Source organism: Pagrus pagrus (assembly GCF_965226575.1).
Source record: "Pagrus pagrus genome assembly, chromosome: 7".
NCBI lineage: Eukaryota > Metazoa > Chordata > Actinopteri > Spariformes > Sparidae > Pagrus > Pagrus pagrus.
The window spans coordinates 1,820,422-1,964,017 of record NC_140191.1 but is presented as its reverse complement, the minus strand read 5'-3'; the positions used below and the strand labels follow the sequence as shown (position 1 = coordinate 1,964,017).

At 40.5% G+C, this 143,596-nt stretch overlaps 9 protein-coding genes across 12 annotated transcripts; 6 read left to right on the top strand and 3 right to left on the bottom strand.

The window, feature by feature from the left end:
* Window positions 1-5,145: 5,145 nt before the first annotated feature.
* Window positions 5,146-11,688, bottom strand: sri (sorcin). 2 transcript variants are annotated; one of them, XM_084356797.1, is made up of 8 exons: window positions 11,337-11,688; window positions 8,028-8,069; window positions 7,804-7,873; window positions 7,242-7,285; window positions 6,720-6,867; window positions 6,164-6,277; window positions 5,947-6,005; window positions 5,146-5,474 (listed from the first exon to the last, which is right to left on the bottom strand). In XM_084356797.1, exons 1-8 carry the CDS (start codon window positions 11,382-11,384, stop codon window positions 5,448-5,450), a joined length of 552 nt encoding a protein of 183 aa, XP_084212923.1. In that variant the 5' UTR covers window positions 11,385-11,688; the 3' UTR covers window positions 5,146-5,447. The 2 variants fall into 2 exon arrangements, with proteins under 2 accessions (XP_084212923.1, XP_084212922.1); XM_084356796.1 differs by having other exon boundaries at window positions 8,028-8,072; window positions 11,337-11,687.
* A 1,540-nt stretch (window positions 11,689-13,228) lies between these two features.
* On the top strand, window positions 13,229-16,319 carry LOC311259559 (uncharacterized protein). Its single transcript, XM_084356792.1, has 4 exons — window positions 13,229-13,512; window positions 14,643-14,933; window positions 15,822-15,891; window positions 16,035-16,319. Exons 1-4 carry the CDS (start codon window positions 13,350-13,352, stop codon window positions 16,105-16,107), a joined length of 597 nt encoding a protein of 198 aa, XP_084212918.1. The 5' UTR covers window positions 13,229-13,349; the 3' UTR covers window positions 16,108-16,319.
* A 178-nt stretch (window positions 16,320-16,497) lies between these two features.
* snrnp48 (small nuclear ribonucleoprotein 48 (U11/U12)) lies at window positions 16,498-21,010 on the top strand. The gene is made up of 9 exons (XM_084356780.1): window positions 16,498-16,745; window positions 17,634-17,747; window positions 17,986-18,046; window positions 18,327-18,407; window positions 19,570-19,752; window positions 19,846-19,967; window positions 20,196-20,299; window positions 20,413-20,532; window positions 20,760-21,010. Exons 1-9 carry the CDS (start codon window positions 16,608-16,610, stop codon window positions 20,848-20,850), a joined length of 1,014 nt encoding a protein of 337 aa, XP_084212906.1. The 5' UTR covers window positions 16,498-16,607; the 3' UTR covers window positions 20,851-21,010.
* Window positions 21,011-21,106: 96 nt separating this feature from the next.
* Window positions 21,107-43,185, top strand: LOC311259539 (uncharacterized protein). The gene is made up of 26 exons (XM_084356761.1): window positions 21,107-22,319; window positions 24,362-24,446; window positions 25,473-25,538; window positions 26,111-26,283; window positions 26,690-26,821; window positions 27,705-27,758; window positions 27,913-27,966; window positions 28,221-28,274; window positions 28,534-28,587; window positions 28,767-28,820; window positions 29,843-29,896; window positions 30,314-30,367; window positions 30,681-30,734; window positions 31,305-31,349; window positions 34,694-34,747; window positions 34,833-34,886; window positions 35,571-35,624; window positions 38,562-38,633; window positions 38,817-38,852; window positions 39,828-39,872; window positions 39,977-40,009; window positions 41,004-41,150; window positions 41,364-41,540; window positions 41,763-41,853; window positions 42,181-42,258; window positions 42,498-43,185. The coding sequence occupies exons 1-26, from the start codon at window positions 22,299-22,301 to the stop codon at window positions 42,701-42,703; spliced, it is 2,001 nt and encodes a 666-aa protein (XP_084212887.1). The 5' UTR covers window positions 21,107-22,298; the 3' UTR covers window positions 42,704-43,185.
* A 4,328-nt stretch (window positions 43,186-47,513) lies between these two features.
* On the bottom strand, window positions 47,514-50,641 carry LOC311260065 (uncharacterized protein; the record flags this gene model as incomplete). The annotated part of the gene is made up of 5 exons (XM_084357578.1): window positions 50,583-50,641; window positions 48,956-49,080; window positions 48,750-48,860; window positions 48,323-48,422; window positions 47,514-47,578 (listed from the first exon to the last, which is right to left on the bottom strand). The coding sequence occupies exons 1-5, from the start codon at window positions 50,620-50,622 to the stop codon at window positions 47,514-47,516; spliced, it is 441 nt and encodes a 146-aa protein (XP_084213704.1). The 5' UTR covers window positions 50,623-50,641.
* Window positions 50,642-50,770: 129 nt separating this feature from the next.
* On the top strand, window positions 50,771-55,555 carry cd83 (CD83 molecule). Its single transcript, XM_084356791.1, has 5 exons — window positions 50,771-50,875; window positions 51,032-51,168; window positions 52,138-52,366; window positions 52,974-53,077; window positions 53,225-55,555. Exons 1-5 carry the CDS (start codon window positions 50,833-50,835, stop codon window positions 53,393-53,395), a joined length of 684 nt encoding a protein of 227 aa, XP_084212917.1. The 5' UTR covers window positions 50,771-50,832; the 3' UTR covers window positions 53,396-55,555.
* Window positions 55,556-63,920: 8,365 nt separating this feature from the next.
* On the top strand, window positions 63,921-82,435 carry cfap418 (cilia and flagella associated protein 418). 3 transcript variants are annotated; one of them, XM_084356766.1, is made up of 12 exons: window positions 63,931-64,224; window positions 65,005-65,107; window positions 65,590-65,654; window positions 66,575-66,640; window positions 66,790-66,882; window positions 76,088-76,155; window positions 76,824-76,909; window positions 77,022-77,110; window positions 77,921-77,988; window positions 78,284-78,448; window positions 78,563-78,937; window positions 80,464-82,435. In XM_084356766.1, exons 1-12 carry the CDS (start codon window positions 64,079-64,081, stop codon window positions 80,691-80,693), a joined length of 1,554 nt encoding a protein of 517 aa, XP_084212892.1. In that variant the 5' UTR covers window positions 63,931-64,078; the 3' UTR covers window positions 80,694-82,435. The 3 variants fall into 3 exon arrangements, with proteins under 3 accessions (XP_084212893.1, XP_084212892.1, XP_084212894.1); XM_084356767.1 differs by lacking the exon at window positions 66,575-66,640 and having other exon boundaries at window positions 63,921-64,224; XM_084356768.1 differs by lacking the exons at window positions 63,931-64,224; window positions 65,005-65,107 and adding an exon at window positions 65,387-65,457.
* An 11,147-nt stretch (window positions 82,436-93,582) lies between these two features.
* plekhf2 (pleckstrin homology domain containing, family F (with FYVE domain) member 2) lies at window positions 93,583-121,305 on the bottom strand. Its single transcript, XM_084356801.1, has 2 exons — window positions 121,157-121,305; window positions 93,583-99,776 (listed from the first exon to the last, which is right to left on the bottom strand). Exon 2 carries the CDS (start codon window positions 99,763-99,765, stop codon window positions 99,025-99,027), a length of 741 nt encoding a protein of 246 aa, XP_084212927.1. The 5' UTR covers window positions 99,766-99,776; window positions 121,157-121,305; the 3' UTR covers window positions 93,583-99,024.
* Window positions 121,306-137,425: 16,120 nt separating this feature from the next.
* Window positions 137,426-140,804, top strand: LOC311259549 (adenosine receptor A2b). The gene is made up of 2 exons (XM_084356779.1): window positions 137,426-137,633; window positions 139,444-140,804. The coding sequence occupies exon 2, from the start codon at window positions 139,479-139,481 to the stop codon at window positions 140,508-140,510; it is 1,032 nt and encodes a 343-aa protein (XP_084212905.1). The 5' UTR covers window positions 137,426-137,633; window positions 139,444-139,478; the 3' UTR covers window positions 140,511-140,804.
* The last annotated feature ends 2,792 nt before the right edge of the window (window positions 140,805-143,596 follow it).

The following is a 143,596-nucleotide window of genomic DNA, read 5'->3' as shown; positions in this document are numbered from 1 at the left end:
AAGACAAAATAAACAAGCAAAACCGTATGATTGAGCCTCCACCTGAATGTGTATCTGAATGAGGTGTGGTGTATTCAAGAATTAACTAATTGAAGTCCAATAACCACCAAGTATACGCTAATATGAAAACTAAAAAAACGTGCATCTGAAAACATAATGAATAATTATAGTGATTCAGTGCACAGATGTCATCTTAGACAATAAAGTTTAGTGTTAAAGTTTAAAATATCCTGCCTCTATTACTCATCTTTGTCACCAATGACTGATTACCACATTTTAGGAATAACTGTAGAGAAACATGTGTCATGTGTCATACTAATGTTTATTCAGGACCCTTTAACAGGCCGCTAACATAAATAGATGTGAATGTAGAATTGTATTTGAATTGAAACTGTGTAAAACAACGTAAAACATACGTACTGTGTATTCAAATGTAGTCAATTTGATAACTGATATCCTTTTGCTCTAAGATGGAGCATTCAAATGAGTCTGAGAAGAGTCCCTGCAGGGCAGGACGGAGATATTATCACATGTATTGTTCCAGTGTATATAAGGAGAAACCTTCACCAACACTAACAGGCTTCCACCGTCTCACTGAAGAAGGTAAGACCTGTTCCATTAATAACAACTGAATGACAGGTATAGCATGAGGGATATAAAGGTATATCTTTGATCTCCAACATTGGGGTGTTGCTCTAAACGGCTTTATAATAACAGACAATTGGAAAAACAGCTAAAAATTGTTGGAAGACAATGTTGCTTTTGCCCAGTACCTACACACTGTGTGTGTGTGTGTGTGTGTGTGTGTGTGTGTGTGTGTGTGTGTGTGTGTGTGTGTGTGTGTGTGTGGGTTGTGTTTGTTTGTTTGCAGTTCAGGGTGCTAAGAAGCTAATTTCTATCATACAATCATCATCTTCTCAACACATCAGTGGTAAGTCACGACTGTATCTGCCCAGTGACGGCTTCCACATATTTTATCTTCCATGCGAGTGTGTCAAACCCTCATTTAACCCTCGTAATTTCCTCCCGATTGCCATACACCTTTTGTCCTCTGGGGTCAAAAGTCAGTTTTTGACCCCGTCTGGTTTGACTGTTATTTAAAGCATATAGTATAAATTGTCAATCAATTCTGTGTTACACCTTTAGTCTTACTTCAGTCCAAAATGTTTCCCTTCGTTTTATAATTTGAAACATTATTTTCAGACCATTTGATGAATAAAAAACATTTTGACTGCAAAAGATTTAATTTGACAAGCTGCAGCTAACAGGGACACATTTTAAAAGCAGATACGTTGATAACGGTTGTTTTTATGACATTTTTAAACCTTCTAGAATAATTAAATGCTCCATGTTCTCCTGCTCTCACCATGTCAGTTCTCCACCGCTGCAAACATGAGAAGCTTGATCTTGGTTGCTCTGATCCTCCAGCTGGTGATCATAGTGATAGAGACGGTAAGCTACGTTTACATCATTATTGTTAAAGTTTTGTTATCAATGCTGAAGAATGCAAACATGAGTCAAATTTGAAACTGTCACATTGTGTTTATATTGAACAGAACTTTATGGTTATCTACCAGGGCCGTAGCTACCACTGAGGATAATGAGGTTGTGTCCTCTGTATTTTTTTCTGGGTCTTTGCTGGTAACACTTTATAATATCTGTCATATCATTAAAATAATCATATATTATATTATATTATATTATATTATATTATATTATATTGTATTATATTATCATATATAATAAAAATGCAAATGTATAGTTAAGTAAACTTTAGTTAATATTAATTTCACTGCTAAGAAGTAATGAAATGCTTCATAAATGATTTATTAGTAATTGTTTATTGGAAAGTTGCAGTTGATGTTCATACTACTTTGTAATTGGTTAATAAATACTGTGTAGTTCATTAGAGAGTTGCAACTGATGTTTTTAACCTTTACAGTTGCTTATTAAATGTTTAATGAACCATTTAATTTTTTCTTAACAGTGAAATGATTAACTACATCTAATTAACTATAAATGTACTATTTATCAATGATGGTTATATTATTATTATTATTATTATTATTATTATTATTATTATTAAAGTGTTACCCATGACAGTAAGTAAGCAAAAACTCCTTCTTCTTCTTCTTCTTCTTCTTCTTCTATTATTCCCTAAGTAATTAAAGAAATGTTTGTCTCAGGCTGAAAGAGGTCAGAATGAACATTGCTGGTCATTAAGCCCAGAGATATTCAGTTCACTGTAGAAACAGCAAAACATCTCACTTGAGAAGTTCATTTAATACATACTAATATATACTAACCCTGTATTAGTGGATATTATGAAGATTTTCATTATTTAATATTAGCTACCTATCCACGTTCGTTATTTTGTCAGTCTGATTATTGTGTTGTGCTTTGTACTGAATGTTAAAGTTGATTTTAAAAAAGGCATCTCTGGTTTCTTCTGTTCACAGTATGACTTTGGAGATATAATTGAGTTTCCGAGGAAATGTGGCCCCACGACTACGTACAGTCACTTTGCTATTTATGTGGGCAAAAAAGGTGATAAAGGATATATTGACGTTGGCCAAGGTGATAATGACATATTTCACTTCGCAGGTACGTGTAAGAAACCTCAAAATAAAAGTATGCAAATTTAAAGATAGTATTACTCAAGGTTAATGAAAAAAAACTTTTCCAACCATTAACCATTTTAATGAAACGTATCTATAAAGAATCTGTGTGACATCATAGGAAGTCTTGTTTGTCTTGTTTGTTTGATGGCTTTGACTGTTTTATTACTCAACAAAGCACAAGTGCTACATAAAGTTTGTATAACAGAGGAGAACAGTGAAACATAGATGGGTGATCTCGCCCCATTCTTGAATAGCTGATATAATTTCTATGAATTACCAGATGTGAGTGAGTTTGCTGTGTGTACCTGACCTGTGCCAGCTGATCTGTTCTGCATGTGCAGGTGCTAACACCTGACCGATATGTAACAGACCGGTGTATAGATTATGTATTTTGTGTAGCCAACCCTGAAGTTAGCATGGCCCTGCTTCCCTCTGTGGGATTTGGATTACTGCAGAGCATTTTCTGATCCGTCCAGGTTCTGTTCAGCAGATAATCTCCACAGATGAACTCCACTCTGTGATGGTTGAAGGTAAATTAAATGTGTAGCAGTAAAAAGCTAATGCTAGGCTACAAACAGACGACATCACGGTCACATGACTCAAACGTCTCCACCACTGAGCGTCTTACTGCACAATTACTATGCAGGTTTCTATAAACTGATCAATGTACAAGTTGTAAAGTCAGAGTGAGAACAGTGTGTAACTAAAGTGGGCCTGTAAAGACGGACTAGTGAGGAGACGAGTCTCTGTGTTCGCTGTGAGGACGTTTAATGTCCCCGACAACCTCGCACCATAACTCTAACCAAGCCCCAACAACATGCACAGTAGATCAGACATGCACAGTGGCTTCTACTCTTTCTTCAGCATGGACAGGAAGAAGGCCCCAAAGGTTCAAAGGGCTTTTTTCTGCCCACCAATGAACACTGCAAATATATCTGACGTCTGATATGTCTGAATATTGACTTTATAATCCAATTCTGAGTACTGACTGGCTCACTGCTGACAAGAGGAGAGGAGCTCCTCACTATTGTACAGTTACAACACCCTGTTTGTGCAAAAGAAAAAAGGAAACAAAGAGAATACAGGAGCAACATGAGTTTGTATTAAGTTTGTGTTCAACATTTCTAAAAGTTTATTCTCACAAACAGGTAAGCCGAAGTCGACAGCGAGCTGTAGATTTGGTACAATTACCGGGACGAAAGAAGGATCGGACGACAGGGTGTACAACTACCTTGATGATGATTTTCAGGCCGATCAAAGAGCTGTTGAAAGAGATGGTGAAAGAGCTGGCCGTATCACAGAAAAGTTACAAAGCTGTGAAAACTATAACGTCGTTTCCAACAACTGTGAACACCTCGCTACCTATTTGCGCTATGGTGTAGCGAAGTCAAAGCAGGTAAGTGGCAGATTTAACAGTTGTAACCATTTTAACCCAAATCTTAAAACAACCAGTTGAGTTTTTGATGACTAGTAGCACTATAGAGCAATATTTTTAATATCCATAATCTTCATATGAGCAATGCCAATCATATACAAAGTTAGTCTTTGCAATGTCAAAGGTCACCACGAAAAGTCAAATTTAACTTATATTTTGTGTTTTATTTTATTTTTTCACAGACAGGAACAGCTGCTGGATGTGTTTTGAGCGGAATACAAGCAATAAAAACAACAATACAAATAGTACAAGAAAAAATACAAAAAGTCAAAGATAGGGATGTCAACAACAATGAACTTAACTGTTCAGGGTAACAGGTATCTTGGCAGTCAGTCCTGTCAGTCTTGCTCTCTTCTGTTGTTTCCTCACGACATGAGGTCTTATATGAAATAAAAATGAATGAGCAAGAACTGTGTGTCTTTTATTGCCTCGATTTTGTTTAATTTTTGAATGACTATACTTCTTTTATACTCTTCTTTGACACCGATGGCAGATTAAACATTTAAAACAACTCAACAACTCCACATGTGGCAAGTTGTGGTGAACACAATTAAAATGGTAGATGGTATTTAATTTAGTCTACATGTTACTGTGTGTTTTAGTCGGTGTGCAAAGCGAGCTGATCAAACACATTTGCCCCTGATGAGATTCATTAAGTTTTCTGAATCTGAATCTTATTAGATCACAAGTGACAGAAATGATCATTCAATTGTTCATGTTCATTGTTTTTTGTTGTTGTTTTTTGACGTTTTAAAACAAGTCCCCAGCTGCTTTAGGTGTCCTATTGAAAACTACTTTGGGGTGAAGGGGAAGCATCAACTGAACAGATCCATCTCATTCTGCCCAATCTGAGTCATTTAACCTGAACTGTTGTCCTTAAAACCTTAAAACTGAGGTCAGAAATCATTCAACCACAGATTATACGAGGCAGCTTCATCAGTAAACCCACTAGATGGAGCTCATTAGCCTCAAACACCTGCTCGATACTAAAGGCTCTTCTGAACCGGACATTCACAAAGCTGTGTGCTGAGTTAAGTCTGATCATAATGTGAAGATGATCAGCTGAACATCAGTTTGTGACATCACATGTTTGTGTTGGATATGTTTATTCATTTCACACACGTTCACACTCTTATGTCTGCCATGATACTGGGCTAACATAGGCACATAGTGGTCTGTCATTGGTGCAGCCTGAGGTTACAATAGTCTTATAAGTGTGTTACAATATGCATTAGTCTTTTTAAAAAAACATGGAATGTGAGAGTGACATTTTAATACTGTTTGAACTACAATGATTAACATTTAAAATACACATTGAAAGTACAGGTCATGCTGTTAATATGAGAAGATGTTAAAAGTTGGTGTTTCCCTTCTGTTCGGTGTTTTCCTCTTCATAAGCCCATGGTGACCTGGATAAACTGAAGAGAGAGAGACAAAGATACAGACCGTCACTGTACAACTCATCATTTAGTGCAGTGTCCTCCTGGCTTTATCCAGTCATCTGCTACATTTCTATACTTCTAGCATGAACTTCTACATAGTCTAGCAGCAGTGTACATAAAACCCCAATTTCACCAGATCCCAAGATCTAGATTGTGAACCAGGGACGACCAGGACTGTCAGGGCCCGGTCGCTCTGCAGAGGATCAGGCAACACACATCTGTGTGTTTTTACTTGATTAATTCCTCGCTCTGTATGCCTTAAATCAATCCTAATGTCTTATTATAATAATATAATAATAAACTTTGCGATGAGCAAAAGCAGGAAACTCAGAAAGACAATGTTACAGAATAAACACTCAATAGTCAAATAAAACAAGGAAGACTAGTCTGAGGAGACGTTAAACATTCATGTATACATTTCTCTTTTTCAGAAGGTATGGACACTTACATCGTCATACCCAAACATGGCCTGGCCTGTTCGGGAGGTGTCTCTTCTTTGGAACTGACCTGAAAAACAAACACACACCTTAAAATAGCCGACTTGAATTCAACACAGATTATTATCCTTGTGATGAGGGCGAGGAGCTCCAAAGGTTCAGTTTTTGTTCTGCTCCAACAAGCAGCTGATTTATCTATTAAATTAAGCTCTTGTTGATCTCACTCACTGGTCAGGGCTCGCAGTTTCACGCAACAGCTTATAAAATCATCGAAGGCGATTCTGCCGTTTGTGCTGTGGCGCCTCATGATGACGTTCATGGCCTGAGGACTCAGGTTAAAACCTGCAAAGGCACAAATATCTCATTAACTATCATTAAGAAAGAAAGAAGTTCATGTAGAACATTTGCAGAATTTACAAGAAGTCCCAAATAATGAAGAATTAGTCAGAGATGGAGTTTCACAAAGTGTCTCCAACTCAACAACTCACTAAATTGAGACATTTGTTAAGGGAGTCTGGTGATATTGTGGTTGAAACAGATGGTGTGTTCACAAACATCTGCTGCTAACGTTGAGAGGTTAAGAGAGCCCAAACATGTCATTTACATTGCAGCGAGCAGTTTTTCTATGTATACCTGCCATAGCTAAATTTTTTTCCAAACGTCCGGCTTTAATACACCCCATAACGAAGGAGTTTCTTCAAATGAGATGTGTTTTAAAAGTACAAACTTAAATAAATAATTAAAACTAGATGTCTGACAGGTTGTTCTGATAGTTCGTCTGTACCCATGGCGCCGATGGCTTGCTGCAGCTCGTGGCCCTCCACCGTTCCACTGTGGTCCCGGTCGTAGGATGAGAAGGTGGACTTCCACCCGTTGAGAACCTGCGACAGCTCCTTGAACTCATTGAAGCCCATGGTGCCGGACATGTCCCTCTGAGAGCCAGTCAAGGACCAATCACATTACTATGTTTCACGCTACATGCTCACGGTGCCCTTAGATACTGAAAATATATAATAATACCAGACGGGAGTACACAGATAATGATGACAAAAGTTCTACTAGAACATGTGGATTATAAGAAAGTTTAAACTTTAAAGTTGTGCACTGTAGCTGGTGAGAAAACGTTTCTGGTATCTTGACAGGACTGTGACCGACGGGAGCATCAACATCAGCACAGAGGAGTAAGTTCAGAAGCAGGAACTTATCTTTGTCCTTGATAAAGTATGTTTATTTTAGTTCTGAAGCTTCTGTCCACCTGTGAGACCGTCAGCTAAACCTCTCTGATTGGCTGATGGGTGAAGGATACATCCAGCATGCTGATCATCAGCCTGCAGGTCTCCAGGCAGAAGGCTGGGAAAGGAAGAAGTGAGAGTTTCAGTTAAATTTCCTCTTTTAAAGACACAGTGTGATGTTCTGCTTAATATCTAAACGTTTCCTTCTCAGGATCACTGCCACCTGGAGACGTCTGAACTTTCTTATTGCGAATATATATTTGGGGTTGCTGATTGCTTGGTCCGCATGCTGTGTTTTTATGTGTATTGCAAAAATTGTAATGTTCTGTGTGGGCTACAGTCTTTTCTTTAAGATATGATGTAATTCAGTAAACCACCGCGGAAAATGACCGTCACTTCCTTCCCAAACAGAAAAACAAATTGGAAATATAGTCGGATTATTAGAGTTAAAAATACAAGACTCTGTGTTTTTTTAAAACAATGTTTCAGAAAACTAAACACAAAAAAGTGGCATCATTTTATCCTTTCAGTGCACGACGCGCGACTGTACAACAGCATGAGGTGAAAGTGCCTCTCTCACAGTGCTTTATGTTTTCAGTGGGTATCTAATTTTAAAATAAAGTCTGGTTTTCTTACGTTTGTATGAGCCTGAGATGCCGGACTGTGTGAGGCAGCGCTGCAGCTCGTCTGCAGAGATCTGTCCATCCTGCCAGAGATCGAGAGAAGTAAACACTTACAGCAAACTGCAAAAAGATCTGAAAAAACACCAACACCCCAACACTGACGGGCACTGCATCTCACAAATTCAAGGAAAGTTGTGTAGTTATGCTTAATAATACTGAGGTGCGGGGGTGTTTTACCTGTCCAGCCACAGATGAGAAATATCCGTAGAGAGGATCCTGCTGCTGAGGGACGGACAGAGAAACAAGAACGTCAGCATGATTGAGTTGGTTTCTCTTAAGCTCTGAAGATGACACAAATCTCCAAGAACACTCGTTATTATTAAGTGAGCCTACACAGGTTTTTAGTGTCAACACAACTGTTTTATCATCTCTGATTTGGAGCACAGTGTAGAAATAAGGTAGACAAAACACACGTGTGGATGATATGAGAGAATATTTGTTCAGCATCCATTTTCATTTAGAGTTTCTTAGTCAAAGATCAAATCTAAACCTGCCTGAGCTGGTTCCTGATTCCCATCGCTCATCAGAATGTCACATCGAATCAGTTGCTATCTAATATTTACTTTATATGTATCAGTGTAGCTGAATGACTTAAATTGTACAAGTTTCATTTACAGAAACATAAAACACAGGACAACGAGAAGAAAGTCAATCATGACTTCAGGCTCTGTGCAAAACAGGTTTCAGAAGGAATTATAATGATGCTGCACAATTTACAGGCAGCTGGTTCTTCAACATCCTGACAGTCACACAACCAGTAAAGCAGACATGTTCAACTGGCGGCCCGCGGGCCAAGTGCTGCTGTTTGACAACCTCATTCTGGCCCTTTGTCTACTTCGAAGCACAAAAATACTCTTATTTTATAAAAAGGTTTCAGGCCGTTTAAGTAGAAGGATTTCTTTGTCTTGCTTTAATGTAAAACGATCCTGTTTCAATTGTGAAAAGTAGTAAAACAAAGAAAAAGTTAAACGTGTTGTTTTAAAATGTTTTTCAGAGTTTTACATCTCAGACCAGGTAAAAGTCCGGCCCCTTGGGACTTCTATAAAAAGCCTGATGTAAGGTCTGAAATATACAGCGGTATCCAAAAAAATAGACCTTGAACACTCACATTGCCTTTCAGTTAAAGGGGAAAAAACATGCAGAAACCTTCCTGCATCCTGTGTCATCGTGCCACTACCTGACGACGGAAATGTTCAAATAAAGCTCTGTTAACATTTTGTAATCTTGTTTTAAAGTCTTTCCTGTTAACTAACTGGAAGCCGGTGGAGGGTGACAACATGTGCGCCTGAGTTCAGACTATTCTTTGTGCAGCATTCAAGTCTTTTTAACTTTATCTCAAACAAACCTCATAAATGTCCTGTTAGCGGCACAAAACTCCCATTCACTCATATATAATCAATGACAGCTGCCTGCAGACTTTACATAGTCCACCAGCGCTGACTCAGTGTGTGTGTTCATGCTGGCCACTGAAAAGACTTGAAATGATTGATTGCATTATCTGCTGCATGTGTGCGTTATCCTCAGGGCTTGTAAAGAAGAAACCCCACCTTTCCTCAGGGTAAAAAAGAAACATTTCTTCACTGCTAAAAAACAAACAAACCTGGTTTCAATAACTCAGGAGTTACAAAGGATTCCTCCAAACAAAGAGTTTAAAATCGACAAACAAAAGAAATCTGCGAACTTGAATGTTTCCTAGAAAACAAAATGGACTCCCTGTTGTAAATCCACAGTGACACCAACATTTACAACATTAAGGTACTTGTACTTTGCTTCTTGAGTGTGCTGCTTATACTTCTTTATACTCCACCACATGACAGCATTATTTACTTTAAAGATTAAGATTTCACAAAAGGACAATAAATCCTTGATCAACTTTATGAATGACACATTTGTCACAGGTAAACTACCCAAATGTATATAATCTATTTTAAATCAGCTCCAACTCAACAAACTACGACATGAAAATGCTACTCACACACATTACTAGTTTAATAGTACAGTACTTTAAGTGCATTCTGTTAACAGTACTTTTAGTTAAGCACAAGGTTAAATGCATTTTACATTTTATGTTTTCTAACTTTGCTTTGCTGTTTTAATGCAAACTGCATACATTCTATCAAAGGTGTTTGACATTTTTTGGTCTTTTAAATTTCAACCTCTGCTCATATAGTATGTCTATAATACACTGTATATTACAGACAGATAGCTGAAACAGTTGTACATGTTATGAACCATTAAATCTATTCTTTTTCATCCCACTGTCATTACAGAATACAAACATGCATTCTGTGGTCCTGGATGAGTATTTTTCTATTTTTACTACTTTTCCAGGACTGTATTCAACCTCATAGCGGAAATACATGCTGTTTCCCTTGAGTCTATAGGGGGCGTTACCTCAATAAAACTGTCAGAAGACCACATTCAGTACATGTCAAAAGCTGCCATAACAATACTATATATGAAGTAACTTCAGTGAAGTTAGTTTTAAGTTGGATATTTTACACCTCTTGTTTTTACATTTTACATCTGTTCAATATTTTTTAATATTTTTTATATGTAAATATGAGTATTTTAGCTCAATAGCTTCCAGGTCATGTGATCAATTGACTCAAAGTCAGTGTGGGATCATGTAACTACACTGGCTGCATGAGATACACCTCTGGTTTTTATATTTTTACATCTCTAAATATTTTTAATTACTTTTTAATGCAAATATTAGCATTTTAGCTCAATAGCTTCTCAATAGCTTTAAACACAGTACCTCTGCTTCAAATATCCCATATTTTTATTTTGAAAACAGGAAGCCGTCTTCTCCATGTGTTTAAAATACAAATACAACAAAATTTTTGTTGTTGTTGTTCAAAAGGTTAAAATCCTGAAAAAAGTTAGCCAGCACAAGTTGAGAATAATTTCAATATACTGTATTTTATGTCAGTTTTTTAAATGGATCATGTTTGTACTAAATGTGGTCTGATTAAAAGAAAGTTTTTATTTGTTTATCAGTTGTATGAGGGTTGTGTGCTCAAGTAATGTTACGTACAAGTACATTAAAACTGTACCTAAGTACAATAGTTGAGTAAATGTACTTAGTTACTTCCCACTACTGTTTGTAATCGAGTATTTTTTACATGCTCGTGCCTGTTGTTCAGTTTCCGGTTTGACACACTGAACAGATTAACATTAAAATGTGACTGGAAACAATTAAAGAACAACACAGTTACTTGTGCTAACTGTTAGCTGTTAGCTCACTGTGACTCTCTGTAGTCCGTCATGGTTCCGACACATTAAAGAGACCGAACAGATGATGACGTGATGATAATGTGACATGTGTTCATGTGCTTTTATCAATCTCGTTCATTTGGGTCGACTCGGCTCACTTCCGCACTCCTCGGACCACCGGATGCCTCTCCTACCCTGTCCTCTCCCGGGACGGTGGACGGAACCAGCTTCACTCCGATGTTTCAGAACATTTAAACGTGTTCTCACCTGTCCGGGGAATCCACCTGGTCCAGCTCCGTATCCTGGATAAGCCATTTTTTAATCTGTTGACTGAAGAACAAAACGTCGAGTTTCAGCTGAAATCGGCACCGCGGTTTAACTTCAGAGGGTGTGTCCGTCCGCAGATGTATACACACGCCCAAAGACGACCCGAGCTAAACTAACCCGAGCTAAACTAACCCGAGCTGAGTGTTTTAAACCAGCCTGAAGCACCGAAACGAGTCGAAATGTAGATTTAACCCGGGATAACCCGTCCGGACCCAGTGAGGCAGCAGGTAGGGGAGGTGTAACCTTTGGGATGGTTGTTAAAGGTCCTGTTTCCTCAGCGCGAGCCACAACGCTGCATTCTGATTGGCAGCGAGTGACCACATGACCTCTAACCGGCCAATCAGACAGCAGCAGCGCTCACAACAAAGCTGGAGGCTTTTTACAACTATAAACTATGCAATAAAACCTGCACACACACACACACACACACACACAGCTGTCAGATTATTAGGAACACATAAAAAATATAATGCATGTAATATAATCTAATATCAAATTAATACAGCTTAACCATCATGCAACTGATTTAAACACATTTGAAAAAACTCTTAAAATACTTTTTTTACTCAGACCACATTTAGTACAGAAAATGCTCCATGTCAAAAACTGCCATATAAATACTATATATTCATATTATTTTAAACTTTCACTGAGTTTTATTTATCAACCAACATCACTCCTGATAGTAACGACCAAATATTCATCGATTTTCAGGATTTTATCCCTTTAAATTTGTTTACATGATGCTACTGTTTTTCTAAATGAAAAAAAGAAATGTTTTTTTCCCATTTACTTAATATTATAGTATTTGTCCCTGCTACATAAACAATAAAATAGAATAAATAAATAGCACCCAGGAATTTGTTTCAGTTTGTGTCTGGGAGAATTTAGACAACAGCAATAAAATTGTGCTGACAAAGTGGTTTTCGTCCTCACATTAAAAGTTCGACATCAGCTAAACACTGTCCATCAACTCTGACACCTGTCAGCTCAACAGCACCACAAACATCTCTCTAAAATGAACATGAAGTTGAATCACATCTCTAACACAGTTTCAACAAAAAAAATTGATTTATTGCAGGACTGTTGCATTAAACTGTATCATCTTTATCTAATCATACCTAATAACCTGGCAACTGAGCGTATAATTGTGCTCCATAGCCAGTGTTGATAACTGACACACTGCAGCAAAGTGAAGAAACATGTTAAGGAATATTACAACAACATCAGTAATACAGTTGTGTTTACTCATACAGATCAAACTGCAACTTACCTGATCAAAGTGCCTTTATCTATCGCAGAGGCCAACCTCTTTTACTGTCTTATTACACAATATATGATACAAATAACATATTGCAAAATTAATGACTCTAATCTAATGGAATTGGGGGAAAAAATCAGCTGTCACTCGATTCCATCAGGCTTACATTTACGTTACACTTACGTATTTCCCATTTTCTCTTATTTTGCTGTCCAACAAATACCACATTAGGCCTACAGATATTTAGTTTGCCTCATAGACTTCCAGCTGCAATAAAACCAGTGAACTTGTTGTGAAAGTAAAGAACTGGGAGCTCTTAAATCATCAGGGTTTTAATTTTTTACTTGGTTGCAAGTCATAATAATAGTCCACCACGTCCACAAATCTAAAACACTCCAGCTCGCTCTGAAACTTAAACGGGTGCAGTGAAATATTTTTGCTGATATGTAGTAAATGTTTCAACACATGCAAAACACAGGCATGATCCTTTAATAGGAGGCATGACATCAGTCGGTGAGACAAGTTGCCCAATCAGCTTGTTCTCTCCCGTGACTCATACAGTCCTGCTGCGTCCGACTCCGGTCCAGAGAAAACCCATCTGATGCTCCACCTTTGGTGTCAGAGGCAGAGCTGGACCAGAGAGGAGAGGAGGAAGACCACACACGCTGGAGGACACTGAAGATCGAGCTGAGATGTACAAACTGAATCCCGATTGTTGGGTTTGGTCGCCCAGACCTCCTCTGTGTCTCCATCCTCAACACTCAGGGAGGATAACTTCAGCTGTGCTGAGCCACCACGAAGAAGAGGAGGAGGAGGAGGAAGGAGAGCATCCTGCTGGTTGCTGCTACACGACAGGTAGGTTTAATCAAATTTATTGATTTACACGTGGAAAAAGTTGTTGCAGCAGTAAAATCAACCGGACAGGAAAATGTAAAATTGGAATTATTGTAAAAATAGAGAAGAAAGTAGGCAACAAAAATGCTAAAAATAAGAGTGAGTGATATAATCGGATTTGTCCACTAACTATTTAAACTTTTTAAGGGATATTTTTGCCCAAGATGTAAGATATACACAATAAAAATAATAAAGCTGTGTATTTATCGAATATAAAGGGCAACCCAAACTGCAAGTAGAAAATTAAATGAGTAACTGTAATAATAAGCACTGAAACAGTGGATTGAGTCAAAGATATATCATCATAGAGCGTGAATTTAAATGTTATGTTTTAATGTTTGAGTGTCCTGCAGTGAGAGAGGAGCTGCACAGAGATACCCTGATCTCAGTGCAACATACATGATCCTGCTGGTGTCAGCTGATTTCAGCCTGCCGCCCCAACGGATCACTCCCTGCTATGTGTGAAAGCGTGTGTGTGTGTGTGTGTGTGTGTGTGTGTGTGTGTGTGTGTGTGTGTGTGTGCACAGGACTACATTTCTGGTCCAAACCCAGCAGGTCTCACCAGCAGGTGCAGGAAAACAGACGGATCAGACATAAGACTCTGTCATGACGTGCAGCTCTAAGTCCGCATTAACCAGCAGCATGTTTGAACTGTTGATGAAGGGGAAATAAAAATGCATTTTTATTGAGAATGAAAATGATAATGCTTTTTTTTATTTCAAAGAAACTACAGGCGTTTTGATGAGTCCAGGTTGACCAAACACCCATAAAACACTGTCCGACAGTCAGAACTGTCCTTGTCTTATTTCCCAGCTGCTAGTTCATGGATGTTTCATTTTTTGTAGTTTACAGAAAAAAATCAACAAGTATGAGACACAAAAACTACGATTTATCAATAGTTTTTAAGTCCTAAACCAATTAAGTGAATGTACTTAACCTCCTTGGTGAAACTAAGTCATTTGGTTAATTTGAGATTAAACACATACAGTTGACAACAAATACCAAAGTTATTCAGCATTCTCAGGGGAACTGAAACACAATCTTCAAAGTGTTCTTGATTTTGTTGGATAACTTCTCACCTGATTCTGCAGGTTGTGATGATGTCATCAGTCAGGCTGCCGATGCCCATTGGTCCACCTCCGAGCCTGTCATCCTCTCAGGGATCCCCAGCAGCTCTGGCCTGGCCGGACACGGTCCTGGTGCTCGTCCCTCACAGCAGCCAAAAACAGTGACTAATGCTGACGCATCCCGGCACGTCCTTGGAGGTCATTGCTGGGAGGGTCCAGGGATGAACCCCCATGGATGTGTTTGTGCTTATGGACAGAGGGAACCGGATAGTGTGGGTCCCTGCTGGCCTGGATCTCCATACGTCTACTACGGAGGTGAGTGTTCTTTGTGGAGGTTTTCTGGGATTTCCTCTGGTTGTAATAAAACTTACTTTCTTTTAACTAAAATTGGATTATTCAGGGGAAATTAACATGTTCTCTCAGGACAATTAATGCTCAACGAGTTGCTCTCCATACATACAACACATACACGAACAATCCACTCAGAGAACACAAAGGAAAACAATGTTTGTCATTTTTATTCTGCACAGAAGATGTCAGTGATTCATAACTTTCATAAACATTAAAATGCTGCTATTTCATGAGAATAAGTGACACAGTAAAAGAAAAGTTAGATTTTTCAGAGAAACATCTTAGTGATTGAATATTTATCCCCGTTTTGACGGCAGGAACTTAATGAAATGTAACATCAAGGGTTTTTAATCCCACAGCTCGTCGACTTCTTTGCGGTTGACTTCCTGGGATTATATTTGGCCACTGCTCAGGAAGTTATTAAAAAAAAAAATACAGTTTGTTTTAGGTCTTTTAGTTGTGTGAGATACAACACACAGCTAAAATAATGCAGGGAAAAATCCAAAAGTTGGACAAGACTAAAAGTAAAGGATCATAATGTTGCTATTGAGAGACTAGAAAAACAATGAAGTGGTTCGACGTACCATATGAACGTTTACCTCATGTTCATGGAGAAGTGAAATAAAATCCAAGTTTCAACTTGAGTCTGTTTGATTGAAGGATGTGGGATGTTTCTGTTTCTCTGTCCCGTCTCCCTGGTCTGTTATAAACAGGTTCCTCTGGTTTCTTCCTGCACTGATATAATCTAAACTGTAATAACTTTGGTCTAGTTTGCCATTATTACAGAGAACCAGTGTCCTGGAGGTTTAGTGGAAATGCCTTGAACAACATTCCTGTCTTTGCTTCATGCAGTGAGGAGGAACCTGGTGGTTGGAGTGGAGGTGGTGGAGGAGGTTGCTGTTGAAGACACTCTTGAAGTAATGTAAGTAATGTAAGAAGTATTGTGACAGTCGCTATTACTTCTACATGTTATAACCTTTAGTCTGACAGTATCATAGTTATTCATGGCAGCACAGTCATACATGTATTTTTGGTTGAGCCTGTTGCTTTCTTCTCTCTTCTCAGAACAGAGGACATATATACAGATGACCTCCTGGATGCCGAGCTGCTGCCAGACGAACAGCTGTACCCCACATGAGCCCTGAGTCACTTTCAGCAATTCCAGTTTTGACTGTATGCACTGTAAACAAAGATGTTATTCACATAATTGTATCATAATTTGTTTGTGTTTTATGTCATCATTATTGTGTTGGTGTATTTCTGTGTATTTTATTCTTAAATTAAACCACTGTCAACTGTGATTAAGATTTACATCAGAAAACAAAGCAATAAAAAAAACAGGACTTGTTACTGAGATTTATTTTATTTTAAAAAATATAATATAATATAATATAATATAATATAATATGATATAATATGATATAATATAATATAATATAATATAATATAATATAATATAATATAATATCAGATCAGATCAGATCAGATCAGATCAGATCACCGACTTCAACTACCATCATGCATCTCTTCTCTGTCCCGCCTCGACTACGTCATAAGTCCCAGACAACATGGCTGCCGAAGATGCAGTGAAAACAAAACACGGATGATTTCGGGGCAAATTCGCGATAAATATGAAAAATGTCGGACTCATTAGAAATAAAAACTCTTCAGGATCGACTGGACCGAGTACAGGAGCTGGAAGAACTCACAGAAAACTGCAAAACACAGCTTGACAAGATTTATAAAACGTTAGGATGGTCGCGAGACTACAACCGGGTAAGTTGGCTAACCGTTAACGTTAACATGCTAACGTTAAGTTAGCTAGCGTTAGCGTTTAGCTAGTCCTCAGTCAAAATGAGAATCTTTTTTAAAGTATATTTGGTTTTTATGGTAGCTAATACACCGGGACATCGAGTTAGCAATAACGTTAGCTATTTTAGGGTTAACGTTAGCTAACACTTAGCCATACGCTGGCTAAAAGTTTATGTTAACAGCGTAACTCTGGTTTGCTGATGGTGCTAACGAGTCACCTACAACGAAATGTTTAAACCATTTAACGTAGGAATTTCTGATCGTGTATTTTGTTTATCATAAAGATGTATTAAATCTGTCACTGCAGATTTATGTACATGTTGTGTTTCTTGCCACGAAATAAAGTGTTCATGATGGATTTATCATTTTAAAGACGCTTTAATGTGGCGTTAAAAACTCCTTCTATCAGTCCTTTTGTTTTATGTGTATAGTTATAGAGGATATGCTTTTTCTATTAATGTATCTTATCTATCTACTGATCTTTACCCAGATATTGAACATGCTGTATTGCAACACCATGCTAAACTGTTTTTCTCCTTGCATTATAATCATGTTTCCACATAAAATGTCTTTGAATAGTTTATCCACATAGGTTTACTCTTACCTAAAGGAGGTTTGCAAATTTCTAGCTGATTAAGTTCGAAGTCAACAGCTGTGTGTTAATAAAACACCTGCATGTCTAAGTGAAGATGTCCCTGCACATACACCAAATATATTCTCAACACACAGGCAATGCTGGTCTGGCTTTGTTATTTTAACATTGAAATATAACATCAAAAGCAGATTTGTGTGCAGATTGAAACAATGATGAACCCATCATATGTTCTTCTGATGTTTGTGGTGTTTTCTCAGGAACCAATGGAGCAGTGTCCCTACGACCCCAACCACAGAGTCCCAGTGAGGAGCATGGAGAAGCATAAAGCCTCCTGCAGCCTCCGAAAGATGGGTTATTCAGCTGAGGAGCAGGTAACAGACACCTGACTCTCATTGAAACTATATCAGCAATGTGTCAGAATAACACACATACTGTAAAATACACTGCTGGTCGGTTTTATAACCGCCATCTGATTGATAACAAAACAAAAGCAAGACAACAGACTGCAGAAGCTTCTCTTCATCATGCGACAGACTTCTGTGAACACTGCAAACTCTTCCTGACTTTATCCTTGAAATATAAATAAGAAGTGTAATCTGTCTTCTGCAGGCGGAGATGGTCGACCCTTCTGTGTGTTATGAGAACAGCAGCGTCAGAAGCTTCACAATGGGTGAGTCATTATTGACGACTGTCAGCATGAATCCAAGCTCAGCTGAAGGTAAACGAGTCAATAAATTTAATTTTGTCCTTTTGACATTAGAAGGTTTTTATTTAAAAATACTTCAGCTTTGCCCTCTTTGATGAAACTTTTCCTGAGAAGTAGAAAGTGAATTTAAAGACAGAAGCTCAAATGTGTGCGTTTCTGGCATAACCACCTCCAGAAAACACACGTTGTACATGTTTTTTTAAACATATTTTTCAGTTGACAATATGTTGTTTCCTTCATGCAGACAAATCCACCCAGCACCAGGTGATCCTGAAGGCGAGATCTGCTGCACCGCTGATGAGGATGGAAGGAGTCTTCTGGCAAGGTGAGTTTAATTTATTCACAGCAGCAGTTTCCTCTGATGTGATGAAGTTTACCATCCTGACATGAGATGATGCAGCTTATCATTAGAAACAAAGACACACAGTTAGACCACTAGATGTCACTAGAGGATTATCTTGTGCTAACTTCACTAACTCGACATTAACCTCCTTTCACCACAAATATTACTCACATTAAAAAGGTGTCAGTCATTGAGTATTTTCTTAAGTGGGGATTGTCACCTTTACTAAATGTTCCTTCTGACCTGTAATCCGTGTGTTGTGTGTTCTGTTTGCAGCGACAGGGGTGAGTATTAGAGAGGAGCTGGGTTCTAGCAAAGTTCTGCTGCTCTGGTTCAGGCTTGCCTGATTACGTGTTGTATCCTTTAACATCATATCCTTTCAAACCACAGCTGGGCTGGGACACACACGGACACGGACACACTCTTTCCCCTTTACGTGTTGGGGAAAGTCTCATTCATTCAGACTTGTCAGTTAAAATGAATGTTGATAAAAGTAAACTTTATCAATGTGGAACATTTTAAATCAGTTTTAAAGATTCACAGTAAGTGTGCAGAATATGAACTGACTGCTAAATAATTCCAGTGAGAATTTGATTTGATCACAAAGGAGGTGATATCCAACAGGTAAAAGCTGCCGCTGAGTCGGAGAGGAACTTAGAAACTTAATATTTAGTACATTATTCAACAGCTGAAAGAAACTGAGTAGGAGCGTGTTACTGTAAATTACATGACGGCAAAGTTACAAAATTATCGGGATGGGGAACTTGTTAATCATCTTTATCAAAACCTACTGTGATCTGTGAAATGGATCAAGAATCTGGCATAGAAATAAAAATAATATGTAAGCACATCAGTTTACCTCATTAGTTGCCCATAAGCTACAAAATTCTGCCAATTAGATTCTGTAAATCAAAATGTAATATCAAGGGAACCTCGGTCTTCTGTCTTTTTATTTCAAAATAAGACACGAGAATCAAAATTTGTGTGAATGTGAGAGCTGCTTTGTGCAGTGTAAGTACCAAAAATACATAATTTCTGGGTTCGTGACGAGGAACCTGTTGACCCATCATGATGTGTTATTAGTGTTTCAGAGTGAACACTGTCGGGGTGACTTGTGTGTAAAATCTCTCTGGTCCTCCATCAGGTCAGTATTCGGGCCAGCCAGTCGACGTGCCTCAGAACCACAAGCGAGTCATGTGTGACCTCACCGTGGCCGACCGATTGGCTCTGTACGATCATGTGGCCGGCGTCTTCAACCAAGAGAAGCAAGCTGCCGCCTCCAGCAATGATGATCTTTATGTAGATTTGGTGTCCAAACTCCAGAAGGGTAAGACTCTAATTTTAGTGAATAAGAAAAAGCAGTTTGGTTTCTCCATCAGCGTGGACCTCTGGTGAAATGAGTGTGTGTGTTTGTGTGTAGATGACCAGCAGAATGAACCAAAGACTCACCTGGAGCTGATGGCAGAGATGAGGGACTACAAGAGGCGGCGTCAGTCCTATCGAGCCAAGAACGTTCACATCACCAAGAAGTCTTACACCGAGGTATGAGCGAGGGACGGGTGATTTTTCTTATGGTCTTTACAAATAAATAAAAAATAAATACAGAGAACAAACAGGAACAAGCACAAACTTCTTGGGTGGTCCAAAGGGATTCTGTCTGAGAAATGCTGGTGTATCTGTGTGTCTGAGAATAAGCAGCAAACCCCAGAGCAGTAAAATTCATAGCTTTTTAAATAAAAGTTGATAAAGTCATTTGTAATCAACCTGCAGGTGATCAGAGAGGTGATCAACGTCCACGCAGGGGAGCTCAGCAGACAGTGGAAAGAGGAAGAGGATGAGGAGGAGTCAACAAGATCTGAACTCTCCTCCCATAGGTACGACGAAGACTCTGACCTCCTGCTCTGTTTTCTTTAATGTTGTTGATTCTGTAGATGAAAAGTATTTTAAAGTGAAGAAAATTGAAGGGCTGATTTAATTTGTCTGTCAGGCATCGGCAGGATGAAAGGCGGTCGGCGTCGTCAGAGTCTCGTCACTCCCACAGCCGGCGCCATCGCAGCCGGGAACGAAGTCGAGACAGAGAAAGCAGGAAGAGGAAGAAGAAGGAGAGGTGAGAAAGAACGAGTTATGGTCTTTGTGTTGAGTTTCTTTTTGCTTTATTACACAGTACTTGACATCAGTGATTTTGTTTGTGAAGTTTTACTATCAAACATCTTTTCCATCTAATATTTTGGTCTCCTGACAAACTCAGATGGTGTTTAACATTTATTAAAACATTGCTTTGTTTGTGAAAGTGCCCACATGCACGCTCACAGTTTGCGTTTTGGATCTTTGCAGGGATTCTCGCTCCCCTGATGACCACCACCACAACAGAAAGAAGAAGAAAAAGAAGAAGAAAGAGGAGCGGGAGAGGGAGATGGAGAAGTGATGTCGCTGGATCAGCAACAGCAGGAGTCAGATCAGGAGGTCAAAGGTCACTGCGGCCTCTACAGGTCGAAACATGTCGACTGTAAAAACATTTTAAGTTCATAAATGTGAAGATTTTGGAAAGAAATCAGTGGGAATAAAGTTTTGGGAAAAAACATCAACATTTTGAACGTTTTGTGCTTCACAAACATGTTTTAAATGCTTTTGCAGCGTAATTACATGTCTGCCAATCCTGAACAGGCTCCACCTGCCTCTTCCTGATTGGCTGAGAATACTTTTCAACCACAGCCGACGTGGAATGTGGGGCAGGAGTGTCACAGCTGTCACACCTTTATCAAGAGGTCAAAGGTCACTCTTGTTTCGGGCGTCATTTTCTTGTGTTCCTCCAAGTGTTTACACAAGGTTTCTGTAGTATTTGGGAACTCTGGAGGGAAACTTGGTTTCAAAGAAGTTTTTTATTTATTTATTTTGAATCTTTTTAGAAAAATGACAAAACGTTTGATTCTTGTGGAGGAGGATGAGGGTCACGTGAAAAATGTCTGAAATCCACTTCACAAATAAAAGCTATTATTTAAAATACACAGTTCATCAATTTAAAACTATTCTGTCATTAGAAAATGATGAACAGCAGTTTCAGCGCTCATCATTGAACACTTTGAAAACTCAAAGATATTCTGTTTACGGTGGTGTTAAGTCAAAACCTGCGAGTTCTCACATTTGAGGAATAAACCTTTGTTATTTTTAAGATCGATGCACATTAACTTAAAGCCGGTGGACTGATCGCTTTTCAATCATCATAAAGTTCTCAAGCTTTAAGTCTTTACAGTTGATGTGTTCAGTTAATTCAGATGTTTTTAATACTTTTAGGAAACTTTAGGAAATCTATAAACTGACTTAAATTTGGTGCAGGTTCGGCTTCAAGCAAAGTACTTGTTTTAGTACAGATTTTATAAGTAAGAAGAAGAAGAAAAAGTAGAAGTAAAATAATCTTGCACATGCATGTATTTCAATTTTGATGCAGGTGCTAAACTGATAAAACATATCATTTAAAATACACTATAATGTTTTACAGTCAGCAGTAAACATCAGGTGAAAATAATCATGTAGGTTCAAAGTTTAGACTTTGCTGCCATGACTTTCTGTCCATCTCTCTTTCTCTCTGTCTTGGCGTTTCTCTGCTGGTGCTGGTCCTGGTTCAGGTATTTCTCACCCTGTTGAGATGCAGAGATTGAGAAAAAAGACGGCGGACCCCGTCAGTGCCCGGGAACCTGAGGGATCCTGCAGAGACAGAGTGAGGAGACAGAGAGAGGACAGGGGGACCCAGCGGGGTGATCATGCTGTGAGGAGACGTGCTCAGGGAAAGCTAAATCAGGTCGTTTTTGTCCTCATCTGTATCCTGAAAGTGTCCCGTGCAGGATTTGTTCTGGTGTTGGTGGACTCTGCAGCACCATGGCAGCCTCCAGTGATAAGGTAAGAGGGTGACGGTCTGGGTCTGGTCAGGGGCCCTGCAGGTGTGGAGTCTGATTCGGCCCCCTGATGGGACTGGAGACAGAATTTTAATTGATTTGGATCAACTGGGACTAAATTTAAATTATTCCATGTGCAGGTAGTTCAGAGAAAATGGTGTAAAAATGTCATTTGTGGAGACTTTTGGAGAAACTGGACTGGCATGGGTTAGTTACTGTTACTGGACAAAGTACCAGACCTTACAGGCATTTTTACCTGAAATTTAAATATACGATGTCCTCACTGAAATGTTTGCAGATGTTATTTCTCTCTAAATGTAGTCGGATGTCTTCAGTAGGGCTGCGATTAACAGTTATTTTCACAATTGATCACAAAAGCCCGTCACAATTTCCCAGAGCCCAAAGTTACGTCTTCAAATTGCTTCTTTTGTTCAACCAACAGTCCAAAACCCAAAGACTCTTCATTTACTGTCAGAAATGACAAAGAAAAGCAGCAAATCCTCACTTTCAAGAAGCTGGAACTAGCAAATGTGATGTTTTTGCCTGACGAATTATTAAATGTGTCATTGATTATCAAATCTTCTGATCAACTATTCATTGTAGCTCCAGTCGTCAGCATGAGAATCAGAGGTTTTAGAGTCTTGAAAACTCATCAACCTCATTTCCTTGAAATATACCTGACACTTCCCTGACACTCAAACATATTTTGAATAACCGGGACTCATTTTACACTCAACTATTATTAAGACCTGAACAGAGGAACCAGCTGAAACACAGCAATGTAATTTTTCATTAAATGTCTTTTATATTTGGTCTCAGTTTAGATGCAGCTTTCTGCTTCATGTTTACACCCGGAGACCTTTTCTTCAATACAACAGAGGAACTCAAAACGTGCTCATCTTCATTCAGCAGTATGTGTTTGTTTGGAGGCTTTGTGTGGATCATTTCTATTGTGTTTAATGAACGAAGAAGTTTTTCTCAGTGTTGGTCTTCAGTGCAGAGGAACTTGCAGACGATTTGTATTGATTAGTTTAACAAAAAAGATTTATTCTCCTGGAAATGTGAAAAGAGAAGAAGATCCTTTATTGTCACACACAATCACACTCGGTGAAAATAACAAAAGAAGCAGCGTTGACAGATGACAGATTATTTTTGTATAATAACCACAAATATCCATCAAAACATGTTAAACATGCAGGAAGTGTCACACCTCACTGCCCCAGAGGTCCTGCAGCTCCTCGTACAGTCGATTTTTAGATTTATGCTCAGGCTAACTAAAAAGTTAGTTTGGGTATAAGAAAATTCAGCCCATCTTACTGTTTAACGAGCAAACCCGGGAATGATTGAATGAGTCTCTTCAGGATAAAACTTCTTACATAGAAATGTGGCAGAAATGTTTAATTACAAGTCAATGAGAAATGTTTTTTAGTGTCTGTTCAGTGCCGTCCAGACTTTTCATCTTCATCTTCATTTGGCCTTCTTGTTTCTCCTGAAAGAAGTTAAAAAGGAAAAGGAAGAAAAGTTCCTGCTTCAGTCTTTTTCATTGTATTTGTTGACAACAAGTCATTCCTGTCACCTGTCCATGGTGTCACCTGTCCATGGTCTGCCTCTCTAACTTGAAAGATCATTTAAGTTACTAGAGGAGGAGTAAATATATTTCAGCTGCCATAACCCATTTTCTCACAAGCTCAATCTGTGATTTCAGAAATCACACAAGGAAATTATGTTTCTGGTGAGTTTTAGGTTTATTGACCTCGTGTCAGAGTTCACCATGTGTGGTTAAATGTTCAGGGTTTACTCGGTTGGTGTTCAGGCTCACACTGAAGCTTCAGGAATGTCAGAAGAGTCTGAGAAGAAGTCAGCGGTTTTCGTCCTGACAAAGAAACCTCTGAGTCGGTTTCATTCTCACCAACACACCAGCAGAGCGTCATCGAGGCCTCAGCAGCCGTAAAATCATTCTCCTTTTTGAATGTAGTTCACGTGAACACGCGCAGAGACAGACTCACTGAGATGTTAAATAAATGCTGCTGTTTTTATTCCCTGCAGGCGTCTCTCCTCTCAGGGCTGCTGGTGTTCACGCTGTGTGTCGCCTCTTCTCTCGGCCAGGAGGAATATTCTGGATACCACTCAGGTCAGAGCTGCCACCAGCTGCTGTGATGGACATTATTATTCTTAACTAGAGCAGACAAGTGTTGTCATAAATATCAATATATCGATTCATATCGATTCTGAATATTGAAAACGGTGCCAACCCTCTTTCCCACCAGTACCAGCTGCTTTTTCTCACCCTCTCTGTCTCTCTGACAGCAAGTTGACATACTCACCCACCTCCTCCCACTCTCAAGAGTAAACCAACTTAAAAACACACAGTACACAAGCTCGGTTGTATTTATCTTTAACAAATATTTTGGTCTCAATCATGGATATTGTTCAGGGTATTGTATCAAAGTTTCAAACTCCAGTATCGTGACATTAACAAACACAAAACACATTCCAGTTTTATCGATCATTAACAGCTTTGATTGCCAATATAAAAAATGGCAAACAAAATTTACCAGAACTCAGATTTATCTAAAGATTCCTGACTTGACTGATTGGCTGCATGAAAACCAAAATATTTATTTATATATTTATTTATTCATCAGGGAAAATGCAAATTAATCAGCATATCTGTCGACACATCAATGTAAATGTGGCTGAGTTAGTTAATGAGCTAATGTTCATCTGTAATCACTGTGACAACCAAAAGATTTATTTTTGCAATAATCTAAAATTTGAACATAAAACAAAACACATTAACTGCTGAAAGTCGGTTTGCTGCTGTAACCAGGAAGTGTTACTTCAGTATTTGCAGTGATAGACAGTACAATTCTGAGTTACTTGAGTATTTTAGTTACTTTTCAGATCAAAATTTTACACAGAAAATCTTCAATGAGTTTAATGTTTTGTTTCTGAAGGACTGTATCATAATCAGAATCATGTTATATTCATTGAGATGTATTTATCTCTTAATGAGAACCCGCTCAGGATTTGAACCCGGGTTTTCTCGCACCCAAAACAAGAATCATACCTCCCGACTAACAAGTCACCTGTGTGCTGTACGAGTCAACCCACTGATTCAGGTCTGACATGCGGTGTAATGTGTGTGTCTGTCCAGGTGAGGAACACACCTATGAAGGCTCCTTGGTCGACCACTATGACAACGTCGTCTCTCCTCAACCAGGTGAGCACAGTGACTCATTCTGTTTCTTCTTACCTGTTTATATTTGACCTTTTTTACTATGTATGGAACATACATCATCATTTAGTAAATAAACATCTCTGCATTATTTTATTTAACTTTACATATGAGTTTAATGAAGTAGAGATAAGAAACAAAGACCAATACTTTCTATGTATAAAAATAGAGATACTCAGCTGTAGTTTAGCTGTGGCCTTGATGAAGTTAGGTTCTTGAAGGAACAGTTGACCCAAAATGAAATGCAGTCATCATCTCCTCCCTCCATGCTGATATAAAGTCAGGTGAAGTCTCGTAGTCCACCAAACATTTCTGGAGCTTCACAGTAAAACAGAGTTGCAGCTAAACAACTGAAGCAGCTCAAGGTTTGAATTTGTGTCCAAGATTAGTTCTGTTTCCCTCCAGTTCCCCTGCAGATTTAGCCCGACCCCCCCAAATAAGTCTTAACTGTAGTAAACTGCACACAGTGACGGTGAGCTGACCGACCTCTGAACTGTGCACATGAACCACTCACTGAGTCCCAGAGGAGTTTAACGTTCTCCCGTCGTCTCCACCAGAGTATCCACCTGAGCCGACTCACAGCTACGACGAGGACCAGAGGCCCGAGGAGGGGGACTACGACCCCTACGGCCCCGCCCCCACCCAGGTCACCATGATCACCGAGGACTCCTTCCCCTACGCCACCACGGCCGAGTCCCACTACGCCAAGGAGGACACAGAGACCATGCAGGTACGAGCGCAGGTATCAGCTCCTTTCAGCAGCTGCTCTCGAGCTTCCAGTCGCACCACATGAATTTAACTGAATGTTGAATTAAAGTCATTGAACTTCCCTCAGACAGAGAAGCTTCAGCAACGTTAAGCTTCACTTTGGTTGGATGAATCAGATTCAATTGTTTTCCCCTTTTTGTACTTTTTATCTTAATCATGAAATCATCTTTAAAGGTGTTAAGTTGATGTATAAGTGACCCTAATTATGTCACAAAATGATTAAAGTTTAACAAGATCAGGCCGCTTTCATTATCTCCCTTTTCTAATGTTTATGTGCAGCAAAAGATAAACATGTCATCTTCACCCAGGACCTCAGCAGGCGGTCTACAGTGTGTATGTTCATGCTGGTTAATGTTGTTGTGCTTCAGGTCCCATTTGAGTTTCCAGACACCGACTCGTCGGAGGAATCTGGGGGCGACGCGGCGCTCGGGGAAGAGGGCCCGACAGAGTGCGACTGTGAGCCCGGAGAGCCCGGATTCGCTGGCTTCGCAGGACCGAAGGTACCGACTCACTTCATCATATCAGAGTCACTTATTCTCCTTCCTGCTTCCTGGGAGTGATGAAGAAACACAGGAACATCTTCACAGTCCCCCGGTTTACTGAAAACATTACACTGCCTGGCCTGAGGAGGCGCTGCTACTCTCTACTGCCGTACTGTTTTCATCCAGGTCTTCTGACGTTACTATAAATTTGTATATACAGACTGAATTTCTGGAAATACATGTGAGAAGAGAAAAAGTCTATATCCGTCTGATAGAGAGCTTCCTGGTGTTTGATATCTCAGTTGTAAGAACAGCAGAGATAGAGATTGTGTCTTGTTTTAAGTGTAAAGGGACAATAAATAAGACAAATGGAGATGTTGCAGTGTATAATGACGTTAACGTTTTAACACTCATCTTTGTAAAAGAGTTAAATGCGCTTCGTGGGAGACGGGAACACTGAGGGAAGAGATAAATCACAGCATCAGATTAAAACAGTCTCCTCATCGCTCCACACAGATCTGATGTTACCTTCCTCACATTAATTCACGAAACTAACAGAAATATCTTGTTTTTATCCTGTTTTCTTCATTGTTTTTTTCTGTTTGAGGTTCAACCAGACATCCTGTCGCACCTTCTTCTTCTGCAAAGGTTTAACTGTTTTCAGAATAGAGAATTGGTGCTGAACTCAATGAACCAACTCCTCTAATAATCACATAACAGTCAGGGATGGAAACAAGGATTCATTTGCATTTAGAGATTTGTGTGTTTCTGTCTGAGAAGTTCAGGTTAAAGTCGCGTCACTTTGCAGACACGCAGTCGTATTTAATGTGCAGTAATGGATCAATAAACGGTGATGTTTGTCTTGATCTGTTACTGATGTCTTTTCTCTGTTTCCTGTCAGGGATCCAGAGGTCTGCAGGGTAAAACTGGTGAACCAGGAGCTCAAGGCAGAGAGGTGAAGAGGCATTATTAACATTATAACAGCACGCATGATGAGAAAAGCTGAATTACATGAGAATCAAGTTGCAGCTGCGTGTTCAGGTGCTTCTGCTGCTGCAGAGCTCACCGGGAGTTTGATTTCTGAATTTATCTGTTTTGTTGTATTTTAGGGTTATAAAGGAACCAAAGGGGTTCGAGGCAGAGGGGGAGACACCGGACCAGTGGTGAGTAAATCATGCAACCGCAGCACTGAAACTTACAACCAACATGTATGACGACTTATAGTGATACCTGACACCAACGCTGCAGTGACAACACTGACACTGGGAGCGACACAAACTGAAAGTGAAAAGTGAAAATGAGATTAAAGACTTCAAGGAAACAAAGTAAAAGTAAAAACAGGCAGAAAAGTGGCTTTCGAAGATTTAGACAATATAATAAAACTTTTGGTTTTGACCTTTGACCTCTCGTCTTACAGGGTGACGTCGGGCTTGAAGGAGATGACGGAGCTTCTGGTTTCTCTGGAGCCATGGTGAGTTCACTGCCCGTCCCACACTGCTTATTATTAATATAAGAAAATGAAACTTGTCCCGTTAAAACAACACGAAAACATTATTTTTTGTAAAGCAGTGTTCGTTTAATTTAACAAGGAAGCGAGACGTTGCGTTGAATATGTTTGCTGTAATGTTGAGCGAGATTCTTCTCGTTAAATGAACCTGTCAGGAGTTATAATACGAGATAATCAATTAATAAATGATTCTGTAACTAACTGAATCTTTTATCATCAACAGGGAGAACCTGGCCTTCCAGGAGACCCAGGCGAGCTTGGAGAGCTGGGTCTGAAGGTAAACACACCTTAATATGAACACAGGTGTCTGACATAAATAAACTCTCCCTTTAGTAACATTATTATGGTTCTAAATGTTTGTTTTTTTAATATTTCAGTCTGATTTGATCAAATAATGAGCAGTGAAATGAAAGTTTACGTCGTGTGTTAAAATGTGTCATCTCTTCTTGTCGACAGGGAGACATCGGGATGGAGGGACCTCGCGGAGGAGTCGGAGGTCCTGGTGAGACTGTAAGGAAACAACGCAGCCTCTCACATGTCCAAGTCAAATCTGAACTGAAGTTTGATGTAAACTGATGCATCAGCACCAGTTCTGTCTGTTTGTTTGCTAAAATCTCACATATCTAATTGGTATACATCCCCTCCACCACTGATAGCTACACACTGCCTCTCTCTCTCTCTGTACCTGGATGATACCTGCCGGAGTCAAAGGACTCTCATAGCAGCATCTTAAAAAATGGAAACTATAAGGTGGGACACAAATCAATCGTGAGATAGAAAACCTGACTGATATTTCACATTAAACACAGTGTTGATCATCAGCTCTCTGCATCATCTGACTCCTGGAAACTAACAAACTACATTTAAAAAATCAAATTGAGGCCGAAGTTGTATTTTTATTTTAACCATTTTCTCGCGATCACACGCTTCTTATCTCGTGACGACAGAGTTGTAATTTGGTATTCCTGATACGAAACGTCTCGTCCTGTTAATACTTGGAGGCAGAAGACGAGTTGTTGGGGGAAACCACTGGCCGATTCGTGTAGCGATCCAGGTGACCTTCATCCGTTGATCCAGTTTTTGTATATTCTCACGGTTGGAAATCACCCAGACTTTTGTGTTTTCCTCACCTGCCATCGACCTGCCGCCATGGAGCCTCTTTCACCACATCAGAGGGCAGCAGTGATGCAATAAATGAGGCTGGTGGTTAATTTGGGGGATTTACCAGCGGACACCTGCTGCTGCAGCTGCCGACGCTGTTAAACAACGTGAAATTAATTACATTTTGTTTTAAAACTCACGATTAATTATGTGAATTTATTTCTTAGTTTATTAGTATCCAACACCAAAACATTTCTACTGTATATGTTGTTTTTATGCTTTAATATCCTTTTTATTTAATCAGCCAGATTTAATATTTTAGTGTATATTCATTATAGTTCTTATAAGTCTAATTATAACCTGTGAAGTCAGTGTTACACACACACACACAAACAGTTTGTTGTTTAATCTTTATTTATGTTTGTTTACAGGGCCCTCGAGGTGACGCTGGACCTGCAGGACCAAAGGGAGGTGAAGGTATCAAGGTAAGAAAAGGTCACACACTTACACTTATTATATAAAACTACTTAGAATAATGTGACTAACATGTGCGATTAATTCTGATTTTATTGTTCTTGATAAGTGTGAACAACATGTTTCTGTTTGGTTCAGCCTGAACATTGTGTTGAATATTTTAAGTTTGAAACACTGAAGGCTAAACGCATCGTCGTCACCTGATCTCCATACAAGATCTTAGTTTGCAGATGTTTTACTGTTTCTTCTCTGAACATTGATGCCAAAGAGTTTAATAATTCCCAAGTAAAGCAAATGCAAATCAACAAAAAATGCCTAATGACAGCTGTGACCAGAGGCAGAAGAGTTTTTACGCTTTTTTTTTTTTTTCATTTGTTTTGAACCTGTCCTTTATTTCTGACTCGGCTGTCTCTGTGTTTTCTGTTCAGGGGTCTCTTGGTGACAGAGGCAAAGAGGGTCGTCAGGGATCAGACGGACAGAAGGTATTGAAATAAAACTCAGAAAGGAAGATATTCATGTCCCTGATGTACATGTGAACGTTGTTTTCCTGCAACAGAGTCACAACATGTTACTTAACTTCATGACCAAAAATGCCAAATGAATCCATTCGCCCACCTCGGTGACATTTCTGCTTTTCACCAAATGTTTTCTGCTTAAATCAGTGACTGAATTCCTGAATATTAAGGCAAAATGTGACATTTCTGTTCAGCGTTGCACTTCCATCCTCTCTCCAGCAGAGGTAGAAAGAGGTCATAGCCAAACTGATGTCTCTTTAACTTCTGTCTCCTCCCGCAGGGTCAGACGGGAGCTCCCGGGTTTCCAGGTGACGTCGGCGACAGAGGATACACTGTAAGAAATGATCCTCAGTCGTCATCTGAATCTCTGATTATTCACTCTGAGCAGGATCGTTCACATTCAGTTTGGATTTCTGCTCAGGATCAGATACTTGTGTCTCCTACTAAGAGCTTTAAAAAGTGGATTATTATCACGGCAGAACTCTCCATAAATGTACTGCTGAAATTAAATGAGTCTTTGTGTGGTCATAATTTCACTAAGTACAATATTTGCCTTCAGAATAAAGTGAATTGGAAGCATAAGTTATCATTAAATGGAAGTACTCAAGTAAATGTAGTTAGTTACATTCCAACGCTGTTTATCAATGTGTATGATACATACGAGGCCTCTACATTCAGTTTAACACACAGACACAACTTTTTCTGTTCCTCCTTTTGTTGTGTTTCCTTTACGACAGATGAAGAAGTAAATAGTAAACACGTGATTACTGACGTTGTTTGTGGTTCAGTCGTCTTCCTTCAGCGAGTTTGTTCCGTCTACGTAGCAACAGATTACATCACGCTGCTGAGTTGCTGAGATGTATTTACGATAATCTGAGTAAAATATTCTGTTTGTCCTCTTCAGGGTTATCCTGGACAGCCGGGAGCATTCGGACCCAGCGGACCAAAGGTACAAGCCATTCATTCGTATAGTAGTAGTAGTTTATTTTTAGTCATCACTGATTGGTTGTTATGACTGAGTTTGTTCTCGGTTTACATTCCTCACTGAGTGTGCGTGACTGTACAGTGGGTGTGTGTGTGGGTGTGTGTGGGTGTGTGTGGGTGTGTGAGTGAGTGTGATAAAGAGCTCATCAGTCTCCACTTCAGTGGTGTTTCAGTTTCCCGATGACGACCCTCATTCTGAGTCACAGTGACTCAGAATTAAACGTGCAACATACCTGAAACACTGTCAGCCACGTACAACATCAGCGTTAAATGTTCAGCGTCTCCAGAGGATGAACCTCAGTGATGTAGGTGACCCGCAGTCATCATCTCCTCCCTCCCCCAATCCTGATGGAAAGTTGTAGTGTAGTCCACAAAACATTTCTGGAGCGTAACATAAAAAACAAAACAAAAAAACGATAAAATGTGCAAAAATTGATTGATTTGGAAAGATGCTTCAAACTGGATGCTAGCACTTTTAGCTTTGCTGCTACAGTGAAGCTCTAGAAAAGTTTTGTGGACTCAAAAACTTCACCTGACTTTCCATCAACGTGGAGGGAGGAGATGATGACTGGGTTTTCAGTTTTTGTAGCTGTGGTTTCCAACCAGGCTACACAACAAATCAAGGGGTTGTCAGAAGATCAAAAAGGACAACAAATCAGAAAAACAACAAGAGGTTTTCTTTCCTGTAAATTATTAGATATTTCCCTCTTCGGGCCTCCAAACGTTACTCAAATAAAACCGGTCGAAAAATGTATTTTCTTTAGTTTACCTGGTCATAACCTACAGGTATGCAACCTCTCATGACTGACAAAATGACTAAGATGAAAAAGTTACATTACACTGCTTTAAGTATAGTACTTGAGTAAATGTACTTACATTCCACCGCTGTTTGGAAAACAACAAGAAACGGGAACAGTGTTGTGTAATGTTGTGTAAGTAATAATCATAAGACAAAATGTGCAAGAAGATGTGATGGGTCATGTTTTATGAACACATGAATACACAGTGTGTTGAGCATGATACAGCCTCCAGTCAGGAGGTTAAAGGTCGCAGGGTTGTGGCCTTTTAAACAAAACACTGAACCACAAACTGTGACTGACGGTGGGAACAGCAGCTCTGACACAACTGGAGACTAACTTTTGAAATAAGTCAACAGGCTGATTTACTGAAATTAGATTTGTTTATTTTTATATATGAGACTTATTCGGAGAGCTGGACCTGATTAGCTTAGCTTAGCTTAAAGACTCAAAGCAATAAGAACCAGCTAGCCTGGCTCAACAACAAGCTCACTAACTACCACCTCGTATCTCATGTGTTTCATCCAGACTGAAGAGAAGTGGAAAATAGAGAATTTATGATTAAAGGGGAGGTGTACGTCAAACTGTTTATCTCACTGAAGCAGATAAATCATCAACTATCCCCTTGAAACAATGAAATCAGCTCAATTTCATCCATTTTTCTCAATGCATCACGTACAGAAGCCCACAGAGGACAAACATGTGCTTCCTTTTAAATGTGATTTTCTTTGTAATCTTGACATTAAAAAGCAACTAGAGAGAGTTCTTACTCTCCAGTTAAGTTGATGCCATGATGTAGTTTTTGAGAGTTTATCTGGAGCTCACTGATTTATATTATAACCTTTTTCGTTAGAGGAGCGATATGTAAGAATTTTGGTTTAAAATATTTTAAAACATGTTTAAATAATATGTTAAAGATGTCGAAGTGGACACGTGCTGCTACAGTTAGCAGCAGGTGGTCAAATCTTACATATTCCAGCTTTAAAATCACTTTTCTTAAATTAATAAAATAAGCCTTTTATGCCATAACTCTCTTAATCTCAAGGGGATTCTGATATAAAAATCATAATCTGACTAATTGTGACATCTCTGAATGAACATTAGTTATTCTGACTCACTGCTAATACTTTAGCACTGGACGAGTCAGTCAGTATCTCTCTGGCAGCAGCTCTGTAGAGATAAACTTTCCCAGGAGGAATAAAGAAAGTTTCTGTCTTTCATTTAAGGACTGTTGAGTTTTATCTCACGCAACACAGAACTGCCCCAGAAACTTTCAGTTCAAGTAAGAAAAATACCAAAATTGCTGTACAGGTTTTTTATACTTTTACTTTTTGTTCGTAAGGTCAATACCACATGCAGACTGTCTGACTGTGATGTTTATAGTGTTGGTAAAACTGAAAGTGAGGTCATAATCACTATGTCTACTTGTGCCATCTGGGCAGCACCAGTGACACATGTGGGATGACTAAAGCACCTGATCTGGTTTCTGAAATTTCCCAAAGTTTTCTCTGTTGCTTTGAGCTTTGTGGGAATCAAGAGATCAAGAATCAACCTCAACAATCACAGTACGCCTCAAAGGCATGTACGTATGAATAAAACATAAATAAAACCACATGAGAAGAAGATTAAAGCTCAGACAAAACTGAAAGCAAAACTGTAGAAACAGCCGGCTGGAGGCGGTGGGTGTTAAACCACAAATATAAAAGCAAAAGTGAAAAAAGTATGTAAATGCCAATGTAAACAAAAGTAAAAGTACATACACAAAAGTAAAAGTACATGTTTTCTAACCTTCATTATGTACAGGTCTCACTACTGTCTCCTGTTAAACTGGTCTACACCCAGTACACTGGTACACATGTAAAACAAAGAGAATACGTGAGAGTTGTTGTTGTTGTTGTTGTTAAATTCAGCATTAAATGAAAACAGTAAGTTGTTTGTTTCCTTGTACAAAGTGTCAGTTTGTACCAGCCTGTCTGCTTCTGTGTCTAAAGTGCTAAAGTCTTACCTGCCAACATTTCGCAGCTGTTTGAACACACTGTTTACACTGATTTCACCATTTACACTCAATCTATGAAAGAAGAAACATTTTAATACACTGAACAGTGACCAATATAAGCTACTCCTTTGTCGCCCATGGAAAAGTCCCCAGACTCCCTTAAAGAAACGCTGAATTTAGTGAACTGTTGAGTTCGGGGAAACTTTATAAACTTTGTGAAACTCCGTCTACGATAAATCCTGAATTATTTGGCCCTTCTTGTAAATTCGGCGAATGCTATACATTAAGTTCTATGTGTGAAATAAATATTGTGTCCATTTGTCAGGTGGAAGTGAGATCTGATCACAGGTAATCACTCCAGGTGCATGTCAAGGTGTGCCAGTTGTCTCAGGTTAATACGACGTCTGAAAAGGGCCTAAGACAAACCGAAACAAAGGATTGGATGATGTCACTGAGACGTTTTAGTTCGGGTCAAACCAGTCGACTCAACTTCTTCTTTTTCTTCTTATCTCTCAGGGCACTCAAGGTCAGGAAGGCCTGCCCGGCAGTGACGGTGACCCCGGAGAAGATGTGAGTTGATTCGATTTTACAGTCACAAATCTCTACAAACTGTCCGCCATCTTTACTTCTTTATCTCTGCTGTCTGTCTCCTCAGGGTCCTATAGGAGTCCCGGGTGTGATGGGAGAGCCGGGACTGTTTGGTGCAAAGGTAACGAACATAATGGCTCCTCCTCCTTCAGTGAGATCTCAGTGGCATCGAGGGAAGCTTCAGATTCAGAATAACTAACTAACTTCACCTCACCATCAGCCACGAGATTTAAAGCTCTCTGACTGGATGTTTCTGACTGGAATCGCTCTGGGACAGTTTAAATTTATTGGATTGGTTCACAATGTCGTATTGTTTGTACTCATGACTCAACCAGAACAATTTCCTGACAGTTATCTTGAACAGAAATGAACAGAACAGGAACTGATAAGACCCTCTATACTGTTTTATAATTGTTGGTACATAATATAAATGACGACATGGGAAATGATTCAGTCAGTTGATATTTCAGTCAACATCTCCTCCCCTCATGCTGGTGGAAAGTCAGGTGAAGTTTCATTGTCCACAAAACATTTCTGGAGCTTTTCATTTCTTTTAAACATCCAAAACTCCAGAAGCCTCGACGCCGTTTTACTGTGAAACTCCAGAAATGTTTTTGGGTGAACTGATCCTTTAAAGAAAAATACTTGACCTTACATTTACAGAGGAATTGTTCGGTACAATATCTCTATCTCTATCTGATATCTGTGATTTTCCTTCAATGTAAAGTCAGAATATCGGCCTGTTGGATGAAAACAAACTGCTGAACTTGTTCTCAGTCTCTTGATGTCTGTTGCTCCTCTGCAGGGCAGTAAAGGCGATCGTGGTGTGAGAGGACCTCGAGGCAGAGTCGGCGCTGTGGTGAGTGAGCAGCGGGATGATCGGGGGGAAATAAACTAAAGATGCGGGTTTGATTCCTGAATTTGTGAAGAGTCAACGGGCAGAAAAAAACACCTGCTGAGTCAAAAGTGTGTGAATGAAACTGGGTTAGAAACTGTCCTGTAGGTTTGATCCCAACAATGTCCTGTTAAGGTGCCTTTGAGTACGATGCCGGACATTTTATCCCCCATTTTTTCCAACGTTATATAGCAGCTCTCACACAGACATGCAGCCCAAAGTCCGTCACAGTGCAAAACACAAACAGCACGGACAAAACTGGAAAACAAAAGACACAAGAGTCTTAACAAAAACAACAAAAATAAATAATGGATAAACAAGCCATCTTAACTAAAAGCCAGGCTAAAAAGACATCTTCAGGTTTCTTGTATTTTCAGAGGCGGACTCTTGTTACTGTTTACATCATCATGTCCACTCTTTTGGAGTCTGAATCAAGTCGACATCAGCGCCTCTGCAGACTTCATTACTGCAGCAAATCTGTTGGACAGACGGACCAACTAAGAAATCCAGACCTGTCAGGGATTGTAAGATAAATGTGGGGTGAGATGATTTACAAGACAGAAAACAAGAGAAACAAAACATCCTGTTTTATCGTTAAATACTGAATATTTAGGCTCTTCAGGCATCTAAAAACTATTGAGATGATTCAGTCTAATGTCTTGATCCATCAGTCAGATTACCTTTGTGATGATACACCTACTAACTCTGCAGATTTTACATTGTAAAAGTTAATTTGCTCCTCATGAGGAGAAATCAGCCTCTGAACAGTTGTTAGTGTCTTCTGTGGATCCGATGGAGCTTCACTGAGAAAACATCTCAACAGAAAGCCTTTGTTGGGGTTTGACCCATGTTGGGGACTGAAAGTCAGGACGTCTTGACCTCTGCTGCTCCAGTTTTTATCCTGTTTTAACCTCTCTGGCTCTCCTGAAGATCCAGGGTGTCCTGACATTTTGAGTTTTGCACATGTTGTCAACATCTCGCCTGCTGACATTAAAAAAAGGGAAGTGAGAATAGACATGAAGGATGACGTCTGTTTTCTGTTTAAAAAAAAAGAAGAAGGACTTTCCTGTGATTGCAGAATATTTATAGAGAACAAAGAGTTTCGTTGTTTTATCGGAGAGTCCTGCCCTGAGACAAACACTGATTTAAACTCTCACGTCATGCGCTGTACGCTGGAAAGCAAAAAGTGAAAGTTACTCATCGTATCGCCTCAGGATTTGTGTTCAGATGGGGATTTACTCACAACAAGCAAATGCAAACTACTCAGTTCAGGACACCTGCAAAACTGTCCAACCTGGCAACACTGAGCCTCAGACATGAGCAATCAAGCCTGCAACACAGATCAGCCAATCACAACTCCACGGGGAAAATCCTGCTGAAAATACATCCATTAGGGAAGTTAAATACAAAAAAATCATTAATGTAATTTTCTTCAGTTTCCTCGGAAGAAGTCAGTTGTGGTTGAAAGTAATTACTCATAACCTCAAAGTATCACGTCATGTCATTAAAAAACATCCCCATTCCCAAAGTTCAGTTCTTGGGAAGCTCCACAGTTGTTACTGAAGTCACAAGAGCTGAATGAGGAACAAAAAGGGGAAAGTCCCTACGAGAGAAAGAAACAAGAACAAAGAGCTTCATCAGATTAAAGAGTATTTTATTCCAGAGTTCACATCTGCAGAGGAAACGTCTGTTCACACGTCCAAGACGTTGATAGAGCACATTAAAAAACTACGAATGTGTCGAGCCATGAAGTCAAAATAAAAGCATGAGAATCGTTACCTTGAGAATATCGTGTATTAGTAAATGGAGTACACAGAAAGCATGTGTTGTGAATTTAAATTGTAATTTTCAGAATTAAAGATAACACCTATATTTCTTGCAGATTTACTTTTTCTCACCATCATTCAGCTTCTCATAGGTACCAAGTCAAAACTTACTGTTATAGGAACTAAAATATCACATAAACTCTTTTACTGCTGACAAACAGAAACACCAAAAGCATTTTATCAGAACTTTGTATCTTCAAAACAACTCAGCAGGAAATTACAGCCAAGTAGCAAAGATCCCCAGTCTTGTTTTCATATGAGTTGTAGGGAATGTTGATTTATACCAAAAAATACATAATAAGAAAATAAAACGGGGCCTAGTACAGAACCCTGTGGTACTCCACGGCAGACGAGTGGAGACGAGGAAAGAAACTGATTTCTCACAGTTTTAATTTGAGATTTCTCAGAGATTTGTAGTTTTTCATCAGTCAAACAGTTCATATCGACCTTCTCAATCAGAAACCCCCAAACCTGCCGTTCTCACACAGCGAGAGTCTGACAGATTCATACAGTGAACAGATCTTTGTCTTAGACTGACTTTATCTCACCATCACTTCAGCTTCTCATCACTATAAAGTCAAAACTTACTATGCAGTAACATATAGGAACTTAAATATCACATCAATCTTTCATGCTGACACAGAAAATAAAAAAAACAGTTTGAAAATTACCAGACTGTCTGACCATAAATGTTAAAAACAAAGCCTCGGTTGACCTTTTCTTTGAATCTGACATTTTGAGAATGAGGGTGAAATACCCACTGAAGGGTGTTTTCACAGTAAAGGTCTTTAACTTCCTCTTGGTAGTGTTTTCTTTCTCTATAGTTGTATTCATGTGAACTGTTTCCTTGTCTGAAGTTCCCTTTTAATGTTTTTCTTTACAAATCTGATGATGCAGAGAAAGAAAGAAACATCAGCTCGATAACAAAATATATCTTGTATCCCTCAGAATCGTGTCTGTGAAAGGAGAAGAAACAAACAATAAACACAACAGAAGAAGATTCACACATCGTAAACTTCATTTCCTCATCGTGGATTAATCACATTGATTGATCGAGTATGTCTCTGTCCAACAGGGAGCTCAAGGAGAGCAAGGAGATGCCGGAGTGCCAGGGAAACCGGGACCAAAGGGCCTGCAGGGCAACACTGTGGGTACAAACAACAGCACAATATAAATATATTCATTAATTAATTATCAGAGTCTTATTTTTCCACCTGACACATGAAGTTTAAAGCAAAATGTAAAATATCACACGTCTTATTTTTTCCTTTTGTGTTGTGTGCTTCATCGTTACGCTGAGTGTTGGACGGTCTGTTTGTTTTTCTTCCAGGGGGCCAAAGGTGAGACGGGACCAGATGGTGAGAAGGTGAGAGTCTGTACATGGAAGCAAACTCTTCGCAGAGAATATGTTTTTAAAACTGAAGCCATCACTGGTGAGATGCTCGGCGGTTGTTGCTGTTTTGTGTCGGCGCCACTGGTGGAAAGTCACGAACACATTAACTTAATCCAACAATGTATCACACACTTTTCTGAGATGCTTCATAACGAGTTATTTAACTCATCTGTGCTGTCAAACTGTTCTTGAGTAAAAGGCAGCAAAAATCTGGATGAGCAAAGTGAAAGGAAGCACTCTCCCCTCCCTCATTACCAACACTGAGGTGCCCTTGAGCAAGGCATTCAACTCTAGCTGCTCAGTGGCCAACAGATCAGACTGTGATTGTACTGGGCAGCTTCCAGGTGTGTTTGAATGTGATCATGACCGACAAAGAGGCCACGGCTCTCAGGGAAACTCCCCTGAGTAAATTAACAGCCCGACACATCAATACTTCACTTCCTGTGCAGCTGATTGATTGAACCCACTAAGTCAAGTCAAGTAGTCCAAATGTCCCCGACCCAAGAGACGTCAGTCGTACCTGTAGTATCCAGTCTTTATAAAGACAGAAGATAAAGTACCTGTCAAATAAAGATATTACTGACCACTTGAGTCGAGTCATGTATTTTCTGTCGAGTCAAGTTGCAACTCATCAAAACATTGACTTGCAAAGCTCGAGTCACATCTCTGGATTTAGAAAAATAAATATATTTGAGAGCTAAAACTGAACTAATCAATAAAGATGAACGAGCTCAACATTATCTGTGTCTGTTCAACTAGCTTGATCATCCGTATCATTACTCGAGTGTTGTGACCTCAGCCGGGAGTTTCCCTTCGTCTGCTTCCTCTTGTGTAACCTTGTTTTTCCTGTTTGACGGTGTTTACTCTCGGACGGTCTTTATTCTGTCGGTCAGTCAGATGCTGTTATTGTTTTGCTGATCACGTGTTGCGTTTGGGTTTTTCCTGCAGGGTGCAGGAGGGAGGAAAGGCATTAAAGGTGTCAAAGGACAGAAGGTAATTTTACCTGTTTACAGTCTGACGATGATGAAACCTACATTTCACTTCCTGTTTCCTGCCGGGATTTTCTCACTAATTACTTCTTCTTCTTCTTCTTCCAGGCAAGCGGAGGCGACCGTGGAGACAAAGGACAGGTTGTTACTCAATTTCCATTTTCTACCTTCACGTCATAGAAATACACACAATAGATTTTGGAAAGGAAGATTAAAGTTGTAAAATACATTTAAAGTCAAATTTAAATGATTTTACGGCTTCTTGTCATGTTGAAACACCGAAACAAACCACAGAAATCTTTATAGTGTAATTATTTACATTTTTATAATATAAACTATTATAAAAGCACATTTAAAGGGACAAAATAAACAATACATATTTTTCCTCTAGTAGGGCTGTTCAATATGGCCTTAAAATAATAATGCCATATTTTAATATAACAACTCATTACTGTAATATTACTTTCCCCAGTAACTAGTAGCGTAAGGGATTACTATTACTTTTCCTTCATGAAACTGCTCACAACAACATCTGTGGATCATTTTGAGACATCGGGTCAGAACTTTGAGCAACAGAAGCCGAGTGACGTCTGCTTCTATCAGATGGATAAATACAGGTAAGCTGAGGTGGACTGTCCCTTTAACTGATCTCAAACTCTCACTTTGTTGCTTCTTCTTCACGTCTTCTTGTGATCTGAAATATACGTGACGTCACACAAAACTTGTAGGTGTAAAGTAACTCGTTGGGTTTAGCTTCTAACTACTTCTTCTTGGAACAATTCAAAGGACGAGGTCCATTTATTTTTCATTTTTTACAACACGAGTGTTTTAAAAACAAAACTAGGTTAGAGTCGTAAAACAATATCACAATATATTCTTATCACTCCAATAAATGTCTCAATAAAAGTGTCCTTGTCCTTGATTTACTCTCAGATTAGATTAGATTAGAGTCAGTGCACAGATTGATGATGAAGGAGAAAAATAGTGAGAGTGAAAGTAATAAAAAGTAATAAAACATGAACACGACGATCTGATGATGTTGTTTTCAGTGTAAACCAACAGTAAGCAGTTGAGTCAAACATTAATCACAGACTTAATCTTCTCTCCTTCCTCTTTCCTTTCTTCTTTCCGACAGCGTGGACCAAAAGGTGCAGTCGGTCGTACCGGCGGTCCCGGCCCCGTGGGACCGCCGGGCATCCCAGGTTCCAGAGGAGAGCGCGGTCCACTCGGTGACCTGGGTGTCAAAGGCCGAGCTGGACCCAAAGGAGTCCCTGGTCCCAGTGTGAGTGACGTCATCAGTGTGCTTCATATCACCAGAATGTTAAAACTGCTTTTAAATTATACTAAATTATACAATTATAAAATCTTTCATGACCAAAGTAAAGCGGCTAAAGCTCATCAGGTGTTTCCATCAACTACACGTAAAATAAACAGATTTTTAAGATCGATAAAGGAGTAAAAGACTTGTTTAACCTGAGTGGTTTCTGTCCTGCAGGGTCCTGGTCTGACCGACGAGCAGGTCCTGCAGCTCTGCAGAGGTGTGATCACGGCCCAGATGTCCCAGTACGCCTCCTCCATCCGGGCCAAGTGCTCTCAGGGCTGCCCCATCAACAACCGGACGCTCATCGGGCCGCCAGGAGCTCAAGGGCCGTCGGGATCAGCAGGCAAACGTGTAAGAAGATAAAGTCCTCCACTCCGACCTCTGTGGTGGTTTTTCTTCTCCTCAGTATTTTACACTACTATTTTTTTTAGATAATAAAATACAGAAGGAAAGTACAAGTACTTTAAGATTGTAATTGTACCTGATACAGTCATGTCAGGAGTTACTCTGTGATTCTCTGCTCTCCCTGAATTAAAGCACTAATCTGACGCCGTCTCTGACTCCACCTCTCAGGGTAAAGCTGGAAAACCTGGAGCCAAAGGAGCCAGAGGTGCTCAAGGTGACAGAGGACTGGAGGGACAGGAGGGAGCGGAGGGTAAAAGAGGTCAGAGCACATTTTCACAACGTTTCCCTTTGAATACGTCCACCACTGAGCTCTGTGCTGCCGGTTTTCATTCATCATTCCCTCTAATTATTTATTTTTGTGCTCAGCAGCATTTTAAATTTTCTAATGATACAATTTGTCTCTTAAAATTAACACCTCAGGCTGTTGAGAGTCTGAATCAAGTTTTAAATCATGTTATTCTCTTAAATTAACAATATTTAAAGAAATTTTCCTCGTCACTGTGGACTTCTTACTTTTCAGTCTGACTTTCATCTCAGCCTGAGTTTTGTTGCTTTCCTCAGAAGATCTTTGTGTTTCTCTCAAAAGGTCAAAAAGGAGCTAAAGGCCTCGCAGGTGATCCAGGTAAAGGCCTGCTGGGACCTGACGGACCACAAGGCGTCAGAGGTGCGTCACTGTTCATCTCCACACAATCGTTCATGAGTTAACGTCAGTCTAAGAATCTGAGTCGTCTCAGTTTTGAGCTGCTGGTTCCTCAGAAAGAGAAAATGTAATTGTTTGTTTAATCCCAGTTTTTTAAAATTGTTAACAGATTATGTGTTTCTGTGTTTCCCTCAGACTTTAAGGTCATGACTTGAGTTTATAAACCTGGTGTTACATCACTTGTTGTAATCCCCTCTCTGCAGGTTTGCCAGGTAACCCGGCAGAACCCAAAAACGGCATGGAGGGTCCCCAGGGTCCCCGAGGCTTCCCTGGTGCAGTCGGTCAGCGCGGCATGGTCGGGGTCGCAGGCGTGCCGGGATTCTGCGAGGCACGGGACTGCAGCATTTACGCGCCGGTGATGCGTAAAGAGCAGGGCCTGGTGAAAGGACCCGTCAGTTCAAAAATCTGAACCTGAACACGAGAAACTGAGGATCCACCTGAAGGTTCATCTCATTGAACTGCAGCTGGAGTTACGACTGGGTTTAAATGGGACAAGTGTTGTTAGGTTTATGAGAATAGTTTGTTTAAAAGCTGCGAATGATTCTGTCCTTCACTGACTGTTGTTTAAAATGTCAGAGGACCAAGTGTAGAGCTGTGGGGCGCTCCGCTGGTGGAAAAGACTGATCATCTGAGACAGACGAGGCTGCAAGTGAATTTAAAGATCGAAACACTGCTACAACTTTGACCAAGACCAGTTTCATCTGATGTGTTGATATTTGATAAAAAACACAAAATGATTCCCAGCAGACTCCTTCGGTTTAGTTTTTATTTTTCTCTGGTTAAATACACAAAATAAAAATAAAAAGTCTTTGTAAATATTTTGTAAAGTATCTCAAATACATGTACTGTGCTCTGAAAGATGTTTCAGATAAACTGTCTGATGTTTTTTTACTCCGAGTCTTCAGTTTGTCACTGTTGGAAAGAGGTTGTGCTATTAAAATATTCCAGAGAAGATAATTCACAGACAAAACCTGCTTCCAGGGTGCACGTTTTTAAAAATCAGACCTTTTTAAATGATCGGTTCACCCGGTTATCTCCTCCCTCCTGATGATATAAAGTCAGGCTCAGCCATCATCTCCTCCTGATGATATAAAGTCAGGCTCAGCCATCGTCTCCTCCTGATGATATAAAGTCAGGTGAAGTCTCGTAGTCCACAACACATTTCTGGAGCTTCACAGTAAAACAGAGTTGCAGCGTTCTGCTGAACTGAAGCAGCTGGATATGATTTAAAATACAAACAGAAAAATGTCTCCATACATCTCGTCCAGCGTAATCAAGTCTCCAGTTTAAACTTTATAAATGACACGATGTTGTCATTTTACTATATAACTACTTTATTTTATGATAACGTAAAAAATTTATAAATTTCACTTTTAAGTTTCTCAATCAAACATTTTATGTTGCTCATGAAACTTAAAATCTGAACTTACAGTCATTCAGATTCATCAACAAACTACTTCTTTTTTAATAAATCATGAGACAGACTGCAGAGAAGTTTTTATATAATTTATTAGGAGGACACTTTAGCAGCAGGCAACAGGAAGAGTTGCACATGAGTTTCAGTCCCTTTTATATAAAATAATACATCATTTTGTGAGAGGGAATGATTACAGTACAAAGATGTATAAATTTCAGTGCTGGTTTCACATTTGTCCTCCGGCAGGAGTCGCAGTCTGATAGAACGTGCAGTCCAGCTGCTGAACAGTCATTCATTATCAATAAATATTCATCCAGCAGCAGATACTGAATGTCGAGAACTCAGTTTTGGCACGTATCCTATTTTAAAAAGCTAAAACTGAACACAAACACAAATCCAGCAGAAAGAAATTTCTATATCTAAAAAACAAGAACAACAAAAGCACCATTTTTCCTCCTGACTTGTACAACACTGAGCTGGTGTTGATACTTGGCACACAGGACTTTATTGCTGACACAGCACCAGCAGAGAGGAAGCTTAATGCCCGGTGTCAGTGATGTGGTCCGCTTGAGTCGTGAAGTAGGAAAGAGCATCAGAGGAGCTTAAATACTGAAGTTAAAAACCCAAACTGTGATCCAGATTAGTTTGATCAGTTTGGATGACAGATTTCATGAAGGGACTGAGATTATCTGAAGGTGGGTGAGAACAGCAGGTGAGAACGTCTCAATTTGAGGGGATTCAGTTATATTTATTTCTAATCCTGAATAAGTAGCTTGAGTAGAGTTTTATTATTATTATTATTATTATTATTATTACTATTAAATATCTGCTTTTTAAAAACTACATTATTTATAAAAAATGAATACATTCAGATCAGGACTAGAGTCTCTTGAGATGACCAGCATCAATCATCACCGCTGGCTCAGACTTTGAGGTCAAAACCCGTTGGCAGGTCTGCAGTGAGAACGATTACTCCGATGTGTTTATTTCACTTAACGAAATGTTTTTATGAGACGAGAGATGAATCATTTATAATGAATTAAAGCAGAGAAAATACAGGCTTAGACAGCGATAGTGAAGACGATAGTGTTGTGTTAGAGCATGAAAATTTATATCTACAGGAAGGGAAATAGCTTATAGGTTGTTTTTTTTAAAATAATAATGGAGCAGACAAACGCATAAAATACACAAAATTTAAAGTAGTTTAACTTCCATTAGCAGCTCAGGTGAAGTCAGTTTAAATACTATTTAGAGTCGAACACTGAGAGGAAACGTAGATTATTCCATAATCTCATAATACTTGATCTCTGCTACAGTTTCTCCATCTAATCCGTCAGATTAATGAAAATGCAGTCTCCCTCATATTGTGCTCTCACTGCAATTAAATCTGCATTCATTTGCATTCAGTCTGGTTCTGCCACAGTGCTGCTGTCAGAGAGCAGCACGATCAGATGCTCTTTCCTGCTCCGACACTCTCGGACCACAGCAGGACCGATACTGGATGCTGATCCCTTTAAAGAATTGTGGCCATGATATGTAAAAATCGGGACAGTTCACAGTGCACGATCACAGCTGGCAGTACTTTTTCTTTTCCTTCAATTATTTCTATAGAATGAAATACGAGTCTGAGGCTCTGTCCACGCGTTCACAGGTATTTCCTAAAATGAAACTTTTTCGTAAACGGTGTTTAAGGTCACTGAAAATAGAGATTTAAGAAAACTCCTTCCAGGATGAAGATCCTCTTTACGTGCTTGTGACATAATTGGCAAATGTAAACTCAGAGTGTCTGTAATGATGAGTATTTGCGTGATAATACCCGTGTACGTGTGGACGAAGGCCTGAATCTGAGAAACTGGACCCACAGCACTCCGCCCATGTTGGAGCCGTCTACAGAGCAGAATGTGTGCGGACATTTTGGAGCTTATACCAACTGGAATCAAGTCTGTCAGCTGCATGTAAACATTAAAGGTCAAATAAAAAAAAAGACAACCTGTGGTTACTGTTTGACCAAAAAAAGCTACGGTGTCAAAGTTGTACTGCTGCTGATGTTCTGAGAAATTCAAGTTAAAATTGAGTATGTGAACTATAAAAACTATTTTCAAAAGATTTATTTTTAGGAAGGTTTTTGTGCTTAAAATCTTTTAAAAATCACTCAGGGAGTTTGCAAAGTGGGCGAGCCGGCTGGTTCAGGAAGTGTTTTTTTTACCATTCATACCACTCTAAAGGTTTGTACTCATTATTTTGTTATTTTCATTATTTAAATGTCACCAAAATGCAGGAAACTGTCCTGTAAATCTAAAATTTTTAACAATTAGGACCCCCAGAACCTCACTTTGGTTTCAAAATCCTCCCTATTGATGAGGGCTTAAAGGGTTTAAAGTGCAATCACAGCACAGCTCATCCCAATTTGCAAAAAGGTTTTCTTCTAAAAATCCGTAAACATTGTTTTGGCGGCTAGCTTTAGCTTTGGTAAGTTCGAGTTGATCTCAGGTGAACGTGGTGTCACCTGAACTTTGGACAGCAGAGCTCCGGGGGCTGTATTTACTAAGTGTTACTAAGTATTTATTAAGTGTATTCAAACTGTCTTGTAAATGTATTTGAATCGATGCATTTCTATTGTGAGTAGCTACATATATACATTTTTTAAAATATATAGAATATCACAACAAAAGAGGACAGTAAACGACCGTGAATGGTTAATAATGCTTGAAAAATGATTCAGTCTCAAAGGAGCAATATGTGACAATTTGCCAACTGTTGAATTTATACTCCCAACAGAAGGGAGCAGCACATGATCAGAGTAACTGCTACCCGTATTCTGTTTATGTATCATGGACTGTAGCTACTGTTAGCTTGTTAGCTCTGTTAGCCATGCAGCTAGCTGGACTACCAGGGGAGTGTTGGTGTTTACACGGCTAGCACAGGAGCTTTGGACCACTGGGGAAAAAAGAGGTTTTAAGGGACAGTGGCTACCTGGTTAGCATTTTATGTTCAGTCACTGCTGCTAACTTTAGCTGCCGTTAGCTCTGTTAGCTGTGTAGCTAGTGGCCCAATAAGCTGACTCGAGAGGATCTGGTCTGTGATGTTGGAGCAATGTGCGAGTGTTGGTGTTCAGACGGCTAGCACAGGATCCTTGGACTGCCAGGGATAGCTGGTGAGCATGCTAACTTTAGTAACTGTACTAAATACATGTTTTACAGGAAAATTCTTACATATTGCACCTTTAATAAACCTGTTTGCTAAACTGGAAATCACTGCTTTTTTTTAGTAGTTTCTTAGTAAATACAGCCCAGAGAAAAGCACCAGTGAAATGATATTAAAGAACTGAATGGAGGGAAATACTTGAACGTAAAGTTTTTCAGGAGAAAAAAAACAATCTTTTTTGTCTTTGTGTGCAAAGGACTAACAATAAGAGACAAAAACTGATGTGCAAAATTTCAGCCATTGCAATATCTTTCCTGTAATTTCCTCCATATATCTGAATGCTTTAAGCGGCTTGATGAATATGTTTACTTTAAGCTTTGCATAAAAAAGTAGAAAAGTATAAAATAATCCACACTGTCTGCAAGGCGTTGCATAGCGAGGCAGTGAGGTAGACTTATGTAAAAAACTAAGATTTATCCTATCTGACTATATATATATTGCTACAGCTACAACTAAACATGAGTAATATAAAATATGGTACCAAAAGATAAAGTGAAGAGGACAGTAAGCAAAAGCGAGGACACACCAATCGTCTGCAGCCATCTCCCTGAAAGTGGTCCCATCATAGCAGCATGACACGTAGTCAGAGGTCGATGATTCAGCAGATCTGCTTCACAAACCATCCAGCAATCAGCGCAGCCAGCAGCACCGATCCAACGGACCCTGCAGGGTCAACAAGAATAAGTTGTAATCTCAACATACATGTCACTAACATGACTTAAAGTTGGTATAACATCAATTGTGCACATGTTTAAATGCTAACATCTAACATGTTATTGAAAGTCCAGATTAGGCTGATCAAAGTTGAGTCTGGTGAAGCCGGGCCTGAGATGTTACAAAAATGGATAAGCTTCACAACTATTAGCCGTAGCAACGGTGTTAGTTGGTCATTTTAGAGGCAATTCAGACCTGATATTAACATCCATCTGGTGGAAAGCTCTAAGTCCTTTAGTTTTTTACACAAATAAACAAAGAATTTAATGTAGAACAGTTGCTGAATTTACAAGAAGGCCCAAATAATGAAGAATTCGTCAGAGACAGCGTTCCTCGAAGTTTATAAAGTTTCTCCCAACTCAACAACTCACTAAATTGAGCATTTTTTTAAGGGAGTCTGGGGACTTTCTCCATGGGCGTCAAAAAAAGCAGCCTATGCTGTTTTGCAATTAATGCTGAAATTACAGGAAGATATGGATTGAGAATGATTCAGAATTAGTCATCGCCAGTTTGCAAAAGTTTGTAAAGTTTCTCCTCACGCAGCAACTTTTAAAATGATATGATATTGTGGTTACTGTCTTTAGCTCAGTGTCGCTGCAGAAACAGGTTGTGTTCAGCCGAACTGAGTTTCTTTATCTAAAATGTCTTTAAATACAATCGTATCAGAAAACTGCCAATACAAACAAGACCCACCATGGTTCCCTGGTGCCGTACCAGAACCTGGTGCCATACCAGAACCAGCGCACGTTTGGTTAGCCCAGTATATTCTTTGCTCCACAGCCACATTCTGCTCCTGTTAACAGAGGAGTGAAAATTAGACCTGAATAAAAGACTTTCTTCTTCTTTCTCTGCTTTATGTTCTCGTTCTAGAGTAATGAAGGTTTGACAAATATGAGCTCACACGCTGAAGTTTAAGACATAAAGTTTCTATACTTGGTGCCAGTCGTCATATGACGGTTGTTGTTAGCGTGACATCACAGTGATTCAGTGTGTACATGCGCAGGGTTAGAGTAGAAACAGCAACAGTAACTGGAGAGATGGGGCTTCGTTTGAAAGCACTGATAGTAAACAGCCACTAATACAAAATTAAAAGTTAAATATGAAACAGTGGGTGGCCTACCGTGCACACCACAATGGCTTTCACAGCGGTGCAGTGATCCAGCGTCATCACTCCATCTTGAATCTTCACACAGGGAGGTATGCACTCGCCGGTCTTGGAGAGGGCGAAGGGCTGCGAGATCCAAACACCACAAACAAAAATCACTCAATGAACTCTCATCACTTACAGGCACCTCAAGAAAAGTTATTATGCAGAGTTATCTTTACCGTGTCATTGATCATCCACTTGTTCTTACAGTCTGGGTTGTACAGTATTTTCGGGTCACAGCAGGAATATTGTGAGTGGATCTCCTCCACATCTGGGCTGCCCATCACAGACAGCACAGCTGCCCCTTTATACAGAGACAAGATATGTTAGGTTGCTCCAAACATCAGATACAAACCCCTGTGGTCCAAAATCTACTTTTATCTGTTTATCATTGTAAAATCTTAACATTCGGCTGTCGGAAGACAAAACCTCAACAACAAATTACTGTTGTACCTGAAATCCAATGCATGTAAATAAATAAAGAAACGTTGACATTTTTAGACTTTACTGGAGAACTTGCTGGCTTTCTTAATTTTCTGTTGATGCCTTGCATCCCTACTGTGTTGTTTACTGTGTGGTAACTTCAAAATGCAAATCACGGAGCCACTGCTGCACCACGGGCTTGTATTGTACGCACACAAAAGTAGTTCAGTGTCCATTAAAAATGGTATTTCTAAACACAGATCAAAGGAATCCTGCATGCCTGGTTTACAGGTTGTAATCCTACATAACCTGGAAATCAGTTTGCAAAACAAAACAAAACAAAACAAAACAAAACATTAACTAGACGAAAGTAAAGATGCTAAACAAGGAAATAATTTAAGTAAACTATTCAAACCTTAATCTAAATAAACTAGTAACCTAATAAAGCACTTAAACAGGCAGCTTGCATCATTGTGGGGATTCCCTGAACTGGTGACACTTTCCTTGAAACTACCTGCATCAGGGAAAGCACAGGGAAATCCCACAGCTGCTTCCACTTTCAATATACGCCAAGTTATTATTAACAGTTATGCTAACAGAACAATATGACAGCCGAATAACACGGTATTACGTGGTTGAATTGCTACCATTAGCTTAAGGCATCAGGACAACAAACATGTTACTTTAGTAGTAAAATATTAAATAGTTAGTAATTTCTTAATGCGGGATCTGCAGCTGTGCGACAATGCTAATGAATGACTCAGCGCTTCTTTGCAAACATTAGCTAAACGGAAGGTCGTCGTAAACTATAATCATCATCACTCATTAGTGAACAAAGCATAAATAAGACACGCTATTTATTTTCTAATACAGACCTCAACGCGTTAATGTAGCCTCTTCTACAATGTAATGCCTAACTTCATTAAAAAAACGTCAATTTTATCTTCTTTATCGTGCTTCTCCGTCATTAGCAAGTAAAGCAAGACTTTTAACACATATTCTCAATCTGCAAGATGTCGTCTTCAATTCGGCTCCAGTTAAACTTACTTCCATCGCTTAATTAATTTTTAAATAGGTACTGAATCTGAAGATATAGTCTGCGTCATTGCACGACATCGCTAATGGTTATCTGTCAAGCCGATTTTAACAGCACACGCTCACGATTAATAAAGTACCCGAACATGTGTTATTTGTGGTGTGTGTACGTAGTTAGACGCATGGGGACATTTAATACTCAGTTTTTTAAATGTAGTCTGGCGTGCAAAACGTCCCGACATGTCCCAACATGCAACGGCACAAGCGTAAAGGGAATAAAAACATTACAAAGACAAGAATCAACCTTCTCAAATGATGCATTAAAGTCGAAAAGCTTAACATGCTCACCTAAAAGGATAAGTAGGCCTATGCTGTACGTGTAACGCATGCTGACGACCGGTGTCGGATGGGTTGTCACGGGTGTACAGTATAAGAGAGGAAACACTGGCTGGATTATTAAACACACCCTCTGACGCATGGGGAAGTCCCTCTCCTTTTTGCCGAACTGAAACCTAACCCGGCCGCCCCACGCACATATATAGAGAGTCCCGTCATTTCCACGGAACCATCTCTCAGAAAGCTCCTGGACCTCATCATCATGTCTCCAGCCCTCCTGAACCTGGCTCTACTGTTGTCACTGTGTAAGTTTGAACATGAAACAGGATGCACTTTTAATCTAACCACATGATATTTGTACAAAGTGAAGCTGCACTTCTGTTGTTGTCCTCCTGTGCAACCTAACATGAAGCTGCTGTGCATGAACCCTGATGTCTTCGTGTTCACCTTGTGCTCCTCAGGTGTGAGTCATGCTGCCTGCATGTCAGTCCCGGGACCCGTCCTGGAGGTGATCTCCGACTCCGGTGGTGACTGTGTCCTTCAGTGCGCGGCTGTGTCCACGCCTGGAGTCCAGTACACGTCAGTCAGCTGGTACAAGGTAACACATTTAACTTCATTTGTGTGTTTTCACGCAAAATACTTCATATTTCTAAGACCGCAAGGCTCCAAGAAGGAGAAGATACATGTTCTGTTCTCACTGGCTGCTTTGAATTCAAATAAAAGCTGGTTGACTTTCTCTTTCTGTTTCACCCCTCTGCCCTCTTAAAGTACAACTATGTGATGTTAAATATAATCTGATATGTATTACTCTTTGTAGTATTTATGTGGCAGAGGTGGAATAAGTACTCAGATCCTTTATGGTCTAAAAATACTTCATTACAATCAGTATTCTGAACTGTAAAAGTACTGAAGTAAAATCAACAAAAAGTAAAAAGTAACATGTCCCTATAAATGTTAGCTAAATGTAAGTGATGAGTAGAAGTATAAAGTAGCATAGCATGGAAATATTCAAGTACAAGAATGTAGAAATTGTACTTGAGTTAATATAACTCTTAATCTTTGTAGTACTTGAAGTAGAGGAAGTAGTTACATTTGGTTTTACTTGCAGAGGTGGAAGAAGTACTCAGATCCTTTTATGGTCTAAAAATACTCCATTACAAGTAAATAATCTGAACTACAAAGTAAAATTGGCAAAAAGTAAAAGTACTCAATATCCAGAATTAGTTACTTTGTACACTACTAGTAGTACTGTTACTTGATTGTACAATACTTGAGTAAATGTAACTGTAGTACTTGAAGTAGAGAAAGTAGTTGCTTTGGCAGGGGTGGAAAAAAGTACTCAGATACTTTATTGTCTTAAAATACTCCATTACAAGTTAATATTTTGTTATCAGTTACTTTTCAGTGTAGTAGTTTTTCCTTGTAATAGAGTACTTTCACAGTGTGGTATTGGTACTTTTACTAAAGTATCAGAATACTTCCTCCCTGCTGGTAGAAGTAGTGTTTGTGTCTACAGTTTTAGTTTGTTGTGATGATGATGATGATGATGATGATGATGATGTCACAGGTCGGAGAGCCTCCATCTTCTAAACTCAGCGGCCTTCTGACCAGAGAGCTCCCCAACGGCACGACGCTCCCGTACCAGGGGGTGGAGCAGCAGGTGGAGCTGCTGGGCGAGTCCCACGACATCCTCCTGTCCAACGTGACGTGTGCCGACAGCGGCGTGTACAACTGTCACCTGTCGGCTCCCATCGGGGAACAGAACCGGGACGGGAGGGTCCGCCTCATTCTGACAGGTAAAAGGCACAGCTGGGGTCACGGGGTCACGGGTTTGTCTTCTGGACTTTCCCAGTTCTCTCATGGGAAATATTTGACCTCAAAATGAAAAACCCACTGACACATCAGAGGCTTTAGTGTGAATCAGGGAACATCCAGACTCAGACCTGGTTCTGATGTGTTCTGATGTTTACCTCCAGGGTGGTAAACGTCAGTGTCTGTGTGGGTGTAGCCGAGTGAATCATCTGTGGAGAGCAGCTGCGTATTAAACATTCCCACACAAAACCTCAGAGGAAGGGAGTATTCAGACTGTGATAACCCTTTTCCACTGCACAACTTAAGCAGTTGTTCATGAGGTTGAAGAGAAAGCGAGTCATCACAATCTAGTTCTGCTGATTGGTTTGTTTTTAAGCTGCTCAGCTAAATTGATTCTCAGTTCAAGTTTTTTTTCTTTCAAAGCTTGAATCTTTATCTTTACAAGATTTCTGCTGGTTCTCGAAAGGCTGAATGTGCGAAAGCCTTCAAAAATGTGCAAGAGCAACAGAAACCCTCCTGCAGGATGTGCTCAGCTAGATCTGCTGCGTGCTGCAGGTTTAGACTAACTCTCATTTCTATTTTCATTTCCAGATTGTCTGGATAGGAACACAGAAAATCTGATGACGGACGCCTGCTTAGTCATCGTCGCCACAGCAGTGCTGATGTTGGCGCTTCTCATATACCTCATCAGCTATGTAAGTAGTGGAATACGCTTCGACACGCACTAACGCTTGAGAGAAGTTTCCACAGCATTTTACAGCCCAGTTCACTTTTTACACATTTATGTCTCAACATCTCTTTCGTTCTGTATCTAAATGTATTTTCTGGTGTCTCCACCACAGGTTTGTTTGAAGACCACCCTCAGAGACAGAAACAAGACGACAACAACAACAACAAGGGAAACTTTATTGGACGCGCCGCTCAAACCTCTTGAGAAAAAGGACTTGATGTTGATCTACACTTTGGGTCCTAAGTCGTCTAAAATGCCCACGTTGAAGCATATCTGTGTCTGAAGACAGAGACGGTGATGAAAAGTCAGTAGGAGGAAGACCGGCTACTGAAGACCGGGACGACTCCCAATCCCACGAAATGGCTTCCTAAACATCTTTTACTTGTCCTCAGATGTCCTCCACCTGTAATTTGTGAATCCTCAGCTTGATAAGCCGTCCAAGGCGCAACAGAGGAGATGAAGAATCTTAAAAAACAAACTGTAAGAAACAAATACGCTGACAATAAACATCAGGTTTAACTGGACAGCCCTTAATCATAATCACTGATCTATTCATCGATTCCCCGACCTTCAAATCTTCAGCTGAGGACAAGGACAGAGTCGTAGGAGCTAAAACACACGTGGACGCAGAGCGGGTTGTTCCTTCGGCAGAGACGACGAGGAGCTGGCGGCAGATGCTCAGGAGGTGGAGCAGGTGCAGACGGGTCGGCGGTTCGATCCCGTCACATGGAGTTAAACTACCTCTACCAAAGTCGAGAGCTGACTTTGACACTCAAGAGTCGTCAAACCTTCAAGTAAAGTTTGTTAACATTAGCTCAAATTAGCCACCTCAAGCTAATCAGTCGCACCAGACCAACTCGAACTGTAGCAACAAAACTCTTGAGTGTATTCAGGTGATCTACCTGCTCATAGATTCACTTTTGTGAGAGTCCTTCTCTCTAAACTTACTTTGTCTCACTTTAAAGGAACAGTTCACCCAAAAAGGTAAAATTCAGTCATTATCTCCGCAGTCGCCTTAATGCTGACGGGAAGTCGTGTGAAGTGTCGTAGTCCACAAACCATTTCTGGAGCTTCACAGCAAAAGAAAACATCAAATGGCTCCAGACAGCTCGTCTGCTGTAATCCAAGTCTCCAGAAGCCCCGAGATCCCAAACTGATTTGAGAAGAAGTGCACTATAACTGAAGTGGATGCACGAACTCAACCGCACATCGAGGGTTCAAATAAAGTCGTTTCAAAACGATGTGGGATCTCAGGGCTTCCAGAGACTTGGATATGTTTTTCTTTTCAGTTGTGTTTAACATTTTTAATCAAGTCTCCAGCTACTGCAGTTGTTCAGGAGAAACACCACAACGCTGTTTTACTGTGAAGCTCCAGAAATGTTTTGTGGACTACGAAACGTCACCTGACTTTCCATCATCGTGGATACTAGAGTAAATTTACATTTTTAGGTGAACTGTTCCTTTAAGGCCCTTTTGTCATGTCAGTGGCTATCGTGCTTTGCGTGGTTGCTTTTTCACTAAGTTGTGGAGTCTGTTAAATGTTTATTTGATAAAGTTCTCAATGTTCTCGTGTTTAAACATGAATGCAATGTTGTTTAGATGTTTTAGATTTATGTCGTGTTCTTTAATGTCACATGTAAGAAAAGTACAGTTCAATTGTATTTGGCAATGAAAAGAGCAAGTGTTGAACAAATGGAACAACATGTTATTAGAATCTGAGACATTAAATTGTGTAGCAGCTAAAAGTGTAAAATAATACAATCTTAAAAACAATAGACCTGCAGGTTCATGTCTTTATGATTCATATTTGAACGGCAGGAAATCATCTGAAAATCTGATTTAAACCACATTTTGTAGAACTGTGTCTCTGATCCGATCACATGTCGCCTTCAGCGTGACCTTAATGTTTTTCCATCACATGTGGAGGTGGTGAACTACAAACGAGACGCTCGTAGCTGCAGTGGGAAGTGAGACTTAGTGCCCTTTTGAAACAAGAACTGAAAAAAGAGCTACACCTCTGCACTGCTATTTATACTTTGTCTGGACATTTTGACAACAGGGGGGAATCCCCACAGACGGACACGTCAGTGCCGTCTGGACTTTTTTTTTAAAAAAAAAAATGTTTTATTTAGACGAGCACTTCTCTTTTTTGTCTTATGTCTTAAAATGTTTTTTTTTATTTTAAGCCATGAAAATGTGAATAATGTGAAACCAAAGAATGGACAGAGGACGGCGCTGAGGACATTGATGACTCTTCTCATGACCTCTGAAAACATTGACTGAAATCTTTGTATGTAGTGACGTGTGAGTGACGTGTGTGACGTTGAGGATGCTGGGTTCATAGCTGGTGTGAACGAGTGATTATGAGCATCTTGTTCTTTGTTTAGGTGTTTGAGGTTGAGTGTTTCATCTATGACACAATAAAATAAGTTTGCTGTTGGAATAGCTCTCCTTACTCTGATTTGTTTTAAATGTAGAGGAGAAGTACAAGAAAAGCTACCGATACTGAACTTCTCACAAGTTGTGATCATTTCAAATGTCAATAATCTGGTGCTTTAAACTCAATAATCTGGTGCAGGCTGATCTTTCCGCACTGTTTGTTGGCTTGTTGGTAAGTATAAAGTATAAAACTGCATTTTTTCTGTTTTAAGCAAAGCTTTTGGTTCTTGTTTAATTTCTTTAAGACTCATAAAAGGTCCAGGTGGTAGATTAAAATCATGAACGCTTTTATGAAACAAACATTTAATATCTCCTGTATTTTGAGGGTTAAAATAGTTCTTGTTCAGCAACTCAGTCACAAGAACAAATGTTCACAGTGTACGTTCCTACCAACCACAGATGAGTTTAAACTTTATGTTGCTACTTTGTTTCTTTAGGTTCAGTTTTCATTTATCTTATGACAACGCTGTGCTTATGCTAAAAACAGATTGAGTTATAGAAAGATTATGTTATTATGTGTTATGTTAAAGATCATGTTTTGTTTTGGCTTAAAAGAAGCTGTGTTGGTTTCCACAAACGCGTCTGAAAACGTTCTGAGATCTTTTTAAAAATATCCACTGGTCTCACACTTACAAATGCTGAAACGCAGGCTTGAACTGTGGTCGCTGGCTCGGCAGCCTTCTCACCTCCACCAACGTTTTGTTCAGTTCAGTTTATTTGGCTCGGCGTTAACATTTTTTTCCATTATGTGTGCACATAGATGATTAAATTATAACAGAGCTGAAGTTATTTTATCTGCTCTGTGTTATGTAGGTTGGTGGTTGCTATGAAAGGAAATCATGTAGGTCGTATCGCAGATGGCGCGTTTACTGGAAACAAAAAAGTGTCGGTAATGATTAAAGCTTCTGTTTGTGCAAGTAAAGTAATTGACTTTGAATGGATGCTTTTTAAATCCCAGTCCTACTTTTCCCCTCCTGATGTTGATGTGTCTTCGGTGGTGATCTCACGTAGACCTTCGGCTGATTTTGAGACCAAGCTTGAAGACACCTGCTGAGTTGGAGGTTCAGGTACAGGGAACTTCACGCCACATAGGAAACCACCATCAGCCACGGTAAATTAACAGGAAGCACATTTGCGCCTCTACTCTGGCATGAAATTGGTTTAGCGTAACCTAACTGTGTTCGGTTTCTTTTCTTCCATTCAGTGTCACACTTCTCTGTGTAGGCTTACTGAACGTCAGCATTCTCACCTCACCTGGGGGAACTTTCTAAAATAACACTTCCTGTAAAACTGAGAAGGCAAGCGGAAATTATATTACAGTAAATGTATGTGCCGTGGCTTTACGCTCAATGTGTGGTAGATTGTTTTTTAATGCTATTATTAATCTTTTTTTATTAGAGATACAGACATGAGAGTAGACTGCAGGATTACAAGTTTCACCTTGTTTGTCTTTTTAACAAGAACAGCAGCAATGAACATGTCTGTATGAAACAGAACAGCAGTAAATGGGATATGTATTGTGTTGCATTTATTTTCTTTTTACAAGCAAGGCGATAATGTGAAAAGTCAAGTTGCAAGTAAACATTACGAGTAAACGTCGGACAATTAAACAAACTAGAGATTGTACAGAGTCAATGATGACACCCTGAGTCAATTTAAAAGCGTATTTTCCAAGTCAATAAAGACTTTTACAGTCTGATATTTCATTAGATTTAAGACAAACTGAGACTTTATTTACTTCATATGTCACACATATGTGTCATTCATGACACAAATCAAACAGAATTAAAATAAATAAATAAATAAATCTAAGTCTTCTTTCACTAACATACAAAGTTTTTTTTCGCGAGCCATTCGGTCCAATAACACTTAGAAAGTCTGGAAGAGCGATTAAATTACTATATCCTCATTAAAGTTAGCCGGGCGCTAAACCGGAAGTTAGCCGGCCCGGTTGGCGCGGAAGTCTCAGTGCGCACGCTCTGTGGGCCGCACAACACGCAAGATCCGGGTATTTTCAAAGCTGCGAAGGTTTTTCCTTTCCTCTCTGTCTTTTTATTCAAGTGCGCCAAACACATACAAACAGTCCGTCCAACACTTCACCTGCGTCTGTCTTCAAAACGCAGCTGAGCAGCTTTCAGAGGGATGCACGAGGCTCCGTCTCCAAGGTGTGTCCCGATAATAAAAAGAGCGCGGGTGGCTGACTCGTCCCAGTTTAACTATGATCCTGCTCGACATTGACGTTAAAGCAACAGGAAAAAAGCCCAGTCAAGTCAGCAGCCTGGAAACAGCAGTGGTGATGAAGAACAGTCAGCTCAGGTAGGTCCTCCTCCATCTTAGTTTGACTGGACTGTTTTAATTTGACCACAAGATGGCGCCTCAAACAGGGATCACCTGTAACAATAGAAGCGATACACACCGATCAGCCACAACATTACAACCACTGACAGGTGACGTGAATAACATTGATCATCCCATCACAATGTGATGTTCTGCTGGGAAACCTTGGGTGCTGGCATGTCATTTGGAAACAAGACAGAAAAAACTCTCAATAATTTGAATCTTTCTGCTTTTTGGATCATTTGCTCTGTTTTTATTTTTTTTCACTGTCGGCTACCCTCCATTAAATCTCACCTTTAACTTTGTTTTCACAACTAAATGAATGCAGCTCAGTAAAATACCGTTTCTCACAAAAGCAGGCGTCATGCAGGGAGATAATTTGTTTTGCCTCATCAGTTCTGTATGTTGTAGTGAAGGTTTCACACTGCAGAGGCTCATTGAACTGAAGGTAAATATTAAAATATGTGCAGAAGTTATTCATTGCAGATTGTTGTCAGCAGGTGGAGCCACACACACACACACACACAGTCATCAGGTAAACAGGCATCCCTGCTGTAAGATTGAGCCGGGTCAGTGAACGCACCGTAGCCTCTTTGTTAAATGAAGTTTCATCTTCATGAAAATCAACATAATGAGAGATGACATGACCTCAAGTTCTCATGCTTGTCAGTACTGAATACATTTTCTCCATCAGTTTAGTTTGAAACCCTGAAATGAAGACAAGAAGAAACTTTGATCATGTTTGTTTCTCGTGATGTAAAGCTAAATGCAGACAGGAGAAGACCGCTGTTAGCCAGCTCGCCTGCACTCAGCAAGGATTAAGTCACCACTGGATGTGTTAGTCGGTGGACGCGTCAATACGCCTCCGAGCGGCACATGCACAGATAGACATTTACATTTACATTTAGGGCATTTAGCAGACTCCTTTGTCCAAGTGACTTACAATAAGTACATTTGTCACAAGAAAGAAACCACAACACATCACTATCGATAAAGTTGAAAAGAAAAAATAGAAACAGTTTTCAAGCTCTCATCTGAGTAAAGTAGCTGCTATTTATCAAGGATACCTTAAGTACATAAGTGCTATGGTTTAAGTGCTACGGGTAAGAACATACAAGTGCATATACTTTTTTTTTTTTTTCGGGTGGGGGGGATGGGAAAGAGTCATGCGATGCGGGGTCGAGGTGAAGTCTGAACAAGTGAGTCTGGAGTCTTTTGCGGAAGATGGCGAGTGACTCTGTCCTGACGTTGGTCTGGAGTTCGTTCCACCACTGAGGCGCAAGAGCAGAGAAGAGTCATGATTCTGCTGAGCGACCTTTGTTTGCTCTCAGGGATGGTGGTACCAACCGGCCAGCTGATATAGCAGAGCGAAGTGCTTGCCCTGGGGCGTGTGGTCTGACCAGTGTTTGGAGGTAGATGGGTGCAGTTCAGTTGACGGCCTTTAAGGCCAGCACCATCGTCTTGAATCAGATGCGGGCCGCATAGACGCCAAGAGAGGCTTGAACCCCCGTCCCTTTGCCCTTAGACTTGATAAGTGCCCTCTTGGCTTGTGTTGTTTACACAAGGGAAAGATACACAGGTATAAAAAAAAAAAAAAAAAAGCTATATGCTAAGAACTGGGCTCCTCTGCCACTCCTTCAAACTTTCATCTGTCATTAAACCAGCTTTGGAGTGCTTCCAGCAGTTTGGTATGTTTGTGGTCGAACTGAACTTGCCAGCGTTGGGTGGAGTGATAAACAATGTTCAGATTCACCTCACAGAGAGGTTCAGTTCTGTGCTGCACTTTGGTTTCACTGGGATGATGGAGACAATGCTGAGATCTGGAATCACCTGAGCACTTGAGTTTGGGAAGTCGGGGGGCTGTTGTGAGGCTGGACTGCTGTAGACCTAATAACGGGAGAAGGCAAGGGGACATGCCAGGGCTTCAGCCATTCTCTCAATTTTCCCCTAAGCACCTAAAAAAAGGGAGTACTAGTGCACTTCAGTCCAAAAAGGCAATTACAGGCCTCACAACAACTACATGCTGATTACCCAAACACAGAACAGACTTACCATAGAAACTTCACAACCCCTCTAGATGGTCTCTGGTGGCTTGGCATACTTGACTTATTGCTACTACCACTCTTTGTGGGGGCCGGGACAAGCAGCAACTAGGAGGGGCTCACTTCCTTTACCACCAGCAATGTGGGGATACCAGCTTTGTGCTAATACAATCAGCTCTGTGAAGTTTACCGGTGTGTCAATCAGTTTATTTGTTTCTTAAACATTTTAAAAGGCGAGGAAGACAGGAGAAGTCCACTGTTAGCCAGCTCGGCCTGCACTCAGCAAGGATTAAGTCACCACTGGATGTGTTAGTCGGTGGCCGCATCAATACGCTTCTGAAAGGGCACATGCACAGATAGACGCCAAGAGAGGCTTGAACCATCGTCCCTTTGCCCTTAGACTTGAGTGCCCTCTTGGCTAGTGATTTTTACATGAAGGAAGGATACACAGGTATGAAAAAAAACAAAAACTAGTTGTATTCTAAGAACTGGGCTCCTCCGCCACTCCTTCAAATTTTCATCTGTCATTAAACAAGCTTTGGAGTGCTTCCAGCAGTTTGGGATGTTTGTGGTCGAACTGAACTTGCCAGCGTTGGGTGGAGTGCTCTTGAGACTGCTCTTGCCAAAAAGCACGCGTTAGCAAGAAGTGAAAAAGAAAACAATGTTGAGATTCACAGGAACGTGGAAAGGCTTGATAACCACTCGCTTGTCTTCCTACTCTCATACAGTTTGATGACGCGAGGGTGTAACCAACAGCAAGAGCTGAGAAGGCCCCATTCCCTATAAAACCACACGTTGTTTAGATCAGAGCACAGACAAGCTTCAGCTCGAAGGAAGTACTACTCAAGCAGTCGCTGCCACTGAGAGGTGAAATGGCGCTGACAGGATGCCACACGATGAGACCGGTGCCCAGGACCAGAGATGACTTCTTAACATTCTCACGCAAAATCACACTGGATCCAAACACAGCAAGCAGCTATGTGGTGCTATCTGAGGGGAACAGAAAAGCAACAAAAACAGGAAGTTGTCAGAAAAATGCTAAACACCCAAACAGATTCACCTGGTGGTCTATGACCCTGAGTAATGAGACTCTGACTGGACCCAGTTACTGGGAGGTGGAGTGGCACGGAAAAGTCCACGTTGGAGTTGCATACGACACCATCGGCAGAACGGGCGCAAATGAAAATTCCCTTGGATACGGTCCCGAGTCTTGGGCTTTGTTTTGTACTCCCAGCGGTTACGAGTTCCTGCACAATGGCCAAAAAACCAGCGTCTCAGGTCCTCAGTCCTCCAGAGTTGGACTGTTCCTGGATCCCAGTGCAGGTATTCTGTCCTTCTACAGCGTCTGTCACACCCTGACTCTCCTCCACAGAGTCCAGACCACATTCACTGAACCTCTCCGTGCTGCACTTTGGTTTTACTGGGATAATGGAGACAATGCTGAGATCTGGAATCACGATGGGACATCGGCTGCGTCAGAGGTCACTGGGGTGGGTGAGGTGACTGGATTGGGTGATTCGACGTCCAGAGAAGACTTCCTCAGATATTCCCGTAAAATCACACTGGATCCAAACACAGCAAGCAGTTATGTGGTGCTATCTGAGGGGAACAGAAAAGCAACAAAAACAGGAAGTTGTCAGAAAAATGCTAAACACCCAAACAGATTCACCTGGTGGTCTATGACCCTGAGTAATGAGACTCTGACTGGACCCAGTTACTGGGAGGTGGAGTGGCACGGAAAAGTTCACATTGGAGTTGCATACGACACCATCGGCAGAACGGGCGCAAATGAAAATTCCCTTGGATACGGTCCCGAGTCTTGGGCTTTGTTTTGTACTCCCAGCGGTTACGAGTTCCTGCACAATGGCCAAAAAACCAGCGTCTCAGGTCCTCAGTCCTCCAGAGTTGGACTGTTCCTGGATCCCAGTGCAGGTATTCTGTCCTTCTACAGCGTCTGTCACACCCTGACTCTCCTCCACAGAGTCCAGACCACATTCACTGAACCTCTCCGTGCTGCACTTTGGTTTTACTGGGATAATGGAGACAGTGCTGAGATCTGTAAAGTCTAATAGAGTGAAGTCATTGAAGTTTCAGAGCTGTTGCTGTTGCTTCACTGCACATGGGTGATATAGATAAAATCCTTGAACAAGGGTCAAGGCTAAGTTTTCATCTTATTTTTTTTTTTTTCTCTTACGGGTAGAAATCGGTTTCATATGATTCTCACCACTTTTTAAAGAAATCTTTAATTACATTTACATTTATTTGCTTGGCAGATTAGATGTTTTGCTCTTGGTCTTGTTGTTATACAAATCGAGTCACATATGAGCAGTCTTGTTATCTCATTTTCTTTTACATAGCTGAGATTATGGATAATCAAACATGATTGTTTGGATAAAGTGAATCTATACATGAAATCATTGAATTGAATCATTTAACACACTTTGGTGAAGGAATGTGTGAAGAAACTAAATAAAAATAAATTAATAAAAATAAGCACGAGCAGTGTGTTTTGTTCCCGTCTTCATTACAGGGTATCACACATATCTGATTGAGAAAATGTGAAACTTTATTTAATAATAACCACACCAAAAACTATATACAACTATAGGTGGTACAAAATAGACACTCACATAGGCGTGCTGTGGTGGCCTCCCACTCTGCAGTGGTCTGCCCAGATGCCAGAAAGTATTTCCACAAGGAAATAAGTTAACGTTATTTCATATTTCATTCATTCTTACTGTGAATATTCTTACAGACAGTTGCTGTGCTGTGATCAATGAAATTACCTCTTTTTCCTAACCTTTTATTTAAGAAAGAAACATTTAAAAAGACTTCAGGTAGATAAAAATGCAGCACATACAATCAAATGTAAGCGAAAATAAGGTTACATAGAGGACATCAAACGAGGAGAATACAAATAGATATATGTACAAAACATAAAGTAAGAGAAAAATAAAATAAGGGGACAGGCGGATGGGACATTTATAGATTAATATAGACATTAGAGGTTTCAGGGTAGAAGGTTTCAAAATTACATTACATATAAATGTATTACATGTTATGGTATTTATTAACTTAAGTGATTTAAGTAGTGAGTTTAGATCTTAAAGAAAAACTAAACATTTGGGAAGTGATCTGGAGACTTTCTGTTCGTGAATAAAGGATTGAGCGTATAGCATGATGAAGCTGATCACATACTCAAGATTGCTATTATCTGGATTATTAGTAGTACCAAACAATATCTCTAAGTTTGAGCGAGTAGACAAGGTCATAGCAATATCTGTAAATTTACCAACAATACAGCTAACAGGGTATATTTTATGTACACTTGACTTCATTACAAATCGACGCACAAATGAGCAGTTTTGTGATTTTATTTCCTTTTACATTTGTAAACACTTTGGTCTGTCACTACGTCATCAATATCAGTCATAATGTTGGGTCCACACTGTTTAAAACGGGTATATTGGACGTTATATTGCCATCTCGTTGTCGTGGCCGAGTGGTTAAGGCGATGGACTAGAAATCCATTGGGGTCTCCCCGCGCAGGTTCGAATCCTGCCGACAACGTCGTTTTTTTAAAAATTAGATTAAATTAAGATCAAATCCTTAGTTTACTTTCCTCTTTATCTAGAGCTTGAATTTAAGTTGCACAATGTTAACTTCTTGGGGCTAATCGTGGTGTAAAGCAAGATGTAACGTAATACGGAAATAACACTACTTCCTTTCACATTTTCAAAATAAGATTTTAGTAAGTAGCGATAATGTGCGGGTTACTTGTGTTTTAACCCCTTTTGGTCTCATTGATATATTAACATTATGATTTATTTGTTGAATATCGTTTGAATCTGTACAGAAACAAGTAACTTAAGTTATTTAATACTATATAATGAGTCCAACGACTTTATATTAAGATGTAACTGTATTTCTATTGTAATTAATGCATCTATATATTATTATTCAGCTAAATTAAACTTGTGAGAAAGTTGCAGGAAACTCGTCAGAGCGACATTGAGCTACCGAGATTTATTTTGAAGGCGGTGTCGCTCCATTTCCGCTCCGTTTTCCTGTTACTTAGCAACGACGAACGCTCTCTCTGAGCTCTGCTGTTAGCCTCCAGAGCTAGCTAGCAGGGCAGACACACGAACATGGATGACGAGGACGACCTGGACGAACTGCTGGATGAAGTTGAAAAAAAGTTTTGCAGCAACGTTTCTGTCGCATCTGCGGCTCGCGTGAGCTCGAGCGCGGCTGGAAAATGCGGGAAAGACAACGAAGGACAGAGAAAACACAGGTGAACGATGCTAGTTTTGGCTAGCTCCTATCAGCTAACGTCAAAAGCTTAACAGCGGGATGTGCAGTGTGGTTTTCCAAGCGTCTGTGTTGATAACGTCTAATGAGCCCTAAATGGCTTAAATGTTAGCTTATTATGCTAAAAGCTAGGTAAAGACTTAGAATGTCAGTTAAATTAGCTTAAACTAGAGATATAAATGTCAAACTAGCTATTTTGTTACTATAGCTGCTAGGGATACACCTGTTCTGACTCATTTTACCATATTATACATTCCGTCTATCTGTCCTAGGTATTATATTTAGATTGTGATGTTATGTGAATCAGTTTGTACAATGTTTTAGCTTCTCATTTGGGTAATTATTCTCTGAAATCAGCTTTAGTTCATAATCTCCAAAACCAGGATTTTAGAAACACTAAAATCAGAACAAAAGTAGACCTTGCACACCCCGTACCACCCTCAAAAGATTAAATTAAGCACCCTAAAAAGTTGCCTAGAAAAAGGTACATAAAGCTGTAAAAGTTGCCTGGACTCAAATGTTGGAAATATACAGATTTCCTTGATGAATTTATTAAACTAAAAGCAAAACATTCAGGAATCAGCTTGGTAAATATCCAGCACATGTCAGGTCTGAATTGAGAATTGTAAACTCTCCCTGGGTTTCCATTGTTTTACCTGCTGTAAATATTAATGAATCATAAACACAGAGGTTTAATTATCAATATTTGTCACTATCTGTCTGTACACAAGCTCATCCCTAATTTTGTCTGCTATTAATTTAGTGCCACAAAACCTGAACAGCCGACGAGCAGCGTCTCTGAGGATATCGACGCCCTTCTGGAGGAATTACTGGAGGAAGACTACAGCGATTCCCCTCCACTGAAGGTGAACATGTATTTAAACAAACCAAGTTACATTCAAGTAAATATAGTGGGTTAGAAATAACAACATTTACCCCTGAAATGTAGTAGATTCATCTTTGAACTAGAGTACCAGTAAGTCGAAGTTATACTTTTGCACAGCACATGAGAAAATGAGTTTACTTACTTTTCAGCTTCAAGCTTTATTGTCATTGAAAGTAGATCTGCAACAGATCAAACAGATCTGCGGTCAGATTTTAAACCTGAGGCTGAACATTATTACAGATGTGTTGGTGTGTGTCCAGCTGTTTATAAAGAAACAAGAACAAAGACAAGAAATGACACTTTGATGTGTGCTGACGACAAATGGAAAAAGTAAAAAAAGAGTATAATTTTTTTTTATCGTATTATATTGAAGTTTAAATTTCTGGTATCATGACAACTTTAATTCAGTGATACGAGCGTGTTTGTTTTACGGTGTTTCTGATCTTTCTCCTTTGATATCAGACTGAATCGTTTTCTAAAGGGACACGAGCGGAGAAGAAGCTGCCCTCTCAGTCTGGAGGAAGAAAGTAAGTCAACAAGTTCATTCTGAATTAAAGACACACAGGTTGTGTTGTTGTGTCTGTGTTCAGCCAAATCAAGTCCAGAAGCCTTTGACTTCGCACTTCTTGGCCATGAGCGTTTTATAAGAGTCTGTAACGTTTCTTTTGGTAACGCTTTGAGTAAACATCATGAAAAACAATTTCATGACAGTCACACTGTAGAAGTATAACGAGGGAGTTAAAGATGCATGTCTCTTAAATACTTGAATATGAAAGCGTGGACTATCGAGACTCAACTAAAGTAGATTTATTGATCAGTTGACCTAAAGAAATGATGTTGCTGACAACTTTGATATTAGAATTATTGCACATTTACATGACCATTGCAGAGGTATATTCCCACAGATCCATCGTGTATAAAGCATTTCTTTTCTACTTTATCTTATTTATTTGAGTTTATTTTTATTCTATTTTATTTCAGTTCCTACTAATTAATTAATTTCTACTAAGGGGAATCAGTGAAGGTACATCTTTTCTCATCTCATCTTATTGTTTCAGTCATTTTTCGAGCAACAATTTCAAACATTTTCAGGTTCCAGCTTCTTAAATGTGAGGATGTGCTCCTTGTTTTGGGGGATTTCTGACAGTAAATGAGTCTTTGTGTTCTGGACAAAAGATTCAATTTGATGACATCACTTTGGGCTCTGGGAAATAGTGATGAGCATCTTTTATAAAAAATGTTAATCATTAACGGTGACAATCATTTGCAGATGAATTCATAATGGAAATCATTGTTAATTGCAGCCCTAGAGGACAAGATTTTATATCTCTAATACTGTTTGCCAGTATTTGTGTTGTTTCTTTTGGCTCTTTTCGATTCTCTTAAATTTAGATTTTGTGCATTATTGACGTTTGGAGACGATCTGCGCTGTTTGCTCTGCATCCAGGTGCTGTCCTGTTTTCGTTGGCGGGAGCTCTGTCACAAATGGTGTTGGAACAGCCGCGTCCAAGAGGTGCGAAAAAATATCCTGCCATGAGCGTCTGTCATGTCTCCCTGGTTTTGGTTCATAACGATTCAAGCCTCCAGCACTGATTATTCAGGTAACGACATACTGACGCATAATTACTTTTGCTGAAGTGGATTTTTTGTATTTTTTTTCAGGTCATGTGACCAGTTGAGGTGCACGTCCTGTGACTTCCGGGTGCTGATGTTTGATGACTTTGAGTGGGACTCTTGTGATTACCTGTTCCTCAGGTGAGTCTGCTGATAATACAGAAAAAATACAGAGCATGTAAAGAAGGGAAACTCCTGATAGCGGACGTACATTACTCCACTTCTTTCTTACAACATGGATCCCTGTCAGGAGATTTCTTCTTTTTATTGCACATGCAGCAAATGTTTTATACTGGAGGTTCTTCAGCTTTTTGGCCTGTGACCCTTTAACACTAAGCAGTTTTTATGTGCTGCTACTTGTCACTGGTTGCATCTGTTTACAACTGTGACCAGTTCAAAAAAAGACGGATTTTCTTTTCATGTTTTGTTCCTGAAGATGTAAAATTATCCTGTGATTAACATGGGGAAAAAGATTTGAGGAAAGCCATAAAAAATGTATAATTTTTCTACTTTACTCCAGAGCTCTTATTGGCCAGTGATTTTCAGCTGGCACCAGACACACAATACTCTAACACCTATGAAACATACATATATATCAACCTTTCCTCACTTGTTCTTGTGTTTACGGTGAAATTTTCCAGAAGTGGTTGGTTTTGTGATGTTGTGATGTGTTTGGGTTGGTCAGAAGGTGGCAGTATTGAGCTGTGAAGCCGACCACTGACAGATCCCATCTAAATCGAGTGCATACCTGCGGTACAGTGGACTCTTTAGACAATTACAAAATCACAATTTTAGAGGTGAGTTTTCAACATACCTGAAAGAGTGCAGTGAGTTTTGTAACGAAGCCATGTAAAACTAACCTGCGCATTAAATTAGAAAAGCTTGGTGCTTATTTTCTTCCACATTTCCTACAAACCACAGGAGAGCTGTTATCTTTTTAAAATCCCAGTGGGAACAATTGTGCATCTGCAGACCAGCGTGACTGGAATACAAACAAGCGGAGGCATTGTTGTTTTAGGTACCTGAATCCACCGAAAACCCACAATCTGAAACAAGAGGATAAGTGCAGCAATGAAGGGATTTCTCTTCAGACCAACAGTATGATTGAACTACGATTTAAAGAGTGACTTTTCCGGTATATGTCAACCTGGACCTCTTTCTAAATGACTAATGGGGACAACAGTTTATAATGTATAATATTCAGTATTGAGCAGTTTCGTGGCTGCATTAATCCCTGCAGGCACCATCTGAGTACATCCACCTAAAGTGTTTGTTTTTGTCACTGACAGGCTCAGATTGTTATTCAAATTGTCTGACAAGGATCCCTGCAGAGATGGACCTCTTTGTTGAAGAGTGAAATTCCTTTTGTTAAACCAAAAAACAGCCGCTAAAGCTCTTGCCAATCAACCAGACTCTGTTACAGAAACAATCATTCTGTCATTGTAAAACACGTTTCATTCAAACACGAAAGAAGCAGAATAAATCTCAGAGTTTTTTCAGTGTTTCAAAAATCCCCAACTGTAGTTTAGTTTAGATAAAAACCTTAATCCACCGTGTCAGGTGTAAAAAAAATCAGGAAAGGAGCGAGAGGAGGGAGGTTAAGAGTTTATTTGACCGAACCACAGGTGGTGATTTATTTTGTTTCTGTCGGGTTTGAATGAAGCTTGTTTACGATGAAAAATTTACAGATTCTGCAACTAAAGTCCGGTGGATTATGCGAGAGCAGCTGTTTCTGGTTCAACAAAAAGGAACTTATTCTTTACCAAAGAGGGAAGTAATGAAGTACAAATACTTCGCTGTACTGTACCTGAGTATCTCTGAGACTTTCCCTCTCTACATCTGAACACAAACATCTGAACTTTCTCCTCCTCGCAGCTTCAAACAGCCTCGTTACTTTAGTTTGATGCACGGCAGACGCAGCGAGACGAAACAAAGACGTAAAAGACGTGAACAGACAGAGAGGGAGGCTGAATGGGGAGAAAAGGCGTGTTAGTGTCTCGTATCTGCAGAGAGTTTCTTATTTTCTCTCTTTGTTGCTGCTCGGGACGCTTTACCAACCCAACATGTGGCTGTTTGACGTCCTGGGAATGAGACTCAACAATCAACTATCTTTGTGGTGCGTTCAGGAGCAGCTGGGACAAATCCTACTGACTCTACCTTTAACTTTAATAGTCTTTGAATTATATTAATATGACGTGAGCTTCAGTTAGCTTTGACCGCAAAGAGGGAGACTTTTTACTCTGATACTCTGATCACATGTCAGAGCCTGTAAAAATAATTAATCAGTGAGGCTCAGAATACAACGAATCATAAAAATTATGATTTTAGGGCCAAACTTAAAAAATTCACGACAAAGAAAGTCTTTGGAGTTTAGCTAGGAGATTATTAGCAGGTCCCGTGAATTAAGTTTTTCATGATATTTTTCAATATAATCCATGACATGAGCTTGGAGGTCCAGGACCAGTCTGTTCTCCTGCAGCAGATGTCAGCAGTGGGCTGCAGAGGTCCGGTCTGCTCAGCAAACTAAAAACTTTATCCAAGCTCTTTAACGTGCGCTGTAGCTCTCCCTGCACCTGTAAACACACTTTAATGTGTAAAATCTGTGGAGTTAAGACTCAACAAACGTTTCTCTTCTTAAAGCTTCTTAAACCGCAAAGCATCTGCTACCACATCTGAAAGAGCTGAGGACATGTTGTACCACGAGAACATGACACAGCTGGATCCGGTGGACACGAGGCGTAATGTGGCGTGAGTGTTTGAAGCTGTGGTTCACCGGACCACTTAAAGCAAAAAGAGACAGAAAGTAAAAGACAGAAACATCACATTTGTGTGTGGGAAGCATTTTGTAGCAGTTGTTTCAGCACCAAGCAGCACTTCTTCTTCCAAGTGTGCCTTTCAGTGCGACTCTGTTAAGCTCAGAGTGCTCAGGATGACGAGTTTGTCCTTCACGTCTTAACGTCAGTGTTCATCCACAAAGTCCTTCAGCAGCAGAGCCTTGACCAACAGGCTGAAAGGAAAAATGTTTTATAGAAACAGATGGATGAGATCAGAATCAGGGAGTTCTGCGCTCAACTTCCCTGCAGATAAATATTTGATTTAACTCTTATTTGAATGTTTTAATGTCCAGTTCTTCACAGTGAATCCTGGAAACACAATGACTGAATGTTAAGTTGCTCTGCTGTAATTAAATTTCACTCATCCTTTATTAACTGATTGTTTCAGTATTTTTCTCCACTTATTCATCAGTTTATCCACCATGTGTTCATTAAAGAACAAAATGTTTAATGTTCCTCGTCACCTTCACAGTCCTCTGAACATTTCTCCTCAGGCGGACTGTTTTCTTTTCATTTCACGCTGCTCTTCATGTTTGCCTCAACACAAAGTGTTCATCCATTACTGAGGCCGCCCACACGTTTGTTTTATGATTTTTTTTTTGTTTTTTCTTTAATTAAGAGGCTTACCGGAGAGCGTTAATGTTGATGAAAGTGCAGGTGTTTTAGCCTGTAATTTAATGGAAAATGTGACGTGCATTGTGCTCTCATGAAAGCTTGTAAATGAATTTATAATTGCTCTGTAATTGTTGACGATGTGTGTGAAGACTTGAGTCAGAATATAGTTTTTCAGGTTCAAGAAAGGTTTTGAAAGTACAGCCTGGCCAAAAAAAAAAAATGTCACGACCTGGATATAACTGAGCAAATAGGTGAGAGCTTTCCATTGGATAATTACTGCAGTGATGAACATGATGCAGTGAGGAGCTTCTCATTTCTTAAACCACCGTGTCAGAAGACATAATCTGTGGTCGTGGAAAACATGTTACTGTTTCAGAAGGGTCCAATTATTGATATCAAGAAAACAACTAAGGAGATGCTGAAACTACTCTACTATTATTAAAACCTGGAGGGGAAAGTGGTGAAACATCATCATCCAGGAAGAAATGTGGTCGGAAAAAATCTCGAATGATCGAGATCAGAGATCACTTAAATGTTGAAACGTGAAATCAAATCGTAAAAAGTCAACAGTAGCTCGCGGCTGTTTAATAGTGAAAGTAGGAGCACACTGTGAAGAGAGCTCGGGGTTGGGACTAAACAGCTGTGTAGCCTTAAATAAAACCACTCTTTCAATTTGCTAGGGAGCAGTAATTAACGCTAATTAATTGATTAATGACATTATTTGTGCTGAAAGTCGCACACTGTTGTTGCTGCTACACAGACTATGCTGTAGTTCTGTCTTTGCCTCATAGTTTAGGTTTGTTGTCTTCCTCAGCCACTGTAGAGAAGCTGCTGCAGCTAGGCTCCATGTTTAGCATGCATGCTAACGTTTGCTTATTAGCGCTACATTCAAATCACAGCTGAGGCTGATGGGAATGTAATCAGGTCTGCAGCTATTTAATTTGATTGATCTCTTATTAAATCTGGAATGTATGAAATGAATGTGCAGGTGTCGAGGATGAGTCGTCCACGTTCAGGTCACATCCTCAGTGATTTATGTATTTTTCACTCCTGTCTGGCTCGGCTGTGTAGGAACAACATGCCGGACCGTCAGAAGCTCAGAGCGAAGCTGAAGAAGAGGAGAGGTTTTCGGGCGTACGCCTGCCAGTGCAGCTGGTTCTCCACGTCAGAACCGACGGACCTCAGCGACCGACCTCAGCTCAGATGGGTCTGTGGAAAACACCTGGACTGATGTTCTGTTCACTCCTCACTGCTGCTCAAATACTCACAGAGAAACACTCCATCCATCCATCCATCCATCCACTGGGCTTTAGCAGCCTTCAGAGATGTTCCTCTTCAGACAGAAACATCTGTAAATAATGGACCTTCAGGCAGGAAACTTTGGATGTTTCAGCCATTATTCATGAGAAACAGTTGACCGCTTCATTACAGTGGTGACACTGTTATTTTTAACATCTGTATTATCTGCTTCATACACTTATGCTATTTTTAGACGCTGAGGTTATCATGGTCATGTGTTAAATTGTTTAAACATGTTTAATATGTAATTATTCTGTACAACATCATGAGATGTCTCACTGAGCATTCACTGTCTGAATGAGCTCCTGGGGAGCGTTGGTGCTTTGGTTGTTTCTCCGTTTTAAATCAAGTCTCCAGCTGCTTCAGTTGTTTAGTTGTTACTGTGAAGCTCCAGAAATGTTCTGTGGACTACGAGACTTCACCTGACTTTATATCAGCATGGAGGGAGGAGATGATGACTGACTTTACATTTTTGGGTGAACTGTCTCTTTAAGCCCCCTCCTCCCAAAAAGCCTGCTCTGATTGGTCAGCTCTCACAGGCCTGAGCAGGCAGCGCCCATCATGTTTCCATATCAGCTCTGTCTTTGTTTTGTGATCTTTGGGATTTGGGATCTTTAACAAGCAGCGATTAAAAAAACACCACAGGAAGTGAAGACGTCCACAAACTGTTCTCTTGTGTTTTTGGCAGAAGCGGTTAAACCTGCTGGGATCCTTTGACGCTCAGCCGGGGAGAGTTCTGGCTCATCTGACAATTATCAGCTCGGAGGTAAAAACAGGCTTTCCTGCTGCGAGTGTGAAACAAACACAGCGACAGCTGATCTGAAGCTCTGTCCGTTCTGTTGGAGAGGCTCAGCCGGAGATGAGTGGTCGTGATTCGTGTCTGATAACTTGTTTATTGACTCTCACTGACTGACGTGTTTAACAACCAGAGTTCAGTTCAGTCGGCACACAAAAGCCTGAAAATCTGATGCTGACCGCGGTCCTTTGTGTTTACTCTGAGTGCAGACAAACATGATAAACTCATCCGCTCAGTAGAGGCGACAAAAGCCCTCACATCCTCTCCTCCAGTAGAGGCTCAGATACTTGTGTAAAAACAGACTCTGGTAAAAGTAGAAGTGCTGATTCAGCTTCTTTACTCCAGTAAAAGTAATCGAGTACAGGCTCTGACATGTACTCAGAGTATCAGAGTAAAAGTCTCCCTCTGAAGGACATCTGTGGTCAAAGCTAACTGAAGCTCACGTCATATTAATATAATTCAAAGACTATTAAAGTTAAAGGTAGAGTCAGTAGGATTTGTCCCAGCTGTTCCTGAACGCACCACAAAGATAGTTGATTGTTGAGTCTCATTCCCAGGACGTCAAATAGCCACATGTTGGGTTGGTAAAGCGTCCCGAGCAGCAACAAAGAGAGAAAATAAGAAACTCTCTGCAGATACGAGACACTAACACGCCTTTTCTCCCCGTTCCAGCCTCCCTCTCTGTCTGTTTACGTCTTTTACGTCTTTGTTTCATCTCCCTACGTCTGCCGTGCGTGATGTGCTCTGATAGGTCGACATCAGTCTGTGATGTTGGGAAGGCGGCGTGCGATGACGCCAAATAACAATAATCCATAATTCACCTCGAATGCATCAAACTCAAGTAACGAGCCTGTTTTGAAAATGTTAAAGTAGAAAAGTACACTGGGATTAACTTTATTGTATATATTCTAATTATACTTCAACTAAATAGATTCAGCTTCAGGTACAAAAACATAAATACAATGAAACAGCTTTTAAAGGAGGAACACACAGAACATGACTCATCCTCTGATCTGGTGGGGAGGAAGAGTGATGGACTGAGGGAGGAAGACGGAGTGACAGACATTTGACTCAGTGTGTCTCCTGTCGGACAGCAGGAGGAGCAGACCGACAGGGGAGCTGAGGAGGAGGTGGAGGAGGAGGTAAACAACAGCCGGAGTGACGGCGCTCCGCACGTCGTGGGAAGGATGAAATGTCGGCAGCTGCCAGAGTGCCTGTCTGAAGAGGAAGCCGAGGAGCTGAAAGGTCCACGCTGATGCTCTGAGCGTTTACAGGTGACGTTAAAGGGGCACTACGTTTAACGAATATGTTAATGAGGGAATAATACACACGAATAAACAAACTGTCCTCAGAGGAAAACAAGGTCCCAGAACACTGTTTGAAGCTAGAAAAGGTGGCAGGGTCCGCCACGGTCAGTTTGAGTATTTAGTTTGTTTCAGCCAATGAGGATCTTTCTCTTCTCACTCCTCCCCAAAACTACATAATGCTCCTTTAACATTTACTTATAACACCAGGTTTCACTCTGCTAGAAGGTAAACACACCTGGTGAAGCAGACAGAACTGTATGCAACACGCTTCCCTCTTATTGCCTCAGTTATTTGTCTGAAAACACATTCTCCTTTTGTTTCTTTGTCTCTGTGTTAAAATGAATTTAATGTTTACCGTCAGAGAGCAGAGTCAGCGAGGTGCCCATTTATTTATATAGCACATTTCAGTAATCAATAACATAAAGCACAGAAACACACACAGTGTACAAGAAGAAGGCAAACAGCAAAAGTACACTGAAGGAAAAAAAATGGAAGACAAACGAACAAATCCTAAACATCGGTGAAATTCATCAGTGTGAAGGTTTGATTCTGTCTCTTTAGGCAGTGGTGGAATGTAACTATCTACACTGTGTTTTAGTACAATTTCAAGGTACTTGTACTTCAATTGAGTATTTCCACAGTTGCACGTTTTACTCCACGATATTTATTTGACGGTTATAGTTACATGTTTCATCTTATTACAGATTTGGCTTCTTACAAAACATAACCAATATTCAAGACCAATCAACTACTTAATCATGAGTCATTATTATAAATTAAAATAGATTTTTATGGCCATGTGTACAGGTACAGGACAGTACTGGTATATTGGAATTATTGTGCGTGTTTCTCAAAGTCAACTTGTAAAAATAAAGGCAAAGAAGGCAATTAGAGGAGCAGCATAACATTTTTACTAAAAGTCACACTACCAGCCGCAACATTAACAACACTTACGTATTATTGCGTCAGTCGCTCTAATCTAATGTAATATTTATTATTCTGACATGAGGCATGAGGAGTAAATGTTGGCCAACTTGTACTTTAATGACTAATTTTAATGTTTCAGTCCTCCACAGTAGATGTTATACACTCTGTTTGTTTGTTGACATTTGAATGTTAGTTTTTGTCAATAGAAAAAGAAAACAGGTCAACAGTTTCCTGTTTTAAAAATGAGCCCAAAATTAAAAGATTTAGATTAATATCCCTGATCAGAGCTGATTGATCCCAACAGTAGAAACCAGTAGGAGCGAGTGTCCAGCAGGGGGCAGTGCAGCTCTGTCATTGGTTGAATGAAGCACCAAGAAACCCACGAGTAAGAAAAACAGGAAGTAAAGTAACAACAGAGACGCGAGGAGTCGGCTGCCATGGATGAAACAGAGTTGGATGATATTTTAGATGACTGGTTTATCGAGTCCCTGAAAACGTGAGAATTATTTACTCCTTGTTAAAGTTCATGTTAGCTGTTAGCTGCTAGCTAGAAGCTTCTTTCAGCCATGAACGCTAATTAAGCAGCGTTGCAAACTGAACTCCGCTTAAACTTCTGTAAGTTCAATTTCCACTTACTGACCCGCAGGTGTATGTACCTTTTATATAACATTAAAATATATTTCCTGCATCTAATTCAGACATTTTTCAATTCGGCTTGCACGCACTACACTAGCACACCCCTGTTGTGTTTGAGGTCACGTGTGAGAAGTGATCGGCCTCATCAGCTGAAGTTAGTTTACCCGCCGTGGTGTCAATGAATTACTGTCCGACTGAAACAAAGCCTACGTGGTTTTCAGTACCGTCGCGCTGACTTGCCCGAATAAGTGAACATATTTTACTAAATTGGTTTCATATAATAGACCTATTGTCGATTGCTAATGTGTAATTAGTTGATTTTACATGAATATTTGAATAGAAAATAACTGCAGTTTTTTGACCCATTGACTCAAAATCAATGCCGAATTGTCTTCCTATACTTTATGAATGAGGCACACCTCTTTGTTTTTGCATTTTTGTCCTTGACATATGTTAAATCAATATTTTAATGAAAAATCAGTATTTTTCTTAATAGGTTCCATGTATAGGCAACAGTTTTTTATTAGTAGCTTTCAGGTCATTTGACCCATTGACTCAAAATCAATGCCGAGTTGTCTTCCTATACTTTATGAATGAGATACACTTCTTTGTTGTTGCATTTTAGTCCTCGTCATATTGTAATTTTTTTTATGGAAAAGCAGCATAGTTTTCAACAGGTTCCATATATAGTCAGCAGTTTTTGTTCAATAGCATCCCGGTCATGTGACCCATTGACTGAATTGACCCAATTCTGTTTTAGGCTGCCATTGAAAATGTGACAAACTTTAATAATGAGTCAACTTATAGTGCCACATCTCTGAAGAAATATAATTGTAATGTTATACTGTAATGTCTTTTTTCTTTAATCTGGTTTAACCGAACATCCCCGCAGTGTGAAGAGTCACCAACACCTGTCTGCTTTCTGTCTTCAGGTACAAAGATCTTTATGTGTATCAGCTGGAATGTCCCACCAAGGTCATCGAGTGGACGTCAGGGAAGAGTGAGTCAACATATCTTAATATAATAATCATCACTGTTACCTGTAAATGTCATATTCAAAAGTGGTCTGACAACCGACTCACACAACACTTTTATGAAGATAGACACCAGTAGAGCCTGTATCAACTGTGTACACTGGGCTGATTGTCAGTTGGATCTAAAAACATATTTGGCAAGAAAATGTTATGTAAAGTTCATGTATTATTATTAATATTCAACGATCCTAATGTCTCCAACAATGAACAATATGTCGTCAATTTGCTTGTTATCGTAGCCAATTGTTTAATTCATAATAAAATTCTTGAAGAAATGACCGTCTACAATCACATACCCTCAAACAAATTAAAACATCTGTAATAAAAGAAATTAACCAAAATTTAATTAGTTAAATTCATAAAAACCCTTAAATATTATCCCTCACTGAGTCAACCTCGTCTGTGTTCATGTTTACTTTCATCTTTTTCTCATTTTGTATATTTTTTTATATTTCTGTAATAGAACAAGATTTAATTTTTTCTTTTTTGTTTGTCTTTACATTGAAATTGTGCCACTTTCAATGACAATGTCACAAAATATATTGCTCTAAAAATTATTTTCAATAAAAAAAAAAAAGTCTCGCTCAGGAGATGTTTAAATTAACCCTTCCTATTATTGTTGTTTTGTTTACAGCCGTGTGTGTCGCAGGTTACAGTTCGTCTAAAAATGAAATCCTGGAGCTGCGTTTGCCTCCAAAACTCTTCGCCAATGAAAATAAGGTAACAAAACACCAACACAGTCCAAACTTTGTGGCCATTGTTATTATAAACACAACCTCTACATGTCACTCTGAGCCTTTGCTACAGTTGTGTGTGTTTGTGTTGTGTTCAGGGTCTCTGTGCAGAACGGGACTTCAAAGTTGTCCACGGTGGTTTCACAGACGGGCCTGTTCATTGCCTCAAACACGTCCCAGGAACCAGGTGAGTTTGTCTGTTTCAACCGTTCCAAGAGTATCACCAGACTCCTTTAACAAATGTCTCAATTTAGTGAGTTGTTGAGTTGGAGACACTTTATAAACTGTGTGAATCTCTGTCTCTGACTAATTCTTCATTATTTGAGCCTTCTTGTTAATTCAGCAAACGTTCTACATGAACTTCTTTCTTTCTTTAAAAACATGGTGTCTGTTTGCAGTGATGACGTGTTTATTTGCATATAGAGCAGGAAGTGAGAGCTGATCACAAGCGGTCACTCAGACGCATGTAAAAATACCAGGTGTGAACTGATGAGACGTCTAAACTACGGAAGTCCTGAGGGGAGGTGGCAATTTCTTTTCTCCTGGTGATCCACTTTCTAAGTTCTGAAAAAAATGTTTTCATGTGTGAAAAAAATTAAAAATTCACTCAGCTCCAAACTGTCCTCATGGATTTATTTTTTTTCGTCGGCTCCACAAATGTGCTTTTGAATTTTTTATTTTTTTAAATTGTGTGAGACCATGTGGATACTTGCGCTTAAAGTGAAGAAAAGTTTCACTCAAACATTTTTTTCGAACTTAGAAAATGGATCACCAGAAAAAGAAACTCACCTGCCCCTCAGGGCTTCCGTACTAAACCCAGTGATGTGAAATTAATTAATAGATGTAGGTGGAAGTTCTGTCAGTACGCTGAAGTTTGAAGTGAACCTGTTGTGGATGCTTTATAATAAGTTCTTAACACCAGTCATGCAGAGTTTTATTTAACGTTATTTATTTTAGAATATTGACATGAATTCACTTCCTGTTGTTGTTTTCACAGGTGTGTTGTTACCAACGATGGGCGGAGCTCAGAGCTGCAGGTGTGGGAGCTCGGAGGAGACGACAGCGGTGAGTTAAAGATGAGACCAGAGAGACTCCCTCTGTTTTAAAGTCACTTTTTATTGATCGTCCATTTTTAACTCATTTCTTCACTGATCAGTGCAGCCACCACCCCAACAACCATAAACACAAACAGAATTACTCAGATAACTTGTAGTTTTAAGTTGTGCAGATCTTTTTGTTCTAAATTGAAAGTTCAAAATCATCTTTCTTCAGCCTTCGTTTTGTCAGTGAATTCAGTATAGTTTTGGTGTTGTGTTTTCTGATGTGATTATTGATCTGCTGTTTCATCGTCCAATGACAGATGTGATCAGGAGAACAGGAAGTGTGGCGGGGAGGAGGAGTGTGTCAGAGGGAGGCAGCAGGATCGCAGCTCGACTCTCGTCACAGCCTCAAGTTCTTCACGGAGCTCAGAGCGGCGACGTCCAGCTGACCCAGCTGAGCTCAGGACAGCCTCTGTATAAACTACGTAAGAGTTATCTCACACATCAATGTCCCTTTGTAACACAAGCTGGTCTTTAGGCTCAAACCAGTGATGTTCTGGTTGTTGAACCATTTATAATATGTTCTTTCTTTTGTTCAGAGACGGACTCAGCAGATCCTATCAGTTCTCTACAGTTTGTGACGGACGCCGTCTTCCTCGCCTGCTGCTGCAATGGGAACATTTACATCGCCGACACTCGGACAGCTGCCGCCCCTCAGCTTTCACCTCCACCTGCGTCTTCAGGTGAATCCGTCCACTGGTGCACGGATGCCTCCTCAGGTTCGTCCTGTTTGGACCCAACCAGCTGCAGGATCGTCAGACTCTCCTCGTCTGGACAGGCGGTGATTTCAGACCTGAGGAACCAGAGAGGAGCTGTGAGTCAGGCTCAGCTGGACGTCCAATCACGCCGCTGCAACCTGGATGATGTCAGAGTGTCGTGGGCTCCGGTGCTGGATGGCTGTATCGCAGCGTCAGGTTAGTTTACAGCACAGAGTAATCCAGCTGTTCCATTAAAGGTGCAGTGTGAAGGATTTATAGGGACTTTAATATTCATAGTTATGAGACATGTGTATCTACACGCGCCCTACTCCATCTCTGATTGGTCGGCATTCTTGGTTGTGTTCTCTATGCTTGACTCAAACTGTTAACTCACACAGTAGCTTGACCTGTCGGCTCTACCCAACGAGCCCAGAGACACTGGCAACTACGACTCAGTCCGCTGCATCAGCTCCACAACTTCAGTGTCTCTGGGCTCATTAGCAGAGCGGACAGTCAGGCTGCCCTGCTGCTGCTCTGCCACCTGGCCTGTCCGCTCTACCGAACAAGCCCAGAGACACTCCGATGGTGAAGAGTGGCTCCGGAGGATGAGATACCCTGATAGGAGCAGCTGAAAAAACGTGAGAGAGGCCAAAGAGGCCGGTGTGTTGTTATCCACAAAGCTACAGCTTATAAACCGCCGAAAGCATAACTCACTTAGTAGATCTGGTAATGTTTTCGGCAGTTTATAAGATGTAGTTTTGCCAATACTGTGATGCGGAGTTGCCAGTGTCTCTGGGCTTGTTTGGCGGAGCAGCAGCAGGGCAGGAGTTGCCAGTGTCTCTGGGCTTGTTAGGTAGAGGCTACAGGTCAAGCTACTGTGTGCGTTAACAGTTTGAGTCAAGCATAGAGAATGTTGCCAACCAATCAGAGATGGCATAGGGCAGGTCTTGCCAGAGCACAAGTGGTCACTGTAGGGGACTGTGAGGTGAGGAGTGCTCAGTTGGTTGCAATCTACAACCACACTGCTAGATGCTGCTAAATCCTACACACTGGACCTTCAAAGAAAAGTGCTTTCTTGCTGAAAGTCAGATAAGAATATTGATACCCCTCCATGTTTGTCTGTCAAATATTAAAAACATCCAGCAGTACGCTAGCTTAGATTAGCATAAAGACTGGAAACCACTAGCCAGCTCCAACCCAAAGGAACAAAATGGAGCTCCTCGCACCTCTAAAGCTCACTGTTTAACATGTTACAGCTCATTTGTTTAAAATAATGTTTTTTGGATGATAATGAAAATGACATGAGTGGTATCAATGTTCTCATCTCACTCTCGAGCAGATCTGCTCATTGATAAGAAATCTCCCACATGACTGAAATCACAGTTCAAATTATTGTTGTATTAGATGTTCGAGTGCTCCAAAAGACCTGTGCTAGCAGTGCAAACACCAACTCTCCGAGTAGCTGCACAGCTAACTGAGCTAACAACAGCAACAGTCATTAACAGAATACAGTTAGCTACTACTCTTAATTCCTTTAAGGGTCTTTCTAACTGATGGAAATACCAGTGTAATACCTCGCTGTGATATTTTGAGTCGTACTCGTTCTGAAAATCTGTGAAAATCTCAACCTGTTGCAACCTCAGAGACAATAAAGTGACCTTAACTAGTAAACTGATGGCCAGTTATAAACTGAAAAGGACCAACTCACCAGATGAAGTCACAGATTTGTTTCCCTCTGGCAGGATTCAGTGGAGCTGTTCAGATCTACAACACGTCGGTCTGGAGGACGGAGCTGCAGGAGGCTCAGCCGCTCTTCGAGCATCGCGGTCACACAGTTTCATCGCAGTCCGACGACGGCGTCTTCGTCACCTCCCACGTCTGGCATCCTGAGCGGCCGCGGACGCTCATATCCTCAGCCTCGGACGGCTCCGTCCACGTGTGGGACTGGGTCGACCAATCAGCTGGCAGCTGAGGAGAGGAGGGTGAAAGGAGCCGACGTTACCTCTGAGGTTCTGCTCAGTGGAGCGATAAGAGTCAGGAACATTCAGTGAAAACATAAAAACAAAGAGTAGCTGATTACTTTCTGATTTAGCAGATCGAAACATGAACATGTCTGGTCTGTGGATTCCAGCACCGCCTGCATCTTTCATTAAAGGAGGAAAAGAGGAAAGTGGAATATAAATACAAACTTATCTGGAGCAAAATGTGGAACATCTGTGCCCCGAAACCAATTTCAGATTAAAATGACAGCAAAGTTTAATTTACTGAAGATTAGATCAGAGAACTTCTTCTTGTCTTCAGTAAACCGGGAAACAAACTTTATAAATTACAGATATTTGGCTGTCGCATTCAAGTCGCAGCTGTTTCTGGTGACTTTTTTCATTTAAATACAAATTAGATCAGACGGCTTCTGGTTTTTTGTGTTTCAGCACATAATAACATATTTTCAGTCCAGTGAGCCGGAGTGTGCTACAACAGCTTTAAAGGGTCAGTTCACAAGACATGTTTTCTTTCTTATATTAGTGAGGTAACCTGGATAAATGGAGTGCAGGCAACAGAAGAGTTGGCAGCTGTGACACTGAATCAGCTGATAATCAAACAGCAGCAGGTGGTGGAAAAAAACTTGATGCATCTTTGAACAGCTTTAAAGTGTCGACAAAGACACTACAGAACCTTTTCCAGTTGGATTTAGTCACTAGAAGCTGTGTGAAGTGTTTTTGTTAGTCTGTATTTCTATAGATGGGAACATCTGGAGCTTCGTTTACCTGCAGCAGTGACGCGCCGCTTTGTATGTTCAATTAAAATGGAGTGGAAACAACAGCTAACCGCCTCAAACTGTTCCAGTCTGGTTTTGGAGCGTACCCATGTGCAGAAGATGTCCCCGGTTAAATCTGAACAGTTCAGACGTAGAATCAACATCCGTCCTGAGTGAACTGATCACAAGAGGACACCTCTAAGTACAGGTGTGAATGAGACGCAGGGAAGACACACTGTCTGATGCGCTTCACTGTAATGTGAATGACATGTTTGTGTTCTCTTAACTTGCCAATGTTAGCAGCAGATGTTTGTGAACTAGTAACCACAACATCACAAGACTCCCTTAACAGACGGTCTGATTTTAAGAGCTGAGTTAGGAGAAACTTCAGAAACTTTGTGAAACGCCATCTCGGACAAATTCTTCATTATTCGGGCCTTCTTGTAAATTCAGCAAATGTTCTACATGAAGTTATTTCTCTATGTAAAAAACATTGTGCCTGTTTGTCGCAGTGATGGACGAGTTCATTTGCATATAGAGCGGGGAAGTGAGATCCGATCACAAGTGGTCACTCACATGTTAATGCCAGCGGTGAACTTGTGATGGGATCACTCAGGACAGATGTTACAGCAGCTCTGGACAGGCTCATACTTCATATTTTGCACAACAGCTCTGAGATTTCTACCGCCTTCAGATATCTCAACCAAAAGATAATGAGAGAATTGAGAACATCTGTTTTGGAAATTGGGTGACGCTTAATAATCTTAATCCTGATCACATCTGTGCTGCAACATGACACATCTGTGGCGCAGTGATGCAGAACTAACAGACTGTGATATGAAATAAATGTAGTTCTCCATCAGAGAACAACGAGTCGAGCGACACGAGGAGTTTCTACTCGTTTGTGTCGCATGTTGTCACATGTTGTCGTCTACAGAAATAAAGCACTTCAAACTTGATCGTCTGGCTGTCGTTCTGTTTTCTCGGGGTGCGTTCACAACAAACCAGCTTCCAGTGATGTAAGGTAATAAGTACATTTACTCAAATACTGTACTTAAGGTTTTGAAGTACTTGTACTTTACTTGAGTATTTCCATTTTCTGTTACTTTATACTTCCACTCTGTTACATAAATTTGATAACTTCAGTTACTTCTCTGAGCGCTGCAGAGCCACATGAGTGCATTTTTAAATTAACATTTATGGTCGAGCAGGCAAAATAAACACTGATTCAGATAATCAGAAAAATGCTGAATATCACAGCTGATAATTGGTCAACCCAAGTATACAATATTTTCATACATATAAAGGATGCAGGATATATATCGGAAAGATAAATTATTGACCCAAAATTTACATTATTGGTTATCAGCAGATTAAGTGCAGCATCTACACACTGTATGTGGCGGTATGCACCTTTAACATTGTTTTGTGAGCGGCCAATAAAAACAGAGAAGAACAACAACAAACACGCTAATGACGCGCTCATATTGTCAAACTGCTGCACCTGTGTAGAGCCACGCGATGTAGAGTGTAGTGTGCCACAGTCACTGGTGTCAACACTTTATTTATTTATTTCTATTTACAAGAAAAACAACAGGAAGTCTGATCACAGCTGTGGATAACAAGTAAACCCTCTTTGCTCACTACATCGTGGGCTTTCTCAGACTCAGCTGTGCATAGAAAAAGCATAAAAATCTTTGTTTCTATTATCAGTTATTTTATCGGTATCGGCCATGAGAGTCAGGTAATTATCGGTTATCGTATCGGCTGAAAAAAATCTACATCATGCATCCCTACATATATACATTAAATGTACTTTTAGTTGTACTTTTGATACTTAAGTACTTCAGATACTATTTGTATGAATGACTTCCACTTTTCCCAAAGTAATATTTTCACGCGATATCTTACATTTTTGGGAACTACAACACTGCCAGCCTTAAAAGATGAGCACTGTGTGCTTAAAGCTGATGTCCATCACTTTTTGCCAACACAGAAAGTCTCAGCTCACTTTTCAGTCGCGCGTCTACAAGTGAAGATGCACTTTTTAATCTAGTTGTCAACATCAGTTGTCTGGTTTTGTGTTTCATTCATGCTAAATCTGACCCGAAGCATTTTTACGTCTCAAGTCTATTTTCGTCCGTTTTACGCACGTCGAGTTGTTTATCCACTCACCCTGGCACATTTACTCACAGTGACGGCTCATGTAGTCCCTCTCTCATTCAGTGCTTCTTATTCAGACAGTCCAATCTCTTAAAACCATATTTCATATTTTCTTGTCACAATTCTGCAGCCTGACAGTTGGAGTTGAATTAAACCTTTCTGTTAACGAGTTTCAATCATCTCTTCTTTCTCTCTGTCTTTACAAAAAACAACATGAAAGAGGTAAAGTGAATGCAAACCAAACAACAGAGAGTGAACAACACATCAGTGACAAAGACTGCAGATAATTAAACTCTGCTCATTCACCAACAGTCCAGAACAGACGGCGCACAAAGACGCAGCTAACAAAATATCCAGCGGTTCAGTTTCTTTCACTGGAAATTTTAATTACATTTTTCTCCTTGACATTTCACTTCTCACTGTGACGTCGAGCCTTCCTGCCCTTTACTGCCTGTACCGTCCTGAAGAGGACATTTCTCTTGCATTCAGCTGCATCATGCGTCAGTTGCTTCAGTGTAAACACTCTCCTTGACTTTTCTTTCTATTCTGTCTACACTGAAAAACTGAACCTGAACCAATCAGTGGAGGCTTCGCTGCTCCTCTACAAGGACTCAGACTCCGTATACACTGAACTACAGCTACTAAACTTCATTTATGTAATGTCTTATACTGTGATGGTTTTACTGTTTATACTTATTTTATCTTTATCGTTGTTTTTATCTTTTATTATTTTAACTTTTCATTTTATTCCAGCTGGTGTGCATCAGTCTCTAAACCCATCTTTGTTTTCTTAATATCCCATCTTTATTTTCAATCACTCGTGAAGAACTTTGAACTTCATTTTCATTTGTTTGAAATGTGCTATATATATATATATATATATATATATATACATACACACACATACATACATACATACACCGTAAATAAAGTTTAATTGATTGGTTGTTGATTAATCGGTGTTAAGATTTTAACAGATTAAATTCACACAAATACTTCAAAAAGTAAATATTTGCATGTCAAATATAATCAAATAAAAATACAAAATTAAGGTAATTTGTCATTTTAAAAAATACAAAAGACATTCTATTACATTATTTCATTTCAGCTATAATATGGTTGCATTTTGTTGAATAAATGAAGTCGTTCTTTTGTCTTATTGAGTTCATCATTCAAGTTACTCAGTGTTTCTTTATCTGTTCTTTTAACTCCTAATGTGATTCTGCTCTGAACAGCTCATGTCAGTAAACAGCTTTCTAATGGAAAAACGTATCTCATTTATATTATCAATGATTAAACTGTTGTTAAATCCGCCGACTATCTATTAAAGAAAGCTTTGTATATTTGCAACCCTTAGTCCTTCTGAATTAAACATTGAGAATCCGAATATCTGAGACAACCGACTAAACGTTTTGAATACAAATTATGTAATTAAATAGCATAAAAGACTTGAACAGATTTAGAAAGTACATGACGGATGTGAAGTAGCAGATATAATCGACCGCTTTGTGAAAGAAATCTGAGGTAAAAAGGAAGACGATGGCAGCCTGCTACACAACACAAGAGCCATAAACCTTGAACAATAACAACCCACATTAGTTTTCCTGCTAGTCTGCTTCTTATCTAACCTGCAGACAAGAACACCAACGGGGAAAAGTGCAGTTGTTCTCAGAGTCCTTCACAGAACAAAGTGCACTGCCGACTGTACTGAACTCACCGGGGCCTTTATTTGTACATTGTAGAGATCAGAAGATGTCTTTATACGGGGTAGATGGATTATCAGGGCTGATATTCAGCATTTTTGCTATTATCTGCATCAGTGTTTTTTGTGTCTGATTGCCGGTAAAATATTTTTTTTGGCTCTGGTGCAGCATCCCGTCTCTGTTAGCGTTCATCACTCTGTGGTCTCAATGTCCACAACACTGTCTGATGTCACGAGTAACACCTGGTCAACACTGAATAATCTGATTTTTCAAAGTGACTATAGTTTCACATTTAAGATATTTTATATGAAACATTGAATGTGTTGAAATGACGTCTTCGTTTAGACCAAATTTCACCTGTCTGACTTTCGAGAAATATTTAAAACTAATCAATATTGTCTGTTTTTCAACCTACAAATGAACAAATTATATAAATGATGTCATTAATTTTGTTCTTGGTGACGTGTTGTAACTGTATTTCAGCTGGTTGCTGTCAGAATAAATCAGGAATGTAGCCAGGACGTCATGATTACATTCAACCAGCCCAATTATCTAAAGGACTAACCAAAGAACTGGAACATGAAATCAAATAAACTTCACTTCATACTCTGCAGCCTCCTTTCTTGCCTCTCGAGCGTTACGTTACACCTGCATTGAATACTAACGTCACCAAATAATAACAAACTGCAGCTCAACCTTGTGGGAACATTTCCCCCCCATGTGTTTTAAACGCTTTGTCCCAGCTGAGCAGACATCCTTCATTAAAACACACAGACTGCATCAAACTGTTTCACGTCGACCTCTGCAGTTATTTTCTCCTCGCTGAAACTTTTCCCTCGTCTGACTCATCCTGTCAGACCGAGTTGTTCTGTTTGTCTCTACATTTCCGCCACCTGAGACACAAATACGATATAAACCAGAGAGCAGCTCGATGAAGGTTTTTCTCCTATCGAGTGTTTACCTCGTCCAGGGAACTCCTGTCTTTTATGGACGTTTCATTTGACATGTTTGGTTTTTAGATCCGTGTCAGGTTTTATCTGTCTCCACATCCCTTTCATACATTTCCCAGCAGCCCCTGTTCTCCTCCCCGTTTCAAAAGCCACGAGAACAAAAGGCATGCTGGGAGTTTTTCCCCTCTGATCTATCACCTCTCTCTTCTGATAATAATGTCAATACCCGTCTCAGCCTCTAGTGTGATGAACCCAGAGGCTGTGGGCTGTCAGAACAAATCGATAAAGAAAATAATCCGACCACACAGACGGGCATAAGACTGAGTCATTCCATGACAACGAGACCAAAGTCCAGTCCAAGTCAAGGATTTTCTTTTAAATAATTCATGTTGAAGCTTCTATTAAATTCATGGCACCTTGCAAACCCCCACAGCTGTACTCCATAAAACTGTTTTCATACATAAATTTAAAAAGTTTGGCCCTCTGAGCTAAATATCAGCATCTTAGTGATCCTTTGTATCTGTACGCTGAGCGCTGATTTTTCACTGGATTTGGTTGAAATTTGTCCTGAATATCTAAAAGGAAGAAGGAAAATTAGCAACATGTTTTTATTTATATAATTGTTGCTGAATGACTACAGTAATCAAATTAATAACAGGAAGTCATGTTTTACCAGAACGAAGAATCTGTCATTTTCTAAAAATTCACATCTCCACTCGTTTTCACTTTCTTGCAACCAGAACCTGATTCTGGGTCGTATTAATGTAGCTCTTTGACATCTAGAAGTTATTTGGACCTAAATAAAAACAAAGACTTCCACAGATCTTGCTGAATATAGCCTCAGAGCTGAAAACCCCACTCTTTGGGTTATTTTGACGTAGATTTTTTAATTTCCATGAAACACATGTTGCATGTTTATAAAAAATTCAAAGTTGTTGCATCACTGCTTCATCATTTTTTAAAATTAGCTAATTTTTCATACATTCGTATTGTGTTGACTTCAAGGTTTTACATCTGTCCGATACCCACTGAGCCTGTTTTCATTGGGTTCTGGAAATTTGAAGTTACAGCTTGTAATGGTTTGGTTTGTTCAGAAATAATAAAGTATTTGGAGTACAGCTGTAGGATTTTGCAAGTCTCATGAATTTAATAGAAGTTTCAACATGATTTTTTTTTCCAAGAAAATCCATGACGTGGTGAAGTGATATGAAATGACTTGTGTAAGTGTCTTTCCCGGTTTTAAATTAATTTCTATTATGTTTGAGAAGACGGATGAAAAACAGAGAAGGCATAATGAAACTTTTGAAACTGTGTGCGTGTGTTTTGTGAGGCTGTGAAGGCTAAACTGAGACGGATAAAGTTAGGAGGCCTTTCAAACGACAGTCATTATATTGACTGACAGACCGACGAGCGGTGAGCCTGAACTCTCCGCTGGCCTAAAGACGCTGCAGCCATTATATCTGATCTTCACTGATCTGAATGAGTCACAACTATTCTCTAAAAACACATCAGCTTCTGTTTGTGAAAACCGGTTTGAAAGAACAGACGCCAACACTCGTCAAGACTGAGGAGGCAGAGGATGACTGACAGAACATAATGCTGTTTTTTTTTTTACCATCATGATATAATCCATTAATCACAGATCACTTAGAAATCTCTGGTGACCATTTTCCAGATCTTCCTTCCAGGGAGGCACCGAGTTCAGTTCATTCCCATTAGAGTAAACTTATGGAGGAACATGATCAATCGTTTGGAGTTGTGTTTGTTTCCAATTCAATTCGTCCAAATAAAATCCTATATTCACTTTCTTTTAGCTCTGGTTCTGGTCGATACAAGGGCTGCACAATAAAAACTAAAAAAGCATATTGCTGCCATTATTTTGACAGATACTCCGATCGCAATGTGAATCATTATTAGTAGGAATGATAGTTTTGCGTAACAGTTTATAATCCTGATAATGTGACATTTGATGGGGTTTGTTCCAAACACACAAGATTTGTAGGTCAGAACATCTCTGCAGCTCGACAGTACTTCATTATAACGCAGATTTTTGGCCTTTATCAAACAAGGGTAGCTGCTTGTAATTTCAATACTGCACTTGGCAATAATTTAGATAATATTTCGAATAATTGTGCAGCCTTAGTAAGAGTCTTTACTGGACAGAGACTTGGTTTAACCTGTACATTAACAGGAATAGCAACAGAGTCAACTGAGAAAATAAAATGCAGATTTTTCAGATGGTAAATCTGCATTAGGGCTGTCGTGATATCAGATTATTGGCGACAAACTTAGTTTTTTTATCTGTGTTTTGTCTTTTTTTGGGAAAATAAACCTTCATTTAAATACAGGTGCAGGGAGTCTGTGACCATAACTGTAAAAGAAGTGTACAAAATATATGTAATGTAATTACTATTACTATCAACTTCTCGATTACTATTGAAAAGGCAACCAGATGAACTCATTCACAAAAATCCAAATATCCAAACGATATTCACATGTATTATTAACACGATATCAATATTTAATTTTTTTATATCACGGTTATCGTGTAGATCACAATATTAAACACCCCTAATCTACATATCATTTTCTACGATTATTTATCTTTCAGTCTGTAAAATATCAGAAAACAGTTAAGAAAAAATTTCCACAACATCCTTTAACACGAGGTGACGTCATCAACCAACAACCTAAACCCTCAAAATATCCATTTACTCTAATGTGAGAAGAAGAAAAGCAGCAAATGTTCCCATTAGAGTGGCGAGTGTTTTTCACAAATAAACAAACAAAACACTTTGTTGGTTATCAAAATACTTGCAGATAAACTTTCTGTCCATCTATTAAATGTGATTTTAGACTCCCGCTGCAGAGAGCACACTGACCAGAGAAGAGCCAACCTTTTTATTTTAGCTGTGGCAGAATTAAAGTTATTTAATTAGCATAAACTGATCAGCCTTTATGTTTTCCATTCCTCTTTGCTAATAAAATTGATAAAGATTTGACAAGAAATTCGTGAGCGTCAGAGTGTTGAAGATATCTGAGCATCGGACAAAGTGATTGGTTGAGAGGAACTTCCATTAAAAATCTTTAAACTAAAAAATGTGCTGTAAATTGTTCAAGAGCTAAAAGAAACTGTTGGAGTTTAGTTGGCCTATTTTTTAAACTGTATATCTGCAGACTGTAATCAGAGTCTGTAGCCCGGGTCTGACCCGGAGCATCAGCATCCAGCACCGATGTAATGTAAGATCATCATGATTACTGCAATCATCCTCCATTATCAGCTCACTAATGGCTGCCGCTCGCTTCGACTACCTGTCGCTCACAGAGACGCCGCCGACAGTTTGAACCTTAAAGCAGCTGAGAGAGAAAAATAATCATCACTCTCTTTTTCATTTATAGAAAGTTATTTCACATGTAATCACAAACTGCATCATCAGCCGCAGCTTTTGAAAGAGAGCTGCGTTGTATTTCTATAAAGTCTCACTCGCTTATATCAATACAGGAGTTTCTAAATAATTCAGTTTTCAAGAAAAATTATAAAATTAATATCACTCCCACTTTCAAACAGCTACAAAAAGCCACACACACTGAAAATATGACCTAATTTACACTTGTGGGAGAAGAAGTCGGTATATGTATTTTTTTTGATGAAGGCAAATTTCTCAAAAGATGAAATTATAAACATTTCTGAGCTACAGAGACGAACCAGCAAAGTTGTTTTTTTCTACAGACACAAGTGACTTGTTTGTTTGTTTGGACTCACATCATCATCTCTAGATTTTTATTTCTCAATGAAAATAAAATGTTAAATTACAGTTACCATTACAATCATGACTCATATCACAGTATCTGTCGAAATAATCGCAATACGATTTTCTCTCTCTTTAATATATTAACCTCTGAGTGAGTAGAAGTAGTGATGGAAGTAAATGATGACTTTACTTAAGTACAATTCGATATTTGTACTACTTACTTAATTATTCCCATTTTCTGCTACTTTACACGTCCAATACACTTCATTTTGGAGGCAAATATTGTACTTTTTTTACTAGTTACTTTACAGATTACATGCTGCATCAAATGGCAATTTTAATTTAATTTATTTTAGTAACAGTCACACAGGAAAACAAACAAAAAACAATACACAGATTCTGATCATTAAAAAAATGCTGAATATCAGATCTATAATCCCATACAGTATATACATACATGTATAATTCACTTTAATTTGTACCTTTGATACTGAATTTAATTTATTGTCAGAAATGTACTTTTTCATACTAAACTACATGTATTATTAGATACTTTGAGCCATTTTTACTTCAGTACTATTGAATGGGTGATGTTTACTTTGACCAAATTAATCTTTTAACACGGGATCTTCACTTGTAGGGGTAATATGTTGTCAATATCGGCCCACGTGAAAACTTTTTGTTTTTAAAGAACACAAAGCAGAAAAAGCTTCTGGGCTGATTTTATAATTATTACAGTAACATTGTGGTTTACTGTTTCAGTGCACTGATGACAGTTTACTGTTAATCTGTAAACTCTCCTGCCTCCATTACAACTGTTTGATTATTACATTTGATGGATCACTGCAAAAGAAATTAGCGCATATCGACCAATATATCGATCAGTATCAACCTCAACCGCAAAAACTGCATATGGGGTTCAAAAACAGAAATACTCAAGTAAAGCAGAAACTAGAATCCATATACAAGTACTCCAACTACTTGAGTAAATGTGCTTAGTTACATTTCTCCATTGCTTATGGAGCATCAAAGTATTGATCATATAATGGACACACTGCTCATTAAAAAACATTAAACACTAACAGGTGTCTTACCTCAGACCAGGTGTTTGTTCCTCCTCGGAGCAGGATAACCCTCCAGCTCACCGCGGCCATCGCTCCCAATCACGCCAGGTCGATGTAGCTGAGCTAGCTGTTAGCTTGTATGACAGGTGAGTTAATTGGGGCAGCTGTTAGCATAACGTTAGCATCGACGTCGGTTCCAGAATCGGTCAATTTTTACGACTTCATCTTAAAATCTTCGCTTTTATCATCAGTGTTACACTACGAAGAGTCTGTGTCATCATTTACCTGTTTTATACAACCGAAATGTCAAATCTGTTTCCAGCTAACTTCAGTTTGTTCAGCCCGCCATTTTTTCCCCCTTTTCTTCTTCTTCTTCTTCTTCTTCTTCTTCTCCTCCGTCGTCTTCTTCTTGAGTTTTATTGTCGGTTTAGAAACGACTTTTAAATCGCCAGCTTCTGGACAGTGGTGTGGAGGGAAGTTATAAAATACCATATTTAAAATAGAACATTTAGAATAAAACTCAATATAATAGCTTTCTTAATATAATCGTGTCAAAAATAAACATTTTAAAAGCACCTGTTTGTGTGCAGCAGTGCCGCCCTGCGGCGGCGGCGGTAACTGCAGGGAGCTGCCCAGTGCTGCCTTCACGTACAACCCACACATTTGACTACAAATCAATATGTGACTGGTTTTCACTGAAGTTTTGTACTAGTTAAATACGAGGTACCTTTACTTTACTTGTGTATTTCCTTTTCATGCCACTTTATACATCTTAATATTATATTTCAGGGGGAAATAATAATCTGACATCTTTAGTTACTAGTTACTTTACAAATGAAAAATACAAAAAAATATATAAATTATTATGTTTTGTTTTTTTTAGCCACATCCTCTATTACCTGCTGTACTACTTGGCTTATTGCCTTTTTCAATAAATATAGTGGTATAGCATTTCCCTCTAAAACATGTAGTAGAAACAATATTGTAACCTAAAAATGGAAATCAATGTACCTCAGAATTGTAACTGAGTAAATGTAGCCTGATTACTTGCTGTCTCCGCTTGTGAATTTGCAGCTCTTGGAGGATTTCCACTTGAAAAACAGTGAGTTAGTCGTTCCCGCGAGGAACGACTGCACTTGAAGGCATCAGTGAACATTTATCTTTTTAATGACAATCATACAGAAAAATATGACTCAAAAGAAAGCTTCATTTTGTTTTTTTGTTTTATGCAAATAGTCCTTTGTTTTTCCAATGAATTAAACATTTCCAAGCGTCCGGAGGTGGCTACACTGCTGAAGTCTCTTCTACCCTTGACTCTATATAATTCATATTTCATACTTGTCTGGTGTGTTTGGTGCTGTTTGATGAGGCACTGAAGTCTGTTGGACACTTTAACATTCATCGTCATGCAGCACGATGTCACTGCCTGTAGGCTCAGTGGGATCAGTGCTCGTGGTGAAGAATTTATTCCTTTTTCTTGAATTTCTTTCTTTCTTTCTTTATTTCACAGAAGACGCCTGCAGCCTGATTCCTTTCAAGTTTCTTTAAAAAGGCAGCCGACTGGCTCCTGCTGTGATGATGGTTTATACGGACATTATGAAACACACCAATTTCCTCCGCCTTTAAAGGAACAGTTCACTCAAAGATGAAAAGCCAGTCATCATCTCCTCCCTCCATGCGGGTATAAAGTCAGCTGAAGTCTCGTAGTCCACAAAACATTTCTGGAGCTTCACAGTAAAAAAGAGTTGCAGCATTCTGCTAAACAACTGAAGCAGCTGGAGATGATTTAAAACGGAAAAACAACCAACGAAACATCAAATGGCTGTAACAATGTAATTATGCAGTCAGTGGGATGCCTTGGTGGGGTTTATATTTTCAAAATTTTAACTTTATTAGCTCATAATTACAACTTTTAACTCATAATATAGACTTATTATATAATTTTGACTTTCTATTTCATGATTTTAACCTTTGAACTCATATTTTAGACTTATTTATCATATAGTTTGTCTTTTTTTTTAACTTTATTGAAAAAATTATGAATTACCATGGGATTCATTTTTTTCATTAATCTTAGTACTCTTCTTATTTTTCCCACTTTAACTGGCTTCTATACAAATGCATGAAATACATATTATGTATGTTAATACATTTAATCTTTGACAGATCTCTATCTGCCCTTAAAGGGGCCACACTTTTACGAGCCCTTTAAAGCTCATATTTAAATGTGTTAACACGTTTCACTTTCTTAATTTTCAGTTGAAAAAAGAAATAACGTCTACGAAAGTACAGAAAGAAATGATGCACCTTTTCTTATCTCAGACTTTTCAACATAAGAGTATTTCTGCATCCTGTTTTAAAAGTTCCTCTTGATTTGTAAAGTAACTAAAGCTGTCAAATAACTGTAGTGGAGTATAAAGTACAATATACAGAGTTTCTACTCTGATAAAGGAATCGACACAAGACAACAGTCCGACTTTAAGCAATACATTATTTATATATAATATATACTTAAAGGTTTCTGAAGGAATTAGTAGAGAACAATGATATGCTGGGTTACATTCTGATTGAAGCCCTTTTTTTTAGAAGCTTTTAAAAAGAAGTAAAATAACCACACAAAAAAATTGAAAGAAAAGAAAATTAAGAAAAACACCAAAAATGAAACCATGAAACAGCAGAGAGAACATTTAAAATCCATGAGACAGGAAGTGAGCGACTAACAACGAAGCACTAACATCTCTCTGTTTCAGCCGTCTCCTCAGGATTCCTCACCAGATCTCAGCATCTGCAGCTTTTACTCCCCGACCAAGTCGCACAAACAAAGTCGAGTCCCGTCAGTCGCACTAACTGGGAGCCGCTAAAATAAAAGTCCACTTACAAACTTCTTCTGGAGCTTTCAGCAGGCAGACGGATCTCTCACAGATCGAGCTTTTAACTGGAGAGATGCAGTGAAAGCCAGTAAGTGGACCTTCAATTCATTCATTTCCAACATGAGCTCAGTCAGTCATCCTCAAGTTCGCCACACGAAACGCGAAGTAGAGCCAAAAATAGAGCTGCAACGATGTGTCGACTAATCGAGGAGACAGTTGAAACACAATTGATCGATTGCCACTGAATTGCCAATTTGTCAATAGATTAATCGTTTCTGCAGCAAAAATGTCAAATCCGTGCTGGTTCCAGCTTCTTAAATGTGAGGATTTGCTGCTTTTCTTTGTCATTTCTGACAATAAGTGACGAGTCTTTGGGTTTTGGACTGTTGGTCGGACAAAAGAAGACGTCTCTTTGGGCTCTGGGACATTAAGATGAGCATTTTTTTGACTAAACGATTCATCAGGAGAATAATCGGCTGATTAATCAGGTTGAGTAACTTTACAACGTAAAAAAAAGGCAAAATTCTCTGATTCCAGCTTGTTAAATGTGAATATTTTCTGGTTTCTTTCCTCCTCTGTGACAGTAAACTGAGTATCTTTGGGTTGTGGACAAAACAAAACATTTGAGGACGTAATCTCAGGCTTTAGGAGACACTAATCTACGCTGATTGACAGATTAGCTGCAGCCCTAACATACAGTAAATGAGCTGAACAGCGTGACCAGACTGTTAACAACCGTCTGGTGTCGACAGTGTTTAGTTTTTATAGTTATCTGGGACTTTCTAGAGACGGCGATTAAAAAAGAATGAAAAAGTCAACTGTAATCTGGTTAATTAGGTTTAATCCGTCAACATGAGGAGTTCAAAAGCTGCTGAGCGGTTCGGGAGCAGGACAGTGAATCCCTCAGTCATTATAACACAGAGGTGGTCGGCTGGTGAACATCATCAGGAATCAACCGTTTGTTGCGACCGCTGCATGAAGACAGGTTTTCACCTTTTAAATGGTGAGTGTGAAAAAAGCTGCAGATGCTGCTGAGCTGTGATTGACAGGAGGACGAGGACGAGGAGGACGAGGAGGAGGACGAGGAGGAGGCAGCGTCATTTCAGGTTTGATCAGAACTGTACAACAAAAAAACAAATAAACCCAAAACACATCTGTACAAATGTACAAAAAAAAAAAAAAAAAATCAACAGGATTAAAACAACATGAAGATTCATTTTAAAACATCCCACAGAGTCTCACTGTGGATCGAACAGCATGACGTCAACCTGGATCAAAGTCAATGTGCCAACTTTGTTAAGTGCAATCCACAGCAAACCTGAGGCCGGACTCTTCTGGTGCTGCTCGGTTTCGACGACGAGCTCGTCCCGTCCGTCAGCACCTCGGCCGCAGCGAGTATAAAGGACAGCTGGTTAGTGATCATTAACATGTTCATTTCTGTTGCAGCAACACAAACATCAACGGTAAATTAAATCCGTAAAATAAAATCAAGACGTAAAAAGAAAACGATCCCTTTCTTCTTCCTGTTCTGCTGCTTCGAGCTGCCGATCAGACGCAGCGTCGCTCGGCGCTGCGACCTCGTCAGAAGTGCAGCTAACGGACTGAGAACAAAGGCCGGAGACACTCGTACGGGAGAAGTGTCAAGTCGAGCTGTTAGACGCAGCTTCAACTTCTTTTTTCCCCGTTTGATCTCAGGCGAAGGTCTCATCTCATCACTTTTACTGTTATAAGACGGTGCACGTCTGAAGAGTTTCATTCCCACATCTGTTCTGTTTCTGACAGGGATTAAACGAGAGGGCGTCGTGGGTCCGAAACAGATTTATGGACCTGAAAGAGACGTCAGACCGGGTCCAGCAAACCAAAACTAGAGCGACAGCAGCGGCAGCATCACTTGACGAGCGGCTACGTGATGACGAGGACACACATGATCACAGCTGATGGGTCTGATTGGACCAAGTCAGGAGGAGTTTCAGGAATCAATTGTGATCAATCAATCAAATCTGCATTCAATCAGCCCAAAGTGGTGCAGGTTCAGATGCTGCCGGGGTGTATCGCCCTTTAAACACTGACCCAACACATGCAGGGAAACAACACGACCCCGAGTGACCCGATTAGACTGAATACAACCTGGACCAGGACTGACGATCCCTGAAGTCCGGCACCTTGTCTCAGACACACAAATACAACTTAAAACTGACCATTTAACTAATCAGAAAATGATTAGTTTGCTACTTTATCTCTCTCTCTAAATGCTCCACGCCACATTATCAGACTGTGACAACACGTTGGAAACACGAGGAAAACGTCGGCCTCTCTAACAGGAATGAAACTCTTCAGAAACGTCACTGAGAAGAGAAACTGATAACTGGAACCTGAACTCTGTCAGCACCAGCAGGTAGTTCATCATAACTCCCACCCAAGCAGCCTTTTCACTTCCTGGTTCTGTGTCTGATCACATGATTTAGGTCTCACACACACACACACACACAGACACACACACACACACGTCACATGATCAGGAGACTGTGCTTTTCAAAGGAAAAGGAAGGAAGGAAGGGAGAAAGGACATGAGGAAGGAAGGAAGGAAGGAGGGACGGACGGCCATGTAAGCTTGTGTTGGCAGAGGCTGTGGACAGAACGATGACACAGCTCTGCCGGGCGGGAGGGGCAGAGTTCACACGGGGTGCGCTTGTTTTGAGACACGGCGTGGCCCTCTGACTTCAGAGCAGCACAGGGAAGAGTCGCTGACAGGAAGACGCTGGAATCCTGAACTCCAGCGAATGCAAACCGACTCGACTGCCGAGAAAGTCGTCACAGGGACGCTGGCGCAAGACGAGATTACAAAAGAAAACACAGGCTGACCGAACACTTCCTGATTATTGCATTTCATTTACAGGAGGAGTCTCCTCACCCCAACAGACCCCGACCTTCACTCTCCTCTCTACTCTCTGTGGAGCGTTACATTATTTCTATATCATGTAAATTAAAAATTAAATGAGACATTAAAATCAAAGCTCAGGCCAACATCTCTCCGATCTAACAAGCTTTCAGCTCATCTACTACATGAACTTAATGACCCCGGACTCAACATGTATTCAGAGTATCTGATGTGCGTTTTGCAGCTTTTTTTCCCTCGAACGTTTGTGTTGCTTTGGTGCTTTTAAAAAAAACAGAAACTGGAATCATCCTTGTGAAAGTGGAGTTAATCAGAGACGTTCACCTGGCTGTGTCTTTTATATCTGTTCAGGATCGAGATGATCAGAATCTTAATTTTCTTTGCTGCTTCAAAGAGAATAATTTTGCCAGAAGTCTACGTGTCGACAAAATCTGAGCAAAAGATAAGAAAAAAATATCACCTGATGAAAGCCTGTGTACCGAAACGTTACTCAAATGTCATCTGATTTAAGTGAGAAGGAAAGATTTTGTGAGTTTTTTGTTTGGATTCGATTGTCGCTTAAACAATAAATGACTTTCTGAAAAAGCAGCTATCAGCACCTCAAAATTGTACTTTTTCCATCAGTGTTTATTCTAAAGATTTTCATTTTTTGCTGTTAACGTTTAGACCGAATCACAATGTTTGTTCAAGATCACTTCTATGTAGAAAACCCACATTAACTCACATACAAGTTAATACTTTATTAATGATGTTGATCTCTAATGTAGGTTTATTATTTTCCTTCACCTTCTCGTCTTCTGATTCAGGAGAGGAACGGCTGGTTTGGTTTTTACAAAGCAGAAATTCTGTCGATATCCATCTAATGACAAAATCATAAACTTAAAGAAAATCTGCATTATCTTCACTTCTCCTTCTTCTACTCTGTCCCACAACCGCACTGCAGTCGCCTACCGAACATCACATAACAATGACGTTTGTCCTGCTGGAGCCAGGTTCAGTTTTAGGAAGCTCCTGATTGCGGGTCGTTAAGTTCATGCAGCGGGTTAAATGCTTTTTAAATCTCAAACATGAAATTCAAGAGTCAACGGCAGCTCGTTTGAGCGTCTCCTAGACAACAAACTTTCCAGGAAAAGTCCAAATTTAACTCATCCTGTGTGTCGGCAGGTCATCTCCCTGCTCGTCTGTTCACCACACACTCACTCACACACACACACACACACACTCTCACACACACACTCTCACACACACACACACACACACACACACACACACACACTCCTGGTTTTTGGCAGCCTGGCTTCATTAAAAAATAACCGTCTTTCTTACCGAAGGCTGAGCTCGATTTCTACAAGGCACTACGTGACTTTATAGGCAAAAGTTCGATTTAGTTTTTGAATTAGCTTCGAAACTAAACTCACAAAAGGTGTGTTAGCAGACAAACACTCACTGTGAGAGAAGCTTTAGCTGATTTGTCAGAAGCAACTATATTAGGTCGACTAGAAAAGCTCTGGGTTTAGCGTAATATCTACATTTTGTTATTTATAAAAGGGATCTTTGCTTCAGCTCGACATGTAGCTGGAGACACATTTACAAAACAGGGAAGAAAAATAAAGTTCTATTACAAAAAAACAGCCCTGTTTGTTATAATACCTGAAGCAAAGAGGAGATAAAGGTTAGAGCCCAAACATTTGCTTTTCCCTGCAGAAACTACAAGCAATCACCTTGTGTAGTTCATTGACATAAGGTTAAAAGAAGTGAGAGAAAGAAACCTCTTAGATTAAATTAGGAGAAGGACACAGGAGGGAGGAGGAGGGTCTCATTAGCACCATTGTGTTCTGTAGTGACTAATCGCAGCCTAATTAAGAGTCAAGAGAGACGGGGCGGACTGAGCGAAGCCATGAAGAGTCTTTTCCCAGAGTTCTGCTGGTCACCAGTTAATTCCACATTTCATTGTTCAATCACTGTGTTCGGGGAAAATAATGATCCCTGCTGGAATTAGAGGAAGAATAAAATATTTTGGTTTGAGACTCCAGAGTGAATTAATCCTCAGGTGGAGCGTGATTCGATCGTCCGGGAGGAGAAAAAACAAGTAAAGAAGTATTTCCTCCTCGACGTGTGGACGAGAGGCCGTCGGGAGGACGGGCCGTTCCTCAGTCACTGCTGTCGTCTTCGTCGTCGTCGTCCGACAGGTTGTTGCTGTTGAACTTCGACCCCAGCCGGCTGATGGAGTCCGAGCGCGGCCCGAGGCTCCCCGACGTCAGCTGCACGAAGCAGTACTCGCACACACGAACGGGTTTGGACGACTGGCTGGGCAGGAGGTACTTCTTCTCCGAGCACGGCCCGCAAACCACAAAGCCGCACTTCCTGCAGTGGTGGCGGCGGCTGACCGGCGTGAACTTCACCTTCTGGCAGCGCATGCACACCGTCGCCTCGGAGTCGGGTACCCAGACGGCGGCGTGCTCGCCTGTCGGCGCCTTGCCGCTCTTTTGCAGCAGGTCTCCCACACACTTCCCTATGTGGTTCATCCACTCGGACTTCTCGGTGGCGGTGGCGGCATAGACAGCGAAGGACTTGGTGGGCGTCTTGATGAGCCAGCCATTGCGTAGGTCGCCTTCGTCCGGCACTGTGTCGATGGTGACGCTCTCCAGCGGGATGATGTGCTGCTTGTTGTACTTCTTCTTCTGGATGACGATGTTGCCGTACACCAGGATGTCGTTGAAGAGGAAGAACTGGCGGGCCTTCGGCTTCTTGCGGCAGAGTTTGGTGAGGACGCCCTCGCCGATCAGCACGCGGCCGGGGATTGCCAGAGGCTGGCCTGCGGCACCGAAGCAGCCCTCTACCACCGCGATCCGCTTGGAGTTGGCCTCACTGTTCGCAAGCCGGTCCACCATCTTCACCTCACCTGGAGGGAAACAGAAAGGAAAGTTTGAGTTTTATTAGGTCAAAGGAAAAATATTTTTTATCAACAACTCCTTATTAAATTTATACTCTTAAATCAGTGTTTTCTGTCACGCCCCATTATTGTAAACCAAAGAAAATGCTCCTGATCCACAGCCAATTTCTTTTTTTATCAACTTTAACAATACTGACGATTTCTTTTCACAGTCATCGAAATCTAAAACAGGATCCGCGATTCTCAAAGAAATCTTTTTTCCCTCTCCAACCCGCAACAGAGATGTGTTTTACTTTCTTTTTCACAGATACTAGTTTGTTTGTGAGGAGGGTTCACTCTGGACAGATTTGAGGAATTGAACTGTCACAAACGGAATACCCATCTTTTGTTGTTTGTTGTTGGATCACTGAAGGTGTTTGTTGTTGACCTCTAGAATCTTTACTTTTGGTGAATATTATTTGTCGAACCCTAACCTGCAAAAAGACTGTGATGTATTTTACATGGCTTCAATTTTCCATAAATCATCGAGACGTTCATGAATAATTAACCAGGATACTGAGTAAAGCAGTCAGGAACATGACATTAAACCTTCAAGCCTTTTCTTTTATATTACCAATAACTACAGTAAATCCAAACACAATGTGCAGCTTTATTAAAGATTAATCACATTCCTGTTCGCTGCTGAAACATTATGCTGTTCCCATAGACTGGAAGAAACACTTCTCCAATCAATTAAAGCAGTTAAAGACTGTTTTTTCCCCTCTACATGTTGGTTACGCTGTCTGTATTTGTTCCTCTACTGAAATCACACACAGTTCCTCTTTCTTTCTCTCGTTGCATCTTCCTGTCCTCCACGCTGACACTGCTCGGCAAAAACCGCCACAGCTACCACATCAACCTGAGGTCGATGACGTTTTAAACGTTCAAAGCCGCATCACATGTTGGCTGTGAGCCACATGATCTGATTTTACACAACATATGAAACATGGCTTAGACCGGAGCCAATAAATGTGACTTCATGCTGGAACCTGCTGATCACACAGATTAGAAACCTCTGATCTTTATATGTGCTGTGTTTATAAAAAGGCACCGAGCTGAAGTGGGAACATCAGCATAAACAACATCAACACAACGTCGCCCCTCAACGTCATCACAACGTCGCCCCTTAAGAGTACTAGGTAGAGATACAGTGATATGAGGATGTCATTGCATTGACAACTTGTTTATTTCTTATATGCCAGTAAGATCTTTGAATCATTTGAATCCTGCAGCTACAATCGTTACAATTCACACAACGCAGACGTGCAAAACAGAGGGATGAGCACGAGTAAGACAGCAGCAGAAATACTAGTCAGTTAAAGTTATAATTATTTCAGTAATGTTCAAGACGGGTGTGTCAGAAAGCTTTTTTTGACCGCTGAAGCAACGATGATAATGTTTGTATGTTAATTATATTAAGATGATTCAGGTTTAAGGGACACTATGAAGATTAATGATAATAAATGTGCTGAGTGTTCAAATGAAAAGTTTGTCTCGGACGTCGATTCATCAGAGGAGACACGGTGAAGTTTATAAAGCGTCTTTCTAGTTGCTTTATATTGATGAATATGTTAGCAACAGTGGCTAACTGTTACACAACCACCCACCACTCGTCATGTTTTGTAGGACAGCGAATACAGCGTGATGTGCAGCACATCTCAGTGCCATTCAAAATAAGACTGGGTTATTGAATAATGTGGTGCTTCATATGTGCAGCGTGCTCTTATGTCTGTACTATCTTTTCACCAGTTTGTAAAGAGGAAACGTCTGAAAACAACCTTGCACTCACTGTGTGTGTGTGTGTGTGTGTGTGTGTGTCCAAGTTTCAGTTTGAATTGCTCCACGTCTGAAGCCTTTTAGAGAGAAATTCAATGATGAGGCTGAAAAAGCAAACGGCAGCAGGTTTCTCTGCTCTGCTGCTGCGACCCTGATGGCGACAGAGCACAGCTCATGCCTGCCCCCCCCCCTTCAGCTTTTCCTACAGCACAACAGAGGAGGTCAAAGGTCGCTCATGATAGAGATGGAAGGATGCTGGTGCTTTCTGGGAAAGCCCGAGGGTCAAGAGCAGAGTTGTGACCTCAGAAAGACGCTCACATGCAGGATGATGTACACAGTTTAGTACAGAGCAAACACAAACCATACTGAAGGTTAATCCTTTCATTCTCAACTTTTACTCACTGCTCTTTTTCACATCCACTCTGACTCGTGTACTCTCCGTCTTCCTGTTTTTCTGCAGTTTATCTGGTGGTCTACAGTCGGCCCTGACAGATCTCGCTGCTGAGAGGAGGTTTGTGAAACCACAGATTCACCATGTCGAGCTCTGTTATGGAACGTAAATCTTTTAATTATCCACTCAAATACACGACCACAAGCCTAAAGTACTAGAAAACAACTCTTCAGTTGCTGAAAGGTTGTTTTCATTGAAGATATGTCTGTACAGCTACACCGAATTAAATCTGATTTGTGGTTTCTTCTTAACTTTTTAACCTTGTGAGACGAACCTAAACCACAAGTCCAATAAACAAGCTGCAGAGTCCATGATGTGACTTTGTTGTTATCAAGTAGGTGGACTGAGCTTGTACAAACTCCAGAACTTAACTAAGTGTAACACACATAAAACAAAGTGTAGGTGTGATTGCACCCTTGTTTTCTTGCCCTTTTCAAAAAACCCACAGACCTAGAAACAATGCTAATGAGCCGACACAAGCCAGTGCAGGCTGGGCCGGGCTCCCCAGTGATCTGCACACTAATAACCCCGGGAGAGGACAGAGGGGCTGCTGACATGTCGGCCCTGTTAGCGGGGGCTCGTTGCCCACTGCCGAAGCAACCGGCCAACCAGCTCCCATCGGCACACAGATGAGGACTCAAAGAGCAAAGGCCCAGGAGAGCGAGAGCGGCATAAATACAGGCTGGAGGCTGCAAACCCAGTAATCAAGGCGAGAGGGAAGAAACGAACTGAAAATGCACCGATAATATGACAGGAGAGAGAATGGGCTTAATTTGCTCTGCTGTGACAAATGCTTCAAAGACAGACTAGAGGAAAAAAGAAATCTGGTTTATTTGAATGAAACTGATGATTTTGCCAACCAAGAGTCCAGAAATATTCCACTTAAAATGAAAGAAAACCGAGGAGAGCAGAACTGTTAATCTTTATAATAGTTGGTGTCAGTAAATCATGATGATATTGTAAAACATCAGCTGTATTCTGACTTTCTGCCATAACGCCGTCCGCTGGGTGACTGAACATGGGTGGTGCGTCAGTATCTTTTTACATCTGACTGGTTTGTGGTCTTCTGAGCCATCGTTTGTTGCATGAGCACTATGAGCGAGCTTCCTTTGAACTTACACATTATCGTTTCCCTTTTCCGCAGACCGTGACGGTCGACTGAATCAAGGGAATGAAGAAATCCCAGAAAGACAAAGATAGAAAGTCTGCAGACACGAGGCTGTGCGAGAAGACCAATTTACCAGCCTCGCTAACGGCATCTGCCGAGGAGAAATCCAGAGCTTGTTGGTTTCGTGCCAGCTTTAACATTATAATTCAGCTTCAGGATTCAGAGCAGCTACTAGAAATGAAGCTGTCGTCTCAAGACACGAGGACAATTAGGTCTGATCTCAGCTGGATTTAAAATGCAAGACAGTGTTACAGGATTTGTGTGATGTAACAGCAGAGGAGTAGAGAAGCATGTTGATTTTAATGATGTGTTTCAATCATTTTAACATTTTATCAGCCTTTCATCTTAAATTGTAGAGATTAAAGGGATATGAAGCATTTTAAAACAGGAGGATAAATATGTTTTGTAAGTTCATTGGTGATACACATAATAGGTAAATGTCCTCATTGAGTTGTTACCTGTCAAAGAAGCTGTTAGTGGAGATAAACTTCACAGCCAGAAGCAATTAATTATTAGTATTAGGTTGGCAGTCGGTGTCAGTTTCCCACCTCTGGGACCGGGTGAGAGTTGTCAGCCAGCTGGAGAGCTGGACTGGACTCTTTATGTCAGCATCAGCCTCTGTGGCGCTAACCTTCACCAGCTGCTGTGTCATCTGAGACAATAAACACATCAATCATCCAGCTGTGGCCTCGTGCACAGACAGATGTAGTCTAAACCGAGCCGGGTCGGGCAGAATATTTCACGCATCACACAACAAATTAGTCCTGAAACAAAAAGGAAGGCTGATCCTGTAATCAGACGTGAACATGTACCTGTACTTTTGATGCACAGCTACATTTACTGCCAGAAAAATTACTTTTGATTCTTAAGTACATTTATTATCAGATACAAAATATTTCACTCACGTACTATTTGTTTGTGTGACTTTCATCTTTACCAAAGTAATATTTTAACCTGATATCTTCACTTTTACTCAAGTATGCGGATCTGTTATTTCCTAAACATTCATGGAAGGTTTCCTGTAATTATGTAATTTAGTGTTAATTATAGTAGAAACAGAGACATTTTCAGACTAAGATTCTAGTTTAGTGAGTTGTGCCGAGTTTAAAAGCAGCTGTGCGTGTGGACTGTCTGATACAGTTAAGTTTATGGTTTCAGTTTTTCATTTTATTTCACTTTATTCAACTAAGAAGTCACGGAGATGAGACCTCAACAAATTGGCAGCATAGAGATTCCCAAATGAATCTAGTGAAACTACCAATTGAGGATGTTTTCTATTGCAGGAAATGATAAAGAAGTAGCACATCTGTTAAATAAAGCTATAAACAAAATACTTTTGTTAGCAATTATTCAGACGATTATTTGGTCAGTTATTTTTCGGATTAATCAACTACTGGTTTAATCAATAAAATGTCAGGAAATGGTGGAAAATGTGGGTAATATTAGCAAAAGTATGAATTCTGAATATTTGAAAAGAAAGAAATTGTTGTAAAGCTTGATGTTGAATGTTTTATTCAAAGTCATTCTGCTGTTCTGAAAAAAGTCATACCTCATCATGTTTAAATTTCATCTTTTAATAAAATATAAAATGTTCTGTTGATCCAATTCTTCCGACTGGTATTGAAAATGGTATCGAATATCGTTATTTTTGAAGGATTCGTATTAAAGCTAGGAATTCCACTATCGTGATGACACCACGATAGTGGAGTCTAAGATTACATTTCAAATGTCTTTGGTCTGATGGTCTGATTGATGATCATCAATTAAAATGATCAAGAAAAACAAAGCAAATCCTCACATTTAAGAAGGACTTGACCTGATATCAATTATACAAGCTGGTCTTGACTATTTTTCTGTCCATTAAATATCCAATTAAAAGGGTTAATTATTAAAATGTAAATATTACTGATTGACAGGTGATCAGGCTGAGATTTTAAAAGTCCAACAGTGTCATGGATTAACATTTTTACACTGTAGGTATTCAGTAGCTTGGATCCAGAAACAAGTGCCACGAAATACAACCCTGACTCCATCATGTACAAATACTGAGAAAGTGCTGCATAGAAATAGGAGAGAGAGAAAAGCAGAAAATGAAAGTGTATTTTCTACATGGGCAGATGATGGACTGGAGTTCGTTGTGCTGAATGCCAATGCGGTCCAGTCTGTGCTACCTTAGGTTACAGGCACAGCGGTGGCTTTAGATAAGCTCAATGATTAATTCATTAGGAGTGCTGTCCTCTCTCTCAGCTTACAAGGTCCGGTCCTTAACTGCCAGGACTGAATCAGAATAAACCCTCTCCCAAAACAAGACAAAAAACAGTGGAAACACGGCACTTTGTTCTCCACCTCTGACAGGTGGGACAAGGACTTCACACAACAGGTGTTCACAGGTGGCCGTTGTCCTTCAGAGGGAAGGGCAGAGCGAACTTTGTGACTCTGTTCCTTCAAGTACAAGTTTTTTCGAGTTGCCACGAAAAGATGTTGAAAAATCTTATAATGAATCTTGCAGACAGCCTGAAATTATGCAGCTAATGACCTCAGTATGCCAGATGGCAAAGGACATCATCTCGGCATCCGAAAAGGGAAATGCCACAGACTCATTTAGCCCAGAAAAAACCCTGACAAGTTAATAACAAGAGAGGCAGTTCAACCAACCAGTCAGGAAAGTGTGTTTAGGTTTAAACGATGTCTAAAAGAAGATCTGTGAACCAGCTACTTTTCTTCTAAACACGAAGAGGACGTGGGGTTTTCTACTCTTCGACACGACCTGCACTTAAACCTCGAGCTGTACCACACTGGGAAGCCTCGGAGGGAAGGGAAGCGATGAGTCAGACGCTAAAGGGAGAGAGTGACGATGACAAAGACGGGGAGTGAAGAGAGAAATAAAGAGCGTTTCTGTGGGCTGTAAACAGCAGCAGTGAAAAAGAACAAGGACACCCATTTATCCCTGGGGGGGTAATGTGAGTGCAGATGCTGGATGAGGCATTGTCATTGTGATGCCTCTTCTGTTGGTATGTTTCTGTGTTTAAGCACTTGTTTAACCAGGTCACATCATGAAGGAAGCAAGCAAGCGAGTCCATGAAATGCAACACAACCTGTTCTTCAGCAGGGATCGATTTAACACTCCTGAACCATAAAGGTGAAAGCAAATCTACAAATTGATGCAGTGCAGATATAAAACACACAACAATTGACCAGAGAAGTATTCCAGCTCTCAGGTTACTACCTTATGATTATTCTGACAGATAATGCGACAGCGTCACCATTCATGTTAACTGGGACTAATTATTTTAGTATTACAATTTTCATTTTCACTGAAAAAAATCACTGAAATGAACATGATGTGACATTTGTTTGGGTTAAAGTACCGAACAAACGGGTTTTCTATAGGCTAAGACATCTTGGCAGCAGTACAGTACAGATGTTGGGTTTGTTTTCTTTTACAGAGATCCTTTATTGATTTCTTCGTGAGGAGGGTTTACTCGGGACAGATTTGAGAAACTGAAGTTTTGTCACAAATTTCTATGTTTTGTTGTTTATTGTTGAATCACTGAAAGCTGGTATTTTTGTTAACAAATCCATCTGGGACAGAGCTGCTAGAAACTGTTTGGAAAAGGACAAGCGCTATCAAAAAGGCTGTTGGACAAACCATCTGTCTGTAACCGTCTATAACAGACCAACTTCCATCAATCAGATCAACAGTACGAGAGCTCTACCAGCCGTGCCAGGTGCTAAATCAAACTCCTGGTCTTCTTTAAATGAAGAAATGTTGTCCAGTTCTGATAAAGAAAAAACTGCTGCTATGGCAGCATCCATGCTAACCTCTTCATGGGCCGCCATTGTTTACAAGCCAGCAGTCGCTTCTTGCAGTCGTCACATCTAAACCACGCCCGTAGCTGCCGCCTGTAATCCCTCAAAGGACGCCGATTGGTCCGATCATTTTTTAAATCAGCGTATAGCTTTATGCCAAGATGGATTTGAAAGAATACATACTGTTGATCTCGCAAAGGTAAACTTTTTGTTGACCCCTCGAATCTTTATTTTTGGTGAATATTATCTGAACTTAACTTCTTACGCTAACCTGCAAAAAGACACCAGGATAAAGTCAAGCTGTTGTTGTAAAATACCGCTGTCTTTATAAAGAAGAGTTTAAAATGTAAATGACAGCTGTCAGGACGTAAAACCAATGATCTGTTAATCTTTACAAATCCAGATGTGATAGTCCAACGACAGCAGAGCTGTCAGTGGTGAAAATAATATGACACCCATAATTATAATGTTGTTTGTCAAATCAAAAAACTGGCACGTCTTGCGATTTGGATATTGCGCTTGGCCATATTGTGATTTCTATAATATTTGGATATAGATAAGACTTCACTGTTTCAGAAGTCAATGTGGAAACCTGCAAAAGTAAATGGAAACTCAGAGAGAGTCCGAGAAAGTTACATCCGTGTACAGTGGAAAACGCTGAAGAAATGCGGGGTGGGGACGGTGCACGTGACGTGTTTTGTCCGTCAGACGCCGTATCCTCAGCAGCTAAAGAGAGACAGCCCTGTTTTTACAAGTCTCGCTGTTCAACTCTCAGTCCTTTTGTAGCTTCTACCTGAATCTCTGTGGTCACAAACACAGGAGTAAAACTAAACTCCAGCTGTATTGAAGCTGAATTTAAATTACTGCTCATACAAACTGAACCTTTCCGCTGTCGCTGCTTCACACTGAAAGCTTTTTCAGGCTTTTTAGTGAAAACGGAATAATAGGAAAGGAAATGGGATTGTCACCACGTTAGCAGTGCTATTCTTCAGATCTTCTAGTGAGGCTAAAAACAGGTTTTTTCAGTTGCTGCTTTGGTGTAAAAGGAGGATAAAGGAGCATTATTCCTCTGACTGTGAGGGGAATCATCATCTTTTTGTGATTCACAATGAAGGACCTGGTCAAGTATTTCCAGATATTCAAATTCAGCCGAACAGAAATTAAACAGCACAGTTGTTGATAACACAGACCGCCTCCTTTTATCAGCCCTTATCAGCTTGTGGCTGACCTGAATATGCCACCCTGCTGCGATGCGCCAACAACATCCTGTCAGTCTACACACAGGATTACACAGCCACGGTGTGAGTATGAACACAGATAAAAGGATTGGAGGTTAATCTGATGTGAGAGGCGAGAGGAAACTGAACCAATGTTCCCACCTGTTAACTAACCCGCACAAGGATTTTAAAAGCGGAAGATTTTTACTTTACACAATGAAGGACACCAGAAACCAGACACACAAAATCTGCAGATAGTGTGTGTCGAACTGTCAAACTGAAAACAGGAAGTTTCTTTAACTTGCCATTTCCTCACTATCAATGCATTAAACGTGCAACCACCAAGAACGGATAAATGATTGGAGCTACTATTACAATCAGCTGGACCATATTTAGGATTGATTACAGGAAATGCTACCTAACATTTACTGAGTCAGTGCACTTTGGTCTCTAAGTAGAGATAACAACAGCTCTTATCATCCATCCAGTTTCACATTGGCTTACATTACTTTAAAAACGGTCATTAACCCTTCCTCCTGCAGGTCAGCATGCAGTAACTCATTTTCCAGCATCTGGCACGAGGCTAGTGGTAATTTCCCAGTCTTAATGGGATGATGATGCATAGCTCCACTGCTCAAATCTTTAATTAAACAACATGTAATATGACTACTTCGTGTGTCACAACTATAACCTGCAGGAGAGGTTCAATTAGAGGATCTCAAGCTTCAAGCAGGTCTGGGAACTTGTAGACAAGAAGTCACTCGAGAGATCAGGCAGACGTGCAGAAATAACCCTGACAGCAATGTGCTTTTATTGACCACCAACAACTGAACAACTATACTTGTGTAAAAACAGACTCTGGTAAAAGTAGAAGTACTGATTCACCTTCTTTACTCCAGTAAAAGTAATCAAGTACAGGCTCTGACATGTACTCAGAGTATCAGAGTAAAAAGTCTCCCTCTGAAGGACATCTGTGGTCAAAGCTAACTGAAGCTCACGTCATATTAATATAATTCAAAGATTATTAAAGTTAAAGGTAGAGTCAGTAGGATTTGTCCCAGCTGTTCCTGAACGCACCACAAAGATAGTTGATTGTTGAGTCTCATTCCCAGGACGTCAAATAGCCACATGTTGGGTTGGTAAAGCGTCCCGAGCAGCAACAAAGAGAGAAAATAAGAAACTCTCTGCAGATACGAGACACTAACACGCCTTTTCTCTCTATTCCAGCCTCCCTCTCTGTCTGTTCACGTCTTCGTTCTGACAACTTTGACCATGAAGGTCCGCTGCTCTGTGTGCATTATGAAATGACAACGGAGCGTCTTGCTTGAAAAATAAAGGTCTGAATTTGGATTTTATCAATCGAACGTGTCTTAATCTACCTACACAGGTCGCTCAAGTAGAGCCAATGTATGGGAAACACTGTCATGTCTGATAACACCAGCAACACAATAATCTCCTCCTGTTCTCAAACCATTCAGGACCTGTTCCCACACTTTCTCAGACTGTCCTCTGGTATGCAGGAACAGTGAAAACTGTTTTCTCAGCTCACCACCACCACCTCCAATCACATAAACACTCTGTTCTTAAATGCTCGCAGGAAAAAAGAAAATCAAAGGCACTTAAACTGATTAAAAACCACAGTGGTCTTGAACCAGGGTTATAATCAGAGTAATAACAGAGCAGACGTCATGATAAATGATGGTTCAGCTACACTGAGACATCAATTTCTGCCAAACAGTCCACGTTCTCTCTTATTGTGAAATGTCAGGCTTGTGAGTGTAATAAGGGCTGTAAAAAGCAGAAGAATTATTACCCAGGTTATATTATGTTACTAGTCCAACTAAGACTACAATATACTGCTCAAAACAAACAAATGTTCCAGGAAGACTTCATACAAATATCTGCAAAGATAAAAATACAATAAAAGTGTCGGAGAGGTTAACAGCAAAAAGTCATAAAGCTTTTAAGTCTTCAGTTTCATGTCTGGAAGCTTTTATAAAGAAAAAAAAAACAGCAAAATGGCCTAAACAGTCATTTCCAGCCGTTTCTTCCTCCTGACCTCAACTGATGAGCTTCATGATTAAACGCCTCCCCGACCGAAACTCTTTCCCTTTTAAGGCCACACGCTGACGTCAGCAGAAATATGACTTCCAGTAGGAGCGGGGGAAACTTCCAGAGTGAAAGTTAAATTTAAAAAGTGAGTCATTCTAACATCAGGCTTTAACCAAAGATCAGAAATCAAAACTACAGTATCATTGTTTTATCTTGTGCACTGATCAAAACGTCCTGTCCTTATTGACATCCAAACTTTTCTCTGCATTAAAGAAGTGACTTTTGATGATAAAACTCAAAGGATTGGCAGTTACTGAGTCACAACTCAAGGCAACCCTTAACTGGTGTTGTAAATGTTGCTTCCTCTAACCTGCAGACTTCAGCTCTATTCCCAATTTCTGGTCGTTTCTTTAGGAATAATCAAATATTCTGAACAAGATGGGGAATTAGAACTAGCCGCTAGCCAAATAATAACAAAACAATCATTGTTTTTTGTCAGAAAACAAAGAGTAAAAGTTATTTAATTTACAATGATGTAACAACAGCAATGTTTCACATTTGAGAAGCTAAAAGCGAAGAATATTTCAGTTTTCTATCAATAAAACCTGCCAAACAAACACATCAAATATCTCTCTGTCAGTTAAGTAATTATTTCAGCACAAGTAAAGTAAAATTAAGTTGTTACATCCATTTCTGTTTCAGGGTTTCTCTTACCGAAGCCACGGGAGGCAGTCAGGTTTTTGCTGCCAAATTTCATGCAAACTGGCATCACTGTCATCCGAAGGTGACGCAGAACAAAAATAGACCGAACTAAAGTCCGGTCATCTATCCTGTGTGCACGAAGTAGATCAGCTGAAATCTTAAACTTTTTTGTGTCAGATTTGAGAAATTCAGCTCTGTGACAAACTGATTTCTTATCTTTTGTTGTTTATCGTTGAATCACTGCAGGCTGGCCTGTTTTGTTGAACTTTTGGAGAACATTATTTGAACTTGTCTTTCCCTCACCTGCAAAAAAAACACTAGGATATAACATAGTTTATGTCCAAGTGTTGTCCAGGTCCAGGAAACACTCGCTGAAACAGTTGAGACTAAATGTACCGTTTCTGTGAAGCTCCTTGGTTACTGTTGCTGTTTTGGTGTTTCACCTAGTCCCTCTTCTTGGGAATCCTCTGCGCGTTTGGACTTGTGTACTTGACTAATCGGTTAGCTGATCGCCTGGCTCATACACCTCATCTGTCTGAACCTGTGTAAGTGACGATTAAACCCTCCTGGCTGCTGACAGTGAAGACAGAAGTGACCTCGGGACTCGAGCGTTTCACAGGCTCAAACGTTCCCAGGCTAAACTCACATCTCAGCAAAGCAAAACACTGATACTACTGCTAGATAACTGCATTATTTGACTTCTTTTCCACACACACCCGCAGTTGTCATGCTAAGGAGTAAAGTTTTTACAATGATAAAGAGCATTTATTTTGGCACCACAGCCTGAGCTGTCCAGATCCTGCTGTTCAGAAGGATTTTTTTTCACTTTTGAGGCGAATGACATGAATATGTGGTTAAAATCAGACTCTAAAGCTTGTTATGCAGTCAGGTTTACTGCCTAAGATTCAATTTCAAAGCGTTTTCTTTTAAATACTTTATAAAATTCAATCCTCAAGTCACCTTTATTGTGGTGTCTGGAAAGTGAAGTGACTTTCACTTATTGAAAGTGAAAGTTCATCGATTTTTAATTTAGAATAGAGATCAAAACACCCCGTATCAGTACACAATAAGAGCTCGAACCAAAATGTGAAATGCTGAATAAAAAAATCGACTGCAGTCTGCAAAACACACAGTCGCATCATTAATATATTGGTGGCACCACAGATCTTCCTGCTTATCTAAGAAGGCCATGTGGGCGCTGATTTTTGTCACCACCACCTGAACCAACTAGTAGATTCCTTATAAGAGCCCGACAGATAAATCTGTTTGCTGATATTATTGGGCGATACCGGCGTATGACAGAAATATGGGTATCGCTGTATATGTTGTTGATATGAGCCAATACGATGTCCTTTTTTGTTTTGGAGAACATGGTTCAGAAATAGACGCTAGCCTCATCAACATTTTAAGTGAAGTTGACAGTTTCACTGCACTGATTTCACTGATTCATAACCACATTTGAGGGATCGCTGCAAAAAAATGACATGTTGAAATATGTAGAAGTTAGTCTAATGATCTGCCCACATTGGTCAAGACTTCATCTCACACTTTAAACACAGAGCCAGACATCATGTAGCGCTCATGTTTGAGTTTGAAAGGAGGCTGGTCGGCTCAGTGGGCACTAAATAATAAAACCTTGCAGCAGTGTAAGCTCTCACAGTGCAGAGCTTTCCTGGCCTGTGGTTTGAACACACACTAACAACCTGAAGTGGCAGAGCGTGCCGCTCGGTGTGGAGTGCTGGTGTGTAGTAAAAAACGCGACTGACAGGATGGAGTTTCTGAGGAATGTGCTCTGAACAGGCCTCCATCTGTTTCCCTCGTTCTGCTGAGCTCGTGTGTGCAGCAGTTCAACCTTTGAGCCTTTCCAGTGCAAATAAAGCCAACAGGTAGCAGAAAGCTGTGACCTGGAGTTCTGGCTTCAGTTTTACATTTTCCATCACTTTATGGTCACTTCAGGCTGTTTCTGCATGCACCATGAAAACAAATGTTTTTAAATCACTTCGGCTAATTCCCTCAAGCTCGCCTACTCCTATTCAATCCAAACAGCAGAGAAAACAGCTGGAGGCTACAGATTCAGTCCTAAAGATGTTAGAGTCACAAAAATGTTCACTGTTGTGTATTAATGATTGCATATGATTTTCATTTCTATCATCTATTCACTATCTATTAAAAATAATGACAAAAAAGAACGGGCATGTCTTTAAATAATCCGGACCTACAACAATTAACTGATTTAAGAATTTGGAGACACACTGATCGACATACAACTAATTGATTATACAAACCAGAGTCAACGGATTAACCTGTTTAAAGACAGCTAAGCAAAGAGGCTAATGCTCAATTTAAGCGTACCGTCCTGTCAGACATTGTTAGAAAAGCTTAGATTCTCTTGATTCTATTCATGTAAACTATTTCAAGATAAAACCACATCAGCAAGCTAGTCAATAAAAAAACAAGCTAGCAAACTAGCATGCAGTTTTGCCAACTCACCAATTAAGTATCTGAGTTTTTCAATAGTGCTTCTAACTGCAAAACAAAAACTGTCTTCTCTTATTCCCCAATGTCCACTTGATCCATTTCATGTGATCGCGGATGATTTTTCGTGCTTTTATCTGTCAAAAAATCCTGCTGTCATTTCACAGCAGATGCCATTATCCCTCCACACTGGAGATCCTGTGATGCAGCCGTTTGATTGACAGCTTATTTGAGCATACATAAGCTTCTAGGCCCGCCCTAGAGCCTATAACAGCCAATGAGTGATCGTGGAGACAAGCTCCTCTTTCTTTTATATGCACAAACATAGTGTAAATAAGGAAATAAACCCTTTGTGTTTTCCAGCTAATAGGAGCATTTACAGGTGGGGCAGGCTTATTTTTGCATTAAAAGATTTAGGCAAAGAAATATATATAAATAATTCAGTGTGTTGAAATGCTACACACACTTACAGAGCTTCTGACAGCTTGGGGATAAAAAAACCTCTAACCTTTCAAAAGAGCCTAAAACCTTGCCCGTGCTCCGGTACTAACCCTAACCAGGATAATTTTACATAGATTTCTAGGACAGGTTAATCAACAGCCAATAACATTCAAATACAGCCAAATTAAACACCTGCTATAACCAGATCTTCCAACAACATTTCACACCTTTTAAAAATGTGTGTGCCCACTTCCTGGCAAGAAACTGATGTTGAGGTGCTTGACTTCCATTTCCCTACAATTAGCTTCTCTCAATCTTTAAAAATTAAGCCACTCGAAGTGTCCTGAAGAAGAACTGACAGTTAATACCGATAACTCAATCATCAGGAAATGGCATAATTCTTTCATTCACTCATAATTTTTGTCTAAAATACTGAATACACAGCCTGAATGTTTTCTTTGCTCATGACGACTAATTCATTTGATTTAAAGTGACTAGTAATTTAAAAAGTTATTATTTGTTATTGCTGCTGTTATTTGGGGATGAAGAAAGAGCTTGATTGTTAAAATATTTTCACAAGATGACATCCAACATGACAGAAAAGATCTTCAGGTCTTAAGTTATTAAAATAATAAAAGGTTGATCTAATATCCTGAACTTTGTTGTTTGGGATCTTTGAACCTTAAGAGCCGATACCTGCTTAGTTATGCAACTAGTACTGAATTTATAGTCATCATTTGTGACGGAAATGCTGATTATTTTCAGTTTTAGACAGGTGTACTCATGTGAGAGATACATTTCCTGTCACTATGTTCACAGTTCAACAGAAACATCACACGTTATCTGATTTCCTTTGTCTGCTTCTTTGATGCTTTAATCCGAACATCCCGTGGGTAAAGTTGTTATTTACTATGTTGAATATTTATGACTTTGAACCATCTGTAGCTCCACGGAGATCAAAAGTTAACAGGAAATATACAGTATGATTTATGGTAGTTTGATGCGTCTCAAGGGAGTTGTTTCGGACCACGTTTTGTTTTAAATGTTCTTAACAATATTATAATTAATTTTGATTATTGCCAGTATTACAGTGTATGCAGACGATGAAACACTGTGTATACAATCGTAAATTTTTATGGCTTTTGATTTACAGAATAAGTTGGTTCAAGCATTTATCTTATCGCACTTGGATTATTGTTTGGTAATCTCATCCAATACAACAGAAAGTAATCTAAAAAGGTTTTTTTTGATGCCACCATGTAAAACTGGTGTATCACAGGGAACAGCACATTATTGAGCAACTGTGGCAGGAAATTCTTTCAAAGGGCTGCAGCTTACTATTATTTTTAATTATGGATTAATGTTGATAATTGATTAGTTGTTTGGTCTATATAATGTCAGAAAATGGTGAAACATGTTGATCAGTGTTTCCCAAAGCCCAAGACGACGTCCTTAAAAATCTTGTTTTTGTTTCCATTGAATCCCCAGAAAGACTGTTGTTGGTTAAGTGGAACAAACTGCGGTTGTACTTGGCAGCTTCCAGGTGTTAGGTCTTGTAAAAGCATCAATATGCTCCAGACCAAACTGTTAGCTGGAGGGTACAATAATTTCAAACCTCCTCCCCAGTAGAGATGACACAAACTCCAGTGACTGCAGTGTGAAATGCTCTGCTGAGGCCACATGTTAAATGGAGAAGTGAGCCATGAGTGAGTTGAGTAATGGTTGAATGTGGCCAGATATGAAAATGAGAAGTTTAGATGTTGAAAGTAGACACTGACTGTACACACTACTCTCCTTTTTAGGTCTCGCATTGTTACTGTACGGCCTTATCGGTTGAGTAGATATCCTCAGGTTTACATAAAATTGAAATTGTTTCATTGTCTAAATGATATTCAAAGCGTTTAACTGTATGATAGTGACCACTGGGATGTGGAAGTGAAAGTCTCTAGTGCGCACGGTCTATGTGAAAGCTTTATGTGTCACTGAGCAGCTTTTATATTAATGAACAAGTCGACGCCTTCAACTCTGTGTCCGAGTTTTAATGTAATGTCGTTGGTTAGCTAGCTAGCAAGTGCAAATGTTAAAATAATGTCAGACAAAACACAGTAACCAAAGTGAAAGATGAATTTGACTGATTGCATTTTGTATTCATAATTTATGTACATGTTGCTTTAATATCGTATTCATGAATTCTTTTGTCCACGATAATGATCCAATGAAAAGCTTTAATTTCAACCAGAGAGAAACAATCAGATTAAGAGCGTACATGGTTATTTTGAACCTACATTTTCCCAGTTAACAGATTGTTAAAGGTTTACACCACCTCTCTCAATCTGAAGATCTGTTCAGACCGGGCCAGATTGCATAAGTCTCTTCAGACTGCCGTGGTTACATGACGCATTTTTATTGTGAGTGGGTTGTTATTCTGATTATCAGTGGAATATTATGGGTTATTATGGGTTATTGATGGGTGTGTTTACATTCTGCTGACTGTAGTAACAACGGACTGGTCGACATGTTCTGAAGAACGGGCTAACTGTCAAGTCAAACAATCGTAATCAGATAAAACAGCTTGTCCTCAGAAGCGGTTCAGGACATTTAAGATTATCATTACAGATTATTTTCTAGATTAACAGATTAATCTAAACAATGTCCATCCCAAGGTGATGTCTTTGAATTACTTGTTTGTCAGTCCAAAGCCCAGATATTCTGTTTATTATGATCTTTACAATAGCCACGCTGTGATCACATTTTATTAATAACAGATCGTTAAGCACCTGTGTGTGTAAAATTAAGGAGACGTATATAGCTAGAGTTATGTATCCAGATTAATAACAGTGCCAGTTTCTATAAAATCCTAACAATAATCATCCCCACTAGCATCCGACCTCTGCATCAAATCAAGCGCTCCCTACTCCAGGTAATCTGTCTGCTTACCTGTGAACTACAGAGGAAGTACCCTCCTATTCTCATGCTTCTAATCTGCATCCATTTATAAACAGCGACATATTGGATTATGTTCTGGGTGTTGGATTACACAGGAAACACGGCCACACATCCTGTGTTTGCAGAGTGAAAGGGCGGGAGGTGGGGGATGATTACCTGTCAGGTAGTTAATATCCCTCAGCCTCGCCCTCCTTGGCTCTGGCAGAACTAGTTTAACCATGCTGAGACACGAAGAGGAAGAAGAAACCTCTGCTGACTGACTCCGCAGGAGGAAAACTTGCTGTCTCACCCAACATCTTAAACTGCTGATTAATCAGTCAATACATTCACCAACTGCTCTGGTCAGAGACTGGAGATGGAAAGTGACAGTTTCCCTTCCTGGCAGTCAATGACCGGAGGTTCCCTGTTAGTTCTTCGTTTACTGACTGAGCTGAAGGTAATGTCCCAGTCAGAAACAGCTATGAACCTCAGTGTGGAGCGTGGCCTTTAAATAACACTGTGATATTGGCTTTATGTGTCAGTAATTTAAAATCTCCTCATAAATGCTGGGACTGGGCGGCAAAATCAAATATACATCCTCGATATCAACATTGTGACAATAACGTAGGGATGATCGTTGGTAGATTTATGATAAATAATCACCAGTAATTTGGATATTAGAGCTCAAACAATTCTCAATTTTTGGGAAGATACCAATATCAAGGAACCTAAAAAAGGAGGAAGGGTCATTACATCACAGAGTCTTGTTTTGGTGCCAGACTGTGGTGTCAGCTGTATTTAAGTCTATGGGAGATGCATGGAGAAACACACTAAAACCCAACATATCTACGTCATATGACTTCTAAAGAAGAAATGAGTCTAGAAAATGAGATAAAACACTTCAGAGTAGGTTAATGACACCAGTCTGGTACCGAAGCAGGATTCAGTGACTCAATGAGCCGTCCTTCTTTTTACCTTGATGATTTAAAGAAGTTAAATTTTGCCGATAATGATACATCAGCCATGTTTTTTGAAAACGATCGCGACAATGTGTTTATCAAACGTGAAGACATGAAGGACATTTTACATTTTAACCACAAACACTGAATGACATCAGTGCGCTGAAACAGTAAAGTTCACTGGTAATTCAGTAATTACAAATCATCCTGACCATCTTTTTCTGCATTATAATCTCTAAAAATAAACTTTTAATATCAGCACACATCGGGCAACATGTACGGCGATACAATATATCTGCAACAGGCCAATATCAGCTGATAATAAGTACAATTTATTTAAGTACTGTACTTATCTCGTCTTTATAATCTGCTAGGGAGGACAGAGCTAAAGAGAGGACGCTGCCTCAGAGCCACAGAAGAATATTAAAATAAAATTATTTTATCAGAAATTGATAATCAGAAAAAAGATGAATATCTGCCCGATAATCGCCAGGCAGATAATCAGTCGACCGCTATCAGAGAGAATCAGGACTTGATACTCATCCACATAACAGTTTGGTATTTCAGTCTCATTACCAAAAAGGTCACAGGTCAGATGAGCCTGTCGAAGAGTCTCTGAACCAGCTACTCAAAGCCTTTAAACTAAATGCCAGAAAACACCGACTTCGACTGAAACTCCCACCATAACCAGGTGTAGTTTGTCACAGAGCAGCAGTTTCACTACCAGACATGTTGAACGCAACCTAATTACCACCCGAACACTTCTGCCACCCGAAGACACGTCTCAAGAAAACAGATTCTACCAAGATCTTATCTCAGCAACCATTTCCTTGTAGCTTCGTCTTCCTGCAAATGTGCTCAGTCTAACGCCACAACCAAAGTACAACAGGAACACTCATGAAACAACAAATGCAACCTGGTCCTCATCCAGCATGAGAGGCTTTTTAGTCTGTACGTATGAATGAAGGAGAGACATGAGGACGTTTTAAAGATGTTTTCTCTAAATGAGGTGTCTGTGAGTCCACTCTGCTTCTACCTGCTCTTGAAGAACAGCTGGATTACAGCAGCTCAGGTTCGTTTCTTCTGTGTGCAGACTGAAGCCATAATCAGTAATTTATCAAACTGGGCTCCTGTCACCATAAAGTAGATCGTGAAGCTCCTGTTTGAGGTTGTGAATCTCTCGTTCTTCAGTTTGTCCTCTCGTCAGGAATCAGAGAATCATCGCAGCTCTGGGACCGTGATGCAAATACTTGCAAGTAAACTGAAAAAAGCTGCACATCTGGTTCAGTGCATGAGGTTTCCTGACTTGTAAATTAATCAAGGTCTGCAAGTACCTATTATTTTCAACAGAGACTGTGATTATTTGTTTTTCTGATAACTGTGTAGGAAATAAAATGTGAACAAAAAGAGGATGATCACAACATCTCAAAGCGACGTCTTCAAACCTTTTCTTTTGTCCAGCCAACAATCCAAAACTCAAAGACTCTTCATCAATATTTGACAAGTTTGCTTTAAAAGTGACTTAAAAGATTACTTTAACGACTAATTGCTGCAGCTCCATTTCCTCCTCTCAAAATGTGCATGTGAAATTATTGCTTTTTGCTGTTTTAGGTTATTGTAAAGTGTATTATCTTTTTTATTTTGATCTGCTGGTCCATTTTGAAATTCAGGGGCCAGTGCCAGAACTGCTGAAATGATTCCTAAAGTTATTCAGATAACTCGATTAGGTAAATTATTTCTAGTCCAGGTTAACTACGCAGCACACTGTGTTTCACATGGATGATTATTTCTGTTGCAAAACGTGCTTGCAGCATTCAACAGGCTCCGGGGGCTAAATGATGAAAAACCGTAGCATTGATAAGCTCCGAGGTTAAATGTTCATTTATCTGCACTTTTAACAATTCATTGTAATTTGTTATCACGCTGTTGCAACCTTTCCTCTACTGAGCTCCTCAACATACAGAGAGTGAAGTCAGCACACTGAAGAGGCGGCGGTGGAGACAGTGAAGTGAACCAGGTGATGATTACAGAAAGTTTGCTCGAACTTACGGCGACTACATTTGTTACTGTGTGCAATAAAACGTTGCCAGTACTAGATAGATGGATAGATAGATAGATAGATAGATAGATAGATAGATTCTCTGTGGGGTTCAGGTCAGGCGAGTTGTCTGGCCAGTCAATCACAGTAATACGATGGTCAGCAAGCCAGTTACTGGCAGTTTTGTCACTGTGGGCAGGTGCCAAGTCCTGCTGGAAAAGGAAACCAGCATCTCCAAACTGTATGGAAATGCTGATCTCCTTTTCCAGCAGGACTAGTAGCTGGTTTGCTGGACTTCCAGAACATAAGACATGACAAAAAAAGGGCTTCATGTGTAATAAATCAAGAATATATGAGAGATTAGGGAGGCGGCACCTGTAAATCGATAATGAAGTAGTGTTAAATGGGTCGGGCTCTGGCACAAAGGGCATTTTCAGAGCACATGGAGCGTGGGTGGGTTATGAATTCCTTTCTTAAACTCAAAGGCAAGTTATTGGATGTAAATGGATAATGAGCTTACTACCACATGAGCAGACTACATGTGAATGAACCTTGACCCAACAGGCACAAACACCAGTCAGCCTGCTGGAAAGTCCTCAGACAAGTTTACTGATCCAAGCAACGACAAGACAAGAAGCACACTTCCCCTTTCATGGCAGGAAGAGTCCGAGCAGCAGGCAGGATCACACATTCACCTCCACAAGGCTTGCCAGGACCTGTGACCAGAGACAGGTCACCTGAACAGGTGGGAGGGGTGATTTTAACTTCATATTAACGACTAAATCAAACATGAAGCTGACGTTGCAAAGCTAAGCTGTGTGATAACTGGTGAGTTTCCAGTCTGCCATGAATAAATAAACCACAATGACTTTATCCCACAGGCTCAGAAGAGCCAACACGGGAGAGGCTCGTCATGTCACCGTGAGTTCATGTCTGTTTAAACTCACACTTCTTCTCGCCCAGAAAGTTTCCTCAACCACTTTTTAAGTGATCGCCCAACTTCGGTTCGGTGGAGTCAGCGTTAGCCAGCTAGCACAGGAGTTAGCTTCCAAAACAGTTGGCTCGTCTGTTGCTACTTGAGCCGAAGCTAACTCAACTCTGCGTGCTCGTCTCTGATACACACACAGCTGCCGGTCGTATCTCTCATCTGTCATAGTTCACGACTTCGGGAAAGTGTAACGAGAGGTGTTAATGTGCTACTACGTTCACCAGCTAGCGCCTGTTAGCATGAATGGGAAAAAGTGGCACCAAACCCGCACGGAGCGAGCTTTAGCTAGTCTTAGCAAAGTGTGACAACATCAACGCAGACAACTTTTAAATCAGAGAAACTACACACCCGACGGCAGCTCCGGTGGTCTGAGAACTTGAGCAGTGACTTGTAGCTCAGTTGTATTCCAGACAAAGTGAGTAAAGCAGCGCCTCTCCCCCTCACGGAGCTGTGGATCCGCAGGCAGCGACAGCAGCAGAAACTCTCGGCACCGCTGCCCCGACGGCGAAACAACAATATGGCAGCGGAGCGCCGCGCTGCGTTCACGGCACGCTGGACGAGTCGGTAAATACAACGCCGAGAGAGGAAACGCTGCTCAGTTCAGAAAATGTCAAAAGTAATTCCCTCCTGCAGAGACAGAGTATTAACCACTGTGTTAGACAAAACAAACACACAATGAACTGCTCATTTATAATGTACACACCAGTAAACACACGAATAAGCATAGAAGCCCATTTCCATCAGTTTAATAAAAAAATATGTAAATAAAGCTTGTTGTCAGAATCAGCAGATAAAAAGTCAAAATTATTCCAGAGAAAGTAAAAATGTAGGGATAAAAGTCACAATCAGGAGATAAAAATGTACAATTATGAGATAAAAGTCGAAATTATTTGATAAAAAGTAAGAATTATGAGATAAATGTCATATTCAGGAGATAAAAATTGAAAATCATGAGATAAAAAGTCAAAATTATGAGATTAAAGTCATAGTCAAGTTTTTCCTCACCTGAATCGAGGGTCGAAGGACAGAGGATGTCGTTCACTGTACAGATTGTAAAGCCCGTTGAGGCAATGTGATTGTGATTTTGGGCCGTATAAATAAAAATTGATTTGATTGGAGTTGATATTATATTGAGGAGATAAAAATACATAAAACTATTCCATAAAAAGTAACTGTAACTTTACCAGAATACAGTTACTATTTATTGCGCAATCCTGTGACATGTATTTCATTACTGCTCAGGCCGGTAATCAATTCATCATTTAAGTTATTTTTCAAGCAAAAGTGAAATGGAAACAAAATTATATAATGTAATGAATGGAAAACAAATAACAAATAATCAATTCATCTTTCAGACCTATTTTTAGTTGACTGTGTGTGTGTGTGTGTGTGTGTGTGTGTGTGTGTGTGTGTGTGTATTATGATTGAATATTTCAGAATATGACTGTAAGTCAAAATGACGAGTAACTACGTTAATCATAATTTTGACAGTCGTGACTCAGTCGCGTTTTTGACTTTGACTTTTTTTTACTTATTTGTATTTCATGTATAGATCGTTGTTTTGATCTGGATTGAGTTGAATTATTTTATTTTGTGATTTTATCTCTACAGGTTTATCTTGTTTAAATAGACTTTTAAATTAAAGGTTGTTTTTTTTTTTACAAAATATACCAAACTTATAATCAGCTTTACTTCTTTCTACTTCTACTAGAAACAACTTCTAACTCAGCTCTGTAGTAAACACTGTTTTATATCTATTGAATCACCTTTCAGGAAGCAAAATTTCAATAAGCTCTAAAGGGTTAGTTTTTATAGCTTAGTGACTTAATTCATAGCCTGAGTGAATATATGCTAATATATGTATAGAAAAATTACAATCTGCCTCAGGGCCTTAACGATCTGTACATTCACCCTCAGACAAAACAATGTTTTAAAACTCTAAGTTATAAATTTGAGAAAACGTCCAAGAAACAAACGTAGGAAACAACATCATCATCAGATCCGTTATTATAAAACTCACCGTGTCAGGACAGCTCCTCACCGCCTAACCCGACCATTCATTACTCACTCAGGCGTGTGTTGTGTACAAAAGGCTGAACATCTTCAGTGTTTCCACCCTGACACATTCAAACGAGTTACAACAAGTGAAACCAACCAACCACTTCTCCGTCTGTGCTCTTACTTCTCCCAGTGAAGTGTGTCGTTAGGGTGTTTCCCACGTGCAGTGAAGGCAGCACGAGCAGGGCCAGGAGCCTGCTGCTGGGTCCCAGCAAGGAAACAGGACCGGACACGCAAACTGCACCGTCATCCAGAGCATTAAGAAAACACTGATTCATGACTCCTCCAAACTCTGCAGGTCATCAGAGTCCGTAACAAGGCAGCAACCGATCCCATCTCCAGATCCACTAACAAGCTCTTTTCAACCTCATCACACAGTCTTCGTCAGTTTCCTCAGAGAGGATGGATCTCTTCACACCCACGCTCTGCAGATGATCCTATCCGTAGCACTTTTAGGACTTTTCATCAACGTTCACTTGAAATTTAGCTGTGAAAGTTCAATCTGTACATCGGTTTGACAAAACAGACCTGACTCAGGGTTCACTTACTAAACTTTGCCCCGGGCTTTCAACACTATCACACATTTCTATCGTCGGATGAGAAGTCCTGAGAAGAGAAGTGCTGTGGATGAGATTATAACAGCTACTGAGCTGGTGTGTGTCAAAAGACTGCACGACAACTACAGTACGCCTCATCCAGAGGAAGATGTGTGACGTGTGGTTGAAAGCTCCAGGAAAAGAGAAGTCAAAAGAAATGATTATCTTGGTGAATCGATTTAAACGACATGTCGTGTTGAACGTCTCTGGTGCTGGACGACGGTGAGGAGGAGGACTCGTCTTCCTCTGGCCGTCCTCGGACCTCGGTCCTTCTCTCTCAGCTGTCGGTGTTTCAAGTTTTTTATCTGGATCTTGGTTCTTCAGGAGGTTTTATACAGATGACATCATGTCTGATTTTTTTGTTTTCCTTTAACTGAATTGATGCTTGTATGTTGTACAGATGAAAAAAAGCCCAGATTAATAAAAATGGACTCGACTTGAATCTGGACGTTTTAGTCTTAGTTAGCATGTAGCTGAGTTAGCTGTGGAGCTAAGTGGCCCTATTAGCTGACTGCAGACGACAGGGGAAGTCACTGAGCAACTGGGCTCATCGGTGAACACAGCCGGACGCCAGACTGGGACTGAACTCCTGAGAGCGACGGAGGTCAGTGTGAAGACAGAGGACACAGTACAGAGGTGATTTACTGCGGCTCTGACCAGGACTATGACTCCGGGGACGAGAAGACACGGCAGGCGAGGACAGGAGAGGACAGAGAGAGAGAGTTGGACATCAGCAGCGTGTTTCCACATGTTACTCTGTGAACTGAGGATTGATTTGGACCGAACCAGAGGTGACTGTGGAGACAAACCAACACTGTTCTGGTGACTGTGACTCAGTTTGTGTCCAGTTTGAATGAAGTGTGTTTGACGACGAGTTAACAAGGCGATGAAGCTCGTCTGAGTTCAGTCACAGAGAAACTTGAGTTCAGACGGTGGATTTGTATATCCTATTTGTTGTATTTTTCTGTTTAGTAAGGCGTCAAAATATTTTCCTTTCTTTATATTTTGTTTACTTTTTGAATGTTTTAAATGGAAATTCTGACCTTTGCTTCCAAATTTCCCTTTCAAAATGTCTTATTATGTGTCTCTTTATGTAAAGCATCTGAACGGCCTCGTTGCTGATCCTGAATTATGTTTTACCCTTGAAACACGTTGCAGTGTAAACACACTGAATGTGTAATATTAATTTCTAAACTATGTGACCATGTACAGGATGAGGTACATTAATATTGGTTGACAGAAAAAATGAATGCTGCTTATCCAGGCTCAGTTTGGTCCTTGAGACGGTAATAATGTGTGTTTGGCCCAAACAAACATGTAACTGCTGACCTGAGAACAGGTAAAGAGCATCAGGAACTGATGACGGCTGTGCTGAGACACTAAAGGATTAAGACACAACAGTTATAGTAACACTAATCAGCTCTCAGAGAAACACGGTGACCTCACTCAACTGTTTTTAGCTCCAACGATTCATTTAGTGACAAAACAAAGAATCTGCTTCACAGATTCAGTGAAACGTTTCAAAGTCAACAGTCAATAAATACATTTTTATTAATGCAATTTAGCTGTTGACTCTTTGAATCACTATAAACAACATGTTGCCATCACAACTTATTAACTGATTCATTGAAATTTGAATGAAAAATGTTAATTAAAATGTTGAGGCAAACACACTCACACACCTGAGGCAGAGGACTGGGGCTCATTTAGCTGGCTGGATGGATGGATGGATGGATGGATGATGGATGGATGGATGGATGGATGGATGGATGGATGGATGGATGGATTGATTGATTAATGGATTGATTAATGGCTGGCTGGCTGGCTGGATGGATGGATAGATGGATGGGCGGACGGACGGACGGATGGATGATGGATGGATGGATGGATGATGGATGGATGGATGGATGATGGATGGATGGATGGCTGGCTGGATGGATGGATGGATGGATTGATGGATGGATGGATGGATGGATGATGGATGGATGGATGGATGGATGGATGGATGATGGATGGATGATGGATGGATGGATGGATGGATGGATGATGGATGGATGATGGATGGATGGATGGATGGATGGATGATGGATGGATGATGGATGGATAAACTGTCGTTTGTCAGGATTTGCTGGTGATGAGAAGCTCAGCTTGTGGTGCGGAGGCCTCAGAGCGGTCTGTGCTCTCAGAGAAGCTGGTGATCGACCTCCTGGCGGGTGGTGTTTGTCTGGATGCGGCTCTCTGACTCCTCTGAGACAAACAGTGTGATTACAGTGACGAACAGTCGGCCTCCATCTCCTGGAGATGATGTCGTTATCAAACCAATGTCACCTCCATGTGACAAAATGCTTCTTTAAAGGATAAATTTGTTCTTCCTCATATTTGTGTGTCTCAGTGGCTAATGAGGACAACAGGCTTTGAAATTGGTCCAGCATTGAGCGAGAGTGCTGCAGGCAGCAGCAGTAAAACGGGCTGAAATGTAATTCTTGTGGGCGACTGTGCTCACAAAAAGTGCTTATTTTTGTCACTGACAGGTTCAGATCGTTATTCTAAGTGTCCAACATCATTATAGGAAGGATCCCTACAGAGAAAGACCTCTTTGTCAAACAAAAGGATCCTTTTTTTATTGAACGTGTTGCAGCAAAACATCCTGCGACAAAACACACTGAACAGACAGTCAGAGACGAGCTGCTGAACACTGTGTGTTAGTGCGAAGCAGACAGATGTGATCAAAACGGACTAAAGAGAAGAGAAAACATTGGACTTATATTCATCAGACGATGAAACACGACTCTGAGGGGATCATGGGTTTTTAAATATGCAATTGTTTGCAAAGATGTCGGCCAAACAGCCGCAATTTCATAATGAGACGCAAATATCTACTTTTCTTGTTGGACGGCGACCTCTTGGTGTCGTTTATGTCCTCTGCTGTCTGTTTGCTGGAGTTTGACACACTCAGAGGGACTTCATGGTGCACTGAGATGCACGTCTTAAACTCTGAAATCTACATTGCTTCGTTTGGCAAATGATATATATGTCAACAACAAGAAGAGCGCCCGGCTTTGAATCCAGTTTTCGTAGTGGTCAAACCATGTAATCACATCGTCATGTGATGCACTGCGGCCTCAAAACACTTTTCCCCCATTGTGAAAGACACATCGCCAAAATGGTGGCAAAATTTTGTTGAGCCTCACAACCAAAATGCCACTGAGCAGCTTTCATAGGACTGTCCAGGTGTAATATAACGTCCTCGGCCGACTGGGACGTCATGGTGCGTTCAATTGCACCTAATAAACTCTACAACGGTTGTTTAAAAATAACTTATTAAAGACGTTGAGTGTGAAAAATGTGATGTTAATTAAATGATTAAACGTTGCAGATTGTTCTCGACCCCTGACCCCTTAAATAAAAGTCAAACACGGACCACTTGTCTGAAGAACACCTGTTATAGGGAGGAGGACGAGGAGACTGCTGTTCATGTCCCGTGTGAAACCAGAAGCTAACTGAGTTGATTTTACAGCAGTTTCCTCACAAACAGCTGCTGTTGAACGCTGATCTGATATTTAAGGAAGCTCTGTAACCTTTGACCTTCCCTCTGTGAGTGTCGACTGTAGGTGGACAGGCCAGCGTTTTTCATCCTCTCTCTGCTCTACTTCTGTCTCTGACATGTCAGGGATGGGAGCTGACTTTGCAGACCCATGATGCATCAGTGCAGCTGTCACTTAACAACACTTGACTGACAGTCGCACGGCCGAGGCGTCATCTGCTGTTTGTTCCTCTGGCGGCTGAATTTTGCAGACTGAGCTTCGCTGGAGAAATGTTAATATATTGTTAGTCAGTATTATGTTGTGTGGCAGCCGCACGATCCCATTAGGAAAGAAAAGTTACTATTACTTAATATATCAACCTGGATTACAATCGAAAAAATGTGTAATCACATCAAAGTCAAGGATTACTTCATTACATTTTGATAACACCTTTAAAATATTTTCATTTTAAAAGAGCTGAAATGTTTTGCATGACAAGTTTCTTCTCTCAGCTTCGATTGGACAACGTACATTTTAAAAATACAAGTTAAACTGTAAACTGTAAGTCAAACAGTAAAAAGAACGGAGAGTTTGAATCCTTTTAAATGTTAAATTTTGAAGTAATCCAAAGTGATTCACAAATATTCAGATTATATTTTTGTAATCAATCGATCATGTTACGTTAAGATCACAATTATTATTATTTTTTAGTCATCTAATAGCAGTGTTGTAAAAAATTTCCCCTAAAGTATACTTGAGTAAATAAGTTTATATACAATAAGTTATTGTGTTAAAATTTTACTTAGCAAAGTCTGAAACTATCTGATATTAAATTTACTATCAAACTTTAATAGTAATATCAAAAGTAGTTTTCTGGATAAACATATTTGTATATCAAAAATACAAGTACGTAAAAGTAAATTGTACATATATGTACTGTTCATGTATGTATATGTATACTCTGGACTGACAGGCGACCCACCTGGTCGATTATCAGATCCGAGTCATATATATATTTAATATATTAATTATAATAATAATACAGCAGTACTACTAATAATAATAATATTTAACATTATATTTAATATTTAATCCGATAAAATACATGAATTTAAAAATGTGCTGCTTTGGCTCTGATGTAATCTGCAAAGTAACCTATAACTAAAGTACAAATACTGTACAATATTTGCCTCCAAAATGCAGTAGAGTTGAAGTATAAAGTGTCAGGAAATACTCAAGTAAAGCAGAAGTACCTCAAAATTGTACTTAAGTACAGAATTTAAGTGAAATTTCTCTTAATGTTACATCATCATCTAATTGTTTAATCAACTGCTTTTGTGTCTAAATGGAGGAAAACATGTTTACAGGGGTGGAAGTAACTAATTACATCTACTGAAATTACTGTAATTAAGTCATTTTTTACATACTTGTATTTTTTCAAGTCTTTAATTTTACTCCTACTTAAGTTTGCACCATGTAATCAGCAGGTTTGGAGAGGTGACCACGACCGACGCCTGCTACTCAACGGTTAAAAAGTAACTAAGACTCTGAGTAGTGTTGAGGATTATACTTCATCTTTAATGCCAGTAGTCTTACTTGTAATTGAGTAATACTGCAGTAATGTGACTGTCCTCCTGCTCGTACACTGCATGTGTACTTAAAGTGGGACATATGGGTGTGGTGTTCATGTGTCCACATACTTTTGGCCACGTTGTGTATTTGGCCATTGTCTTCAGCTCCACCTAAATAAAACCTCGACTTTGTCATCAAACGCTGTTATATAAGTTCACAGTGCAGCTGTTGTCTCTTGTAATGATCTTATAGCTGCAGCTGAGGCGACCTCTCCCTCAAACCACTCCCTCCCCCCGCCCCCATCTCCCCCCCCACCCCCCTCGCTCTCTCGGACACGCAACTCCACACAAAGATGACATCATCACCGCACACTCAAACGTGACTCAAAGCGGCCGGCCGAGCTCCGCACGCAGCCGCTCGAGCCAGCGGACCGTGAAGCTCAGCTGCCTGCAAACTCCCATCTGTCGCCTGAAATCCACAGCAGCAGCCCCCCAGCCGGGCTCCAGAGACTGGCCCGGCAGGGGGGAGGAGGAGTGGGTGAGGTGGGAGGAAGTTGTGATGGAGAGGAGGAGGAGGAGGAGGAAGAGGAGGAGGAGGAGGAGGAGGATACAGTGCTTGTCTTTCCCCACAGACAAGCGAGCACATCACGGTCAGAGTGAATTAATCCAACACTCGGTGGTGGCGTGCCGGCTGTGGGATTGGCGTCCTTGCTTGCCTTGCGAGCTTCTGTGTCACCCTCCTCCCCCATCTCTCCCCCACTCTCTCCCCCACTCTCTCTCTCTCTCTCTCAACAGAAATGATCTCCATCTCTCTGTAAAATGCATCATCCCCCTCTGGCCTCTGTTGTTCTGCTGCTCTGGATCTCTGCTGTGTCAGTGCAGTTTATTTGAAGGCGTTTGATGAAACGCAGATGCAGCTCTGAGTCTGCAGACTGATCCGCCTCGTGTCTCTTTTGAAAGTGGACCGGTCCGGGTCTTGGCCTCCTCCTCTGAACATGGATTTGGACCTTTGGAAAAAGTTAACGCACAGTCCTATCGTATACAAAGCTGGATTTATTGTGTACAGACACATCCTGGGAACTGTCACGATGGATTCACACCTCGAGATTCTCGATCACTGCCAGCGCTCAGTGCCAATCCGAGAGGTAAAATAAAGCGATGTAGGCGGCACGTTTATGCCAAACTCTGTACTGCCGAGTACAGATGCATATTAAATCTGAATCTTTAGAGTAGAAGGAGAAAGAGATGACACCTGAGTGAGGACCACACTCGCTGCTCACGTCTAACCTGATGACACACCTGGTCCAACATCGAGTATATCTAAAAGCTGAAGAGTGGCCTGTGTTTGAACGCCTGAAAGCAAAGTCTGCTGCAGCAGCTAAAGCTAACGTTAGCACGCCCGCAACCAGCGCTGAGGAAGTTTAAACTTTTAAGTGTGGCATCGACATCTTCATCAACATCCTCACGTAACCAAGTAGCTCATTTAAGTTCTTGTTGAAGATAACTGGGCTTTCTTGGTGTCCGTCCTGAATGATGTTAGCGTCATTTTTAGCAAAAACTCAGCTGCTGGCTGCGCCTATAATTCCTCACCAACCTCCTGTTTAGTACGCTCACTTCACTGAAACCTTCATGAAAGACAAACCTTCAGTGAGCCATCAACATCATCGATGTGGTGAACTGGCGCCTTGTCCAGTGTTGGCTGGGATCGGCTTGTAGAAGCCACCTCCTTAAAATCTGCACGTCACGCTGATGACTTCTACAGCATTTTCTACTGTGAGACGACAGGAAGTATAATTTGTTAATGACGAAGTTGTTTTGATACCTCAGTCTGAATCAAAGTGGTGACCGTCTCTACGACCGTGCTGCGAAGACCGACACGCTTCTTCGTTTCACTTACACTTTGACTTTCATTACATTCAAGCCACACCTACCTGCATGAATCATCCTTATTAGCGCCGGGTCAACAAGACAACCTGCTGTTGGTCTGACTTCATCTCTGAACTGATACCTGCAGGTCCGACGCACTTTCACATCCTCTTCATGGATTTAAAACGTGGAGCTGACTGTTGACACGCAGCCTCAGAGGGGAAATGTGTTGCTGCGAGTACATAATGTCAGCATGATATATAAAAAAAGATCAAGGCTCTCTATTGATTGGTGTGAGCCGCAGCAGGAGGCTGTTATATCACCGTTATCACTGCTCATTTCCACGTCCCTGCTTCACAGTTTGAGTTTAAAGAAGTGAAACCAAGCGAGCGTTTTACTACACCTGACCTGAGTTTCACAGCTGGAACTGAACTACCTGAAAAACAGCTGTGTCTGATGAAATGTCACACGTCTTTAGATGCTGATAAAGATTAAAAAATCTAAACTATTGACTCAAAGAGAGACTAGAGGGTTAAGGTACATTTTGTGTGTCTGCTTGTATGACTTAACCTTCGAACAAGTGTTTGTGAATTGCCTTGTGCTTTAATGTGAAATCATGTAAAGTAATTGTAAAACATTTTTCATGTTTAAAGTAAAATGAGCCTTCATTTAAACCGAGGAAGTCTGCACACCAGAGTTGTGGTAATCATGCAAATCTGCAGACCGAGGCTCTTTCACGTCACCTTTCCTGACAGGAACAGCTTTGCGTTGATTGTGTTGTCCACATTGTGCCCCGTGTGACCTCCTCTTTCACGCGATGAAGGTCGAATCCTCCACCGAGCGCAGAGTAAATTTCACAGAAGCGAGTCTTCACCTTCAGGATCTCTCAGTCAATCAGCGGCTGAAAATGGGCCAGACCTCATTTACAATCTTCTTCTGCAAATGCTGTAGAAAGAAAAAATGTCATAAGCTTTAAATTTCCTCCACAATCAGATGTGATTTATTTTTATGTGATTTCTCTTGAAGGTCACGTCTATTTCAGACACTTGAGCGTACGTGTTTCTGGCATTTCAAGCACGATATTTATACCATTATAATACTTTTAAAAAATAAATTTAAGAAGGTGGAAGTGTCATTACGTCACTGAATCTTTCTTTGGGGCCAGACTTTGGGAGATGCATGGAGTAACACACTAAAACATGTCTATGTCGTATGACTTCTGGGGAAGAAATGCATCCAGCGAATGAAAGAAGACACTTCAGAGAGAAGATTAACACCTGATCATTTCCTCCAAATGATTCCAAAACAAAATCAATGCGTGAACAACGTGTCGATAAAAAAATCAGTGGATACTCTGCAGACAACAAAAGCCAGGCCAAGGAGAGTCAGAGGAAAAACCAAAGAGAAATACAAAACTGAAGACAAACTAGAAACCACGGAGAAAAATGCAGGAACACTGAGGACACAGGACGAAAATATACCAACTGACTGTGAGTGAGGGGGAAAGACAGACTTAAGTGTGGTTTAGTTGTCGGAAAATGGGAAATTCACATAAACGCCTTTTGAAGTTGGAACAGCGACTCGGAAAATTGGAGAAAATCTTGCCACACACGTTGCCGAGGTGACGCTGAACCACGGCGGATGAAAGTAAACATCGGGTTGATGTTAAGAAACTTACCAAAGTCAAGTTGTATCTTTTCTTTTGCTGGAAAGTTTAGTTTAGTGTGTTTATAAAAGTAAGTGTTTAATAAAATGCAAAACAACTTCTTCTTGGCGTCTGTGTTGCTCCCACATTTTCAACATAAACACACCGAAGTGGGTCGATGAGACCATCGAAGGAGAACCTGAACGCAGCACGAATACAAAAGGGCTAATGAAGACATGACACACAGTCGTACACAGGAAAAGGATAAAGACAGGAAGTGGAAAGTCACAAGAATCACATGAGGATGACCCGATCGCCAGAATAAATGATAACTCGGTACGTTTCTGCAAAACACAGATAAGTTCAAACGTTTCTTCATGTTGCGACTTTACGTTTGTTTAGGTTGAGTTCTCTGTTTCTCTCGTCACAGCGCGCTGCTCACGCTCTGGTTAGGTTTAGGCACAAAATACCTGTTTTGGTCACCACGCTCACGGACGGAGACGGTCCGACTTCCCATGAAAAAAAAGCTGTTTCTGACGGCTGGAAATGTCTCCAGGTCTCCTTAAAAACATCCAGTGGTGTGGCTCACAGTCAGGTCCATCGTTTGGCAGCCTTGTTGTCTGTAATAACGCCGCCCTCCCTCCACCTGCTGAGGTGAAAGGTGGCTGATAACATGAATGTGATATATTTGGTTTGCAGAAAACGTTAACTGCTAACTTTATATCCTGGAGACTGGGCTGCACATTTATGCATTTTGTAAGCTGATGGGTCAAATCAGCTCCTTACAAAACCAACAGATGCACAACACGTAAATGAAGACTTTCCCATGTATTCCTGGGGGTGTTTGGAGAGACACGGTGCAATTATTCTGCACCCTCGCTTCACATTCAGGCTTCAGAGTGGATTGATTCTTTTTATTGTCTTCAAGGAGAAAACACTGAGAATCATCCAGGTGTGAAGAGTAATTCAGCTCTTTCCCGGCTTTAACGTAAATAAAGAGTGTGTTCTTAGTCATCCAACCGGGTTAGATAACATTTATATAACACATCCGTCAGGTCGATGTCCTTCGGCGTCATCTGTCCATTGAGAGACGCTGGTGAAAGCTGTTTTCTTCTCAAACCATCAGCCACTTTAGCAGTTAAAATCGTTATTTCCTATGAAAATATTGACGGCTGTAATTGCTTGTTTTCTCACCGAAGCATAAAAACGTCTTCTCGTTTAAAACTGAATCAAAATGCTGCTTTGCAGCTTTTATCCGAGCAGGAAGTTAGATCATAGATCTTTTATTTTGGTTGATTTTAAGATGATGCTTGTTACGTATAATGATCTCGCTCCTGTTTTTGCCTCTTTACAAGTTTTGTATCAATCTTTTGTCTCTTTTTGTGTCTGTGAGGAACTTTAAACACTGTTTGTGGACAAAGTTATTGATATTTTCAGCTTGTGCTGGTAGTTTTAACCACAAAAGTTAATTGTCTTTTGCTTTCCATACCACATGGGGCGTTGTGCTGCTGTTCTTGTTTAAATAAGTAATGAGATACACTTTGAGATTAGTCATCGTCTTCATGTCCTCTGTGGGAGATTAAAAAAACATCACAGCATCCTCTCTGTGCACGCCTGCAGCGGACAAACTGATTAAAAGTCCTCCTCAATCAGTTTAATACGACGAGCGATGGGGTGATTTGTGAACACAAATTTCTCTGCAATAGTGCTTTAAAAATCTCACTTTCAACATAGTGACAACTGTGTGTTATGGCTGATTAAAAGGCAGATTTTGATTAGAGGTTTGAGACAAATGTGCGTGAAAGTCTGCTGGAGTTTATACCGGCCGCCATCTCATTATTTTCTGCTTTGCTGTGTGAAGACACTCGGCGGCATTGAAATTTAAAATTCAAATGAACCTAACTTTCAGTGTGAGGATGGTTCAAACAACATTTTAAATTAAAAAAAAAAGTCCAACCAACAACCAAGGTAGCAAAACAACCAAAAAAACATCAAATGGCTCGCTACAGCCTCGAGATCCCAAACTGAACCTTCAGACGGCGTGTGCGCTAACGCTTTTAGCTCAGCAGCTACAGATTTTATCTAAATGTTAGCTAAGTACGTTTCTGCAAAACCACAGACACGTTTGAACTGAGCGTTCGTTTAGGTTGAACGCTTGCTGTGGTTAAGTTTACACACAAAAACCACTTGGTTAGAGTAAGAGAAACACTTTGATGAAACAAAAACAGCTGGAAATGTCCCCCGGTGTCCCCCAGCTGGTTCTGACGCCACAAAAACGGGTGTTTCATGAGATTTCATTGCCACTGAATACGACAGAAAGCTTTCCAGAGCAGATGTGTGAGGATGACATCATCGCATCAGTTCATCAAGTTCAATGATTTATTTCTCCGGTTTGCTGCGTCAGTTCAGGACTGAAGCACTCAGTGGAACAGACGTAACATATGTGAAGTTGTCAGATGGCTTTAATCTGCATGATATAGGAGGAGGAGTTATAAGAGGGAATCACTATATGAAGCAGCTGACAGGTTTCGTGGAGTCGCCCGGCTGATTTAAGCTCCAGGAACAAACTCTCCACGCTGCGATCTGAAGCATCGGACCGGAGCTGTGACCTCAGGATTAAGGATTACCCTCCACACACAGAGAAACACCGGATTATGCTTTTGTTTTGTTGTGTCCACTGCTGCCAGAGCGGGACTGGAGCCAAACCTGCAGATAAATGATACTATTAGACCACAGGCAGTGTTCGCTGCAGAGTCAGAGGGTTTCTGAAGCCTCCTGAGAGGCCGGGAGTAACAGGATGTGAGAGGTGGCGTCTGACTGGACACGACGGGCTTGTTAAGTTCTCATAAAATAAAAGACTAAATATATTATTTCATGACTGCGTTATTACACTTTTATGTTGATGTTGAAGAACTCAGAGCTCTTCATGTCGCTTTGGTTAAATACAGAAAAGGTGACAAAGTGTTTTTTCATTTATCAGCCGTAGCTTTAAAGCTGCAGGGCTGGTGAGACCGGAGAAACCAGTGGACGGACAGGAAGCCTTGTCTGATGTCTTCATACGGGTCGAATGAGACGATTGGACGGGCTTATTAAAGGTCTGCAACAGCGACAGATACTTGATTTTTTTTTTCTTTTATTTGTCAACGCTGTTGATTTATTGATTGCTGTCAGGATGTTAAGAGATTTTCCACAAACAAAACAAAACATGCTTCTAGAATAAATGACCACTTTTGTTACCAAACCATGAACGCTGACAGGAGACGAGTCCTGGAAACAATTTAAACTATTATATAAACATGATTACTAGGAGACAGGGTTGCTCTGTGTGTGTGTGTGTGTGTGTGTGTGTGTGTGTGTGTGTGTGTGAATCGGAGGCCAATTGTAAAGCACTTTAGTTAAGAGCTCTGTACCGAGGCAGCCTATTGCACCGTATGGATTGGAAATTGTTTATAGTAATTAAATTCCTAAAGAGGACAGAACATGAGGCCTAAAGGTCCAGTGCTCTCTCTCTCTCTCTCTCTCTCTCTCTCTCTCTCTCTGTCTGCTGGATCATCCACTTCCTGCTGAGTAAACGCTGTCGATTCAATTAAAGCCATGTTATTCGATATTGTGCACTTGTTTTGCAATTAACTCCACAAACCAGTTGACACGGAGCGAGTCGGGATCTTCAGGGTCCTGGAGTTCTGGGCGGAAACTGAGAACTCTCCCTGCTGAGTAATGAGGCAAAAATGTCATAAAAATGATTTAACAAAGAAGGAAATTACTCTGAGCCACTCATGTTGAACTTTAAACTGTCCCAGGTCTCCCTAAAAACACCCGGTTCTGATGCCACAACAACAGCTGGAACACAAACCAGTTGACACGGACCAAGTCGGGAAACTGAGAACTGTCCCTGCTGGGTAATGAAGTCAAAAAGGCAAAAATGTCATAAAAATGATTTAACAGAGAAGGAAATTATTCTGAGCCACTCATGTTGAACTTTATACTGTAGAAGTGTTCAGCTGGGACTTCTTTCATGACAGCTGTGACAGTGATGAGGTCGACTCAGTGAGACAGAGAAATAAATAAGGCTTTTAGAAGAGGAAGAGGAAAAACTGATTGTTTCTTGTGCATTAGCCAATAGACAGCTGACGTCACGACCCTTCCAGTTTCCCTCATGGGACCTGACGTCAGAAAAACTTTGCATGGTAGTGAGTGAAGAGACAAATCATTTTTCATCCCGTTTGAATCCAAAACAGAAAAATGATGCAACAGAAAAGGAAATGAGTCTGAGGTTTAATGTCAAACGATTTCAGACCAAATGTGAAGAAAAGATTTGCGTTACTCGTGCGAGTTTGATCGCAGGGTTATACGTTTTTAATCACGTCTACTTGCATGAGTTACGCAAATAAAAATAACCGTGAACCACATCAGTATGAACCCAAAACAGAGAGATTTCTCTGTCTGACTGCAACAAATGGATCAGAAGAACACCCAAATATCAGCATCGTAATGCTGCAGGTCTGTCGGCCAGACGACAAGCACACAACTTTTAAAAAGCTCGTTCCCTGAATGGAGTTCAGATCGATAAGATGCTGTGCAGTGCTGAGACGTATTTCCAAAACTTACCAGGTTGCCTGACTTTCTCGCTCACTTCCCACCACGGCAGCTCCTGTTTTGTCCCGTCTCGGTGCCGGTAGACGTGTTATCGTTCAGCTCTGTGTGTCTGCTGACGGCCACGATTATAATTATCCTCTCCTCCATTGTTGTTCATGAATGTCCGGACATCAGCGACGTTAACGTGATGACGTCAGTGTGAACGCCGACGCCGATAGGCTTTTGCGAAACAGCGTCACGCAAACATTTAGCTTGAGTTCAATATTTTAAACTCCTCGCGCGGATAATTCGCAGTGTTTGGTCTGAACGGTAATAACACAAACTCAAAAATATGTTGTTTTTTTTCCCATGAGTGAATAAACCAGCTGTTCTCAGAGGAAAATAAGGTCCCAGAACACTGTTTGAAGCTAGAGAGGTGGCAGGGTCCGCCACATGAACAAAGTAAAACATGTATGTCAGGTCAGTTTGTTTACTCAGTTTATTTGTCATGACAACAAAGAGAGTTTGTTTGTTTCTCTTCTCTTTAACATGTCTTCTCCAAAAACTACAGAGTGCTCCTTTAACCTGTCAGCTGGGACAAACCTGAACCAGTGAAAACAGGAACAGGGTTTCAGTGTTTCAGAGCAGGAGGAGGAATTATCACAGTCTTGGACGCTGCAGCAGGCTTCGTGTTATAGGCGGGAGGATCCTCTGTCATCAGCCTCCTCAGCCAATGGAGCAGCCAGCGGAGGAGACACTTTAACGTCTCTCCGGAGCGCAGCGGAGCAGAGCGCAGCGCCCGGTGCCGCGGATCCATCCTCCTCCTCGTGTACCTGGACCCACATCTGGCTCGTGGCTCTGATCATGGACTCTTTCCCTGCTTCTTTACTTCTTTTACACGTGAGGACCGCGGGATGTTTTGAGCTGGTTACCCAGGAGGGACCTGCTGCTGCACGGGTTCTGCGTCTCGACGGGGATTCAAGGCTCAAAGTGAGTAGAGCTGTTTGTTTGTGTACTTGGTTTAATGTCATCACGATGTTGTGAACCTGTGATCAATATCTGGAAACTGGTTTTAAAGAGAGTCTCTGCAGGGAATCTGAAAGTGCGCTAAAAACCCGCAAGATCCGTGCGTTTTACTGAACCGCAACCGCCAAAATGATCCGAGTCAGAGCGCATCCCTGACAGAACTCGTAAAGCAGAGTGACTGCGGATATAATGTTGTGGTTGGAGCTTTTGTTGTTGTTGTTGTTGTTGTTGTTGTTGTTGTTGTTGTTTTTCTGAAGCCTCCTGAGAGGCACAGTCTGGAGAAGTGATGGATTTCTCTGTGCATCCCGAGGATTATTGGCGGGACGTGCGGGAGGTTTCTGCATGACTGCGCGCTGTAGATGGAGACGCAGCGAGAGGAAACGGCTCGAGGACATGACATGAAACTGAGGAGCGGAACGAGTGATGACAGGAGCTGCAGCCGCGCGTCGGCCACGGCTCTCAAGAAAAGAGCCGGAGTTCCTGTTTAACATTCACTTAAACTGGAGATAACTGCGCGCTCACGATACAGATGCCACAGAAGTATCCGGATAGTTACATGTTAAGTTACATTACACTGAATCAGATGAGACTGGCGTTACTTTTAGGCTGGATGTAACTGTAACTGGAGGAGGAGGAGGCGGAGGAGGATGTCCAGGAACCTGTCAGACTGCAGCATGTAGATTTGAGCCTCTGAGGATTAAAGACCACGAGCTCCAGCTGGGTTTGTTTACTACTACAGCTGTCCGCCAGATTATGACATCACCCTTACTCCAGCTGGAGTAAGTAGTATCCTTCCGCCATCCTTCCGCCATCCATCCGTCATCCATCCATCCATCCATCATCCATCCATCATCCGTCATCCATCCGTCATCCATCCATCATCCATCCGTCCATCCGTCATCCATCCATCCGTCATCCATCCATCCAACATCCATCCATCCATCATCCATCCATCCGTCATCCATCCGTCCAACATCCATCCATCATCCATCCATCCATCATCCATCCATCCATCATCCATCCGTCATCCATCCATCCGTCATCCATCCATCCGACCATCATCCATCCATCATCCATCCGTCCATCATCCATCCTTCATCCATCCGTCCATCATCCATCCTTCATCCATCCAACATCCATCCATCATCCATCCATCCATCCGTCCATCATCCATCCAACAACCATCCATCCAACATCCATCCATCCGTCATCCATCCATCCGTCATCCATCCATCCGACCATCATCCATCCATCATCCATCCGTCCGTCCATCCATCCATCATCCATCCATCCGTCATCCATCCGTCCAACATCCATCCATCATCCATCATCCATCCATCCATCATCCATCCGTCATCCATCCATCCGTCATCCATCCATCCGACCATCATCCATCCATCATCCATCCGTCCATCATCCATCCTTCATCCATCCGTCCATCATCCATCCATCCATCCGTCCATCATCCATCCAACATCCATCCATCCATCCATCCGTCCATCCATCCGTCCATCCATCCGTCCATCATCCATCCAACATCCATCCATCCATCACTTCTGTAAACTGAACCAGGACAGTTTTAAAGTCCATCCAGACTTCAGGAGCTCCGCTTGTCGCTAACTGAACATTTTCAATGCAAAAGAAAATCACTTTTCCCTCCAGAAGCCTGAACACATGAAATAACTCCGGTCACGTCACGAGTTGTTCTGATACGTGCACATTTTAGCAGACCACTAACTTTCTCTACGTCTCTCTCTGTTTGTTGTGTTCTCAGGTCATGAAGTGATTGTTGCAGCGACAGTTGATCCGATGATTGAGACCGGGACTCCGAGCATGTTGGACAGAACTGAGCCGGCGCACTGCACCGTGTGCTGCTGCACGCTGGCCAACAAAATCCTCATGGTGCTCTTCATGGTGCTGCTCATCTTGGCCATCTTGTTTGGGAACTTAGTGACTCTGGCTGTGATTTTAGGGAATAAGCACTTCCACACGTCGCAGGGCTACCTGAAGGCGTCGCTCGCCGTGGCCGATCTGGCCGTGGGGATATTCGTGGTGCCGCTGTCCGTCTACGCGGAGGTCTATCTCATGGTGACCGACTCGGCACCAGACTGGACTGCGTACAACTCGCAGTCGGTGAGTTTCCACCCGTGCAATGTCATCGGTCCCATCTTCGCCGGGTGCACTTTGGTCTCTATCACGACCATTTTCCTGCTGACCATCGAGAGGAGCATCGCCGTGTTGAGGCCGCTGCACAAGGACTCTGTGATCACACGTAAAAGGACCACGATCCTCATCGTCCTCTCCTGGGTGGGGAGCTTCTTCTTGGCTGTGTCTCCGCTGGTTTTCAGCAGCGAGATCGCTCTGGAGTACAACTCCTGCAGCCGGATGTGTAATTACGCTCTGGGAACCATTGGCGAGTTCCCGAGCCAGGCCTGGAACATCCTCCTTCTCTTCCCTGCGTTTGACTTTACCCTCCTGGGGGGAACTGTGGTCATTAACATCATCTCTCTGTCCAGCATCAGGCAGCACTCGAAGCGCAGGAAACACCTGGCCGAGTCCGAGTGCCAAAGCACCAAACCCACCTTCTCCGACATCAAGGCAGCCAAAACAATCGGGACGCTGACTGTGGCGTTTACCGCATCCTTCACCCCCATCGCTGTCTTCGTGGTCGGTAACGTTTTGGGGAATAAATGGTGCAACTTTTCCTTTTTTGCCTTCTGGATTTTGGCCACCAACAGTTGCTGGAATGTCATAATTTACAGCGTGCGGGATCAGAAGTTCAGACTTCGTGCACACAAGCTCCTCATGCCTTTCCAGAGAAAAAACACGAGCAAATCTTAAAAAAAGATCTCAGGGACCAGAGACTGGAGTTCAGCCTGAGCGTCATCTAGATGTTTGTCACACAAACTCTTTGTTCAACACATTGTGAGTCTCGTTACGAGACGCGTCTGCATGTTTTGTGGATTGTTTTTGGTGAAATTACATTTTTTAAATATTATCAATAAGCATGGACAGTTTTCAGGTGTCAGCTGTTGGATATGAAGTGCTCTCTGTGGGCATGTGTCTTGTGTAACGCTGCGATCACAGAAGCCTGTTGCAGTCTGTGAAATGATTGTTTTACCTGAGTGTGATCAATTAAAACACGATACAAACAAAATGTGTTTTCTGATTCCACAGTGTGTGAAGATGAACTGAGTGTCGCAGTCAGGGAGATAAATCTGAGATAGGCCATTAGTCAACACATTCTCTCCCATTACACCATATTTAATATTATAATTAATGATAATTGTAATGAATATACTTCAGTAAAAAGAACAATAATGTGTCATTGATCTGCAGAAGGGACGTCGCTTGTCGTATCTATTCAAATTCTCTAACATGCGTGTCCTCTAGCAGCCACTCAGCATGAAACAAACCGGTTCGTTGCCCAAAACATGGTTGTAAATAGTCACAACATCTCATCAAAAATATCTGGTTTTATTGCCCTAAACATGACGGTATTTGCTCCAATGACTCATCAAAAAATACCTAGTTTTGCTGCAAAAAACACGATTTTAAATTATTCAATAGTATCATTAAAATTATCCCGTTCTGTTGCCCTGAACATGACCAGTGATGACCAGTTTTTTTAAGTCTTGTCAAAAATAGAAACGTGTGCTGCCCCACAGATGGCTGCCAACTGTCACGAAGTTGCATCAAAAATATCCGGTGTTCTTGCCCAAAACACGGTTGTGAATTGTCACGACATCTGTGCAAAAACATCTGGTTCTGTTACCCCAAACATGACGCTAGCACCAAAGTCTCCAGTGGTTTCACGCTCACTAACGTTGACACCCCGTCTTGAACAGTGGTCTCTAGCTGTCGCGCTGCCACCGTCCAGTTTCATGTTTTCCGGACACACTGTGACACGTATTGTAAAAATATTGAGATGATATGAATGAAACAAATTTAACGGATTAAATTAAATGTTTTCTCCTAATGTTTCTGGTGAGAAGGTGATCAGAGATCGTTCTCTTTTCTCCTCGGTGGGGAAAATAAGTTTTGGATGCCTTGTTCAAGACTTTCTGTCTGCTCACGGTGCTGACATCGCCGTCTTCTCATTCTCCTCATCACATGAGGAGAATGAGAAGATGGCAGACTCACCTGAAGAAGAAAACTATAAGAAAAAACAACCTTAACTGGCACAAAAATAAGAACTAATAGGTCAGGATGCAAAATACCATATGTATTTCTTAATTCCTTGTAAAATGAAGGTAAATGTATCAAGTGTATTTGGTTTTGACTCCCTTCATTCCTCTGCTGAGTACTGACTGCAGCTGTGGTGTCTTCAGAGGACCATCAGGAAGCTTTCGTCCCTGAACTCTTCAGAAAAGGAAGAAAACATCAACAATTACTGTGAAATTCATCACTTCCTGCCACAAACATCCACAAGTGAGTCACAGAGGAGGAATGAAAAGAAATAAACAGAAAAAAGATGTTGACCTTGACATAAAAAGCTCGCTGATGGAGACTGAACTGATTTGTGAGGCGGAAAGACACAAGGAAGAGAGAGGAGGTGGACGGAGAAGACGGAACGAGTTTATCGCTACGAAACAAAATCACAGTTGGCCTTTTCTCACAGATTGAATGATTATGTGTTGCCAAAAACCAAACATGACATTTGGTGGAAGCTAAACTGAAAATGTTTCTGACGGTGAAAAACAGTCGGCTCCAGCCGGTCGACAGCGTGTTGTGTTGATGTCACTGTTATAAACACCCAGAGAGAAATATCTCAGCTCGCACTGGGAGAGTTTCCAAGAAGTTTAGTTCAGACATTCACTTTCCTCGGCAGATGAATCCTTAGTTTTTGACTTCTCGAATATATTCATGTTTATTATCCATTATCTGAAACCACTTATCCTTTTCAGGGTCACGGGGGCGCTGGAGCCGATCCCAGCTGACACTGGACGACGGCGGTACACCCTGGATAAGTCGCCAGTGACACAAACAACCATTCACGCTCACACCTACAGACAATTTCAGAGTAACGTAACAGCGCTAACCTCTGCCCCGCCGCGCTGCCCATATCCATTTTCATGAAAAGATAATGATACCTTGAGATTAACGAGGGACATTCAACCTCAAAATCTAAAACACATATTTTTCCGCTCACCTGTAGTGTTTTTTTATCCGTCCAGATTGTTTTGGTTTGAGTTGCAGAGCTTTGGAGATAAAATGACACCATCCACGTGCAGATTGGTTCACTGTAAACGCCACTTTCACTGATATTCAGTTCGTCACTCGACTGAATTTTTCCTGCGAAACTGAAGGTCGTACAGAGAGGTGTAGTCTGCAGTACTAAAACTGGAAATCATTATAAATTTCTATCTGGCTCCACATTCAGGACAAACTTGACATTTGTTGCCTCTCTTGTAGCAAAGTTGTCTTTCATTGCTCAGTTTTAGTCTGAATATTACGGCCTCATAATGTCTCTGAGCTTGTTTTTGTACGAATGTCTCGTCCTGGTTGGGTTTAAATAAAGAGAAACATCTGACCTGCAGCGGCTCGGAGTCACTGAATCAATATTTTACTTGTCAGTGAAGTCGCTCATACTTCCCTCTGAGTTCACCTGTTTGATCTGCAGCGCTCGTCCCTCCACCCGCAGCTTCGGGTCTTTCAAACCTCCGGGGGGGATCTGCACTGATCAGTCGCTGCCATCTTGTCTGCAGCTCGGCAGGATTCACAGCGAGTTATCTGACACACAACCTCCACGTCAAAGGATATAAATGTCACAGCAACGGCTGCTTTGTCCTCCTCTACCTGTTCTGCTTTGAAGTCGTCTGTCCTCTCCGTCCGTCCTTTAACACCTTCGTCAGTCGGTGTTACAATGAAAGGGCCTTTTTATAGCACACAAATCTAAACTCCGTTTTGTTCAGAATGACTGAGTT

Excerpts from the sequence above, each read along its gene's own strand:
- sri (XM_084356796.1), bottom strand. The coding sequence starts at position 11,384 with ATGGCTTATCCAGGATACGGAGCTGGACCAGGTGGATTCCCCGGACAG. Across the intron at positions 7,874-8,027 it reads TCTCATCTGTGGCTGGACAG|GATGGACAGATCTCTGCAGA; the intron begins GTAAAACACCCC and ends GATCTCTGGCAG. Across the intron at positions 6,006-6,163 it reads GAAACTGCGAGCCCTGACCA|GTCAGTTCCAAAGAAGAGAC; the intron begins GTGAGTGAGATC and ends TTTGTTTTTCAG.
- LOC311259559 (XM_084356792.1), top strand. The coding sequence starts at position 13,350 with ATGTACAAACTGAATCCCGATTGTTGGGTTTGGTCGCCCAGACCTCCT. Across the intron at positions 14,934-15,821 it reads TCCATACGTCTACTACGGAG|TGAGGAGGAACCTGGTGGTT; the intron begins GTGAGTGTTCTT and ends TGCTTCATGCAG. Across the intron at positions 15,892-16,034 it reads GAAGACACTCTTGAAGTAAT|AACAGAGGACATATATACAG; the intron begins GTAAGTAATGTA and ends CTCTCTTCTCAG.
- snrnp48 (XM_084356780.1), top strand. The coding sequence starts at position 16,608 with ATGTCGGACTCATTAGAAATAAAAACTCTTCAGGATCGACTGGACCGA. Across the intron at positions 18,047-18,326 it reads CGTCAGAAGCTTCACAATGG|ACAAATCCACCCAGCACCAG; the intron begins GTGAGTCATTAT and ends TCCTTCATGCAG. Across the intron at positions 18,408-19,569 it reads GGAAGGAGTCTTCTGGCAAG|GTCAGTATTCGGGCCAGCCA; the intron begins GTGAGTTTAATT and ends GTCCTCCATCAG.
- LOC311259539 (XM_084356761.1), top strand. The coding sequence starts at position 22,299 with ATGGCAGCCTCCAGTGATAAG. Across the intron at positions 22,320-24,361 it reads TGGCAGCCTCCAGTGATAAG|GCGTCTCTCCTCTCAGGGCT; the intron begins GTAAGAGGGTGA and ends TATTCCCTGCAG. Across the intron at positions 26,284-26,689 it reads AGGACACAGAGACCATGCAG|GTCCCATTTGAGTTTCCAGA; the intron begins GTACGAGCGCAG and ends GTTGTGCTTCAG.
- cd83 (XM_084356791.1), top strand. The coding sequence starts at position 50,833 with ATGTCTCCAGCCCTCCTGAACCTGGCTCTACTGTTGTCACTGT. Across the intron at positions 50,876-51,031 it reads GGCTCTACTGTTGTCACTGT|GTGTGAGTCATGCTGCCTGC; the intron begins GTAAGTTTGAAC and ends TGTGCTCCTCAG. Across the intron at positions 53,078-53,224 it reads TCATATACCTCATCAGCTAT|GTTTGTTTGAAGACCACCCT; the intron begins GTAAGTAGTGGA and ends TCTCCACCACAG.
- cfap418 (XM_084356766.1), top strand. The coding sequence starts at position 64,079 with ATGGATGACGAGGACGACCTGGACGAACTGCTGGATGAAGTTGAAAAA. Across the intron at positions 66,641-66,789 it reads GGAACAGCCGCGTCCAAGAG|GTCATGTGACCAGTTGAGGT; the intron begins GTGCGAAAAAAT and ends ATTTTTTTTCAG. Across the intron at positions 77,989-78,283 it reads GCTCGGAGGAGACGACAGCG|ATGTGATCAGGAGAACAGGA; the intron begins GTGAGTTAAAGA and ends GTCCAATGACAG.
- plekhf2 (XM_084356801.1), bottom strand. The coding sequence starts at position 99,765 with ATGGTGGACCGGCTTGCGAACAGTGAGGCCAACTCCAAGCGGATCGCG.
- LOC311259549 (XM_084356779.1), top strand. The coding sequence starts at position 139,479 with ATGATTGAGACCGGGACTCCGAGCATGTTGGACAGAACTGAGCCGGCG.